This window comes from Watersipora subatra, chromosome 11 (assembly GCF_963576615.1).
Source record: "Watersipora subatra chromosome 11, tzWatSuba1.1, whole genome shotgun sequence".
Classification (NCBI taxonomy): Eukaryota; Metazoa; Bryozoa; class Gymnolaemata; order Cheilostomatida; family Watersiporidae; genus Watersipora; species Watersipora subatra.
Genome location: NC_088718.1, coordinates 23,848,377 through 23,963,723, shown reverse-complemented (window position 1 = coordinate 23,963,723; position 115,347 = coordinate 23,848,377). Strand labels below are relative to the sequence as shown.

The 115,347-nt window shown below is 36.5% G+C and overlaps 3 protein-coding genes across 3 annotated transcripts; 1 reads left to right on the top strand and 2 right to left on the bottom strand.

The window, feature by feature from the left end:
* Positions 1 to 8,160: 8,160 nt before the first annotated feature.
* On the bottom strand, positions 8,161 to 78,992 carry LOC137408884 (DNA ligase 3-like). The gene is made up of 22 exons (XM_068095491.1): positions 78,895 to 78,992; positions 76,846 to 76,998; positions 75,564 to 75,712; positions 69,013 to 69,145; positions 64,917 to 65,056; positions 64,597 to 64,808; positions 59,245 to 59,322; positions 58,406 to 58,595; positions 57,358 to 57,476; positions 53,572 to 53,606; positions 51,123 to 51,277; positions 50,300 to 50,379; positions 49,766 to 49,853; positions 48,339 to 48,416; positions 46,859 to 46,982; positions 46,304 to 46,446; positions 28,605 to 28,685; positions 27,716 to 27,862; positions 26,820 to 26,993; positions 25,350 to 25,400; positions 25,258 to 25,275; positions 8,161 to 8,504 (listed from the first exon to the last, which is right to left on the bottom strand). The coding sequence occupies exons 2-22, from the start codon at positions 76,991 to 76,993 to the stop codon at positions 8,280 to 8,282; spliced, it is 2,568 nt and encodes an 855-aa protein (XP_067951592.1). The 5' UTR covers positions 76,994 to 76,998; positions 78,895 to 78,992; the 3' UTR covers positions 8,161 to 8,279.
* An 11,621-nt stretch (positions 78,993 to 90,613) lies between these two features.
* Positions 90,614 to 102,090, bottom strand: LOC137408815 (uncharacterized). The gene is made up of 4 exons (XM_068095399.1): positions 101,974 to 102,090; positions 100,113 to 100,160; positions 98,443 to 98,562; positions 90,614 to 90,947 (listed from the first exon to the last, which is right to left on the bottom strand). Exons 1-4 carry the CDS (start codon positions 102,053 to 102,055, stop codon positions 90,700 to 90,702), a joined length of 498 nt encoding a protein of 165 aa, XP_067951500.1. The 5' UTR covers positions 102,056 to 102,090; the 3' UTR covers positions 90,614 to 90,699.
* Positions 102,091 to 113,194: 11,104 nt separating this feature from the next.
* LOC137407883 (kinesin-like protein K39) lies at positions 113,195 to 114,545 on the top strand. The gene is made up of 2 exons (XM_068094264.1): positions 113,195 to 113,203; positions 113,427 to 114,545. Exons 1-2 carry the CDS (start codon positions 113,195 to 113,197, stop codon positions 114,543 to 114,545), a joined length of 1,128 nt encoding a protein of 375 aa, XP_067950365.1.
* The last annotated feature ends 802 nt before the right edge of the window (positions 114,546 to 115,347 follow it).

Here is a 115,347-nt window from a genome sequence, read left to right as displayed (position 1 = left end):
GTTTTTCTTTTATTTAATAAGATTTTTTTGGTGTTGTTTTGATACTATAATAAAAAAATTGCAAACAAAAGCATCGTTTTCAACAATTCATTGCGAAAGCTTCGTGTTTTTAACGATAAAATTGTCTATAAAGATGGCCGACAATGATAAAATGATGTCACGAAAAATCAAAGGATTGAATGTCAATAATCAGTTTCCCACTCCCTCCATGAATATTTCTAATCACCTCAACATCTACTTTTCACATAGAAACGAAACGTCTCAATATATAAAGTGATGTACAATGACCAAAATATTTTTGGAGAAGCAAAAATTTGTTTCAAAACAAAAATGATACAAAAATAATAAAGAATATATGGACTCTGTTGATATAAGCTATAATATTGCGTGTAAGTTTTTGTGTCACGTTTTTGTTCCATGAACTTACGGATTGCCGAACCCACACCAAATCTACGGCAAAGTAACTACAAAACCTTTTTACTCATTACCACTTTATTAGTTTAGTTTGTACATTAGTATTAAAAATAGTTTCATACAACAAATTAAATTTTAAATCTGTCTAAATTGAACAAAATGATAAATATACAAGTAAACAAAATGTATTATGTTCATACAGCAGTCTTTGCTCTACTATTTGATGAATATGACATACAAAGCAATGACTGAAACTTATTTTTCGTATCATTGTTTGACTGTGTTGGCCAGCGAAGAGTTTGGTCATGTAATATAGGTAGATCCTGAACTGAGGTCTGTCTAACAACTGGTTGATTGATGTATTACCCTCTTTACTCCATTCTTACACAACAAACTCACTCTAGATTTTCAGCAGACTATGACCAATTAGGGAAGTAACTGTCATTTAGGAAAAAATATCAATGTATTTTATAATTTCAATGTTATTTATTGCAGAAAAAACTGCACATTATGCTGCTCCCTTGACACGGGAGCTGACAGACCATCAGATACTACATATGCTTCAAATGTGAATCAACCAATATAAAAAAAGACATGTAAATATTCAATGCATTGGTCGATACACCATCGCATGACCACATCTTCACCATGCCTTCGCCTAGTGAAACTTATAGAATAACAACATTCATTAGAGAGAAGCTACACAGAGCATCACTAACTTCTACTTATACAAAAAAACAATTCAAACGCAGTTTTCATAGTAGTCTTGGTCTAGTTGCCCGAAACACTCAAGACCACATCTGCCACAAAATGTCAAGTGGCTGATTAACCTGAGACTGTCATACCTAGCAAGCGTTTTGGAACGCTACAATTAATTTATACATGTCATTCTTATGTGACTGCAGTCTCACAAATATGGAATAAAATCATCTCTTTTCTTTGTATGTCAAAGGTGCAAGAGTCTCTAAAACTTGTAAGGCGGACAGTGATGCGGTGCTCAGTACCAAACTTCTCACCCTGCTGCCACATACATATTCTGCGTTTATTACTACTCTGAATAATCAATTGTACATTGAGATATCCCTCATCTCTCTATCTGTTATTCATTATCCAGGTATACAGCGTTTTCTGAGAATTAACTAACTAGGTAAGATAAGACTACAACACAGGAGGGCCATACAAGCGTGTCTAATGAGCTATGATGAGTGGGTATGTTGGTTTCTGATATAAGTCAAGAAGCTAACCTACAAAAAATATATTTCGTATAAATAGCTCTATGGTTATCGGGGGGGGGGGGGGGGGGGGGGGGGGCTTCAATAGCTCTATGGTTATCTGGGGCTTCAAGCTAGTTCAAGTCATTAAGGCGGAGAGCGCAGATCAATTTTACAAGTTTTACCTTTACGAGCAACCTTGGTTACTGACCAATCAAGCACAAATACCTAGTCGTACGTTGAAAACACTAGCAACATACTGAGCTCTTGCGTGCATCAAAAGCTACAAACAGATATTTTTGTCATTTCAATTCATGGAATCTCACCTAATCGATTTGTCTAACATTGACCAAGTTAAAATAAATGAACCAGTAAGATTATTCATCATAATACAGCGCTGCAGTTACCAACTACCAGTAACTATAGTTGGTATCTACAGCGCTGTACCGTGTCTACTTGGGGACAGAGATATATAGAACATATACAACAATCTTCCTGAATTTAACACAAAAGCCAGATAACTAGTTGTCAACCAGCCTTGCAATTAACTTAGACAAAGGGTAAATGGATGGCCTATCTGCTGTCTTGCAGACACGCTTTCTACATCTCTTACAAGACTCTTTATAGGAGAGTTCTAATATCAATATGAAAGTTGCTAAAGAGAAGCAACAACCATTATATTAGAGAGATATATCCTGTCTAACCGAATGAAAGAGGTCAAGAGCTTTTATCATATTGATCTGATGAGATGAAAGGAGCTTATTAGCAGCTCACTGAAGAAGGGTTTACAATTTCTGGAATGTTACCCTGACACTCAGTAGCAAGTGTACAAGTCCTGGAATAGCACCCTGACATTCAGTAGCAAGAGTACAACTCTTGGAATAGAACTATGACACTCAGTAGAAACTGTACAACTATTGGAATAGCACCCAGACCCTCAGTAGAAACTGTACAACTCTTGGAATAGCACTCTGACACTCAGTAGCAAGTTTACAACTCCTGTAATAGCACCCTGACACTCAGTAGAAACTGTACAATTCCTGGAATAGCACCATGACACTCAGTAGCAAATGTACAACTCCTGGAATAGCACCCTGACACTCAGTAGCAATTGTACAACTCCTGTAATAGCACCCTGACACTCAGTAGCAAGTGTACAACTCCTGGAATAGCACCCTGACACTCAGTAGAAACTTCCCAGCCAAATCAACCAAGATACTAGTCTAAAATCTGACAGGAAATCAGCTAGCATGAGTCTGAAACAAAGAATACTTACTAATAAATCTAATAATAATATCTGGCCTCAATAGCAAAAAGCTAAACTCATGAAAATAAGCTTTATTTTTAACAACTGTGTTTTCAACAAATTTAATCTGTGCAGTAACATAGGCTCACTGTATCTGTAAAAACTAGATTACCTCCCCTACCACAAGATTCACTCAATATAATTATGGATGCTTATTAAAGATGAATAAGGCATCTTTCACGGATCAAGGGTTGAAGAAACCTTGAGTTAAATTACACCGCTTGTAACCATCGTATAGCCTTAAGCTCTGCGTCCTCTGGGCAGCCTTTACAAGGGGGACAACATGTTTCCCTCTGAAATAACCTATGGCAAAATCGATGTTTGCTCACTAACCACTTGCAATGTTAGCGTCTTAACGCTTTATACTGTAGAACTTTCGCCTCTAAGTATCTATACATATAGAAATTTAGAATTGCCGGTGAAATTTCAGCAAATGTTAGTCTCGAGTACAAGGTGATTTTCAGCATAAGACATACAAAACTTTTCGAAACAACACAGTTGCTCAAGTAAAAAAATCTTGCAGGACGCCGTGAGAGCCTTAACTCGACTTCAGGAATAACAAGAAAATTGGCTAACAGATTATAAAGCTTAGAGCAGCTAAGCCTCAAATCTCCTACCATGTCAACACAAAATAGAGGCTCAAGAATACCTGGTATATCACATGTAATCTGAGTTGAATTTGTGACTGAGGCAACCATGTTTTAACTCTTTGTCTCACTACAGCATGAACTTACATGTAACTCTTTGTCTCACTACAACATGAACCTACATGTAACTCTTTGTCTCACTACAACATGAACTTACATGTAACTCTTTGTCTCACTACAACATGAACCTACATGTAACTCTTTGTCTCACTACAGCATGAACTTACATATAACTCTTTGTCTAACTACAACATGAACCTACATGTAACTCTTTGTCTCACTACAACATGAACTTACGTGTAACTCTTTGTCTCACTACAGCATGAACTTACATGTAACTCTTTGTTTCACTACAGCATAAACTTACATGTAACTCTTTGTCTCACTACAACATGAACTTACGTGTAACTCTTTGTCTCACTACAACATGAACTTACATGTAACTCTTTGTCTCACTACAGCATGAACTTACATGTAACTCTTTGTCTCACTACAACATGAACTTACATGTAACTCTTTGTCTCACTACAGCATGAACTTACATGTAACTCTTTGTCTCACTACAACATGAACTTACATGTAACTCTTTGTCTCACTACAGCATGAACTTACGTGTAACTCTTTGTCTCACTACAGCATGAACTTACATGTAACTCTTTGTCTCACTACAGCATGAACTTACGTGTAACTCTTTGTCTCACTACAGCATGAACTTACATATAACTCTTTGTCTAACTACAACATGAACTTACGTGTAACTCTTTGTCTCACTACAGCATGAACTTACATGTAACTCTTTGTCTCACTACAACATAAACTTACATGTAACTCTTTGTCTCACTACAGCATGAACTTACGTGTAACTCTTTGTTTCACTACAACATGAACTTACATGTAACTCTTTGTCTCACTACAGCATGAAGTTACATGTAACTCTTTGTTTCACTACAGCATGAACTTACATATAACTCTTTGTCTCACTACAGCATGAACTTACATGTAACTCTTTGTCTCACTACAACATGAACTTACATGTAACTCTTTGTCTCACTACAGCATGAACTTACGTGTAACTCTTTGTCTCACTACAGCATGAACTTACATGTAACTCTTTGTCTCACTACAGCATGAACTTACATGTAACTCTTTGTCTCACTACAACATGAACTTACATGTAACTCTTTGTCTCACTACAGCATGAACTTACGTGTAACTCTTTGTCTCACTACAGCATGAACTTACGTGTAACTCTTTGTCTCACTACAGCATGAACTTACATGTAACTCTTTGTCTCACTACAGCATGAACTTACATGTAACTCTTTGTCTCACTACAGCATGAACTTACATGTAACTCTTTGTCTCACTACAACATGAACTTACATGTAACTCTTTGTCTCACTACAGCATGAACTTACATGTAACTCTTTGTCTCACTACAACATGAACTTACATGTAACTCTTTGTCTCACTACAGCATGAACTTACGTGTAACTCTTTGTCTCACTACAGCATGAACTTACGTGTAACTCTTTGTCTCACTACAGCATGAACTTACATGTAACTCTTTGTCTCACTACAGCATGAACTTACATGTAACTCTTTGTCTCACTACAACATGAACTTACATGTAACTCTTTGTCTCACTACAGCATGAACTTACGTGTAACTCTTTGTCTCACTACAGCATGAACTTACGTGTAACTCTTTGTCTCACTACAGCATGAACTTACATGTAACTCTTTGTCTCACTACAGCATGAACTTACATGTAACTCTTTGTCTCACTACAACATGAACTTACATGTAACTCTTTGTCTCACTACAGCATGAACTTACATGTAACTCTTTGTCTCACTACAGCATGAACTTACATGTAACTCTTTGTCTCACTACAACATGAACTTACATGTAACTCTTTGTCTCACTACAGCATGAACTTACGTGTAACTCTTTGTCTCACTACAGCATGAACTTACGTGTAACTCTTTGTCTCACTACAGCATGAACTTACATGTAACTCTTTGTCTCACTACAACATGAACTTACATGTAACTCTTTGTCTCACTACAGCATGAACTTACGTGTAACTCTTTGTCTCACTACAGCATGAACTTACATGTAACTCTTTGTCTCACTACAGCATGAACTTACGTGTAACTCTTTGTCTCACTACAGCATGAACTTACATATAACTCTTTGTCTAACTACAACATGAACTTACGTGTAACTCTTTGTTTCACTACAGCATGAACTTACATATAACTCTTTGTCTAACTACAACATGAACTTACATGTAACTCTTTGTCTCACTACAACATGAACTTACATGTAACTCTTTGTCTCACTACAGCATGAACTTACATGTAACTCTTTGTCTCACTACAGCATGAACTTACATGTAACTCTTTGTCTCACTACAACATGAACTTACATGTAACTCTTTGTCTCACTACAGCATGAACTTACGTGTAACTCTTTGTCTCACTACAGCATGAACTTACGTGTAACTCTTTGTCTCACTACAGCATGAACTTACATGTAACTCTTTGTCTCACTACAACATGAACTTACATGTAACTCTTTGTCTCACTACAGCATGAACTTACGTGTAACTCTTTGTCTCACTACAGCATGAACTTACATGTAACTCTTTGTCTCACTACAGCATGAACTTACGTGTAACTCTTTGTCTCACTACAGCATGAACTTACATATAACTCTTTGTCTAACTACAACATGAACTTACGTGTAACTCTTTGTCTCACTACAGCATGAACTTACATGTAACTCTTTGTCTCACTACAACATAAACTTACATGTAACTCTTTGTCTCACTACAGCATGAACTTACGTGTAACTCTTTGTTTCACTACAACATGAACTTACATGTAACTCTTTGTTTCACTACAGCATGAACTTACATATAACTCTTTGTCTAACTACAACATGAACTTACATGTAACTCTTTGTCTCACTACAACATGAACTTACATGTAACTCTTTGTCTCACTACAGCATGAACTTACGTGTAACTCTTTGTCTCACTACAGCATGAACTTACGTGTAACTCTTTGTCTCACTACAGCATGAACTTACATGTAACTCTTTGTCTCACTACAGCATGAACTTACGTGTAACTCTTTGTCTCACTACAACATGAACTTACATATAACTCTTTGTCTAACTACAACATGAACTTACATGTAACTCTTTGTCTCACTACAGCATGAACTTACGTGTAACTCTTTGTCTCACTACAGCATGAACTTACGTGTAACTCTTTGTCTCACTACAGCATGAACTTACATGTAACTCTTTGTCTCACTACAACATGAACTTACATGTAACTCTTTGTCTCACTACAGCATGAACTTACGTGTAACTCTTTGTCTCACTACAGCATGAACTTACATGTAACTCTTTGTCTCACTACAGCATGAACTTACGTGTAACTCTTTGTCTCACTACAGCATGAACTTACATATAACTCTTTGTCTAACTACAACATGAACTTACGTGTAACTCTTTGTCTCACTACAGCATGAACTTACATGTAACTCTTTGTCTCACTACAACATAAACTTACATGTAACTCTTTGTCTAACTACAACATGAACCTACATATAACTCTTTGTCTCACTACAGCATGAACTTACATGTAACTCTTTGTTTCACTACAGCATGAACTTACATATAACTCTTTGTCTAACTACAACATGAACTTACGTGTAACTCTTTGTCTAACTACAGCATAAGTTAACCACACACTACCAGCAAGCGGTAGTGGGGTTTTAGGTTTCATCACAGAACAAGTAAGCCATTTTTGAAGCAGATTGCAGAATTGAAACGAGCATCAAACCAGAGAGGAAAGGCGGCAGTTCACACACAGTGATCTTAGAAAGATGCCCTCCTTGAAATGAAGACCTCCATACACCAAATGATGAAAAAGCCTCAAGAGTCAAAATAAAAAATAAGTGAAGTGAGTGTCTTTCGTCGTAGCGCCTAAGCGCAAGCATAGGCGCTACGACGAAAGACACTCCCTTCATTTTTTTAAATGTTCCAGTGAGCAGCTTGTTGAAAAAATGGCTCAAGCCTAGTAAGATAAGATTATTAAACGGAAGAAAATTTGAAGATAGAATTCTTGGGTATTGAAAAAAATTGAAGGGCGAGGTTCTCATACTTGGAAGGAATTTCCAAAGGGGATTCGTAGAAGTAAAAAAGAGACCAAAAAGGCGATTCTTAGGTTTGAGAAAAATCCAAAGGTGTGATTTCATGCTTTTGAAAAAGATTGACAAGTGGAATCCTTATATTAACAAAGGAATCCAAGGATGGAGGTTGCATGCTTACAAAATACAAAAAAGTCCAAAGCGTCGGTTCTTACATTTGGGAGGAAATGTGAAGGTCAGGTTCTCATGTTTGAAAAATCTTAAGGAAAAAGTAATTTAAAAATTTTTTAAACTTGGATGAAAATCCAAGATGTTAGGCATCCGGATAGCTTTAACATTGTAATACTTGCAGCTAAGAACTCAGCATGAAAACTAAAATGGTAGAAGTCAGACGATGAAGCATGCAGTAAACGTATACAGAATACAAATATGATGTACATGTATTTGTAAAGGTAAGCATGCCATATACAGATATACAATACTGTTACCTACAGAAATGCGAATTGGCACTTACTCTCGAATGTCACGTCAAATTCAGCCTCTTGCTACTATTTTCTTCATTTTTATACATTCAAAAACCCAATCAGCAGACACATGCTTGCGGTTGTCGGAATTAACATCTGTCTGAACAATGAAATCAGCCTCATCTTCATCTATGACAAGCTCTGCCCCGAATGCAATTGAGTAACGTTTTAGCTTGGCAAACTCGGAGTGATCAGAGGAAATGAAGAACTTCTGACCAAGGAACACATCAGAGAGCTGTAAGAAAAAATCTCAATAAGCAGTGCTGATAAGTAGATAATCTAAGATGACTTGTCATAAATGTTTTAGCCATGCAAAGTCTAAAACTTGTTGGTCAACTTTAGGATAATTATATAGAACTGTTAAAAATGTAGGGGTGTATGAAAACAACAGCGAAAAACGGATAAACAGTAAAAAAATGTGATAGATGAAAACCAATAAAAATATTAGTAAATTTAATTTTAAGAACGATGAAAAAAAGATTTATGGTTATAAAAGCCACCAAATTACAACCATCTTACTCTTGCCATACTCTATTGTAAAGAGACTGTCTTGCTCTTGCCACACTCTATTGTAAAGACACTGTCTGACTCTTGCCATACTCTATTGTAAGGACACTGTGTTACTCTTACCATACTCTATTGTAAAGAGACTGTGTTACTCTTGCCATACTCTATTGTAAAGAGACTGTGTTACTCTTACCATACTCTATTGTAAAGAGACTGTGTTACTTTTGCCATACTCTATTGTAAAGAGACTGTGTTACTCTTACCATACTCTATTGTAAAGAGACTGTGTTACTCTTACCATACTCTATTGTAAAGAGACTGTGTTACTCTTGTCATACTCTATTGTAAAGAGACTGTGTTACTCTTACCATACTCTATTGTAAAGAGACTGTGTTACTCTTGCCATACTCTATTGTAAAGAGACTGTCTTACTCTTGCCATACTCTATTGTAAAGACACTGTGTTACTCTTACCATACTCTATTGTAAAGAGACTGTGTTACTCTTACCATACTCTATTGTAAAGAGACTGTGTTACTCTTGCCATACTCTATTGTAAAGAGACTGTCTTACTCTTGCCATACTCTATTGTAAAGAGACTGAGTTACTCTTACCATACTCTATTGTAAAGAGACTGAGTTACTCTTACCATACTCTATTGTAAAGACACTGTGTTACTCTTACCATACTCTATTGTAAAGAGACTGTGTTACTCTTACCATACTCTATTGTAAAGAGACTGTGTCACTCTTGCCATACGCTATTGTAAAGAGACTGTGTTACTCTTGCCATACTCTATTGTAAAGAGACTGTGTTACTCTTGCCATACTCTATTGTAAAGAGACTGTGTTACTCTTGCCATACTCTATTGTAAAGAGACTGTGTTACTCTTGCCATACTCTATTGTAAAGAGACTGTGTTACTCTTACCAAACTCTATTGTAAAGAGACTGTGTCACTCTTGCGATACTCTATTGTAAAGAGACTGTGTCACTCTTGCCATACTCTATTGTAAAGAGACTGTGTTACTCTTGCCACACTCTATTGTAAAGAGACTGTGTTACTCTTACCATACTCTATTGTAAAGAGACTGTGTTACTCTTACCATACTCTATTGTAAAGAGACTGTGTTACTCTTGCCATACTCTATTGTAAAGAGACTGAGTTACTCTTACCATACTCTATTGTAAAGACACTGTGTTACTCTTGCCATACTCTATTGTAAAGAGACTGTGTTACTCTTACCATACTCTATTGTAAAGAGACTGTGTTACTCTTGCCATACTCTATTGTAAAGAGACTGTCTTACTCTTGCCATACTCTATTGTAAAGAGACTGAGTTACTCTTGCCATACTCTATTGTAAAGAGACTGTGTTACTCTTGCCATACTCTATTGTAAAGAGACTGTGTTACTCTTGCCATACTCTATTGTAAAGAGACTGTCTTACTCTTGCCATACTCTATTGTAAAGAGACTGAGTTACTCTTGCCATACTCTATTGTAAAGAGACTGAGTTACTCTTGCCATACTCTATTGTAAAGAGACTGTGTTACTCTTGCCATACTCTATTGTAAAGAGACTGTGTTACTCTTGCCATACTCTATTGTAAAGAGACTGTGTTACTCTTGCCATACTCTATTGTAAAGAGACTGTCTTACTCTTGCCATACTCTATTGTAAAGAGACTGAGTTACTCTTGCCATACTCTATTGTAAAGAGACTGAGTTACTCTTGCCATACTCTATTGTAAAGAGACTGTGTTACTCTTGCCATACTCTATTGTAAAGAGACTGTGTTACTCTTGCCATACTCTATTGTAAAGAGACTGTCTTACTCTTGCCATACTCTATTGTAAAGACACTGTGATACTCTTGCCATACTCTATTGTAAAGAAACTGTGTTACTCTTACCATACTCTATTGTAAAGAGACTGTGTCACTCTTGCGATACTCTATTGTAAAGAGACTGTGTCACTCTTGCCATACTCTATTGTAAAGAGACTGTCTTACTCTTGCCATACTCTATTGTAAAGAGACTGAGTTACTCTTACCATACTCTATTGTAAAGAGACTGTGTTACCCTTGCCATACTCTATTGTAAAGAGACTGTGTTACTCTTGCCATACGCTATTGTAAAGAGACTGAGTTACTCTTACCATACTCTATTGTAAAGACACTGTGTTACTCTTACCATACTCTATTGTAAAGAGACTGAGTTACTCTTACCATACTCTATTGTAAAGAGACTGTGTTACTCTTGCCATACTCTATTGTAAAGAGACTGTGTTACTCTTGCCATACGCTATTGTAAAGAGACTGAGTTACTCTTACCATACTCTATTGTAAAGACACTGTGTTACTCTTGCCATACTCTATTGTAAAGAGACTGTGTTACTCTTACCATACTCTATTGTAAAGAGACTGTGTCACTCTTGCGATACTCTATTGTAAAGAGACTGTGTCACTCTTGCCATACTCTATTGTAAAGAGACTGTGTTACTCTTGCCATACTCTATTGTAAAGAGACTGTCTTACTCTTGCCATACTCTATTGTAAAGAGACTGAGTTACTCTTACCATACTCTATTGTAAAGAGACTGTGTTACTCTTGCCATACTCTATTGTAAAGAGACTGTGTTACTCTTGCCATACTCTATTGTAAAGAGACTGAGTTACTCTTACCATACTCTATTGTAAAGAGACTGAGTTACTCTTACCATACTCTATTGTAAAGACACTGTGTTACTCTTGCCATACTCTATTGTAAAGAGACTGTGTTACTCTTACCATACTCTATTGTAAAGAGACTGTGTTACTCTTACCATACTCTATTGTAAAGACACTGTGTTACTCTTACCATACTCTATTGTAAAGAGACTGTGTTACTCTTGCCATACTCTATTGTAAAGAGACTGTGTTACTCTTGCCATACGCTATTGTAAAGAGACTGTGTCACTCTTGCGATACTCTATTGTAAAGAGACTGTGTCACTCTTGCCATACTCTATTGTAAAGAGACTGTGTTACTCTTACCATACTCTATTGTAAAGACACTGTGTTACTCTTACCATACTCTATTGTAAAGACACTGTGTTACTCTTGCCATACTCTATTGTAAAGAAACTGTGTTACTCTTGCCATACTCTATTGTAAAGAGACTGTGTTACTCTTGTCATACTCTATTGTAAAGAGACTGTGTTACTCTTGTCATACTCTATTGTAAAGAGACTGTGTTACTCTTGCCATACTCTATTGTAAAGAGACTGTCTTATTCTTGCCATACTCTATTGTAAAGAGACTGAGTTACTCTTACCATACTCTATTGTAAAGAAACTGTGTTACTCTTACCATACTCTATTGTAAAGAGACTGTCTTACTCTTGCCACACTCTATTGTAAAGAGACTGTGTTACTCTTACCATACTCTATTGTAAAGACACTGTGTTACTCTTACCATACTCTATTGTAAAGACACTGTGTTACTCTTGCCATACTCTATTGTAAAGAAACTGTGTTACTCTTGCCATACTCTATTGTAAAGAGACTGTGTCACTCTTGCGATACTCTATTGTAAAGAGACTGTGTCACTCTTGCCATACTCTATTGTAAAGAGACTGTGTTACTCTTACCATACTCTATTGTAAAGAGACTGTGTTACTCTTACCATACTCTATTGTAAAGAGACTGTGTCACTCTTGCCATACGCTATTGTAAAGAGACTGTGTTACTCTTGCCATACTCTATTGTAAAGAGACTGTGTTACTCTTGCCATACTCTATTGTAAAGAGACTGTGTTACTCTTGCCATACTCTATTGTAAAGAGACTGTGTTACTCTTGCCATACTCTATTGTAAAGAGACTGTGTTACTCTTACCAAACTCTATTGTAAAGAGACTGTGTCACTCTTGCGATACTCTATTGTAAAGAGACTGTGTCACTCTTGCCATACTCTATTGTAAAGAGACTGTGTTACTCTTGCCACACTCTATTGTAAAGAGACTGTGTTACTCTTACCATACTCTATTGTAAAGAGACTGTGTTACTCTTACCATACTCTATTGTAAAGAGACTGTGTTACTCTTGCCATACTCTATTGTAAAGAGACTGAGTTACTCTTACCATACTCTATTGTAAAGACACTGTGTTACTCTTGCCATACTCTATTGTAAAGAGACTGTGTTACTCTTACCATACTCTATTGTAAAGAGACTGTGTTACTCTTGCCATACTCTATTGTAAAGAGACTGTCTTACTCTTGCCATACTCTATTGTAAAGAGACTGAGTTACTCTTGCCATACTCTATTGTAAAGAGACTGTGTTACTCTTGCCATACTCTATTGTAAAGAGACTGTGTTACTCTTGCCATACTCTATTGTAAAGAGACTGTCTTACTCTTGCCATACTCTATTGTAAAGAGACTGAGTTACTCTTGCCATACTCTATTGTAAAGAGACTGAGTTACTCTTGCCATACTCTATTGTAAAGAGACTGTGTTACTCTTGCCATACTCTATTGTAAAGAGACTGTGTTACTCTTGCCATACTCTATTGTAAAGAGACTGTGTTACTCTTGCCATACTCTATTGTAAAGAGACTGTCTTACTCTTGCCATACTCTATTGTAAAGAGACTGAGTTACTCTTGCCATACTCTATTGTAAAGAGACTGAGTTACTCTTGCCATACTCTATTGTAAAGAGACTGTGTTACTCTTGCCATACTCTATTGTAAAGAGACTGTGTTACTCTTGCCATACTCTATTGTAAAGAGACTGTGTTACTCTTGCCATACTCTATTGTAAAGAGACTGTCTTACTCTTGCCATACTCTATTGTAAAGACACTGTGATACTCTTGCCATACTCTATTGTAAAGAAACTGTGTTACTCTTACCATACTCTATTGTAAAGAGACTGTGTCACTCTTGCGATACTCTATTGTAAAGAGACTGTGTCACTCTTGCCATACTCTATTGTAAAGAGACTGTCTTACTCTTGCCATACTCTATTGTAAAGAGACTGAGTTACTCTTACCATACTCTATTGTAAAGAGACTGTGTTACCCTTGCCATACTCTATTGTAAAGAGACTGTGTTACTCTTGCCATACGCTATTGTAAAGAGACTGAGTTACTCTTACCATACTCTATTGTAAAGACACTGTGTTACTCTTACCATACTCTATTGTAAAGAGACTGAGTTACTCTTACCATACTCTATTGTAAAGAGACTGTGTTACTCTTGCCATACTCTATTGTAAAGAGACTGTGTTACTCTTGCCATACGCTATTGTAAAGAGACTGAGTTACTCTTACCATACTCTATTGTAAAGACACTGTGTTACTCTTGCCATACTCTATTGTAAAGAGACTGTGTTACTCTTACCATACTCTATTGTAAAGAGACTGTGTCACTCTTGCGATACTCTATTGTAAAGAGACTGTGTCACTCTTGCCATACTCTATTGTAAAGAGACTGTGTTACTCTTGCCATACTCTATTGTAAAGAGACTGTCTTACTCTTGCCATACTCTATTGTAAAGAGACTGAGTTACTCTTACCATACTCTATTGTAAAGAGACTGTGTTACTCTTGCCATACTCTATTGTAAAGAGACTGTGTTACTCTTGCCATACTCTATTGTAAAGAGACTGAGTTACTCTTACCATACTCTATTGTAAAGAGACTGAGTTACTCTTACCATACTCTATTGTAAAGACACTGTGTTACTCTTGCCATACTCTATTGTAAAGAGACTGTGTTACTCTTACCATACTCTATTGTAAAGAGACTGTGTTACTCTTACCATACTCTATTGTAAAGACACTGTGTTACTCTTACCATACTCTATTGTAAAGAGACTGTGTTACTCTTGCCATACTCTATTGTAAAGAGACTGTGTTACTCTTGCCATACGCTATTGTAAAGAGACTGTGTCACTCTTGCGATACTCTATTGTAAAGAGACTGTGTCACTCTTGCCATACTCTATTGTAAAGAGACTGTGTTACTCTTACCATACTCTATTGTAAAGACACTGTGTTACTCTTACCATACTCTATTGTAAAGACACTGTGTTACTCTTGCCATACTCTATTGTAAAGAAACTGTGTTACTCTTGCCATACTCTATTGTAAAGAGACTGTGTTACTCTTGTCATACTCTATTGTAAAGAGACTGTGTTACTCTTGTCATACTCTATTGTAAAGAGACTGTGTTACTCTTGCCATACTCTATTGTAAAGAGACTGTCTTATTCTTGCCATACTCTATTGTAAAGAGACTGAGTTACTCTTACCATACTCTATTGTAAAGAAACTGTGTTACTCTTACCATACTCTATTGTAAAGAGACTGTCTTACTCTTGCCACACTCTATTGTAAAGAGACTGTGTTACTCTTACCATACTCTATTGTAAAGACACTGTGTTACTCTTACCATACTCTATTGTAAAGACACTGTGTTACTCTTGCCATACTCTATTGTAAAGAAACTGTGTTACTCTTGCCATACTCTATTGTAAAGAGACTGTGTCACTCTTGCGATACTCTATTGTAAAGAGACTGTGTCACTCTTGCCATACTCTATTGTAAAGAGACTGTGTTACTCTTGCCATACTCTATTGTATAAAGAGACTGTGTTACTCTTGCCACACTCTATTGTAAAGAGACTGTGTTACTCTTACCATACTCTATTGTAAAGAGACTGTGTTACTCTTACCATACTCTATTGTAAAGAGACTGTCTTACTCTTGCCACACTCTATTGTAAAGAGACTGTGTTACTCTTGCCATACTCTATTGTAAAGAGACTGTCTTACTCTTGCCATACTCTATTGTAAAGAGACTGTGTTACTCTTGCCATACTCTATTGTAAAGAGACTGTGTTACTCTTGCCATACTCTATTGTAAAGAGACTGAGTTACTCTTACCATACTCTATTGTAAAGAGACTGTGTTACTCTAGCCATACTCTATTGTAAAGAGACTGTGTTACTCTTGCCATACTCTATTGTAAAGAGACTGTCTTACTCTTGCCACACTCTATTGTAAAGACACTGTCTTACTCTTGCCATACTCTATTGTAAGGAGACTGTGTTACTCTTGCCTCACTCTATTGTAAAGAGACTGAGTTACTCTTGCCATACTCTATTGTAAAAAGACTGAGAATTTCAATAATTACAACAACAACTTATTTATTAATCCACAATAGCTGCTTGAAATTCTAATAGCAAATTAAACCAAAACAATTTATCTGGTAGTCATCAATAATTCCTTTCTGAAAAAGTAATTACAAAACCTTTAAAATAAAAAAGTCCACAACTTGTTTGACAACAAAAGTAAAAAGAGTGGAAGGAGCCAGTTGTAGTACAAACTAGTTACTAAGGACAAAAATAAAAACCCGACATGGAGAATGCTGCGCTTTTACGTCATGAATGAGCTGTGTATGGGAGAGTTTGTGCCATGTATGGACTGTGTATGGGGAGTTTTTGCCATGAATGTGGGAGTTTGTGCCATGAATGGGGGAGTTTGTGCCATGAATGGGGGAGTTTGTGCCATGAATGGGGGAGTTTGTGCCATGAATATGAGAGTTTGTGCCATGAATGTGGGAGTTTGTGCCATGCATGGGGGAGTTTGTGCCATGCATGGGGGAGTTTATGCCATGATTCTAGCACTGTGTGTCTGGTCTTCAATCATAACTCATTGCCATTTGTCATACAATTACAGCAGTAATAAAAACCTTTAACAATGTAGGCTGCGATGCTGTTTGAAAGCAAGCAAATAGCAACCAGGTCAGAGTGTGAAATAGAAGAAGGCGATGCAAACAAGGCAGCCATGTGGAAATATTTGTGATGGGATATTGGTAAATAAACTGGCAGCGAAGGGAAATATTTGCGTAGTGTAAATTACGGCAAGCATGCTGCCGGACATGAATGCATTTCTGAGTAAGGTGACTCGCAAACTTAGCACCATTTTACGGTAATACAGAGACATCGGCTAAATCAAAGTTGGCAAAAATATCCGTACATCTGTTTTCCTTATGGCTGGCGACGAGGAAAGCATCTTGTATAGATACAGAAATCATTATTGGAGACTGATTTCTCATTTTCTATAAATCGCAGAGAGAAATTCTAATATGTGTAACTAGATGTCTGAAACGATAAAGGACCTCCTCCTTGATTATTAACAAATGCAGCAGCTGGGGGTTTCCAGACCAAATTCACTAAAAAGATCTACACGAGCTGTTTGCAAGTATACTTCATGCGCAAAGAGTGTTTTCTCTAATATCGACGTAATTAAGGATTGTCATCCAATACTGTTTGCAACTAAAATTACAACACATTAAAACACTTGGTGTTTTCATATAATACTCAAAGGAAGAGCTGTGCAAGTTTCACTTTGTCCTTAACCCCTGCGCTACCAACAAGGTTACACCCAGTGCATTCTAATGAGTTCTGCTAACAGAGCTACAGCCAATGACAAAAACGTAATAACACATCTGTATTAAAAGTATACAGTAAGCTTATAGTTAGTGTATAGTAAGTATATAGCAACTACATTGTAAGTGTACAGTAAGTGTATAGTGAGTTTATAACAAGTGTATAATGAGTGTATAATAAGTGTATAATAGGTGTATAATAAGTGTATAGTAAGTGTATAGTGAGTTTATAATAAGTGTATGAGTGTATAATAAGTCTATAATATATGTATAATAAGTGTATAAGTGTATAGCTGTAAGTGTATAGTAAGTGTGTAATAAGTGTGTAAATATATATATAAATATATATATATTTACACACTTACACTACTTAAACAATTACCTATTAATTATTATCAATTACACAATTATATTTATATATATAAATATATACATGTATATATAAATTTATATATATTTTTATATATAAATATATATATACTTATACATATATTTATTCATATAAATATATATATATATTTATATATATAAATATATATATATATTTATATATATAAATATATATATATAAATAAATCGCAGTGTATGTCATTTGTCTGTTAGCCTGTCATGTGTCCAGCTATAGCGAAAAAGTCTGAGGAACGAAACGTAAGCTTTGCATGGGATTTGAACTCGGAACCTACAGGTATGCAGACAAGTGTATTAAACTACTAGGCTATGTGGTAGTGTTGGGCCGGTAAGGAGTTATCCGCTTTTACCGACACCGAGTGATTATCGGTATCCGGAAAACCAATCATTTTTGGCGACAGCTAGTTATCTGCGGCCGATTTGATATGATCGGTATTTATCCGTGAAAGCCTATCGGTAATTGGTTATCCGAAAAGATTTTTGTATTTGACAGGCTACAGCATCACCAGCGACGTGTGCGCGGGAGAATCTCCCACATAATGAGCTGCTTATGAAAGAGCTCATTTGACGTCTCACCCACAATCGCTATGTAACTGAATGAGAAACAAATGAGAAAAATGAAAAGGAAAAATCACGCATCAATTGATGTATTGGTTAATAGCAAAAACGCATCTTTGAGGAACACGCTAATCAAAAAGAGTCGCTCAGCGCACACTGGCAATCACAACTTTTTTTCTCAGACATTCTGAAAACACAACACAAGTGAATTATATTATAACTATTTCTTCAACGAACATTACCACGCTTACTTATAGGTATCTAGTATTATATTGTGTCTTACATTGATAAAATGTAAAACGTAATACAGACGGTTCCCTACTTACGAACATTCGAGTTACGAACAACGGTACATACGAACAGGTCTGCGCGTAGGCACTACTCAGAAGCACCACCCAGCATCCACCTTTCTCTGCCCAGTTCGTTGCAGTGCATAAGTGCGTGAATGTATTTCCAGTGCGCAAAGAACTTTTTTATTTTTACTGTACGTATTGTAAAGGAATTTGCCGGCCTTTACTTGGCACGATCTAGACTAATAAATAAAGAGAAGAGACTGCGTGTGGTTTCATTCAGCTTTTTATTAGCGAAGGAAATTTCACTAGCCGAGGAGCGTACGGCTATCTGCTCTGCTCAACTAAGTGAGCGCGCTCCTTTATATACAATAATATCAACCGTTCCGGCTAACGGCAAGAACACCGGCTAAAAAGGTGAATAAATAGGACCGCTCGCGCTTTGGTATGACAACAATATAAGTGACGATAAGTGATAGTGTTATGACGGGATATCAGATATAACAATAGCAAAATGAGTGAAACAGCGATATAATAAAAGGACAACACATACAAAAAAAATAAGACAACAACGATAAGTGATAGCATAACGATTAAAACAACAATATAATAAAAACGACAAGACATACAATAAATAAGAAATGCAGTGTCATGTCTCGGCGTCCACCAAAGTATTATCTCCATTTTATTAAATATTTTCTTCAGTACAAACCAATACAGGTTACTTATACAAGCCCTAAACATACTTATATAAACCTTCAATATACTTATATAGGCCTTAAACATAAATTATAATACAAAATATAGCACTGAAGCAACTTACGAACAAATTCACCTTACGAACAATCGTTCGGAACGTAACTCGTTCGTAGGTTGGGAACCGTCTGTATACGTTTTATATTTTATCAAATATAAAATGTATATTACGTTTTACATTTGATAAAACCTCTGTTTGATATTTGATACGTTTGATATATTTATACGTTTTATATTTGATTTATCCCCCACCAGCGTTATATAAAAATGGGCAGTAGGTAAGCTGAAGTTAAACACACGCTGAAAACAATATACCGAACTTTCTTAGTTGGCAAAGGATACCGAAGATGGTAAATACCGAGGACACCGGCACCGGAAATTCGACAAAAAAGTGCAAGGATATCCTATCCGGCACTAAATTATATACCAGCCCAACACTACTATGTGGTCACATTGCGATGCCATGGAATAATCGTTCACATAATCGTTACATCGGTTAAAATATGCATAATAACATTGTGTAAGGCGTAATGTCACTAAAGTTGGCTTCCCGGCCTTAACAGCTCTTATTATGTAGTAAGTTAATCTATTAAGCTAATTTTGCCACTGGGTAATTAGTCAACTAGGCAATGGCAACTACATTACCTGCCATTGTTTATAAGCTGTTTTATACTGCCGTGGAACTCAGGTCATTCATCAACTAGGTGTAAAAATGTGTATAGTAAGTGTGTGTGTATTATTTCATCAATTAGTAGAAATATAACATTAAGTCAAATAAAGATATAGTTATGATATCGATTAAGTTAAACAAAATAAATGAAAACTTAGTTCCTACTTGTTAAGGCATGATGAGGCCAACACGCGCAGTAGCACGGCAGCTAATCGAGGCGCTGGGCCCACAAGAATTGGCAGAATCAAACAGCAGGTCTGGATTAATCTAGGCTTAACAAACGGCTTTTAACTGTAACTCTAAAACTAGTAAATGCAGAGGTTTGGCGTAAGTCTATTGGAAGACTGTTCCATTGTGATGGTACTCTGTGTTCGATTGTTTTTGATCTGAAGCAGTATAAAATAATGATAAAGGTCGATTGGTTTCTAACAATCTGGTGAATATTTTTTGTTTTGTCATCACTTGAATAAAATTTTGAATGAGCTATCAAGAGAATTTTATACTGGTAAAGTTTATCAACACAAACAGCTGAACAAACAGAGACCGAGATGAAGCCAGTGGTGGTTTATTAAAGATTATGCACATTAGACGCTTTTGTGATATTAATTTTTTTTTAAATAACAAAATGAAGCATTTCCTCATGACTCCAGACAGTAACTAATTTTAGAGTTAATAAATATATAGTGTATAGAGTAGAGTGCATATTAGTTTCAAAATACTTTTGCGTAAAAATTAAAAACATCTATTAATCAGGCCTGATATAGATCCTATCCGCTTATTTAGCTTATTGATGCGCGTATCTCATAGCAGGTGACTGTCCAAATGAATTCCTAAAAATTTGATCGAAGATGTCTCCTCCAACTCCAAATTGAATAATTTTATCGATGTTTCTAATTTAATTTTCTTTTGATGATTTCTCATTACAGTGTACAATGTTGTGTCCATGTTTACAGTTAATTTATTTCTATTACACCAGTGTTCAATTTTTATAAGTTCATTACTAACTATATCAATTTCATTATTCAAAGTGTTGGACTCAAAAAATAAATTTGTATCGTCAGCATATAGAATAGGCTTTAAATGATTAATAGATGACACAAGATCATTAATATATAATATTAAGAACAAGGCTGGATCCAGGATAAAACATTGAGGAACGCCACACTTTATACTTGAAAAGCTAGATCTATAGTTTTCTATAAAGGTTACCTGTTTTCTATAAAGGTTACCTGTTTTCTATAAAGGTTACCTGTTTTCTATAAAGGTTACCTGTTTTCTATAAAGGTTACCTGTTTTCTATAAAGGTTACCTGTTTTCTATAAAGGTTACCTGTTTTCTATAAAGGTTACCTGTTTTCTATAAAGGATACCTGTTTTCTATAAAGGTTACCTGTTTTCTATAAAGGCTACCTGTTTTCTATATTCCATATAGTTTTTTATCCAGTGAATAGAAGACAATGAAAAGTGCATATATTTTACTTTGTGAATGAGTATATTGTGGCTCATAGTGTCACAAGCCTTACTAAAATCAAGAAGTATCCCCAGTACTGCTCCACCATGGCAGGAAGTATTAAACTTTATTTGTGAGCTCAATTAATGCTTGGCTAGTGCTTTGATTTTTTTTAAACCCAATCGTTGTGTCGTAAGAATGTTGTTATTTTCTAAATATTTGCATATTTAGGTATTAGCAACTTTCTCAAAAATTTTACGAAAAACTGGCACTATAGATATCGGTCTATAATTTGATAAAAGCTTTGGTAAACCCTTCTTAAACAAAGGCTTAACTTTTGCTATTGTAAGGCTATCAGGGAATATACCTAATTGTAAGGCTATCAGGGAATATACCTAAATGTAAGGCTATCAGGGAATATACCTAATTTTAAGGCTATAGGGGAATATACCTAATTGTAAGGCTATCAGGGAATATACCTAATTGTAAGGCTATAAGGGAATATACCTAATTGTAAGGCTATCAGGGAATATACCTAATTATAAGCCTATCAGGGAATATACCTAATTGTAAGGCTATCAGGGAATATACCTAATTGCAAGGCTATCAGGGAATATACCTAATTGTAAGGCTATCAGGGAATATACCCAATTATAAGCCTATCAGGGAATATACCTAATTGTAAGGCTATCAGGGAATATACCTAATTGTAAGGCTGTCAGGGAATATACCTAATTGTAAGGCTGTCAGGGAATATACCTAATTGTAAGGCTGTCAGGGAATATACCTAATTTTAAGCCTATCAGGGAATATACCTAATTGTAAGGCTATCAGGGAATATACCTAATTGCAAGGCTATCAGGGAATATACCTAATTGTAAGGCTATCAGGGAATATACCCAATTATAAGCCTATCAGGGAATATACCTAATTGTAAGGCTATCAGGGAATATACCTAATTGTAAGGCTATCAGGGAATATACCTAATTGTAAGGCTATCAGGGAATATACCTAATTGTAAGGCTGTCAGGGAATATACCTAATTGTAAGGCTATCAGGGAATATACCTAATTGTAAGGCTATCAGGGAATATACCTAATTGTAAGGCTGTCAGGGAATATACCTAATTGTAAGGCTATCAGGGAATATACCTAATTGTAAGGCTGTCAGGGAATATACCTAATTGTAAGGCTATCAGGGAATATACCTAATTGTAAGCCTATCAGGGAATATACCTAATTGTAAGGCTATCAGGGAATATACCTAATTGCAAGGCTATCAGGGAATATACATAATTGTAAGGCTATCAGGGAATATACCCAATTATAAGCCTATCAGGGAATATACCTAATTGTAAGGCTATCAGGGAATATACCTAATTGTAAGGCTATCAGGGAATATACCTAATTGTAAGGCTATCAGGGAATATACCTAATTGTAAGGCTGTCAGGGAATATACCTAATTGTAAGGCTATCAGGGAATATACCTAATTATAAGCCTATCAGGGAATATACCTAATTGTAAGGCTATCAGGGAATATACCTAATTGTAAGCCTATCAGGGAATATACCTAATTGTAAGGCTATCAGGGAATATACCTAATTGCAAGGCTATCAGGGAATATACCTAATTGTAAGGCTATCAGGGAATATACCCAATTATAAGCCTATCAGGGAATATACCTAATTGTAAGGCTATCAGGGAATATACCTAATTGTAAGGCTATCAGGGAATATACCTAATTGTAAGGCTGTCAGGGAATATACCTAATTGTAAGGCTGTCAGGGAATATACCTAATTGTAAGCTAGTATAATTTATAATATGAGCAAGAGGATAAGCTAAAGCAGAAGCAAGTGCTGCAATTTTAACGAGATTTGCTGGAATTGAATTAATCCTGTAGCTTTATTTGCATTCAGCTTACGCAGCAAATCCTGCAACATAATCCCCACCAACACTGCTAAACTGAAACTTTAGGTCTGTTGGTAACAGATAAACATTTTCCACATTGTCTCGAAGGCATGGAGAGTAAGTGTTGGGCTTTGTGAATAGTAAATGTTATAACTCAGGTATAACTGCTGTACAACTACTAATATATTATAACTCAGGTATAACTGCTGTACAACTACTAATAGGTTATAACTCAGGTATAACTGCTGTACAACTACTAATATGTTATAACTCAGGTATAACTGCTGTGCAACTACTAATATGTTATAACTCAGGTATAACTGCTGTACAACTACTAATATGTTATAACTCAGGTATAACTGCTGTACAACTACTAATATGTTATAACTCAGGTATAACTGCTGTACAACTACTAATATGTTATAACTCAGGTATAACTGCTGTACAACTACTAATATGTTATAACTCAGGTATAACTGCTGTACAACTACTAATATGTTATAACTCAGGTATAACTGCTGTACAACTACTAATATGTTATAACTCAGGTATAACTGCTGTACAACTACTAATATGTTATAACTCAGGTATAACTGCTGTACAACTACTAATATGTTATAACTCAGGTATAACTGCTGTACAACTACTAATATGTTATAACTCAGGTATAACTGCTGTACAACTACTAATATGTTATAACTCAGGTATAACTGCTGTACAACTACTAATATGTTATAACTCAGGTATAACTGCTGTACAACTACTAATATGTTATAACTCAGGTATAACTGCTGTACAACTACTAATATGTTATAACTCAGGTATAACTGCTGTACAACTACTAATATGTTATAACTCAGGTATAACTGCTGTACAACTACTAATATGTTATAACTGCTGTACAACTACTAATATGTTATAACTCAGGTATAACTGCTGTACAACTACTAATATGTTATAACTGCTGTACAACTACTAATATGTTATAACTCAGGTATAACTGCTGTACAACTACTAATATGTTATAACTCAGGTATAACTGCTGTACAACTACTAATATGTTATAACTCAGGTATAACTGCTGTACAACTACTAATATGTTATAACTCAGGTATAACTGCTGTACAACTACTAATATGTTATAACTGCTGTACAACTACTAATATGTTATAACTCAGGTATAACTGCTGTACAACTACTAATATGTTATAACTCAGGTATAACTGCTGTACAACTACTAATATGTTATAACTCAGGTATAACTGCTGTACAACTACTAATAGGTTATAACTCAGGTATAACTGCTGTACAACTACTAATATGTTATAACTCAGGTATAACTGCTGTACAACTACTAATATGTTATAACTCAGGTATAACTGCTGTACAACTACTAATAAAACAGCCAAAAAGAAATGAAGGTTGATAGAAATTTAACTACTGTAAGCGCAGGCATCGTAAATGTTGGAATGTAAGTTGTTGTTATGCCTACGGCGAAAGAACATGATCTTGTGAGTTTTACAAACTTTGACGAGCCTGTTTTTTAATTTGAAGGCCTTCGGACTACAACGCTAGTCATTAAAAGTAGGAAAAGTAAAGTTTGGATTACTGACCGTTGATTGTTTGACTTCCGTTATATAATTAACTTTACACAGGAAATAAACAGTTTAGCTTTGACTTTACCTTCCCTTGTTTGCTGATAAATCGTACGAGTAGAAAAATGAACTTCCTTGTGATATATATGCAGGTTGGATCTCCAAAAATGAAATGTTGAACCAGAGAGGTAGTCTTGTTTCATATAAAAAACATATGATGAAGGATAGAGAGCGGTCGACCAATCTCGGAGTTGACCTTAACACTGGAGTTGACTTAATACTGGACTTGACCTTAATCCTGGAGTTGACCTTAATACCGGAATTGAAATTATTACAGGAAGTTACTTCATTACTGGAAGTTACCTTAATACTGGAGTGTTGACCTTAATACTGGAGTGTTGACCTTAATACTGGAGTGTTGACCTTATTACTGGAAGTTACCTTAATGTTAGCGCTTACCTGAATGTTCGAATTGACCTTGTTGTGATGGTTGCATAATTATTTCTCTAACTTACCTCTGAAGCAACCGAAGAGACTCCATTTGTTTCAGTCTTTTCCTTCTTGGCCTAAAATATAACATACTGATGTCACCAAAAGTGATAGAGGTCATAATGGTGAGTCATGAACTTCAAGTTTACACCAAATAGTGATCAGCCAAAATACAAGCAAAATCCAAATTCTTTTTTCTTTGTCTTAGGCTCCTGCAACCCCTGCAGTTAGCAATTGTGAGAAAACGAGGAAATACGAAGTACAAGTGAAAAGGGAAACACACTCATCCGAGGATATGTCACATTCATAAACACCACCTTGCTTATCATCGCCTATACAGGACTAATAGCCATGATATTCAAATGAAAAGCTCACTCATTCGCTGCCTCGCTGACTTAACCTACCGATGCTAAAAACTGTGATCCATGATAGCGGCTTTATAATTTATGGTGTATAACTTTAAGCGAGTAACAAATCATTACTAAAAAAAGTAAATCATTTACTAAACAAATAAATATTTTTGACTTGATATTGACCAGCAATTGATGAATTTGCGAATAACATGTCATGTGACCCAAACTGCGCTTCATTTCTTATGTTCAGTGATTAGCTGACATCTGACCTACTTATCCTGTTCATTGCCAAGGAATTCTGACCTACTTTGTCTGTTCATTGCTAAGGAATGAGTGTGTGGTTCATGCACCGACACCCAACATCGATAGCCTTGGTAACAATCTAAAATCTTACAAAAGCTCTAATATATGTCTAAGTGAGCCGTGATCAGGTAGTTGCACTATTCTGATTGCAAATGTTAAGCAATATGGGTTGGGTAATTCTTAGCTTGTGTTCTATTGCGATGTAGTACCTATAATTAATATACCGCTTCTTTCAACTATCAAAAATATCATATGACCATTGACAATGCTGCCTTACGAACTAGCGAGGTCGATCGTTTTCCTTTTTTCCATGAAGCCTTCCACTAAGGGCGCATTGCCAGGGAGCCAGATTACGTCTCACTGCAGAAATAAACTCGTCCCATATGGCATACTATTTGGTATGCTATATGGTATGCTATATGGTATGCTATATGGTATGCTATATGGTGTGCTATATGGTATGCAATGTGGTATACTATATGTTACATTAATATATGCTATATGGTATGCTATATGGTATGCTATGTGGTATACTATATGGTACATTAATATATGCTATATGGTACGCTATATGGTATGCTATATGGTATGCTATATGGTACATTAATATGCTATATAGTATGCTATTTGGTATACTATATGGTATGCTATATGGTATACTACGTATATGGTACATTAATATATGCTATACTAATATAATTATGGTACCTATAATATATTACACTAAGGGGTTCATGCCAACTTGGATCACCAGCAAGTCGGTCCTTACACAACTGACACGTTTACACTTACAGTATGATAACAGAGAAGGAAAAATGAAAAACCAGAATGGAAAATGACCTTTAGAGGTGAAGTACTGTTAGATTTTTCATGAGCTCTTTTCATTCCAGCTTTCACTTCAGCCTTGACATTCTTTGTGGGGGAGTCTTTGACTGGAGAGGCTGATGAAGGAGATGAACTGCTGCCTCCAGGTAGACTGAAAGTTGCAGTTTCTTTAGACTTCTCAAATAGCAGCTGAGAATAAAAATAGACAGACATGAAATGCTAGCAATGTATCACCTTAGTCATGCAAGAAACTACCTATCTTCTCATTGAGCTCGTTGTTATGATTATCAAGTACAGACAATAACATTTATTCAAGGCTTTTAATGACTACTCTACATTCAATTGTAATGTAATGAGGTGATGTGTTGCTCATTCTTTCATTTTGTATCTAGCTCAAGTAGAATAAGCCATAAACACGTGTCTTCTTGTTTGTTTCCGGACAGGTGACATTCAACATACCACAATGATGTAACTTGTCACATTTCAGCGCAGTTCCGCATCTCGTTTTACAGACAATGTCAATTGCCATTTCACAGCCAGTGTCACCTGTCATTTCACAGCCAGTGCCACTTGTTATTTCACAGCAAATGTCACTTGTCAATTCACAACCAGTGTAACTCGTCATTTCAGAGCCAGTGTCACTTGTCATGTCACAGCCAATGTCACTCATCAATTCACAACCAGTATCAGTCATCAACTCACAGCCAGTGTCACTTGTCCATTCCAAAAAGGTGTCAGCAACTGATAAATAGCTAAAATATTCTGAAATGCACCTTAGTGCGGAATTTGAATACTAGGTTAGAATGTAAGCTACACTATTACATAAAATACGGGCAAAATTAGAGAAAGATATGGACTCCTTGAGAAAGTACCATCAACCAGCCAGCTAGCAAATGCTAGTTACAGAGTACCTTGAGCCTTGGAATGTCTGTGGCTGTTTTCCAGTCCTTGTCATCCCTAATCTTAGTTACCCTAGGGAACCTGATAGATATGCCATCAGCTGTGTGAATATCCGATTTGCTGAATTCTGCACCAGTTATCTCCCACACCTGAGAATCCTGTCGCAAAGGCAAGTGAGTTACATAGTGAACTATGGACTAAATATTGTCAGTTACATATTGAACTATGGACTAAATATTGTCAGTTACATAGTGAACTATGGACTAAATATTGCCAGTTACATAGTGAACTATGGACTAAATATTGCCAGTTACATAGGGAACTATAGACTAAATATTGTCAGTTACATAGTGAACTATAGACTAAATATAGTCAGTTACATAGTGAACTATAGACTAAATATAGCCAGTTACATAGTGAACTATAGACTAAATATTGCCAGTTACATAGTGAACTATAATAGACTAAATACTGTCAGTTACATAGTGAACTATGGACTAAATATAGCCAGTTACATAGTGAACTATAGACTAAACATGGCCAGTTACATAGTGAGCTATAGACTAAATATAGCCAGTTACATAGTGAACTATAGACTAAATATTGCCAGTTACATAGTGAACTATAATAGACTAAATACTGTCAGTTACATAGTGAACTATGGACTAAATATAGCCAGTTACATAGTGAACTATAGACTAAATATTGCCAGTTACATAGTGAACTATAGACTAAATATTGTCAGTTACATAGTGAACTATATACTAAATATTGTCAGTTACATAGTGAACTATAGACTAAATATTGTCAGTTACATAGTGAACTATAGACTAAGGAATCTTCACGGTATAACACCTATAACCAGAAATCCCGTTTCAAAACATCTGGAATAATAAATACCTTTGGGTCGGTGATGATGAAGTCAGGAGTTATGTTTCCTCCCTTATTGATATTGAGCCAACCCGGTATTTTGGAGGAGTCCTGAAAAGTTTAAAGCATACATGTATGTCCTAAGACACCACAGCTAAATTAAAAAAGGGACAAAACTCCAGCGATAAACTAGACAAGGACATTGCTAACTTACAGTACATCCTCTTCACTACATGTTCTCTTGCAGAAATGATTATCCAATATTTATATTTGGCCCCATTAGGGGAAAGTGGGGCACAATGGCCATGGGGGCACAGTGGACCATGCTAATTTTTGTGAGAAGACAACTTCTTACACATGTTTTATTTACATATATTACAGGAAGTGATGTAATGCATCAGCCATATTTGTTTCAACCACATGCAATCAATATTGTACACATGGTGAGTATTTTTACTATTTTTGTCTTCAATTCCTACTAATAGATATGAACTTGAAGTGGCCCTATCTTACACTCTGTACATTTTGCACCCATGTAACTTTCTAAATACAATTCTAAACTACTAGTGATGCTTAAATGATTATTAGTTAACTTCTGGAATGAATAAGTTTTGTCACATTGTAAAAATTGTTCTACACCATGCATTGGGGCACAAAAGCCCGCCTGGTGTGGGGCACAGTGGACCATGGACCATTGTGCCCCATTTGCCACTGTTTACACTGTAAATATTTAAATTTTATTTTTGTAGTATTAAGAGAGAGCTATATATTATTAATGTAGATAATAATAATATTTACAGCCTACATATATGTATATATATTTATGTAGGTGTATATATATATACAGTGTATATTTATGTTATTATATACATTAATCACTAAAATTACTAAAGAATTAAGAAACTAATAATAATAATATGTTAAATGATAATAACTTTTTTCTACTCAGGTAATCATGGTCAGAACTTACAAGAAAAAGAGTAATGCCTCTAAGACTTCTGCAGAGCTAATGAAACAAGCCGTACAGGAGGTTGTTGTAAAGGAGAAATCGGTACGCCAGATTTCCACAGACTTTTCAATTCCTCGTACAACATTACGTCGATATGTGAATGAGGCTAGAGCTAAAGGCTTTGGGGAGAACTCTTTTGCAAAGACAAAAGCTCACCGAAATGTATTCTCTTAACATGAAGAAGATCAATTAGCAGATTATCTCAAACTGGCTTCTAGACAGCATCACGGACTCACAAAGAAGATGACAAGAGAGCTAGCCCTAGAATATGCTAAGAGAAACAATAAGAATTACCAGGAGTCTTGGGACAGAAATGGGCTTGCAGGAATAGATTGGATTGATGGATTCATGAAGCGTCAATCAAGTTTGTCAGTGCGAAAACCTGAGCCCACAAGCCTCAGCCGTGGTACGAGCTTTAATAAAAGTAATGTGAATGCATTTTTTGATAATCTTGAAGCACTGATGGAGAAGTACAGGTTTGAACCTGCAGACATTTACAATGTTGAAGAAACTGCATTGACCACTGTACATCGACCACCTAAAGTTATTGCTGAAAAGTCCTTAAGGCAAGTTGGCCAAGTTACCAGTGCAGAAAGAGGCACTCTTGTCACCATGATTGGAGCAGCAAATGCTCAGGGGGGATCTGTTCCTCTAATGCTAATATTTCAACGAGTTCATTACAAGGCTTATATGGTTAGTGGTGCCCCTCCTGGAACAATTGGTGTGGTAATCCATCAATATAGACATCTCGAGATATCTTTCTCCAGTGGTTAAAACATCTTATTCATCACTCTAGAGCATCTAAAGACCGACCAATACTCGTCATAATGGACAATAATGATAGCCACTGCACTTTAGAGGTGATTGATTTAGCCAAGAACAATGGTATTATTTTACTAACTTTTCCACCAAACTGCAGTCACAGATGGCAGCCTCTGGATCTGACTGTTTTTGGACCTCTTAAAGTGTACTACAATGACGCATGTAACAGCTGGCAACTGAATCACCCTGGACAGACCATCACTATATACAACATCCCTGCCCTTCTTGATGCTTCCTTCTCCAGAACCTTCAACCCAGAAACCATAAAGTCTGGGTTTCGCCGACCAGGAATCGTTCCTTTCAATAGGAATGTTTTCAGTGACGCAGACTTCTTATGTGCTGATGTGACAAATCGAGCTGACCCTACTTCAACAGAGACACCTGCTACACCAATCAGCTTAACAGAAGGTCCTTCTGCATCAATTTTATCCGTAACTCCTACCCTGCTCCTTCCTGCTCCTACACAACCTTCAGCTACTAGCTGTAGTTCAGTGTCAGCATTGGCTATTACATCAATTGACAGTCCTGAAGAAATTAGACCCTATGCTAAAGCTGGCCCTAAAAAGAATGCAGCAATAAATAGAAAGAGGAAGAAAACTGCAATTCTTACTGACACTCCTGTAAAGATGGCTATTGAAGCAGAAGAAAAAGCTAAAGCAGAAAAGAAGAAAAAAACAAAAAAAAAGAGTGCAACTTGATGAAGACACAAGCAGTGATGATGAACCATTAGCTATGCCAATAGTTGCTGATGACAGTGACTGTGAACCTACGAGTCTGGCCAAAGAGTCACCTGATTCATCTTATATTACAGCTAAGGATGTGCCTGTCAACACATATGTGCTAGTAAAAGTTTGTGGGAAAAGAGCTGTGGCCCATTTCGCCGGGATTGTACAAGAACTAAACAACGAAGAGGACGCAATCACAATGCAATTTTGCAAAAAGGACGGCAACCATTTTGTTATTCCAGAAGGCGATCATGTTTCCACAGTAGATATTACAGATGTGGTACTTATCTTACCTTCACCAACCACTAGCGATGGGACATCACGAATGCGCAGCAAGTTGAAATTTGATTTCGACCTGTCTGCATACCTCTAAATAAATTATCGGTGGTTTCCTTTGACACTCTGACAATCTACTTGTATATATACTTTGCAAGAGTGATATCATTGCTTGCAACATAAGACATTTGCAATATTCTTGTTTGTAACTCATTTGTAATTTATCACTGACTGTGTAAAATTAGTTTTAAAATAAATTTTGATAACCAAATGTGTCATTGTATTTAGCGGTCCATTGTACCCCACACCAGGGGCACAGTGCACCGAATGTAGGCTTATACTAAATCATTGGTCAGTTGAAGTAAAGTTATACCAGAGTTTAATTTAGCAGATTATGTGATGGAGAAGTCTTCAAATTATTGGTGGAACTAGTTGTTTTACCTATATTGATAACTAACAATTTCGTATCTTGGAAAAAGTCAAAACCTGTCCACTGTGCCCCCCTTACCCCTACAACTGCCACATACTTTATATCACTCATACATGGATGTTATATCAGAACTGCCACATATTTTATATCGCTCATACATGTACCGTAAAACATCTAATTGAATGCCACCTCACCTCTAATTGAATGCCACCTCTATTTGAATGCCACCTACAAGCCTGACGCCACGACTAGCTATGCTAATGCGTATTATGGGCTTCATCACTCTTTCAGTTTGATTATTTTGTTTAATTACTATTGCTGACGAAAATGAATCAAAAATCAAAATTCCAATTGATCGCCACCCTGGGAGAAAAGTTGAGAAATAGAGTGCTACGCTCCAATTGAACGCCCCCTCCATTTGACTGCCACTTTGACATTATTTGATCATTATGAGCCCATAATATCAACTGATCAGGAGAAAAGCGTCCACAAAATCACATTAATAATAAATTGTTTATATTAATAATAATTAATTCCCTTGTTGTTCAATTCCAAAGCTTTTCATTTTTTTCTGTTCAAGCAGAAAGCACCACCCTAGAAATAATCCATAACGATCTCAGGCTAGTCGTAGTTCTCTGTTTAACGCAGTTTTTCTACTTCGAAGAAGCCTACATATATAAAAAACAGCTTAAATTTACGATGGTAGATGACCTTTCAAAGCAACGCTATAGAAATAATTACTGTCTCAGGCTAATAGTGGTTCCACGTTTAACGCGGTCCGATACTTTGAAGTACATGTACATATATAAAAAATGGTTTAACTTTACGATGGTAGAAAGAACTTTGAAAGCAACCCCATAGAAAAAACTACTAACTGTCTCAGGATGATAGTAGTTCCTTGTTTACGTGGTCCTAATACTTCCAAGGGCATGCATATAAAACCGGTTTGCAAGTTTCAATTCAAAGGTTACGTTTAGCGAGCAAACTTTTACGCGTTGCGAAAAAAGTACAGCAGTGCAGAAGAGTTGAGGCCAGAAGATATTGTGGATTGTATTGGACAACTAGAAGATGTTTGTTCCAATGAAAGCAACAATCAGAACGCAGCTATCCGAGCAAATGTTGGAAATATTGCTGTTTTAAAAACGTTAATTTTTATTTCTGTATGTAATATATGTATGGTTCATTTATGTCACTTGTTCATGAATATATATTTGTATCATTTGATCGATTATTATTGCATAACTTCTAAATATGCAGATTTATAGTATGTTATTTAATAGCATCCTTGGACTATCTTAACACAGCTTATAATGGATCCCGATCGAGTTATGATCGATGCTCATAACTCCACTTATATTGCACATAAAAAACTCGTTTTGGCTGTAAACTGTAGCAAACATATCAGTGCGTGCAACAAGCTTTTATTCAACAATGTTAAATATAGATATAAAATTATAAGGTCTTCAAATTTAGAATGAAATAAAAATTGAAAATGCCAACAAATTGCAAAGAAGGACACCAGCTATAATATCATCGAAGGTCAATTACGGGCAATAGATATCAACTCGTAGAGATATTTCTCAGTTTCTCAATGCATATTTATTTTTAAGAGATCTTTGACAAGTTGGAGGTAAATTAACAGATTTATTGCATCCAAAAGGTTTAATATCCCTTCACCGAAAAAAGAAAGCAAAATTTAGGTGACATTCGCTTCACCCGTAATAGGGCTAAATTTATTTTCCGAAAATTCTGACGAGCCATTTAAAAAATACAACGCCAGCCTCTATTTGAACGCCGCCTCCAATTGACCACCACTATAGAGGAAGGGTTGAAATAGAGCGCCATGGCGTTCAATTAGAGGAATTACGGTATATGCTCTTTAAATATGAGAGTCCTTAATAATCAGTATAGTCAAACCTGGAAACACTATAGACTTAATTAATCTTTTCACATTCGCTAAATTTTTTTAGCACTCAATGCTTACCCTTGTCTAATAATCCATCGTTTTACTATCTAATATTCTTACATGCTGGAGGTACAAACAAATACCACTTTGGGCAAGGAGCGTATTTAGTCGAATTATCATATTTACCTTTACAAGAAATGCTAGGAAACACGCCTAACATATCATTGGGCATGTTACATGGTAGGAGCCACTACTAATATTTAAGTGAACCGGCGGACTAGTAGGTGCATAGAGCTACTCTTCTGTTAATGGTTAGGAAAAATGATAAGTCTATGTTGTAGTAGCGAGCTGCAAAAGTCCTCTATCAATATCCATGATTGAAGCGTGAGATTGCACACTTTCTGGTCAAATACATTCAGCATTAATACACTTCTACTCCTTCTTCAAGAGTCATCATTTTCAGCATCCACGTCTCACATCCATTTACCTTCCTCTACAGACTCATATATGTCAGCAGCTATAACCAAGGTTGGTAACTGTCTCACTGCCTTTACCAGACTGACATGCAAGGCGATTTATTAAAAACATTGCTACTTTCCATAAAATAACGCTGTAAGTACATTAATCCTGGTTAACAACTTGTCTAAAGATCTTACAAAAACATCTAACTATTCCAATACTTGAACAATGTTTGTCTAACATTCAGTTATAATTATGCAATAGTCTATACATATATTTCTCAAAGTTTGTGTGTGCGTGTATATATATGTGCGTCATTCCGGCTATAGCTATTAAAATTTTGATATTAAAATTCTGCATTATGATGGTTCAGAACTCACGAAGATCGGAATCGCAGCTGTGCTACCCAATGCTCTAACCGCGCAACCACGAAAGCTCTCGCGGTACATGGCATATACTACATAAGGTATACAACCTTTTTCCGTTTTCACACAAACAATGACGTTATAATTTAAACTCTATGAACTCTTTTAGCTCGAGAAAACGCGATGATTTTTCATCCTCGCCGTTATCCGTATTAAGGCTAAATTGTTTTCCACGAAACGATATCAGCAATAAATTCTCTCGAAATTAAAATTTGGCAATTGTACTGATTACCACGAAATAACGATTTTTATTGGGTATTTTCAGTTTGTATCAATTGTATCATTACAAAGTCATCTGTTTCGTAGTTTACATACTTGCTATTTATTTCAAATCAACATTTATTTGCTCTCCTAATTTAGTTCCGCCGCTCCAAAAACTTGCTGCTCCACACTACGTTTTCTTAATTTTGTTAATAGCACAATAATTTATGAATGAATGACGTGTTAATTGAAGTTCTATGAAATCTTTTAACTCTATGAAACATGATGCTTTTTCCATCTTCGCTGCACTAGAGCTATTTTGTTTTCCGCAAAACGGTATTAAGATTAATTTTTCTCTAAATCAAAATTTGTCAATTATATCTCAGTTCAGCGTCAACCGTTGTAGTAAAACCGTTCGCAAACAAATTATAAACACTGATAAAATCTTAGAGGTTTACTAAATGCATGAGAAAATTTCTTTTAGGTATGTTTTAGTAAGCTAAATTCACATATAATATGTAAGTTAGATTCAGCGTTTATGTTACACGTCTGTCTTGAAGGTAAGAACTTTGCACGTAGAACATTGTAATGTTGCATTTTTGCAGATAATTTCCACGAAATGCACCAAAGATATTGTAGGTAACTATAGTTATTAAGGTTAACATATTGTTTCATTACTATTTTTAATGCTGATGATTTTTTACAGGCAGTGATTGCATTAGATAATTACTACGGGTTTCTATACCACTCTATAAATCTATATGATATTTGCACCTTATGATGGCAACACTGAAACGAACTAAAATCGTACTATAATCATATACCAAGTAATTTTTCATTGTAATCGTAGCAACACAGACTATATTTAACCATTGCTTGCTAATGATTTCACATTTACATTTAAACACATTTACAGTTTTACTTTTCTTCATAATTTATTTCAACAAAACACTTTCACGACATGAAATTTAAAAGTTGCAGTTGTTTAAAAAAGCTTGAAAACCTTTACAGTTGTTTTCTTTTTCCTCTTAATTCATTTGAATTGCTTAAAAATATTTTCTTGTGATATGAAGTTTAAAAGTTAGAATGGTAAATGTTGTATACGGTATGTTAGATTAAAATAAATTTTCTGTCCAACGACTTTTTTATTACTTTATTAAATAATTGTTCATTGTAATCATAGCTAAACATTATATTTAGCCATTACTTGCTAATGATTTCACATTTACATTTAAACACATTTACGGTTTTATTTTTCTTCATAATTTCTTTCAAAAAAACACTTCTTTCATGATATGAAATTTAAAAGTTGCAGTTGTTTAAAAAAGCTTGAGAACCTTTGCAATTGTTTTCTTTTTCCATTAATTCATTTGAAGTGCTTGAAATTTTTTTTCATGATATGAAGTTTAAAAGTTAGAATATTACATGTTGTATACGGTATGTTAAATAGAACTAGATTTCCTGTCCAAAGACCTTTTTATTACCCGGGCAACGCCGGGTAGTACAGCTAGTTCAGTAATGATTATGCAATAGTCTATACATATATTTCTCATTAACCGGGTCATTCCGGTTAGAGCTATTAAAATCTTAGAATAAAGAACCTTACCGACAAACATTTGATCTCGGGCCCTCTCGATCACCAGTCCAACACCATACCAATTAGGCCACAGAGATCAATTTATTCACAAGCCGATATATGTCCCTATATGGGAGCAAATCTACGCAGGGTTATTGCGTAACATGAGAGGAATACCTCTCATTAGTAAGCTTACTCAAATTTTCCATTGGTAATGTGCCAGGCTAATCCCAAGTGGCAGGCAACTCTCAATACTTCTCATCATTTATAAGCTGATTTTTAATGGGCAACGCCCGGAAGCACAGCTAGTCATAGATAAATCTGCTGGAATTAGGATGAGACATATTTTACTAGCTGATGTTTAAGCAAATAACCTTAAAGATGGCTAATGGCAGTTGAATAAGACTATATGTTGACTAAAAGAGAGCTATTATAACTGTTAATGGTGAAAGTAGTAACTGTTTCAACAACTCTGCCACATATAGAGTACGCCACACATAGATCACACCGCATATAGAGTACACCACACAGAGTACATCACATATAGAGTACATCACATATAGAGTACACCACATATAGAGTACATCACATATAGAGTACATCATATATAGCGTACACCACATATATAGTACACCACATATAGAGTACACCGCATATAGAGTACACCACATATAGAGTACACCACACAAAGAGTACATCACATATAGAGTACATCACATATAGAGTACATCACATATAGAGTACACCACATATAAAGTACATCACATATAGAGTACACCACATATAGAGTACATCACATATAGAGTACACCACATATAAAGTACACCACATATAGAGTACACCACACAAAGAGTACATCACATATAGAGTACATCACATATAGAGTACATCACATATAGACTACACCACATATAGAGTACATCACATATAGAGTACATTACATATAGAGTACACCGCATATAGAGTACACCACATATAGAGTACACCACATAAAGTGTTGCAACTAACAATCAGGATTTAGTAAAAAGCAGAACTTTTTTCAGCATCTGTTTTATAGTTAAACTAAAATTAGATTTGCTTCCCTTTTTTGCACCATAGTATATAATAGTATATACATAGTATATAATAGTGTATACATAGTCTATCGGAGTCATACTGACTAAACATTCGCATAGCTCGTGTATAAGTTAACTTGGCAATAACTGTGTTTTCACGAGGGTGTTTCTACGTCGGTGTTCATACGCCCATGTTTCTACGTCAGTGTTCGTGTGCCGGTGTTCTTACACCTGTGTTTCTACGTCGGTGTTCTTACATTGGTGTTCCGACATCGGTCCGCCTACATTGGTGTTCTGCCTGTTGGTCCATGGCACTTCATGAGATTGAGACGCTATTATAAGGATTGAAGAAAGGTTGAAGTAATAATAATTGCAGCAGCTTAGTAACGCAGACTGTAAATGCCCACTCCTACTTCGCTTTTCATATTTTTGGTCTCATCATTTGTAGAAAAATTTTGTAATGGGAAACCTCTAATTGAAATACCTGCTGCTTTGCGATCTCACGACTATAGCTTTACAGCGGAATTGCATTGATACTTCAAGACATCTTTTTCATGCAAAATAATTTTTTGACAAGCTCATTCTGGGAAATTGTTTCACAAAGATAGCATGAATCCAATGGTTACCTTTTTTGCCGGCTCAATGCTAGTTGATGGCTAATTATCCGACAGTCGATCAATGGATAGCGGTTCGATGACAAGATTGGAGGAAGACATTGGATATGAAAATTAGCAAACCTCTATGTCTATTAACAAAACTATTACTCAACAAAAACCAGTTATCCCCCATATTTGCTTTAACAATAGCAGCACTACCGCTGTCGCATGTCATTTAAAAGTTCTGATGTGATCTGTTGAGGAAATCAAAAGTTTGTAACTGATTAGTCTTCCTGATATATGAATAAGCAAAGAAATCAAGAGAGAATCACACAGCGATACAATATCTTTACAGACTCTATGACGTTATATGGCATTGTATAAATCAGACAATTTAACGATGTTGGCTAGCGAGGAGACGGCTGGGAACTGAGGCATGAAATCATATCTCATCCAATAAAATGCAGAAAATGAGAAGCTTGGCAATTGTCATTTTGTAAAATCAATAATTGCTAGTTGGTAAACAAGAAGGATAGCTGAGACATCAATTAAATATACAAACATAAAGACCTTTATATCTCTTTATAAAGGTCTTTATAAAGATATAAAGGTAGGGGAAGGTGGGGCTAGTTGAGACAAAAATCAGTTTTTTTGCAATAACCTTTAAGCCACTGCGAATGAAGATTATTAGATGTGTGCAAAATAACATGCCACATGTTGCTCAAATTGTTCATTGGTCAATTTGGTATATGACCAAAAAATTTAATTTCTGTGGGCATTTTAGTGGAGGACTACTAGCTGTCTCAACTTGCCCCGGAGTGGGGTAAGTGGAGACAGACACTGGGGCTAGATGAGACAATATAAAGTATCATGAAGAAAACAATTAAATTTGACCATATATTTGGAACTAAAATATTACCACCTACATATTATTTATATTAGACTCAAATAATATGCAAATACAATTTTGTATACTGTCACATCTATGTGTGTGATACATATAAACACTTTATTCTTTAACCATGTCCATATCTACTTCAAAGAGAAGTTTGTCTCGGGGACGACAAGTACCCGGGCAAGGTCGAGGTGGTGGCAATATGAGCTTAATGGCACTAATGTCAATGACGTTGATGTCCTGCTCCTCTGGCCATATGAATCCTATACCTAATCTTTTGAGAAAAGTGACATTCGTCACATCTTCGGGGGTAGAAGTGCTTAGTATCCTTCCAACATAGTATTTTTTCACTTTTCTGCTCAGATATTCTGCAACCACATAAGCCCCCTCTATTAACAACTCTTTCTCCAACTGCATTTCCTCAGCTTCAGAAGCACATGATGAAGAGTCATCGAGAGGAACTGGCTCGTCATCTGATGATTCGGAACTGCTTACAGCCACTCTTTGTCGCTTTTTTGACTATTTGACGATTTTTTTCCTTAGCCAAACTCTTGTTGGATTCTCTCTTTTATCGGTGTGTTGGGCAGCACCGACGTCTCACCGCTTTTCCTTTCTCTTTGCCCTTTTCTTGATGCTGTCTTGGGGTAAGGCCTTATCACTTCCGGTGTTACTTTAGATATTGGCAGTGGCTGATCCGAAGTAAGCAGTAAAGTGGAAACTACACTTCCACTGGCAGATGTAGGGGTGCAAGCATCACACATAACTGGAGCTGGACGATCGGTGACAGTGGTTGGCATAAAATCAGCATCTGTGAATTTCTTGGGGTCACAAGGAAAGATTCCTGTCGCTCTAAATCCAGAGATAATATTTTCAGGTGTCTGGAATTGGTGCGGAGCTTTGGCAGCAAGGCCAGCTATCTGGTATAGGCTGGTTGTCTTTCGGGCATTGTCCAACATCCAACCATTGCGGGCGGAAGAGTAATACCTAAAATTAAGACAACATTGTGTCTAAAATGCATCATAACTGAATCTGATACCGTCAATAAATGTTGGCTCTATGATATAGTTATATACTTTAGTTTAGTTTCAATAGGCCTACTTTTTCATAAGTTCATAGATTCATCTAATGGTTGAAGATGGTTGATTACATGTGGCAGAAATATGAGAAGCACCACGTTTTTTTTCTTTTGCCATTTCAAATGCGTCGCAGGACAAATGGCTTTGGTGGTTATCTAAAATCAACAACGCTGGTGATTCCTTAAATCGTTTGCTGAAGCTGATGAAATGTGCCATTCACTTATTGAAGTTTGAAGCTGTCATTCAGCCACTCTCATGAACTAGCCCTAGACTGCCTGGTGGAGAATTGGTCATATATGACTTCAGATTACGCTCAGTTTTGCGTGGCCAGATAAATGTAGGTGCAATTGAATTGCCATCAGCGCTTATGCAACAAACAAGGGTGACTAAGATGCCTCTTTCTCCAGAAGTAACCTGACCAACTTGCTTCATAGCTCTAAGGGCAATAACTTTAGGCGGTACATGAACTGTAGTTAAGCCAGTTTCGTTCATTTTGTAGATTCTGTTAGCAGTGAAATTGTTCTTGCCATGGATTTCTTTGAGATTTTCAAAGAACTTGCCAACTGCATGTTTGTTAAATGCTGTAGATCAAGCAAGGCTAGTTGCCTCCGGTTTCCTGAGAGATAATGCCGAATTCCGTTCCATGAACTTCAAAAACCAACCTTTTTCTACAATTTTCTTTCTTTCCAGGACTGTGGGACACTGATATTTTTAGCAGATGCAAATGAATATGCAAGGCGCCTTGCTTTTTCCATTGCCAATCCATGATTCATGTGAGCAGACGTTATCCAATAATCGGCGAGCTTTGCCTCTGACACAGCGTCAAAAACCTGGTGTGAAGCAACGTAGCCTATATGCTTTCCTTTACAAAATCCAGACAAAGCGGATTTCTTAACACCTGCATTCCTTTCTGCCTCTCAAGCTAAAATTGTCCGCAGTCATCAAGTGAGCAGCGTACTGAAGCTTTTCATTCGAATTTTTGTTATCTCTGTCAGTCTTCCTCTAGTAGCTTCGCACCATGTTTTCTGCTGATCTGCAATCAACTCGTTTGACATCTACACTTAGGCCCGCCTACATAACATTTACATTACAGTTAAGAGATAATACTACATAGAATATGATTGCAGTCAAATGGTACATTACACTAGCAAGTCAATTATACATGGTTTTGAACTAGGGGCAAGTTGAGACAGTGTCTCAACTTGCCCCACAGACACTGTCTCAACTAGCCCCCTCACTTCTTTTGAAGATTAAATAGCTCCAATTTAAAAATGCTTTTTCATTTAAATCTATAAATTTGGTGACTTATAGTGACCATCCAAAACTAAAATGTGGCCAAGTTTCAGCTTTGTGATTTAAACTACTTTCTCAGGATTAAAAAATATCTGTCAATGGAAATATTTAGAAAAATTGCTCAAAATTTGAAAATTTATTCTTACCTGAAGTAAAGTTATCCAATGTCTCTGTATCCAACATGGATGACACCAACAAGAAGTGCCTTTTATTGAGTAAAAAGGGCAACTCTCTAATATGAAGCAAACTAGAAATTATGGGACTGTCTCAACTTACCCCACCTTCCACTATTTATAGAGATATAAAGGTCTTTATAGCGATATAAAGGTATTTATAGAGATATAGAGGTCTTTATAGCGATATAAAGGTCTTTATAGAGATAAAAAAAAAGGTCTTTATAGCAATATAACGGTCTTTATAGCGATATAAAGGTCTTGTTGACAAATAGTGAGATTCCTGAGAATTAGCCTTTTGGAGACTATATACACCTTGGGTGGTTTATATACACCTTGGGTGCTTTATACCCATTTGGGCACCTCATATACACCTTTGATAGTTTTTATACACCTTGGAGGTTTTATATACACCATGGGTGCTTTATATACACCTTAAGGCTTTTATATAAACATTGGGTTCTTTATATAAACGTTGGGTTCTTTATATAAACGTTGGGGAATTTATTTACACTTTGGGTACTTTATATACTCCTTGGGCACTTTATATACTCCTTGGGCACTTTTTATACATTTTAGGTGATTTTTAATAAGTAGTCTTGAGACAGATTCAGTTGTCGCCAATATATTAATTTGAACATGGGCAACGACGTTACAGTGCTGTAAGTGATTTAAAACTTATCCAAAACTTTCTGTTAAGGTGAAAATACACTAAGCGATATTAAGAGCTAATCTGCGGTAGAACTCGCTCAGCGAGCTCGTGCAGAGCGATAACACTAAACATTCTCATCACAACTTTATCGCTAGCGAGATGCATTTTGATTGGTTGGTTTGTCCAGAATGTAATTTTATGGCAGGTAGTTATTCTTATTGATGTTCACCAACGTACAGCAGCAACATTTTGCTATTTTGTTACGATTGAAACGGTACAGAATCATCAGAACAAACACTGAATTGTTTATAAATTTAATGAAAGCACTTCCAGTCCTGTACGACATAACACACAGAAATTACAAAAAATCTTAGTTAAAAACCAACATTTGAAGTCAATCATTGCGCAGGTTGACCATCTTGAGAATGATGTAAATATTTAATATATTAACTATAAAAAACTACTATAAAATAAACTACATATAAAAATCCTAAAATATTACAGTTAAAAATACAAGAATCGTTTTTTCTTATGTCTTATAGTGAGTGTACAATCCCTGAAAGTGAGATAGGCATAACAAAAGTGGAAGATGTTTACGTCGTTGCCTAGACGCGCCATATTGACTTACACAAATTTATTAACAACTCCGAAGAGACTAATGATACGGAACTTTATTGGCCATTTGTGAGCGGGCCACTATATCATTTGCTGGCGAATCGCTCAAGTGTGTTTAGGCACACTTATCGATAGGCGATATCTCAACCCTCCTCATGACGCACGCGATAAAATCGTAGTGTTTGGACCTTTAGAGTTGATAAAAAGCTGGCAATAAGAAATGTCAACGAATGACACAACAACAATTAAAAATCTCAGTTACTATATATGGATATATATATATATGTGTGTATTTACCGTAAAACATCTAATTGAATGGCATGACGCTTTATTTTTCAATCTTTAGAACAGAAGCTGGGGGTGTATTTTTCAAATGGCTCGTCAGAATTTCAGGAAGATAAATTCAGCCCTTTTACGGGCGTAGCGAATGTGGCCTATATTTTGCCCTCTGCTTCCGATGGAGCGATATAAAACCTTTTGGATGTAATAAACCTGCTAACTTACCTCCAACTTGTCAAAGCTTTCTAAATAAATATGCATTGAGAAACCAAGAAATCTACCAATTGATTATCTATTGCCTGCAATTAACTTAGGATGATATTATAGCCTGTGTTATGCTTGCAATTTGTTCGAGCTTTCAACTTTTACTTCATTCAAAATTTGAAGACATTTTTAATATAGATATCCTTATTTAACAATGTTGGGTGAAAGCTCATTGCACTCATCGATATGTTTGCTATAGTTTGTAGCCAAAATGAGCTTTTTATGTGCAATAGAAAAGGAGTTACGTGTGTCGATGAATTGTAACATCGGATTACCGCAATGATGCTATTAAATAATATACTATAAATATGCAAATTTATAAATTATATAAGGGTAATCTATAAGGCACTAAGTTAAAAAGCGTCGAATAATACGAAACTGTGCCGTTCTGCACTGTTCCATTTTAAACAGCAAACTTACTGCCGCGTTAAAACGCACAATCCTTAGTTCTGCGGCCTATACAAAGGTGCAGCTCATGTATTGTTTTATTATCGTTTTTTGGAAAATAAAGCAGATATGGCTTATATAGAGGTGCGGTTTATAGTCCAAAAAGTACGGTAGTCCCAAACTGAAAAATATTTTGTACCAGTGAACTGGACCTGAGGAATCTAATGATGTTTGTTCCACTGCATTTATTTTCACATCACTATATTTTCGCACTCATCAGAGCTGCGAAATTAAGTTGCAGCGAAATTTTACTTTGTATGTTACTCACGAAACTAAATACTAGCGAAATATAAGTGTCCTAGGGTAGCACAAAAGCAATGCGTAGAAGTTTTACTCACTAAACGTAACCTTTGTACCACTGCAAATGTAAACTGACTTTTACATGCATGTACTTCAAAGTGTCAAGATCAGGTTAAACAAGGAACTACTATTAGCCTGAGACAGTTATTAATTATTTCTATGGTGTTGCTTTCAAAGTTTTAACGAAAAACAAGTTAAAAACTTTGGAGTTGGACAATGAGAGAATTGGTTGTTATTGATGTAAACGATTTATTATTAATACGACTTTGTGGACACTTTTCTACTGATCCCTTGCTATTATGGGTTGATAAAATCAAAGATTGTCAAAGTGGTGTTCAAATGGAGGTGGTGTTCAAATAGAGGTTTTACAGTATATGTATATATATATATATACAAATATATATGTTATACATATATATAATATATATACAAATATATAATATAACAAAATGTCTGCTCTAGTTTAGTGTTTACTAGATTTTACATAGATTGTATTATTCCTACGAGATCAGCCTCCGAGAACAGGTTCTTCTAATGGTGAAGTCTAACACTTTCAGTTCCAAACAACTTCAACGAAATCTATTGCGGCATTCAACAGATCATTTTATGCATGCCATATTACTTTTCGACAAGCACAAACATGTACCTGATGTTTTAATACGCACAAAAATGTGAATGTACCCGTTATTTTGTTAAACACAAACATGCGCCAGCTGTTGTGGCAAACACAAACATATATCCTACTCATTTTGTCAAGCAAACAGATTAAAAAAATTCTCTTAAATGGTTGACGTCAAAAGTGAGAAAAGAGCACTCGATCAAAAGTTTCCAAAGTATATCATTTTTACTCCGGGCTTCTTTTCACACTATTCAGAGATAGTACGATTAAAATAAAGATGCTGAACTAGGAACTAAAGCAAGGAGTCTATTTAAATGCATGTCAGGTCTTAGTTGAGATTTTAAGTGCCATTTTTGAGAATGATTATGTGATGCTTGTGGGGCAATGGCAATATAAGTTGATATGGAGTAATGGTAAAACATGACAACGTGACAGTTCACTGCAACTCATACACCTATAGCTTAGAACTGCGATAGCTGGTGTAACCATTATTTCTTGTTTATTTGCTTGGATATAAATAGGACACCTTTGTGTAAACATTGAGCACTTGAGATCTCAAGTAGTATGGCATCCGCAGGAGTAACTCCCTAATCAGACTATGAAATCCTAGATGTTAAGATCTAAACTAAAACATTAGACTAACTATTTTACGGGGATCTCAACGATCGTGCCTTTCCACAAACACACCAAACATTACCGTAGTTGTTACCGTAACAACATAAACAAATAAGTCATAATCCTCCAGCTCAAGCGTTTACCATGCTGTGAGAAAAACAGCTGATACTCTTAACTATAATGAGGCAAATACATTAGGTTTATGTTCGAAACTATACGAACTCCGTACCACGGTAATGATGTGACACGGACTGACAGTTAGAGTGCAGTGCCCCACCACTAGTTAACAAGTTTTAATTTGGACAAAGGACAAAATAAACAATGACAAATATTGGAACTCGGATAAGCATTAGCCGCATATTGCTCTCAAAATTAAATTATTCTTATTTTTAAAAGAACAAGTCCTGCAAATAATTGCAAAATTCAAAGGTTCAACAATCAGCATTAATGAAAAAGATATCTTGGTTAGAAAAGTAAATGTCACAATGTAACAATTATACTTTAGGTAAAATGCGATGTTTGACATATTTCTGTTTTTTACACAGAAAACAATATTAACGGAGCAAGCAAAGGCCAGAAACAAGCTGACACAAATACAAATCCTAAAGTAGCCCGAAATTACTTCTGAAAGGTTCATGCAAATTTGGTAAGGCTTTGTGTCTGTCATCAGGTTGAAGTTTGTACATATTTCAATGATACTGGCTCAGTGTATGTTTTCCCACATTTCATGCTACTGCACACATTATGGAACTAACAAGTAGGCTAACTGCCTTATTGTATGCTGTATCAAAGCAAACTCTAGGAAACTGGGTGCACTGACGGTAGTGGGCCTATCCGCTGCACCCCACCAACACACAACAGGTTCAAGTATGAAGGTAAGTACAAGAATGGTAGACAGCAAGGACGTAAGTACATAGGAGGTAAGTACAGGAATGGTAGACACCAAGGAGGTAAGTACATAGGAGGTAAGTACAGAAAAGAAAGACACAAAGGATGTAAAAGAGAATCTGGAGTTGCCTACCTTGCTGATTTTAGTCATCTTCAGCTCAGACTGAAGTCTTTTTAGTGTCTCATCGTCATGTCCTCCGCTGACCTTGGTCACAGTGCACCAACGCTTTGTCGACGGATTGTAGCAGCCCATCAGAAAAACAGACATCATACCTCCTGCAGTAAAGAAAATGTACACTAGCAGTTTATAACCCCAATATGGTTTACACATGTACACCAACAGTATAAAACGATGATATGGTCTACACATGTACACCAACAGTACATAACAATGATATGGTTTACACATGTACACCAACAGTATATAACCATGTCTCAAGTAGTCACAAGACTCCTCGTCACATGGAAACATTAAAAGTGATTGTTAACACATCCAGAGCCAAGAACGTGAGGTACGATGGCATATGTAAAACAGCAGATGTTAATAAGTTGATAAACAACCTGCTGCCCTCTGTCATGCACAGACAGCCGGAGGCATAAGCCGAAATGACAGTTTTATTCCAAAGCGGCTAATAGGAGTAGATTACACTGCTCTCCAATGTGTATCGACAAGAGAGCAACCGCTTACCTTTAGTGCCAGTGCCATAGTAAGCACCAAGAACCACCAAGTCCGCTGTGTCAGCCATGGCTCCATCAGCTAGATAGTCTTTTTTAACCTTGAGCCAGTGCCTTTTGCCTGGCTCATAGATGGTCTACATGAAATAATATTACAAAAAAATTCTAAACCTATAGATTGCTTATGAAAGCAATGATACAAAATTTTAGTTACTAATTGGATTCATAGAGCTACCATTGCATAACAAACACTTCGCTAGTCATCGCTGACCAGCATTTCTAGCAGCCAACAGGGTTAACAGAGTAACGCAGTCACCCAGAACTTTCCATCAAAGTGAATACGCTTCCGCATAACCCTTTAACACTTTGAGTCCAAAACAATGTGAGGAGTTGTTTTCCCCTGATTCTACGCTCAAGTAAACTAGGCTGCGTAGTTTTGCTTTGTTTTTCCATACCTCCAGCTACACGATTACGAAACATTAGTCGCTTTCTCCAAAATACACTGTCAAGTCAATTCCGAAGTTTCAAGTCGATCGGACTGTTAGTCCTTGAAGGATTGCCAAAAGACTGACGGCACTTCTAAGTTCTAACCGACCAAAATATGAAAAATGGCTGCTGGCAGAAAGAACGGATTCGACAGATCCAACCTATGAAAAGCTAAAAAGCTTCTCAGCAACAAGAACTATAAAAAACTATTAAGGCCAGTAAAACTGAAAAGCCCAGTAGAACTATTTGCTTTTAAATCAATAACAACTGTACACACTCTATCAGACTCGGTGTACAGCAGTCATCATGTGTACACACTCTATCAGACTCGGTGTACAGCAGTCATCATGTTCCATGTTGAAAAGACTTACAAAAACTGACTCTATTTGATTTTTGCTCTTCATTGAGTGCTGCAAGCTTGGAACTTCAATATGATATATAGCTGAAAAGAACTGTGCTATTTTCTACGTTCTAATTTCTTTGACAGTGGATGGGAAGTTGTTAGAACTGTCTAGGATGAGGGGACCTGCCTGTACATACAAGACTAGGTGAATGCCCGGCGTTGCACAGGAAATAAAATCATTATCTAATGAATTTGAGTGACCTCCCTGAAAAGTTAGATCTTTACTAAAATCTTTACCAAAACAATACCCGCGTTTTGGGCCAGTTTAACAATCATTACACGTAACTGTCAGTAGTGCTAGTTATTAACCCCAAGCAAGCACTCAAGGCATGAGTATCTTAACCGATGCAATGACTATTTGCCCAATGAATCCATTGTATGCCATGTAGAGTAATGGTGAACTTTGCCGCCTCTAGATCTGGAGGTCCCGAAATCAAATCCGGCGCTGTGCTGATTTTCATAGCTAGAATTTAATTGCTATAACTGGACATATGGTTTAACAAAAAGACAAACACTGAGATTTATACATACATGTAGATTTGGGTTCAAAAATTATATAAAGGACAAGCTAGCGGTTATCTATTACAGACACAGAGAAACTTACAGTAACTCCTTTGAGTACAAGGCCTTCCAGTCCTTCCCGAAAGACTTTCTCTAGCAGATCATTCAAATCTTTGGGAGACTGCAATACAGATAGTTCCATATGTATGTAGTTATATATCATTGAGTGACTCATTTAAGATTATTTAAGGGTTTGCCCTAGCTAAGAACACAAAGTAATAGTATAGTGAGACTAATTTAGTCCAGCCAACGTGGAATAGGAATTGAGGAGAAATATTCAAGTACCTTGCTACAAAATGACTATCTTTTTAAAAAAATAGCACTGCTTTACAATGGACAGCATTGCTGACTTGATGCTTGTAAAGTTACCATAATGCTAGCAACTAAATCCCATCCTTGCGAATAGTTCTACCTACTTGCATTTTCTATTTAATGAATTTAAATAAGTCTTCTATACCCTCATATCAGGTTAGTAGTTAGTTCTCTTCACTGCGCGGCCAGAATGTATACATAACACCACGATGCTACTGGCGGAATGCCTTCATAACGCATGCTAATCATCGCCTGAACTAAAGACCTATCCTGTGTAAGATTGGACTACAACCCAACCTATTATCAAGTATGTACTGCAATTTCGTCTGAATTTCATTTCATTTGCAATTCCATTTTATCTCTAATTATAACGTACACGTATGTTTACTTACCATTTGTGAATGTAACCTGCAACTGCGTAAATTAAGGAGTACGAAGTATGTAATGTAGATAAATGTAGGTGAGAATTTGTGACAGCATAGCAGACTGAGTAGTTTAAATAGGTAGTAGTCTGAGTAGGTAAGTCTAAATAGGTAGTAGTCTAAATAGATAGTAGTCTAAATAGGTAGTAATCTAAATAGGTAGGATTTTAAATAGGTCGTAGTCTAAATAGGTAGTAGTCTAAATAGGTAGTAGTCTAAGTAGGTAGTAGTCTAAATAGGTAGTAGTCTAAATAGGTAGTAGTCTAAATAGGTAGTAGTCTAAGTAGGTAGTAGTCTAAGTAGGTAGTAGTCTAAAAAGGTAGGCATAGAGCAAGTTGAAGTAATGAAAGTATTCATTATTTCTACTGAAACCTGCGCTTGTTGGACAGTCTTATGATAGTTGTAACCCTAGTCCTAGTTTTCACTGACGACATAAAACTTTTGAGATGGCAACACTTTTTATTGAATCCATTATTGGTGAACTCAATTTTAATCTTATATTCGAAGCTCCCAGAAATTTACAGTAACTCCTTTGAGTACAAGGCCTTCCAAACCTTCCATAAAAAACAATGATTTTTTCAAACAATGTTCATTCAGTTCTAACTCGTGTGACTGCTCTTTACTGAGATAATTCGGTTTAATGAAACCATGCCAATCTATGGCAATATTAAATCATTAACTATATCTAGCTTCATATGGCTGTTGACCTTTATTTGCTCTTTGATAACCTGTATACCTTAATGTCATGCTGTTCCGAAAACATCACTCGGTTCGGAATCTCAGTCATGACTTTGCGAAGGAACCTGCGCCTTTCCTTAATCGGCCTGTAAATAAATGTGACATTGACTACTAAGGAGACGGCCTGCTCATCTCGTTAGTTAACCATTTAACCCAATGCAATGCTTCAACATGCAAAAGTTTTCCCTCAGTTGAAAATAAGGAGCCCTTGAAATTTGACTAAGGCATAGAGAGCTTACATCTGGTCATAAATAACATCTTCGCTTTAGTTTAGGAACTAGAAGGTGATACTGAGAAGATATGGAGCACTATTTAATGAATTCTACCGTACATCCATTATTGACGCAGTTCAACAACTATGTAAAAGGTTGGCTGTATAACTTTGAGTAAAGTGTTTAGCTTAAGGTTTGTGCCAACATATCGCAATGCAAACTAAAAAAACAAAACTGGCTAAATAGACGAAGATAGGGGCACAGTCTAAGAACCTTTAAACGTTAAAACTTCAAACAGTAAGATAGAGAGGACAACTCACTCATTCATCAAATTTCTGTCATTGTAGTAAAGGCAGTCAAATATGTAAAGACAGACCTGGGCATCCGTGAAAGCAGCTTTCTACAACATAACCCACCTCGATAAACAGGCTTATTTGACCTTCACCAAAGGCTTTTGCAGATAAATATAAACGGAGCCATCATTGTAGGTATCAGCAGGTACTTCCAAAGCTTGGCACAGGTATATTTGCAAACGTAACCAATATTCATAGAAATACAAAGATCTGGAGGCAATAATAGTTACTACAAATGTGTCCTGTACATGTACTACAAATACATTTTGTACATGTACTACAAATATGTTCTGTACATGTACTACAAATATGTCCTGTACATGTATTACAAATATGTTCTGTACATGTACTACAAATATGTTCTGTACATGTACTACAAATATGTCCTGTACATGTACTACAAATATGTTCTGTACATGTACTACAAATATGTTCTGTACATGTACTATAAACATGTTCTGTACATGTACTACAAATATGTTCTGTACATGTACTACAAATATGTTCTGTACATGTACTATAAAAATGTTCTGTACATGTACTACAAGTATGTTCTGTACATGCACTACAAAATATCTCCATGTTTTAATATTTCTCTGATTTTATTCAGCTTTTAAATAGAGACACTACCGAAAGTCTAACAGTTCCTAGTAAAAGAAAACCAATTTATAATATATTTTTAATTAGTAACAAATTTTAAAGAAATAATTACTCCTGACTGTATGCGGCATAGCAGCCACAAAAAGCCTGTGCACTTACAGACATGCCTTCAAATTGGCCTAAGGCTTACTTTATGCACCCCGAGAGTGCCAAATGGCAATGGTTTGCTTGTCTTTGTGTCAACCAATAGAACTTCTGAATCCAATATGAGGCTATCACCCCCTGGGAATGCCAATGGAATGTAGTCTTTAAAATGGGAAACCTGTAAATACATGGACATATAATCTACTATATAAATGACAATCATTGTCTGTGTGTGTGTGTAATTGTGTGTCCGCCTTATAGAGTACCGTACTTTTCGGACTATTAGCCGCTACTAGGTATCTAGGGCGCATTAACGGGAATCTCCGGTTAGTGCGCCTCTATACATAACCTATTCATCGTTTTTACACAAAAATTACGTGATCGCTGGTTAGCGCGCCTCTTTACAGTGCCCGACAGCACTGTTCTGTTTTAAACAGCAAAGTTGCTGCCGTGTTAAAAAGCACCGTCCTGAGTTCTGCGGCACATACAAAGGTGTCTATACAGCTATACAAATGTACTACTCATTAAATAAAATAAATTAATGAGTAGTAATTTACATGCAATGAATATTTACTGCCAACGTGTACCGAGAAGATCACGTAAACGTTTGTTTTTTGCGGTCATTGGAAAAAACGCAGTTCTCACCTACTAAATTTCCACATCAAAAAGGTAAGCACTTCTTATTCAATGTTGTATTGTCTATGAATTGCCACACTTCCAATACATCACCCTTTCACTTGCTTCCACGCACAAATTTAGCTATCGGCTTACTGCCAGCCATTTTGCCGATATTGTTTCATGATATTTTTTCAATTTGAAACTCCATCTAGAACATTTGTTTTGGTTATATATTTCATTTTACCAACATGTTAACAAACACTGCTATGCAAAAAAATTAATTGTATCTACACTTTGTGCATTTTAATTATCTGTGTAATCACAAAAATCTGAATCGGCTATAATGTCATCAACATAAGTAATTGTTATCTAACTCGGTGGGGTCTCCAAAACTTACACAAAAAATGGTTGTTTTTAAGTTGGAAATTCTCAAACAAAGATTTAAAATTAAATTTTAGGCTAATTTTATAGAGAAATCTTTGGACAACACTGTCACTACTATAAATGTCTTAAAGATTGCTGGCTATGTTATCAACGAATAATAAAATTCAGTTACTAGCAATTGCTGGGAAAGTCGCAAAAATGTGTCTACAGCGGTCGACCATAGAAAACACATAAATGAGTCTACTTCAGTGAAAGGGTTGAAAACGTTGGATTTGCCACTGTCTGTGATAGTAAACATGTTCATTTCCTTTCGCCGCTGAGTTACTTTTACTTTTTTCCAGCTACGAGTACTACAGAACTACAGCTACTACAGAACTTGCACGAGTACTGCTAATGCGTTTTACCTACTAAATTTCTACATCGAAAATGTTAGTACTTCTTATTCAATGTTGTATTGCCTATGAATTGCCACACCTCCACTACATAACCCTTTCACTTCCGTCCATGTACAAATTTAGCTATCGGCCTACTGCCAGCCATTTTGCCGATATTGCTTCATGATATCTTTTCAATTTGAAACTCCATCTAGAATGTTTGTTTTGGTTATATAATATATTTTGCCAACATGCTAACAAACACTGCTATAAAAAAACATCATTGTATCTATACTTTGTGCATAGCCTCACATACTAAAGCGATGTGAGGCTACGAAGCTAAAACGATCCTCTACAATGTTCCTTATTCTTACAAAACCAATACTTTCACCACCATCAGAGTCAGTGCTGCTATTGCTATTTTAATTATCTGTGTAATCACAAAAATCTAAATCTGAATCAGCTATAATGTCATCAACATAAGTAATTGTTTTCTAACTCGGTGGCGTTTTCAAAACTTACACAAAAAATGGCTGTTTTCAAGTTAGAAATTCTCAAACAAAGATTTAAAATTAAATTTTATGCTAATTTTATAGAGAAATCTTTGGAAAACACTGTCACTACCATAAAAGTCTTAAAGATCGTTGGTTATGTTATCAACGAATAATAAAATTCAGTTACTAGCAATTGCTGGGAAAGTCTCAAAAACGTGTCTACGGCGGTCGACCATAGAAAACACATGAGTCTACTTCAGTGAAATGGTTGAAAACATTGGATTTTCCATTGTTTGTGATAGTAAACATGTTCATTTCCTTCCGCAGCTGAGTTACTTTTACTTTTTTTTTCAGCTACGAGTACTACAGAACTACAGCTACTACAGAACTTGCACAGGTACTGATACTGCGTTTTACCTACTAAATTTCCACATCAAAAAGGTAAGTGTTTCTTATTCAATGTTCTATTGTGTATGAATTGCCACACCTCCACTACTTAAAACGTTGGATTTGCAACCGTTCGTGATAGTAAGCATGTTCGTTTCCTTCCGCAGCTGAATTACTTTTACTTTTTTTCCAGCTACGAGTACCACAGAACTACAGAACTTGCACGGGCACTGCGAGCGTTGCGATAGGCGACAGTGAGAAGAAAGCGAGCAGCGTATATTACAAAAAAGCACACCATCTCCTTCGCTTTTAAAAACGCTTGAAGCAATACAACGCCTCCCAAAAAGCCTACTGCCCAAATGCAAGAACAGATTGATTCCTGTAGAGAAAGAGACGAATTCGCAAAGCAGCGGCTAGACGAGCAGAAATTGCAGAGCAAACACAGCTACGCCCACAACGAAACAGAACTGCTACTGCAGCTGCTAGAAGTGCAGAAACTGCAGAGCAAACACAGCTACGCCTACAACGAAACAGAATAGCGGCTGCTGGAAGAGCAGAAACCGCTGAACAAACACAGGTACGATGAGAGCAGGCCAGAATAGATGCTGCAGCTGCTAGAAGTGCAAAGACTGCTGAGCTGACCCAGCAGCGACTCAAATGGCTCAGAGCAGCCGCTACAGTGGCCAGATGTGCAGAAACCTCCGAGCAGATGCAGCGGCGACAAGAACATGATGCACTAGCTACAACAGCTGCTCGACGAGCTGAATTTTCAGAGCAGATGAAACGGTGACAACAGCAAGATGCACTAACTACAGCAGCCGCTACCAGGCGCCGTGTATGGGCAGGAAACTTCGCACTTGACTACAGTCCTGCAACACAAAATAGGGCCAAATTTTTCTATGGGACGAATGTCCAAAAATGCTCCAGATGTAATGCCTTACGTTGGAAAGGCGAGAGGCCATATATGTAGTTTATATAGTAGATTTTACTGATAATAAAATTTATCAACACAACCACATTACTGCTGCACAGTTTGTATATACCATGTCAAAACACAGGTTATAGACGAAGAACTGGTGAGTCATGATTAGTGTTTTAAGCATGTAGAAGTCTCAATTCAATAAATGCTGGCGATAGCTTAGCAGTGCAAAAGCAAAATATTTTCTAGAATTTCTTAAAATATGTAAAACTTTTCAATACTGCCAGTTTGAAGAACTTCAGTTTGCCTAGCAATGTCAATTTCATTATCAGTTCTGTGTACAAAATTAGGACACCTCCGATTTGAGTGGTTCGAGACTGATGCATTGTAGACTAGCTGTAGAACACATTGCATATTTCCATTGGTCTCTCCAACATTATTGACATGTGTGACTGCATATGTGTATGCAGTCTGATCAGCACAAAAACTTCAGTAGATTGCATATTTGGAGTTGTTTTACAGTATGAAAGACAACTCTCAATAAAACTATTGCTTTACGTAAATCTGTTCCCGAACACGGGAACATTATGTAAACAGCAATCGTTGTCTCTCTGTGTGTGTGTGTGTGTGTGTGTGTGTGTGCGCGCGCGCGCGCGCGCGCGCGCCTTATAGAGTACCGCACTTTTCGGACTATTAGCCGCTACTTTTTTCTGATGGTTTGTGAGCCATGCGGCTTATATAAGGGTGCGGCTATTCTAGGGTTGGCAAAAATATCGATATTTTTAAAAATATCATATCACTGATATATATATATCAGGATATTTATTGATATTTTTAATATTTATGATATTTTTGAAACAAATGACATTTTTGAAAAAAAAAAAGTTGAAGCTAGGTTGAACTTGTATGGTGTTTACATTGTGATTGATGTATTTTATAGGTTGTATGGGACCTGTCAGCAATGTTTAATACCAAAAACTTGAATTATTGTAAGCCTAGTATAATAATGATATTTATAAATATGAAAATGTTCGTCAAACATTGTATTGGAAATCATGACATGAATGCAAAGTGCAAACAATATAGTGCAAATAGTAAATACACACTATGATTGTTTATGCATGTTTTAATGTCCTACTCTTGTCTAGCTTAGGTATTTGTAAACAAACAGCAGCTTGCCAGCCTTCACTACACCGAGACAATTTCTCAACTTACTGTGAACCAGTCCACATGATGAAAACACACACACAACACTAGCATTCAGAGTTATATCATCACATTTATCTATAGGTTTTATATTGAGTCAGAATCCTTTGAAGCTAATCATTGAAACTTTTTTACAGAATCCTTACAGAATTTTTGTAATCTCAGTGAGTCAGTGTAATGTGCTTACAATTCTGTTTCTGGGTGTCAGATTGTTTCATTCAAAATCATGGATTATGAAGTTCAAAAGGTTTTCAGCAGACTGTTCTTCCAATAAGGCAATAGAATATAACAGTTTAACATGAGATAATCAGGTTAGGGAGATAGCACTGGGATGAAGGAATACAATTTAGATCTGAAAAACTCTTCTCAACTCAAACACTAAATAATTGGTCTAGCCAATGTCACCGCCTTGGTCTGGCTGTCTTTGTTTGTCTGTGTTGGATAAGCCTAATAGGCCCCTATGCAAGTATTTGATGCTTTTAGGTGTTATTTAGCATTTTTAGACTGTTAGCAATAGTTGTAAGGTGAAAACGGAATGATAAAATGGTTATTTTTCAAAAATATCAAAAGTATCGATATTTTCGACCCAAAAATATCATGTCTATCGGCGATATATATCGATGATATATATCAAGCGATATATATCAAACCAACCCTGGGCGATTCTGTGGTTTTTTCTCTCACCACTAGGGCCATTAACAGGAACCTCCGGTTAGTGGGCCTTTATACATAACCTATTCATCGTTTTTACACAAAAATCACGTGATCTCTGGTTAGTGCCTCTTTACAGTGCCCAATGGTACTGTTCCGTTTTAAACAGCCAAGTTGCTGCTGCGTTAAAAAGCACCGTCCTGAATTCTATATATACTATTGCTTTACGTAAATCTGTTCCAGAACACGGGTAATGCAGCTAGTATATATATATATATATACATGGCAGCTGCCGAGGGATATTTGTAAGATTTGAAGGCATGAGGAAAGACACACAAGACTGCATGCCAAGTGCCTCCTGGGAATAACTGTGAAAAGACAGGTCATAGCTTCAGTAATCAACATATATGCAAGTTCAAACCAATGACCTGGTCTAATTCTTGTTTACTGCCTTGCAGCAATCAGGTTGAGTGAAAGGCAAATGATTGCCTTGTTCAGCGTCAGGTAAGGTGAGGACTAGCCTGTCTTGACAAACTGTTGTTTTTGCGGAGTTGTCCCCCCATCGAGCAGGCGAGCAACACAACAGCTTGTCACAAGACGTACTGCACCTGATGCATCAGCTGCACTTATAGGGAGTTGTTCTCTTCCGTCTTGGCGGCTTGGTTGCGATGTTATGTCGGTCGCTCCACTGGTAATCATAACAAATTTCACGCAAAAATTTATGTAAAAAAAAAGATTACAACGTTTAACCAGCGACCAGTCTCTACGGTAAACTTTAGTAGAACTTGAGAACTTAGGCAACAACAGCGACTAAACATGTCGTTATTTGTGCTCTCAGTCAGTTTTATTTCCATTTTTGTATCAGTCAGTTTTATTTGTTCTTATGGACTTTATTTTCAATTTATTTTATTCTCAAGTTCTACTAAAGTTTACCGCAGAGACTGGTCGCTGGTTAAACGCTGTAATTTTATTTTTTTCTACATAAATTTTTGCGCAAAATTCGTTATGATTACCAATGGAGCGACCGACATAACATCGCAACCAAGCCGCCAAGACGGAAGAGAACAACTCCCTATAAGTGCAGCTGATGCATCAGGTGCAGTACGTTTTGTGACAAGCTGTTGTGTTGCTCGCCCGCTCGACGGGGGGACAACTCCGCATATACAACAGTTTGTCAAGACAGGCTAGGTGAGGACACGCCTTTGGCAGACCTCAGCAGGTGCTTATACCAATTCATGGGCAACGGTTACCTTGTGAGGAATGACTGGTTTGAGACTTCTGCTGAAATACTGGAACTCAGAACCATTCTTGTGTAACTGAACTCTCTCCCCGTCGTACTTAATCTCGGCGTACATGCCTTGGGGGCACTACAATATGTAACATAAAGAAAACAGCATTCCTTACATGCACACATGTAAGACAGAACGAACCTGTCCAAATTATATCTCCTACATAGTCACACAAAATCTAATTGTATCGTGGAATATCCCAATCTATCTCGTTTAGCTAAGGATAAAGTTGTACCATTGTTGCCAATTTCTTTAGATAAGCCAAGACACAGAATCGTATGAATGTACGAGTAACCAGTGTACTAGTGTTACCTCTCAGAACCTTTATATTGGGTGCTATAACAACTTCTCTATTGTACACTCTATGGTACACTCTATTGTACACTCCATTGTACACTCTATTGTACACTCTATTGTATACTCTATTGTACACCCCATTGTACACTCCATTGTACACTCTATGGTACACTCTATTGTATACTTTATTGTACACTCCATTGTACACTCTATGGTACACTCTACTGTACACTCTATTGTACACTCCATTGTACACTCTATGGTACACTCTACTGTACACTCTATTGTACACTCTATTGTATACTCTATTGTACACTCCATTGTACACTTTATTGTACACTCTATTGTATACTCTATTGTATACTCTATTGTACACTCCATTGTACACTCAAGCAAGCAAATTTTTAAAAAACCAATTTGATATATAATAAGCAGTGTTAGTCTAAAATTCAGCACAACAACTCAAATATCTCTACACTATGACCCACCTCTATACGTATTAGAATAGTACAGGTTAGTAACAAGTTACAGTAAAATAACATGCGATAACAGCATAACTCCTGACATGCCTACAAAGACACGTGCAAGTTTCCCCTTATTGCCAGCAACTAAAACCCTGACATGAAATGATGAGAGGAAAGAGATTAAGAGCAAGAACAAAAGAAAATTAAGAGAAAGAGGTAAGTCATAAGGAGATCAATAAAACTTACCTTTCTCATTGCCATAGCAACAGACTTGCATGCCTCCGCTAACATCGGTAGAACAGGTGTCATTAGCTGCGCTCTAACTTGCAGTTTGCCCGCATCTCCACTCTTATGGGCGAGCACTCGGTCTACCACATCTCGTAGGTTCCTGCTCGCTTGAAACGCCTCGTACGCGTTGGAGTCGAGTCCCTCAAGTCTGCCCAAAAAATAAACAACGAAGGTCAGTGTATACTTTCCAACTCTACTTTTAGGAACCATGTGATCTACATGTAAATAATACGTAATATTTTAGCAACAAATACAACAATATAGATTTGCACAAACACGTAATTTGCATAGACTAGCAATGCAATCCCACAATGGCAAATTTCTCACAACTGCTTATAACATTAGCTAACAATTTGCCCACATCGTTTAACCAAGGTGTGGATAGCTCCGAACAACTTGCTAAGCGTGTCTAAGGGTTCGCTTTTTGTATTTGTTCATCATTGACAGTTTTTTATATCATGCCAATTATGAATGGGCATGAGAAAATATTTTAAACAGAATACCAGATGTAGTAGTGTTTACTTAACTTTTGCATCACACATTTAACTTGCCTTTTACATCAACTCAAGATATTGATATGTATCGCGACATGACAGCGCACAATCCACTAAACACATCCATCTCATGGAAAACTTTTAAAACCTCGCTAAACGGGTGTTGGTCTTTTGCCAAAGAAGCTCTAGTTATTGTAATTCATCACCATTTTGTCATGAGCGACTTGTTGATGAAAATATTTTGGTCTCAGGTCAAGCCTACTCATTGAGAGTTGATATACTAGGTGATTTGTAAATACTTACATGTGTTTGGCGCCAGCATTAATTCTCAGGTCATGCTTTATCAGCCTCACAACCATCTTGAGGTCATTTGAACTAGACCTGAAAAAGAGGTGAACACTCCTCAGTCGACTCACAGCCTGACTGCTCCCGCGTGTTGTTTGTGATTAACCACTTTCCAGCCCAATCTTATAATCACAAGCAAGCTCCCTTTTTCGAGACCGTACTAAACAACTTTCAATCGAGTGTGAAAGCACATGGGATAGTACAATTCCTTGTCAACAGAATAGCATATCGTAGCACCATGTTTGTAGAATTTAATAAAAACAGAAATCAGATATATACATATATATGTAATGTTTGAGGTAACTAAAGAAACCAAATGGTTTCTTTACACAATGTACAAATGGTTTCAATGTACACAGAGTCTGATAGGGTGTGGATATTTCTTTATGAATAAAAAAATTAATAGATTTGTTAGTGTAAAGCTTTTGGTGGTTGGGAGAAGCTTTCTAGAATTGTCTAGTTATTGTACTCACAGTACTAAGAATTTAAACCCGTATTTCTTTAAAAACTAATGTTCTGATGGCAGCCATTCCATTTTTTTCTTGGTCGGTTAGAAGTGCCATAGTATTAGGTCAGGGTGAATGATAGGATACTGAGTAGTATTTTTTCAGAGTGAGTCCTAATTATATATATATATATATACATGTTATATATACATATTTATATATATGTTATATATACATATTTATATACATACATATATATGTTATATATACATATTTATATATATATATATGTTATATATACATATTTACACATATATACAGTGAAACTCGGATAACTCAAACTTCAAGGGACCGAGCAAAAGTGTTCGAATTATCAGAGTGTTCAAGTTATCAGAGCACTGTCACAAGTCCATGTATTTACTTATTTATTAGTAGATACATGTACAAACTATAATATAAATCAAAAGCACAAATGGCTTGTTTCAAATTAAATGCTTCTAATGTAAAGTTTAAAACGTTTTTATCAAAAAGTATAGAGATTTTTCTATCACTTGAGATTGGTTTGTTGTTTGAGGTGATGTTATTGCCAGGACGTTTTTTAGATTGACATTGGCAAAACTTGATCGTTGCTGAAATGCTCAAAAGAAAAGACATCTTTTTCTTTTGAGCGTTTTACCCACGGTCAATTTTGCCGATATTTCTTGAAGTTTATGCAAAGATTACATTACTTTACCTGGGATTCGTTAAGAGCAGCACTCCGAGGCAGTTCAATTAAAAGTTTTACGAGGTTTTACGGTACATTGTATATCACTCACGCTTTTTGAATGGATACTTATTGAATGTACACACGTATTTTGTGTTTAGGTCAAACGATGAATAGTTTTTTTTAGCTAAGACAACGTATACGTTTAATTACATCAATTTTTAAGACGTTTTAAACATTCAACATTCCGACGTTAATTCAACACGGAATCAACGTCGGAAAACTATTCATCACGGGCTAGCCGGGTCACGCACTCAAGGATTTTCGCCACGCAAATACAAAACAAAAACAACATGCTGTTTTTGTTTTGTATGTGCGTGGCGAAAATCCTTGTGCCCGTGACCCAGCTAGCCCGTGCTATTCATCGTATAGCAGTATAAATCAAATTTCACCAAACCTTTAGAACAGTCGCTGACAAAAATATTTTGCCGATGGAGGTAATAACGACGCTTATGAATTACAAAAAGTTGAGGTTTACCTCTATGGCTTGGAATAAAGTGATTTTCTAAAGCGATAGCAACCGTTTCGGTAGCCGTTGGGCAAAAAACAGTTCGTTATAACAGTGTTGAGTTCGAGTTATATAGAGCCATTTATCATTGCGTGAGAACGGACCAAGCAAATCCAGTCGAGTTAACCATGTGTTCGCTATATCCGAGGGCGAGTTATCCATGTTTCACTGTATATGTTATATATACATATTTATACATATATATATATATATATATATATATATATATATATATATATATACAGTATGTGATTTCAAGCGAAAATAAAAGAGGTCTCGACTCCGCTATAAAGATCTAGGTCAGAGGAATTTAAAATGGAGACAGATCAATACAAACTTATGGCAGATGAATATTCTATATAAACCTTTATTTTATTTAAACCTGAGCTTGTTTAAACTCATGAAACGAGTTTGTGTCAAATGCAGACATTCTTGATTTGCAATACTGTCATATGAACAAATTAAAGTATTATGTATTCTTGGCTTTAATCTTTAGGCTACTTGATGTGTTTTTGCATCCAGCCACATGAGCTCCAGATCATTTCAGTTTTACCTTGTGAATAGTAACAACCATGAAACTTCAAGTAGTAAACATGTAAAAATGTACAAGCCTTACTTTATGTTTACCTTCATGCTGACCTACCGTATGTTTACCTTCATGTTGACCTACCATATGTTTACCTTCATGTTGACCTACAGTATGTTTACCTTCATGTTGACCTACTGTATGTTTACCTTCATGTTGACCTACAGTATGTTTACCTTCATGTTGACCTACAGTATGTTTACCTTCATGTTGACCTACAGTATGTTTACCTTCATGTTGACCTACTGTATGTTTACCTTCATGTTGACCTACAGTATGTTTACCTTCATGTTGACCTACAGTATGTTTACCTTCATGTTGACCTACCGTATGTTTACCTTCATGTTGACCTACCGTATGTTTACCTTCATGTTGACCTACCGTATGTTTACCTTCATGTTGACCTACCGTAAAACCTTTATTTGAATGCCACTTCTATTTGATCGCCACTATCAGACATTCTTAATCTGCACGAACCCATAATAGCAAGTGATCGGAAGAAATGCGTCCACAAAATCGTATTAATAATGACTCAATTACAACTATAACAATTAATTCGTTCATTGTTTCCGTTCGGTTGAAATCCGTTTTTCAACTCCACTTCTTTACAAGTTTTTCATTAAAACTGAATGCAACACCATAGAAATAATTAGTAACTGTGCCAGGCTAATATTAGCTCCTTTTTTGTAATGCGGTCTTGATACTTCGATGTATGTGAAAAATGTTTTCGCATTTATGATGAAATCTGTGCTACTACTACTACATATTTGAAGCTGAAATTTTGAGGTTATTTTGATTACAAATGGTTTCTCTTCATTTGTGCAAGAAGTATATACATGTACAGTGCACCCTTGGAATACGGTTACCCTGTTATACGATTTTTTCACCTTATAAAGTAGAACATGATGATTTTCCCCCTTGTCATACGAATCTTATTTCACCACGCGAATTTACCAACATTTTCGCCTGAGTTCAAATTTGGCAGTCGGTGTGCTTATTACGTACATGTAAATCGAAATAATAGCGACGCCGAAATGCTGTTCGCTGATAGCATTTTCACAGCGACTGAAAAACACACGATGACCGATTTCTCTCAGTTCAGCAATTCTAATGTGAAAAATGGTAATATTTTCCCTGGAATTGCGATCCCTTCAAACAGAAGTTCAGTGATCAGAGAATTTTTCTTAACCTGCTGACAAAAACCCATTTTATTACGTATTAAACAGCACATTTTATAGAATAGCATCGATCAGCCTTTCTTGGCGCATTGGGTTGAAGGTTTTATTAATGAGGTCAGCTAAAAGTTATAGTGAAAATGAAGCTGGAAACTGATGGGTGATAAAGCCTTAGTAGTAAAATTTTAGTGATAAAATGTTGAAATGCAGTAAAATACTTAAAAATACATGCTAAAACTTAGCTTCAAGTGTGTAGGCCAAATTCATTTAAGTTAAATTCAACGTTTATGTTATACATATGTCTGTCTTGAAGGAAATAACTCCCTACGGTACGTACTGCACATAACACATTGTAATGTTACATTTTAGTGCAGATCACAACCAATAAATACACTAAAGTTATTGTAGGTAACTATAGTTACTAAGATTAACATACTATTTTGTTACTAACTTTTAATATGTACAGTAAGTATATAAAATTTTGATGATTTTTATCAAGGGATGTTTGCATTATATAATTATTATGGTTTCTATACCCATTCATATGATTTTTTTCGCTATACGATGCCAACCCTGAAACAGATTAAAGTCGTATCCCGAGGGTGCACTGTATTCTAAAGTGGATCGGGTAAAAGTTTTGCCCTACTAAAAAATAGTTTGAAGACAAATCTCGACTACCTGATCTGTGCAAAAAATAAGTTGAAATCAGAAGACACTGTGGAAGGTATTGAGCGGCCAGAAAAATGTGAAACGGTTTCAAACAAGCAGCAATTAGAACGCAACTGGCCCAGCAAACGATGCTAATGTTTTTGATTTGAAATTTTATTTTTGTTTCTGAATGTAATATAAATATGGTTCGTTAATGTCACTTGTTCTTGAATAAAAGTATTAGTAGCATTTGATAGATCATTACTACATGTATAAAACTTATAAATTTGTATATTTATAGCATATTATTTGATAGCGCCATTGCGGTAATCTGAACTCGGCTTACATTAGATCGACGCTCGTAACTTCTTTTCTATTGCACATAAAAATTCTGGCTGCCAGCTGTAGCAAACATGAATGAGAGCGATGAGATGTTATGCAACCTTGTTAAATATAGTTATAAAATTAAAACATGCCTTCAAATTTACCATGGAATAAAAAATTTTGAAATTTTCAACAAAATGTAACAAATTATAAGATCATCGTAGGCTAAATGCAAGCAACAGATATTAAAAGGTTAATGTCGCACTGCCCAAAGGAGAGTGCAAAATATAGGCAATATTTGATTCTCCCGTAAAAGGGTTGAATTTATCTTCTCAAAAGTTATGAGGATTTGAAAAATACAACGCCACCCTTAATTTTAACGTCACCCCTAATAAAGCGCCAGTTTAGGAAATGGATTGAAAAATAGAGCGACATGGCGTTCAAATGAAGGTTTTACGGCATTTTAATTAAATAGAACTCAGCACCATCTTATACATCCACAGAATTGGTGCGAATAGACTTAGAGACATTCATGTAAAGTTAATTCGTTTTGAGATCTGGTTCAGAGGGTAAAACCATCATATGTTACAGCAGATATTACCATAAGCGTAGACACAGAGTTGTTCTTATAGCTTACTCTCACTTCAACAGGGTCAAGTTCAAACTAACTTAGCTTGTGTATTTTACCTGATTTTTATAATTTTGTTTTCTGTTAAGTTTTTACCAGACTTAGTACTTTCCCTTACAAGTTGCTATGTTTCGAGAAGCCTTCAACCGAGCAACCTTCAACTGTATGACAAAACAAGTTAACACTATCATGGCTTGTCAGAAAGGCTTATACACATGTTGGAGTGCAATACCTGGCTGCAATAGCGGTGAGTACTGCCTCCTGGTCATCCTCCTTCGTAACTTTACTCATCTGTTCCAGGTACTCATCCACCTCCTGCAAGCTAAGGATGCTGTGCTTCTGGGGAGACAACTTCCTGCTCTTTTCAAAGAACACTTTTACCGTTTCCGCCACATCACCGTTGTCTAGATGGTCACTCATCTCGCTCAGCGAAGTACCAAATATCTACGGAAAGTAGTTTTAGAAAGAAGAGACAAGAGCCAAACCTGCTCAAGAAAGATCGGCATGAATGGAAACATTGCAAAAAGTGTGAGGTTTATAGCCAGTCCCAACCTGACTGAATATCTTGACAAGCTGCTTGCTGTTGATGTTATAGACACGCTTAACGAAGCCCGGAAGGAGTAGCTTGACTGTCAAGAAGGTATCTCCATTGAACTCTGTGTTCCTCGATCCTTTTGTAAGCCATTGCGCAACTGATAATACAATGAATGAGAATATAATGATAGTCTTTGACTGGCTGCACAGGAAGCCATATTAATAACATTGCAGACTACTACCATCCTAATACATCAATACAACAGAGGAGTGTAAAATGAGGTGATGGAAAGGTTATAAAGTACAACATAGGAGTATAAGATGAGGTGATGGAAAGGGTATAAAGTACAACATAGGAGTATAAGATGAGGTGATGGAAAGGTTATAAAGTACAACAGAGTGTAAAATGAGGTGATGGAAAGGTTATAAAGTACAACATAAGAGTATAAGATGAGGTGATGGAAAGGTTATAAAGTACAACATAAGAGTATAAGATGAGGTGATGGAAAGGGTATAAAGTACAACATAGGAGTATAGGATGAGGTGATGGAAAGGTTATTAAGTACAACATAGGAGTACAAGATGAGGTGATGGAAAGGTTATAAAGTACAACATATGAGGGTAACATGAGAAGGTGAAAGTGCATGAGAATAAGACAGGCTTAGAGCCTAATCAGCTGCAGACTGTAAGCCAGGTAGATCTTAAAGAATAGAGAAAGCATAATATTATTATGCTTTATTAGTTATCTTGAGGTGTTGACTGATGTTCTAAAAAAAGAATCAAGAAGATTGACCCACCAGAAGCTGAGATATAGCCAGCCAAACACAGGTCTACCTAATAACGAATCAGAGGAAAACCCTTCGAAAATCCCGAGAACTGTGACGTATGAAATCGACTTATTGTTAATGTGCCGGAGTTGCGCACCCTTACCGCCGTTACGTATGATTGTTTTAGGCTACGAGATGTGAAACGCTTCTCGCGATAGTAAAGAATTTACAGGCTAGCTCTGGTTTCTCAGGAAAATCAAGCAAACATTGTGTGGTAAAGGCATTTGCCCACAACCCCTCGCCATGATTTTCCAAAATAGAAGAGCAGATTTTGACTATTGTGCTTCAAATTTTAACTCGATCTCCACGGATATGCTCCGAAGATCGTCTGTTCAACGAACGGCGCGTGTACATGTATAGTCTATATGCGACATCTGCGATTTGCAGTTTGTTTAGAATAAGAAATGGGAATGTGAATTTTGTTCATTCATCATTTTTCTACTGTGTACCTACTGCAGCATTCAGTTGATTTTCATGATCATCGTCACTATTAACGGACTGTAAGTTCACTACAGCCATAATTTTAAAAAGAATAACTTGACCGTGCTGCTCTTGCTGTAAGAAAAGAAAACGATATCTTTGGATTTGATTTTTCTATTTATCTATTATCTTATCTATGATTATTTTTTATGATTAATATAATAATCATAATGCATATTATACAAAACAATAATATAACTGCCTCTAGAATAAATGATGTAACTAATATAATTTGTAGAAAATTCCAAATGATAACCGAGATTGATGATTGATTTAATTGATTCCATTTATTAGCTATAGTTAAAAAAATCTGAACAGCGCTAAAGATGAGTCGGGAGAAGAGAATAGGGAACCTAAGTGGGAGAACAACAAAACTGAGCTGAACTAGCAAGATAGCGACCTAACTAACTAAAGATAGCGAAATGTTGCGAAATAATAGATGCGTGTAATTATTTTATGCTAAAACTAATCTACACGTCAGAGGGACTGGTTCGGAATTCTCAGAGCAATAATTGTTAGGCCCAATTTGATTGTTCTATACTTCCAGGGATTAAACCAATTAAAACGCCGTGATTGTTATAGGAGAGCGCATTAGTTGGCTTAATTGACCAATGGCACACAAGTCGATGTCATACGACATATACCCTACAGGATGAAAATATTCGTCGGTCATAAAAATTCGCGATTTCGCGAACAGTCAGTCCCGCGAATGATTAAATTCCGTGAATAATTAGCTCTATTTTTAATCACAAGAGAGATCAACTACTGCATCAAATTGAAAACTAGTCGCTAGCCTAGTTTTTAATATAAATACTAAACGTAATTGAGTTCCAAAACATTTTTAAAATCATTGCCTGAGCTTTGAGCTAACATCATTGCCAATGCATCACATTTATTTACAAAATTATTCGAGGTTGTCACAAGATATACAGAATGGCGTCATCGCGAAAATAGCCGCTAGGCAGAAGTACTAAACGTAGCCGAGTTCCAAAACTTCCTTAAAATCATCGCCAGGCTTCGAGCTGTATTGCCATTGCAGCAAACTTTACAAAATTATTCAAGGTTTTCACAAGTTATTCGTCATGGCTTCAGCATCGCAAAAAAGCTCTCCTAGTCTTTTTACATTAAAATCAACTCCATCAATCTCTAATACCGAACTCGAGGACGATCATGATTCTGATCTGGACATTATGGTATGTATTTGATTTGCAGTGCAGATACGTTTTTTCATAATCAACTGCATTAGTTAATTATTTTGTTTCAAAACTGATCGCTTTCATTAAATACTTCAGCTATTGTTTTTGTACTTCCTTAACACTCGTTAATATTTTTTTCTTTTTTGTGTTTACTGCAGATTGAGAATGAAACAACCTACTCTGATTACGAAAACTAGAGACAAGTAGTAATATTCATCAAGGCAGGAATATTGGCAGAGAAGCGACCAGTCAACCTAGACCCCTTCATCGACTACAACTTCTTGATATTGCTGCAGCAAACATGATTAAATTATATATTTTATTTCATGTATATATTATCATATTTTCAATTATATTATAATTTATTACAAACTTGTGTGTACAAATAAAATATTTCAAAAACAAATAAAATTTTACAAACGATGAATGGAGTAAATATAAACAGTTTAGTCCATATGGCGGTTGTCTAGCAATAAAATTTAACTGGTACTCTTGATATGTGAATACTAGCGTGTAATGGTGCTTTCTGACTAGTTATTTTGGTAATAGCAGAGCTGTCGCTGTCACTGTCTTGGGTAGATGTTGAAGGCGATTCTCTCGCTACTACATGACTGGTAAGGAAGTTATCACCAGAACTCTCCTTGTGGCTTACTATTGCAAAGTTCTGCCGCTTGGCCACAGATTTGTACTCGTAAAAGCATTTTTGTTCCTTTTTTAAAAACAGATATATTCTTCTCGTAAATAGCTGCGGTCACTTCAACCTCAATTTCCAGACCTCTCTGAATGATTGGTGATCTTCTAAAAATGACATCTACCACCCTTGCAATCATTGTTCTTCGGTGTATGATGAAAAATCTCTCTCTCACACACTAAAACAAATAATGATGCGGTAGGGATGGAAAAAATGAGTATTGCGTTTTACCGAAGAACCAAAGTAAAATTCAACTGATTTAGTAAATGTGAAAAATTCATTACTCACCAAAGTTGTTGGCTTATCAAAGGCCTCCAAAGCGATGAATATTTGTGAAAACCTCTGGACACAGCAAAAATTGTTTACCGTAGCTTAGCATGATCGCCTCGCAGTTGTAAGCTAAATATAAACTGGAACACGCGGCGTGCGCATGCGTAGGAATAACTCTATTACTAGCCGCAATAAAGTTAACTTTTCCTAGAGAGTGGCAGTTTTCAGCCACGAATAAATTCATTGGCGAATATGCATGAAAAGACAATTTTCGCGAAATATAACTCCGTGAATAAATTCATCCTGTAGGGTATTGATGATTACCAAAACACTTATGTTTTTTGGTAGACCTGTGTTTGGCTGGCTTTATCTCAGCTTCTGGTTGGTCAATCTCCTTGATTCTTTTTTTAGAACATCAGTCAACACCTCAAGATAAATAATAAAGCATAATAATATTAGGCTTTCTCTATTCTTTAACAACAACACCGTAAGAAAACTGCTAAAATAAATTTATGCATAACGAGCTCATGCATTACTATGGCAACCGGACCACTCACTAAATGATGATATTGAGTGGCTAAAACAGACACACAGCAGTTGAACTCCTCAAATGTGAAATGAACCTTTATAAGAGTAAGAACTATTCTCACCAATATTGCTCTTGTCATTGTATCCAGGATGGTCAGCGATTTTTGAGCAAAGCTTCCGGAAATTTCGAAAGCAGTTGTCTTCAGTAACATCGTCTTCAACTTTCACCTTGGCCAGTTTGAATGGAGAGGATGTCTAGGAAAATATGAACACCTAAGAATTGCAAATATTTTACAAATGTAAACAGTTTAAACAAAAAAAGCTATAGAATAAGCTTGCGCGTACCAAAAAGGCATCGAAACTAATCAATACTACAATATAATGTACTACAATATAATGTACTACAATATAATGTACTACAACTCAGTGTGATACTAGTGTACTACAACTCAGTGTGATACTAGTGTACTACAACTCAGTGTGATACTAGTGTACTACAACTCAGTGTGATACTAGTGTACTACAACTCTGTGTGATACTAGTGTACTACAACTCAGTGTGATACTAGTGTACTACAACTCAGTGTGATACCAGTGTACTACAACTCAGTGGGATACTAGTGTACTACAACTCAGTGTGATACTAGTGTACTACAACTCAGTGTGATACTAGTGTACTACAACTCAGTGTGATACTAGTGTACTACAACTCAGTGTGATACTAGTGTACTACAACTCAGTGTGATACTAGTGTACTACAACTCTGTGTGATACTAGTGTACTACAACTCAGTGTGATACCAGTGTACTACAACTCAGTGGGATACCAGTGTACTACAACTCAGTTTGATAATAGTGTACTACAACTCAGTGTGATACTAGTGTACTACAACTCAGTGTGATACTAGTGTACTACAACTCAGTGTGATACTAGTGTACTACAACTCAGTGTGATACTAGTGTACTACAACTCAGTGTGATACTAGTGTACTACAACTCAGTTTGATACTAGTGTACTACAACTCAGTTTGATACTAGTGTACTACAACTCAGTGTGATACTAGTGTACTACAACTCAGTGTGATACTAGTGTACTACAACTCAGTGTGATACTAGTGTACTACAACTCTGTGTGATACTAGTGTACTACAACTCAGTGTGATACTAGTGTACTACAACTCAGTGTGATACCAGTGTACTACAACTCAGTGGGATACTAGTGTACTACAACTCAGTGTGATACTAGTGTACTACAACTCAGTGTGATACTAGTGTACTACAACTCAGTGTGATACTAGTGTACTACAACTCAGTGTGATACTAGTGTACTACAACTCAGTGTGATACTAGTGTACTACAACTCTGTGTGATACTAGTGTACTACAACGCAGTGTGATACTAGTGTACTACAACTCAGTGTGATACCAGTGTACTACAACTCAGTGGGATACTAGTGTACTACAACTCAGTTTGATACTAGTGTACTACAACTCAGTGTGATACTAGTGTACTACAACTCAGTGTGATACTAGTGTACTACAACTCAGTGTGATACTAGTGTACTACAACTCAGTGTGATACTAGTGTACTACAACTCAGTTTGATACTAGTGTACTACAACTCAGTGTGATACTAGTGTACTACAACTCTGTGTGATACTAGTGTACTACAACTCAGTGTGATACCAGTGTACTGCAACTCAGTGGGATACTAGTGTACTACAACTCAGTGTGATACTAGTGAACTACAACTCTGTGGGATACTAGTGTACTACAACTCAGTGTGATACCAGTGTACTACAACTCAGTGTGATACTAGTGTACTACAACTCAGTGTGATACTAGTGTACTACAACTCTGTGTGATACTAGTGTACTACAACTCAGTGTGATACTAGTGTACTACAACTCAGTGTGATACTAGTGCACTACAACTCAGTGTGATACTAGTGTACTACAACTCAGTGTGATACTAGTGTACTACAACTCAGTGTGATACTAGTGTACTACAACTCAGTGGGATACTAGTGAACTACAACTCAGTGTGATACTAGTGCACTACAACTCAGTGTGATACTAGTGCACTACAACTCAGTGTGATACTAGTGTACTACAACTCAGTGTGATACTAGTGTACTACAACTCAGTGTGATACTAGTGTACTACAACTCAGTGGGATACTAGTGAACTACAACTCAGTGTGATACTAGTGCACTACAACTCAGTGCGATACTAGTGTACTACAACTCAGTGTGATACTAGTGTTCTACAACTCAGTTTGATACTAGTGTACTACAACTCTGTGGGATACTAGTGTACTACAACTCAGTTTGATACTAGTGTACTACAACTCAGTGTGATACTAGTGTACTACAACTCAGTGTGATACTAGTGTACTACAACTCAGTGTGATACTAGTGTACTACAACTCAGTTTGATACTAGTGTACTACAACTCAGTGTGATACTAGTGTACTACAACTCAGTGTGATACTAGTGTACTACAACTCAGTGTGATACTAGTGTACTACAACTCAGTGTGATACTAGTGTACTACAACTCTGTGTGATACTAGTGTACTACAACTCAGTGTGATACCAGTGTACTGCAACTCAGTGGGATACTAGTGTACTACAACTCAGTGTGATACTAGTGAACTACAACTCTGTGGGATACTAGTGTACTACAACTCAGTGTGATACCAGTGTACTACAACTCAGTGTGATACTAGTGTACTACAACTCAGTGTGATACTAGTGTACTACAACTCTGTGTGATACTAGTGTACTACAACTCAGTGTGATACTAGTGTACTACAACTCAGTGTGATACTAGTGCACTACAACTCAGTGTGATACTAGTGTACTACAACTCAGTGTGATACTAGTGTACTACAACTCAGTGGGATACTAGTGAACTACAACTCAGTGTGATACTAGTGCACTACAACTCAGTGCGATACTAGTGTACTACAACTCAGTGTGATACTAGTGTTCTACAACTCAGTTTGATACTAGTGTACTACAACTCTGTGGGATACTAGTGTACTACAACTCAGTTTGATACTAGTGCACTACAACTCAGGGTGATACTAGTGTACTACAACTCAGTGTGATACTAGTGTACTACAACTCAGTTTGATACTAGTGCACTACAACTCAGGGTGATACTAGTGCACTACAACTCAGGGTGATACTAGTGTACTACAACTCAGTGTGACACTAGTAAACTACAACTCAGTGTGATACTAGTGTACTACAACTCAGTTTGATAATAGTGTACTACAACTCAGTGTGATACTAGTGTACTACAACTCTGTGTGATACGAGTAGATGTAGTCAGTTGTAGTATTGCTAGTACTTAGGGAGTTGCAAGACAGTACTGAACCTCACTACTACTACAGAATCCTGCGCCAAATACAATGCACCTTCAATATACGATTACCCTGATAGACAATTATTTCACCTTACGAAGTGGAATATGATGATTCTTTCACCTCACCATACGAATCTTCTTTCACCATGCGAATTCAACACAATTTTCACCCGAGTTCAAATTTGGCAGTCGGTGTGCTTATTACGTACGCTAAAATAGCGAAGACGCCAAAATGCTGTTCGCCGAAAATATTTATACAGCGCCTGAAAGAAACACGATGATTTTTCTCAGTTCAGCAACTATAGTGTGTTAAATGGTATTACTTTCGCTTTAAAACTAGTAGCAAAGTTGGCGTCGCGATCTCTTCAAACAAAAGGTCAGACAACCTTTCTTAACCTGCTAACAAGAATCCACTTATTACGAAAACAAGGCATAAAGCATCGTTCGGGCTTTCTTGCTAAAATAAGTTTAAATGCTTAAAAAAGTTTTAAACAGGCCCATTAAAAGTTATAGAAAAAGCGAAGACCGAAACTGATTTATAAGTAATAAGTTTTTAGTGATAAAAAACTGAAATTCAGTAAAATTCAGCTTTATGTTCGTGTGTTTAGTAATCTTAACATATTTGACGTAAATTTAAAGTTTATGTTATATGTAAGTCTGGCTTGAAGATAAGAATTCTCTACAGTACATTCTAATATTACATTTTAATGCAGATCATAACCACTAAATACACTATAAGTTTCTTTAGGTAACTATAGTTAATAAGGTTAACATACTAATTTTTAGCTAACTTTTAATATGTACAGTAAGTATATAAAATTTTGATGATTTTCACCAGGGGATGTTTGCATTGTATAATTACTATAGTTTCCATACCCCTACATAGGCCTACGATTATTTCACCGTTCGATGATGCTAACCCTTGAACGGATCAAAATTGTATCCTGAGAGTGTACTGTAGTAATAATAATAGTTACTACTTATTACTGGCAGAATGCCAAAGTGAAATATTTTACAAAGGTTGTTTTATGGTGAGCTGAACAAGACATTCGACTGGTGATTTTGATTGGGAATAACAAGCTTCAAAATAACTCTCAGAATGACCAACATTATAATATTAGTAAGTTAGCTTGAAATGAAGTAGAAGATCCTATAATGTAAGTGTTCCAGGAACATTTACATTATAGGGATTTCACGTTATACAAACAGTAACATACATGAAAATTGCCTCCGTTGTTAGATCTTTCCAACCTCACCGCTTTGGCACTTGAAAAAAGAAAAACTAGATTTAACTTTGTAATTTAATGACTGTACGGTAATCGCAGTAATATTGGTTTGTATCTACACCTTCTCTTTTTTCCTATAACCTTTCTCTCGGTTTGGAAGAGAAAAAACAATATGTTTAAGGCTAACCTTATTTGGGATTATCCTTATTCAACTAGAATTTGAGAATTTGCATCAACTTGACACTTTGCGTTATATAGAATTTTTTACGTAATACGAAGCAAAATTTTTACATAAAGTTTTCACATTTAATGGAATTTATGTGAAATTTATTTGGGGTTATAGGAGATTGCAAATATGTTAGGAGAGTCTACTGTATCTGTAAGAAGTAATCTTATATTTAACAAAATGATTTATCTATTGCTCTGTTAATTTAATTTTTTCTAATGTAATGTCAATTTCATAAAATTGGATACCTTGGAAACTTTATTTATACATTAAAAGTGGTAATATTTTTAATTTATGTAACTATGTAATTGCAGAAGTCATTGTCTCACAAATAAATATTCTGAGATTGAGAAGATAACTCGTACATTATTTGGTCTCAGCAATTGGATATGAATTTGCTATTAATTTTGCTCCTCTAGAAATTGTGGTCTAGAGGAGGAAAGTTCTAGCCTGTGGCAGGAAATTGGAGTTGTCTTTTTGTGCCCTCCCAATGAATCCAAAAATTCGGGATTGTTATAGACCTTATTAAAACCCTTAAACAGTTCAGAAGTTTTTATTTTATCAACTAATTATTAGCTTTAGTTAACACGATATAGCCTGTGCTACTATAACAAACCAATTATTTTTCTGTGAGGGCGGGTATTACACTTCACATTTCGTTTTCATAAAACTATCTAAGGTCAAAATAATTACTAGGTGAGTTAAAAATTTAATTTTGATGCTGATATCAACTGGTTCAGTAGTGGTAAAGATTTTAGGTATGGAAACCGTGAGCATGAACTTGGAAACCCAAAATAAGGTTAAATAAATGAAAGTGAGGGGAAACTGATACTTGCAGCAGCAGTGCAGAAGCAAACAATAACAAATAAACTTATTTATATGGTTTTATTTTAGTTCCTGCAATTATTAGAAATATTGATTGCATATCTCACACGCTTTGCAATACTTATTTTTAATTTTTATCTCTCAGCGCCTGTCTTTTTGTTGGTCTTTTTGTTACACATCCATGCGTTCAGTTATAGCAGGTAAAATCTAGCAAACAAAAATTCATTCCTCAGAAGATTTAATCTCGGTGCCTCCAGGTCTGAATACCAGCGATCTAAACCGCTACACAACAATTATTCAACTGACCATAGTGATGAATGATTGTGATAACCTTAATTACACTAGTTAAAATACTAACACTTAGAGTGCATGGGGTTATTAACTAGTTAACTTTTAAGCATAACATAACTATTAATAAGCTGGTTTCAAAGCTATGGAGTTAGTAAAGATTTCGACTACTAGCTTCTGAGGAAAGTTACTCTAATTATTTACGGCTAATTTTTTTATTCCGCGTGCATTGTCGGGCATTTGGCTGGTATATCAAGAAAGATCAAAAATGCATTCAAAATTAACAACTTGAAGAGAACTTCTTCTTGCTCCAAATAATTGAAATTCGGATTATAAGACCTGCATATGTGACTGTTAGCAAAATATATCAGCTTTTACAAAAAGTTATCAGTCTCTAAATGCATACTCATTAAATGTCAATGGAACAAAGTGTGCTATAGAAACGACCCATATTAACAGTTAATTTGCTAGCATTGGCTCTCAGTTGTGAAAGGGTTAGCAAAAGGGGGGAAAACAAGGTTGGCAAGGTCAGCACCTCCGCCACAGCTGGGAGAACTGTGATACCTATCACCATTTACAGACACTTTCTTAGTGTCTTTCGAATATATCAAGCGTATTTGTTGTTCTAGGCAGTACCTAAGAAACCAGTGAATGATACTATGAAATCGTCAAGTCTAGTATATATGGTCTATAGTAAAAGATTCAAACGAATGCAATGCTCTATGACATTTATCACACCTTTGTGTCTGTAGAAGTGGTAGGTTCAGTTTTAATTTTACTGGCCTCCTTTTGGATAACCTTGGCCGGAGTGGCCTTCGCAGTGGTTTTGGCTGTGGCTTTTTTAGCGGCAGGTTTGGATCCTTTGTTAGCCCTTTTCTCAGCCACATCTGGCGATGAAAATACATTTCAGGGACAGTGAGATTCAAGTAGCCCCAGGAAAATATATTTCTTGTTTATACAACTTTCTGTTCACATTGAAGTCAAAGGTTTAGATGAAACTAAAATGTAGGAAGCTAGTGGTAAGGAATCGGCTAGTAGTAAGGAATCGGCTAGTAGTAAAGAATCGGCTAGTAGTAAAGAATCGGCTAGTAGTAAGGAATCGGCTAGTATAAAAAGAATCGGCTAATAGTAAAGACTTGGCTAGTAGTAAGGAATCGGCTAGTAGTAAGGAACCGGCTAGTAGTAAAGAATCGGCTAGTAGTAAAGAATCGGCTAGTAGTAAAGACTCGGCTAGTAGTAAAGACTCGGCTAGTAGTAAGGAATCGGCGAGTAGTAAAGAATCGGCTAGTAGTAAAGAATCGGCTAGTATAAAAAGAATCGGCTAATAGTAAAGACTTGGCTAGTAGTAAGGAATCGGCTAGTAGTAAGGAACCGGCTAGTAGTAAAGAATCGGCTAGTAGTAAAGAATCGACTAGTAGTAAGGAATCGGCGAGTAGTAAAGAATCGGCTAGTAGTAAAGAATCGGCTAGTAGTAAAGAATCGGCTAGTAGTAAAGAATCGACTAGTAGTAAGGAATCGGCGAGTAGTAAAGAATCGGCTAGTAGTAAAGAATCAGCTAGTAGTAAGGAATCGGCTAGTATAAAAAGAATCGGCTAGTATAAAAAGAATCGGCTAGTAGTAAAGAATCGGCTAGTAGTAAAGACTCGGCTAGTAGTAAAGACTCGGCTAGTAGTAAGGAATCGGCTAGTAGTAAGGAACCGGCTAGTAGTAAGGAATCGGCTAGTAGTAAGGAATCGGCTAATAGTAAAGAATCGGCTAGTAGTAAAGAATCGGCTAGTAGTAAGGAATCGGCGAGTAGTAAAGAATTGGCTAGTAGTAAGGAATCGGCTAGTAGTAAGGAATCGGCTAGTAGTAAGGAATCGGTCAGTAGTAAAGGATCGGCTAGTAGTACAGAATCGGCTAGTAGTAAGGAATCGGCTAGTAGTAAGGAATCGGCTAGTAGTAGGGAATCGGCTAGATTACTTACTATTAAGTAATCTAGCTGATTTACTAGATTAGATTAAAAGATAAGAATTCTGACCAGTGATTAGTGCTTTTAGCATCTCCTTGTCTTCTGTCAGCAGATCTGAGAAACCCTCTATTTCATCAGGTGTGTCTATAATCTTTGTTGTAGCACGGGCTTTCTCGAAGACCTCAAATAAACATTTGGGGTGGTGCCACTGCTTCATCTCACCTTAAAAATGGTCAATGAATAAGGGAGAGACGCGCGATCTGACAATACCACAATGCAACAAGTCTAAATTGAGTGTGTGAACACAATGTCCATCCAGGTATTTCTTGTACATTATCTCTCATCAACGTACACCGTATGACTGTCTAATAATTTTAGTTATAATCTCTGACGAAGCACAAACTTCCATGTGTCCCTTAAAACTTTAAAACAGGTGCCCGAGATAATCCGTGAAATTGCTTTTTCCTTGATCCTACACCTTAGTAAACTTGGCTGCGTAGTTTCTTCGCCTGTCCGGTTTCTGCAGGATTACAAAATTCTTACCTCTTCTGACATAATGCCTTTACCCTATTATTCCGAAGTTTCAATTACATAACTAGTTCTTGAGATATTGTTGGAATGTCAGGGGCACTTCTAACAGATCCAGAAATGAAAGATGGCTGCTGCCAGAACATTAGTTGCTAATGACTACTGATTGAAATTTTTAGTTATGAAAGATAAAAAATAGACAAAGATAAAAAGCTTCTCCTCCTCAGCAACAGTAGCTTTACCTTAAAACTCTTTACTCTCTAATCATGATATACACACTATCAAATTCTTGACCCTCTGATAACTTATATACAAGTTATTAACTCTCTGGTATCTTAAATACAAATTATTAACATTCTGATATCTTATACACAAGTTATTAACACTCTGATAACTTATACACAAGTTATTAACACTCTGATATCTTATATACAAGTTGCTAACACTCTGATATCTTATATACAAGTTGCTAACACTGCGATATCTTATATACAAGTTATTAGCACTCTGATATCTTACATCCAAGTTAATAGCACTCTGATATCTTACATACAAGTTATTAACGCTCTGATATCTTATATACAAATTATTAACAGTCTAATATCTGCTGTACAAGTTACTAACATTCTAATATCTGCTGTACAAGTTACTAACAGTCTAATATCTGCTTTACAAGTTATTACCACTCTGATATCTGCTGTACAAGTTACTAACACTCTGATATCTGCTGTACAAGTTACTAACACTCTAATATCTGCTGTACAAGTTATTAACACTCTGATAACTGCTGTACAAGTTACTAACACTCTAATATCTGCTGTACACGTTACTAACACTCTAATATCTGCTTTACAAGTTATTAACACTTTGATATCTGCTCTAAAAGTGAACTTACACAAAAATTGTAGTAGTTTCTCATCAGAAGGTATCAATATTTTCTATGAACTGCAATTGTTATTGATGCTTGAGCTGATCTGACTGCCAGAGTGAAAACGCTCAGAAGAAAAATACACGCGACACAAGGCCACTAGTTGTTATCATTGTGATGGTTGATATTAGCTCTTGTGATGTCGGTCTCTTTGTATCTATTGATGCCATCTATTGATGCCATAATTGCGCTTTCCCTTGATCTGTGTGTTATAAACGCGGATCAAGCTTTCTCGATTTTAATCTTGAAACATCCTGGCAATCAGATCTCCTCAAACATCAAAAACGATCGCAAATGATAGATAAATACCGACACTTTTTGATAAAACGTACTACATTAGGGGTAAGTTCGTTTTTAACCTTCTGATGTCGTAAATCTTAAATCTTCAACAGACTAAAGTAAGGACACATGAAATATTTTTACAATTTTACAAAATCCATCAACAAAACCCTTCTAAAAAAACATTTTTTATTTTACTAAACACATTTTTTGTGATACGCAAAGAAGCTTGTCGAGCGATTAGCCGCCTAACCATGCTATACAAAGCATCTGATGCTGTGGTAAAATGAAGTGTTATAAAAAGTATTGCTCACTTGTGTGGTAATGAAGCCTTAGCATTTCGTGAACAGAGACCAAGCCAAAGATAGCAAGTTATCACTCACCGTCTCCATCATGAAAAAAGTTAGGAACTACTTTAGCTATCCTCAAAGCTCCCTTCTCACACTTGGATTTGCACTTCTTGCAGCCAGCTGTGCCACGCTTGGCGTAATCGCAAGCGAACTTGGTAGTTGATTCTCCTGACATGACTGAAACAAAATTCCGATGTTCAGTCACCCGCTATGCCATCAGACTAGTTCACCAAGTTTCACCCATTTAACCAAATTCAACTTAACTTAATTTTACCACTCACACCGCTAATGTCAGTTCTAGCCAACCCAACACTCGGAGTAAAAATTATCTGACCAGTTTTTGGGATGCTAGTGGACAATTAGAGCCAATTTGGCAATAGCATAGCAACAAATAGCATAGCAACAAATAGCATAGCAACAACAGCATAGCAACAACAGCATAGCAACAACAGCATAGCAACAAATAGCATCAATCGCTGTTGATAAATACAAGTTTTAACTACAAATTGTAGAATTATTTTTAATAGTTCAGACATACGACATGCTTTATTGTGTACAAAAACTAAGCTATGTAGTTTTTGTGCGAGACATGAGATGACATTTGCCAACTTTAGATAGAAATTCCTAAGTTGAAAAAAATCAATAAAAAATGCTAAGCTATAACGTAAGGTACTTTTCAATGCTGTGTAAAAAAAGCATATGAAGGCAAAATCACTATTTCAATTAATCCAGTATTATCCTTCTATTTGGAGTAAAAAGACCATAATCAAGCCATTTTTTTAATGTCGTTCATGGCAGCTCAAGAATATATTAATTTGGTACATCCGTCCATTTGGATCGGTGGCAAACACAAAACTGAAGTTAAATGTTGCAAAGTTTCCAGGTTTATTACTATGCGGATCAATATTATTTTAAGTAGAAAAGGTGCTTTTTATTAAAACTTTTATAAACTTTATTAGATCACTGACAGCAAACAGAAAATGTGAATTGATGAACTAACTTGTTTTAAACATAAAATAATATTTTGTGAAAATTTTTAAATAATTTACAGCTACAGTGCGCAAAGAACAGTTGAAGGAAGCTATAATACTTGAAAAGTTTAAATCAGATTATGCTATGAAGAGACGCACATTCAAATATGAAAGCTGCAGATTAAAATCAACATGGGTCACTTTCAAGATACAGTAGAAGCTCTTACAATGTAAATAATCTTATATATATTTTATATTATAGGAACAGTAAAATACATGTAAATGGCCAAATCCATTCCAAGATCTTCTAAAACTCACCCCTTTGGTACTTGAAAAAGGAAAAAAACTAAACTTAATGTTTTAACTTACTCACTCGCAACCGACTAACTTTCATGTGATTTACTTTGAATACCGATTGTTTCTCAGAAAATAGCTACAATTTGCATTACTACTAAAAACAACTAAACTGATATAAGTTACCAATTCAATTTTTAAAATAGCCAGCCAAATTGTATACCATATTCAGATGGTATAAAATTCAGATACAGAACTCATATTACTCACAGGTAGACATGTGTCTCAAAAATGATAGTTTTAAAAAATTTCCGATTTTCAAAAACCCTTACATGCTGAAACAAAGTTAGACTTTCACAATAAAAATTGTAAGATATAACCAATTCAGCTAAAATTATTACTTAATTACGTACAATACAAAATTGTGAATAATGTTTATATACAACATTTAGTCATGAACATGAAAATCTTAGAACTCTAATCTCGAACTCTTCCTCGCAAGTATTGTCTTTCAAACCAAAACTGCTAATCTACATGCCAATATATCTCAAAAACATAAACATGCTTCAAATTAGTAAAAATATGTTCAATAACTCTGCGCTTAACTTTGCGGACTATATGGACAGTTCTAAGAATCAATATGATCCCATCGAAGGTTAATGATATTTTTAGTCTTATTATGGCTGGCTACCTAAAATATGCATTTTTATGCGAGCACAACAATGCAAATTGGCAGAATTAAAAGTTAGTAACTTTGAAACATTGAAAATAACTTTCTTATTTGATTTATAGTCTTTCACTGCCTTACCACTTCTAAACCTGCATATTCACTTCTAGAGTTTAAAGAAAATTGATCGAAATCGAAAAGAATTTTATGTCGCTATGATGCTTTTCGGTTTAGGTAGACATCAATATGGGTATTCTGGTTATAACTATTGCCAAACATATCATTGAGACATAAATGTAAGTTTTTTTAACAGGCCAAAAACTTTTTACATAATCAAAAAATTTCTATAACTTAGACATAACTGTACATGGAATGGGTAAAATTCCAAGGCGAATCTGCAAGTTCACTCGCGATGGTTGCGAATGAGTTAATGACTGTACAGTAACTTTAGTATTATTGGTTGGTATCAGCAACTTTGGTTTAAAAAGTTTGTATCTAATTTGTTTTATCACTTTTATTCGATTTTATGTCTATGATTACAGTAAAATTACAATCAGTTAGGGGAGCGCACACTTTCCGTAAAATCAGTAAAATTACAATCAGTAATTTTACTGATTGTAATTTTACTGTAATCAGAGCGCATACTTTCCATCCATTCTTTCCCCATTTGTCTCTTAGACAATTTCTACTCTTCAAAGAAAAATAATAACAACATTTCATGTCTGAAATAAAGCAAAACAACAATATATTTAGCTATTATAAGTGTGGCATCAGTCCATCAATGTATCCGTCGCCAGGGTTTAAGGTTAGGATAAAATATGCCTTTTGACGAAACTACAGTTAGCAAAATTCATCTCAGTGTATAGACACTTAGCCCTGCACAAATTGATTGCCTTTGTCAAGTATTTATGAATAGTTGCACGGCTACTTTTTCTCTGTGCTTTATCGGCACGCCTGATGATCTCTCATGGCGAACTGCCAGGGTACTAGTATATATAATAGAGATAACCCTACAAAGTGCTTTATCTCCCACGTGCGTCAAAAGAGAAAGCGATATTTTCAAGGCTAACTACGATATTAACGTTATTGTATTTGAATTTGAAAATATTCACTGACTTAACACATTACGCTATACGGAATTTTTTACATAGTATGAAGTAAAAATTCACATAAAATATGTACGTTATTTGGAATCTACATTATAGGTAGTATATTTTATTGGATTGTCCACTGTATAAACGACTATGGCTATACAGTATGTTGTGTGTCACCACAACCATCGGTTTGAATTTTATAGATCTAAGGTTATCTTATTTCCTTATTAAATAACGATTACGTAAACAAAATGTTCAAGCAAACAAATTTTGGAGAGTCTAAAGAGATTTCTTCAGCCTGTGCTTTCTAAATTAAAGCTACTTGAAGCACATCTAGCAACATTCTTGAGAACAACTCAGCAAACAAGCTATGTATCGGCTGGATAAAGAGAGAGAGATAGATAACTTTATGCATCGGCTGCTTAAATTACTTTCGTTATGCTAGTAAAGAGAAATATTACACTGCATTCATGTATCCTTTTTTTGTTATCTTGTTCGTGATTGGTTGCAATTAATCCCATATCTGCAATTGGGAAATACCACACTTTGTGATCACGTTCTGAGTAAAGCAAAAAGTTTCCTCAGCTGTGTGGCTGTTGATCAGGCTAAAGACATGAAATAAATACAGTAGTAGGCCCGAAATTCCTTAGGTGAGAGTAAGGAACTTGCAGCTGATCATCTTTATCGGTGTAACAGGCTAAAATACTAATTTCTGCTCAATAGTTGATCTGTAAAAAGTATCTGAAGTTTCAGATTTTTTAAGAAAAGATCGGCCAATACTGATTTAGATACTTAACACCCATATCGGCAACGATACCAAAATCGGGGCAACTCTAGTTGTAACACTCACGTATTTAAAAGAGAGTTGTTAATAGGTGGGTGCCCTACATATGGTAGTTATGTTGTTTCAGGCTTGTTTGATTTAACAATTGAGATAGTTTTACATTGACTAATGTTGAAACGCATTTGACAATCATCAGTCCATTTTACTAGATTGTCCAGGTCTTGTTGCATAGCAACACTGTCCTCAGGGCTGGCGACAGAACCAAACAATGAGACATCAGCAAAAAGCTTCAGCCTTGAGTTTTGCATTACAACTGGCATGTCATTTATGTATATAGGGAACAAAAGCAGCCCAACCCTGAGGCACTCCTGATGTTGCCTTATGTAGAGCTGAATTGCCACCATTAACATTTACAAAATGTGATCGCCTCGGCACCAATTAGAAATCCCCTCTACCAGATGTGGTCTCTACTCTTAGACAACTCATAGACCAGTTTTTTATGAGGGACTTCATCAAAAGCGTTAGCCGAGTCTAATACAGCCATATCAGTTTGAATCCTATCATCAAAATTATTAATATATTTGAGACCGTGGACAACAGCTGCTGACTCGAACCACTCTGAGCCCTAAATCTATGCTGACAGTTATTAACCAGTTGCTCTGTCAATGTGCTCATAAGTAAATTGTGCAAGAATCTGCTCAGTGACTTGTAAAAGTAGAGCTGTCAAAGATATTGGTCGATAATTTAGCGGCAAAGATCTATCACCTTCACCCTGGTAAATCAGCACACTAGCTATTTTCTTATCACCAGGTGCTTGACCTGTTGTTATAGAATAGTTAATAATAGTATTAGCCTCACAAATTTAGGGGAACGCATATCGCAACAAAACTGGTGAGATGCCATCAGACCAAGTGTTCTTCCTAAGATCAAATGCCTGCAAAGGTTTCCTGACTCCATGTTCAGATACTACAAGTGATCCAATTTGAGTTCCTATCTGGCGCGATTTATTAGGAGTTATAATGTTATTGCCATCAGCAAACACAGATGTAAAAGCCTTTGCAAAACACTGGAATAAGTCATCTGGTGTATCACTAGCACTACCCTTCAATATATTCACAACACCATTATCACCAGTTTTCCTGGATACAAATGCAAATAACATCTTAAAGCTACCAATCGTGAACTCTTCACAAACATGACTGTTGATGAATTGATAGCAGTCATTGTTAACTTGTGTATTGCACAATTTAGTCTATGCCTTGAGATTTCTGTATCCAAACCCTTTCCAACCCGAACCTTTACTCCTAACCCTATCAGTTCTATATAATGTATAGCAAGAACATAGCACATCATTTTACAGACTGGTTTAATTGCTTCAATCATTGCCAAAAGAACAGGTTTGTATTCTGAGAGGACATATTTCATATACAGTGCGCCCTTAGGTCACGATGACCCTGTTATACAACTTTTTTGCCCTGTGATGTAGAACACGTTGACTTTACATCTTCATACAAAATATTTTTCGCCACACGAAAACAAAAAATTTTCTGGAAATTCAAATTTGGCAGTCGATATGCTGATTTCGTCGAAATAATAAATATGTCGATATACTATTCATCGAAATCCCTCTAACAGCGAATGGAAAAGATACGATACTCAATCTCGCGCAGTTTGGCATTATTTGTTACTAGTTATTGTGAAAATGAAACTGGAGAAAATAGGTGATAAAATTTTAGCGATGGAAAAGTTGAAGTTCAGTAAAATAGTTAAAAATATATACTAAACTTAGCTTTAAGTATGTGTTTAGTAAGCTAAATTCAACAATTATGTTATACGTCTGCAACGAAATTAAAAACCTTCTACGGTAGGTACTGCACATATCACTTTGTAAAGTTACATTTTATTGCAGATCATCACCAATAAATACACTAGTTACTGTAGGTAATTATAATCATTAAGGTTAACATATTATTTTGTCACTAATTTTTAAGTTGTACAGTATGTATATAAAATTTTGATGATTTACACCAGGGCCTGTTTGCATTAGATATTTGCTATGGATTTCTATACCCTTTTATATGAATTTTCGCCTTATGATGCCAACACTAGAATGAATTGATATTGTATGGCCAGGGCCCACTGTATGGGTCTTATTCCGAATACCATTCGCATTCCAAACTAGCATTTTGAGTTGATAGTTGATTCCAATTGGTTTAATCCTCAAGCGAGGACAGACCATTACGTACTATCAACCTCATAGATCTTTTGATTTCCGATTCAAAATATTTTCTTAGGTGCTTCAGCAGCCCATGCTCGCCTCTTAACCATAACCTGGTATTTCTCTTCATGTTGCACTTTAGTTCAGTCATTTTAGCACACGATCTTCTAGACTATCGTAAAATTTTAGGATATTTGTAACGATATTTTTGTGATTTAGTTTTAAAACTAACTCTTGCCTTGTTTTCTTTTCATTTGCCTTATCTATACGGTGTACTCCTGCTATGTTAGACTCATGCAACTTCAGGTTTTGTCCTATTGTCTTCAAGCTGACTTCCAACGCGACCATGTATGACGGAGTTACATGTTAGTGCATCTCTTTTGAGTTTTCTCCTGATTTTTGAACTTGAAATATTAGTCTTGAGGTAATATCAATAATCAATATCAATAATGGTATATTGAGAAGTAAAAGTAGAGGAAATTATGTCAGGAAAAGACTTTCGTTATATTTATACTTTCTCCTAGTATCTTTGATATTGAATCAACTTTAGCATTCATTTAATTGATTTTTGTGTTATTTAGCATAACCATGAGGTCATCGATGATAATACACAGTGCATCAATGTTTATACCTATCTCGTTCATGTTTTCATCGATTTAGGAAAGTGCACAAGCTCTTTGAGTTTTGCCTCACATGTTTTATAATAGTAATACAAATCCTGTTTGTCAAAGACTATGTATTCTTGACTGGCTACACTTTCCAGCCCTCAGAGCAAGTATAATGTCAAATGCTCTGACACAGCAAGAGGTTTACTACCTTTAATTTCATTAGATCATTCAGCGCATGTGTCAAACCTTGATATTGATGAAAAACTTCCCGTATGATTAGTCGTATCACTACCTGACATACTCAGACAGCAGGGGAAAGAAAATAGCAATATATAATGAAAAATATGTCAAATGGATAAAATCAACACAAATTTAGAAAGCACAGTACAGCAATATGGAATTGAATGAAAAAGAAGAGAATATATAAATCAATCCAAAGACAAGCCAAACTCCAGTACAACAAGCAACCACTCTCGAACAAACAAACGACACAAGAACATGCAGCCAAATTATGAAAAACGTGAACATTCAACCCAATCACCGAAGAAATGTCAAAATCTAGCACAAGCAACAATCACAAACAAACAAGAAGTATACCTGCCCAAACCACCAGACCAACGCATCAAGAATGTGGACACTCAAAGTGGGATGCAGAGTTTAAACACCAATGGCATGCCGAAAATGGCCAAACTGCCGTGTGTATACACACAACCTCCCAAAATCTAGCAAAGTTGTACCTAAGTAATACAACAATCTAATAATTCTTATAATGAATAAGTAAGATAAATATGTTATAACATAAAAAGAATTACGTTTAAACACTTAATAGAATAAAAATTCACAGAGCAGCACATAAAACAAGTCGGACCAGCACGAATTCCGATTCGAAATCAGTTGCTACATCACATGCCACCACTTTTTACGTCTAATCAAGGTAGACTTCATCAAAAGAAGACTTCTTGTCGGAATTTATTTATGCATTTTAAATATTTCCATATGCCAATTAAAAAACTTGAAAGCAGATTGGAGATTGCAAATTGGAGACTCCTATTTAAATGGTAAGCGTTTCGGTCTTCGCAAGCTTCAGATGCCGCGTTAGTGAACAAATTTAATAATTGTATATCATCAAATACCACACTAAAATAGCAGTGATCAGGGTGACAACATATGTAGTCAGAAACTTATAATGGCTAACCACTCAAAAATAAGTTTGGTAACTAGAAAGCTTCAACAGATCAAGATTCGGCGGCTAGTAAACAATGGCAAATGAGCGTTTTCCCTTGTTTGATTTTAGTGACAAAGCGCAAAACACGTGCAGCATCTTAGAGTAGCCTTAGAGGTTACACATAGCCGCATGGTAGTTTTCTATAAACAATAAAGCCGTGTTATGTTTATTAAGATGTAAATTGTATAACTCCGCGATCAATAGGTATCATACGGTAACTCTATACGGTTATTCTCAAAAAGCGAGACAAAGAAAGGTGGAGCCAAGCTAGATGTGCATGGTTAGCATAACTCCAAAGCATTTATTGACCCTTCATACATTGGGGAATCGGAATTAAGGCCGTGTCCTTCTATCATTCAATGCATATCCATACAATAATCATCTCCCCAGTTTAATGTGCTGAGCCAAAATCATGAACGTTGCATACATGATCCAGATATGCAAACTTGCAAAAAAACACCTTATTGTGTATCATAAAAAATATATAAAACTTGTGTAAGATTGAAAAGTTTAGGTATAATTGTGGTAGTCCCTATTACATGAGAGCACAGGTACTGCATGCTTAGTGCATTGTGCCTAGTACTCTATGTTTAGTTTGTCTTCAGACAAATTTTCAGTCAATTTCATTAGTATAGTTGAGCTTATCCATTAACAGCTAGCACAATTTCCACCTACCACAGCAGATGATTTTGCGTTCGGTAACAGCCAGAAAATGTGACTATTCAATTAGCAGTAATCTTCAATGTACCACTTGAACTTAGCCTTCTTGCACTTAAAGCAAGATTGAGTCTACTACTTGTTTGAGGGGTACAAGGCTGCATAGGTTATCTGGCCACAGAAGCAATTCATGCCAGTCTCTGTCGATCCAGTTTCTACCCAGTTAATGAGTCATGCAAGACATGCATGATGCTACATGTAATTTATTTTTCAAGTAACTAGTAATTTAGTAATCTTTCTGATTGCTCTTTCACAGGCCTTTTATACTAAAGAATAACAGAGAACACATTATTTAAAACACAAGTAGGTATATCAACTTTTCAATGTCGAAGCACTCTGAACACCCACACATTCCACTTCCTTTATAAAACCATGAGCAAATGTGGGGATGGATAGATAGATGGACAGACAGATGGACAGACCTAAAACTTGCTCTGAAGTCCCTAGCTTGGTCAAGTATGTTTCAACCCCTAACAGGCTTGAATACAACAAGAGAGTTGTTTACAGAGAGTTATTTATTATGTAATGCAGATAGACCATTATATCACATGAATGTACACTTAGGTACACCTACATTACAAGATCATGATGTTATGGTATGTGCTATGATGCCTTTGTAATTGACCAATGAGAAATTGTTTGTGAATATTTGATAAGTTAAACTGGGTGTTCCATCTGAAATAAGCTTCGTTTGAGATTCGTAACAACTTTTTTTGATGAAAATAGACATAGAGAGCTGAAACTCTGCTGTTTGGAAGCTAGGTGCTTATTAATCACTCAAAAAATCATTATGTTTGATGCAACAGTTTTAAGGTTCATCAATAAATATAAATAAATATTTTTACAGAGCTTTACATTTGACGATTTGGTGAATCAGCTGCTACACCAAAAATGCTTGTTCTTTGTGTCAAATTGAAGCTCAGAATGTGCTTCCAGCAGCCATAAAAACAGAATTTTGATAACAATTTCAAAAAAAAATTTGAGCAAAAAGATTTATGCAGAACGATATGACAAGACTGTGACTTAAGATTTACAGAATAACAAAAAAGCGCTAATTTTAGCCAAAATCTGTTACTATCACTTGATTTTGCACAAAATTCTGAATATACAAGTAAAATCTCATGACAATATATCGTATCTTCTTTTTTCTATAGTCTCCGGTAGCATATGGAGTCACAGAAAAAGCACATTTGAGAAAAACGACTTTGAAAATCGGTCATCCAGCCTAAAGATAACTCACAGTTTTGTCTTCAATAAAAGGAGGCTTTTGAGTCAGCGTTAAATTGTCAGAAATGAAGTGCAGGATAGATGTCTTTCAATTTCTATTACAATAGCAGTGATTTTAAATAGACCAACTTGCAAACGACCACAAAATTCTACACATGCAATTAATGAGACAACTAAAATGTTAGACTGGAACTCTCACCAACTGAGCCAATTGGCTAAGTTTTACCATCTCAAAATAAATGTGCCAATTTTGTTTTTGTGCTTTGTGACAAAAGATGCATACAAACAGATAAAACAAACAAGTTATCCCTCAAATTCTGTGTATCTGTGTGTAGTTCGGTATGTCCAGCTATATTTATTAAAATATTGGAATGGATAATCTGTATCGCAGAAGATTTGATTTCAGATTCTCCCATTCACCAGGCAAATGCCCTACCAATTTAGCTACAGCAATATGGATGGATGCATTGGGCGATATATGTCGCTATGTGAGAGAAAATATTCTACCACTCTCCGTTACATCCGTAACGTAATGCTTGCTCAACAGTGAGAGCAAGTAGTTAGTTCTAATTAGTAAGGTTACTCAAGTTAGCCATTGGCAATGTGCCAGGTTTATAAGCTGATTTTTAATATCTGCACAACGCCTGGCATTCCGCTAGTCACTAATCAAAATATAGAGTAGCATGAGATCCTCAGTTTTATAACTATTTATATATTTTGTTACTATAATGCTGCATCGAATTATAATTGCGTTTGCTACAACCACAAATAGTTTTAAGACGTTAGCGTAGTGAGAAATGTTAAATGATAACTTCAATAAACTGGTTGATTTATTTATTAGTGAGCTCATCTTCGTTGCAGGACACCAGACACCGTGTACAATAGTTTTGTAGATGTTTGAGTCAGTTAAAACTGCATCATATACGTAGTAGGGGATTTCTGAAACTCTCAAAGAACTCACTGGCCTTCACTCAAATAAATGAATATCCCAATTCAATTGTCAGCCAATGCCTTGTCTAATTACTGTGATGTAATGCGTTAGAGCTGATTAGTTGGTAGGAATATGCTATGAATAAGCATACAAAGGAAATGCCCTCACAGAGTAATTAAATCTTGGTAAACAGTAGTTAACGCCTCAGTCCGATTTGGGTTCTTAAAAGAGCATCCACTCGTTCTACTTGCGCTATGATATAACAATGCTACGATTTAACAATGCTATGATGTAACAATGCTATGATATAACAATGCTATGATATAACATTGCCTGGTTACATAAAATCATCTAAACAGTGCTGGCATCTTTTTGTGAAGCAGTTGCAAAAATCTGTTTTAAATTAGAAATGGAACATCGGCAGGTTTTTGACTTTTGCAAAACTAGTGCAACTTTCCCTAAAACTGTTTCATAAATTTGTGTCACATATAATGACATTAACTTTATTTATTAGTTTTCAAGGTCAAAATTGCATCGAAAGAAGATTCTTCATTCAATCAGAAACCTCAATTTCTACATCAAGTAAGGCAATATGAACGATGAGAAGACACCTTTAATAAGCAGAGAAAATATTTTAGAGTATAAGCATTGATCAAAATGTACTAGCTCAATAATAAAACCAAAGGTTGTCATTAGACTATTATTGCATAGCAGCGTAAAAGAAACTTAAGACTCAACTCCATAGCCATATAACTTCTAGCTTTCATTATCCATCATCAGTTCGTTTTGGATGCTACCTCTATTTTTGTGATTTGTCTTTCCTCAACCTTTTCTCCAAACCTTTATTTTTGAAAAATAGTATTTTGTAGCTACTAGGGAAATGCTAAAGGTCAAGCTCAAATAAGATAGTTTACTGACCTTGAATCCTTCTAGTAGTTCTTCAAACAGCGAACTCTTGGGGAAGGTAGTTGAAATCGAAGCTAAGAAAATGCCATGTAAAAGCCAAGTTGTTCATGCAGGTATTGTCATGATTTTATTAGTCAAAAATATCAAAACATCACATAATAACGGAAAGAATAGACAATATACTAAAGAAATAGCTTTAGCGGTCTGTATGAGGCAGCTGTTTGAGTTTATACAGTCCTAAAAGCTCAGAGAGTGATCTTCTGCTCTCTTCTGAAGCTTCTGAAGGATAAGCTCGCTCTTTGAGCTGTTGGCTGGCTCGCGGTCGAACCTTTGCTACAAGTTCATAGCCTTCTATGTCAGCAAGGGCTGCTAAGAGAGTGTCATCATCTGCTAGGTTGGCTCTTTTTTCCAAGGTTTTTAGGCTATTAGAAAGCAGCCAGTCTTCTAAAACCAAATACATGTATATTATTGGTCAATATCTAGTGGTCTAGCTCGTACTAAATATTTTCTGTTTGCAACTCACTGGACTTCTTTCTTCCTTTACTTGTCAGCGTTTCGTTAGTTGTCTTCTCCTTATTACAGTTGACTAGTAAATAATAAGACAACTGTTGCCTGTTCAGGAAATTGAACAGGGTTTAAATTCAACCCTTCACGCAAATGTTAACAACAAATATAGTGTTACAAAAACTTGTTTGCTGTAGTATGGATATATTAATATATAAAGCTATATTTATAAATTTAAGTGTTTGTCTGTTTAATCTATGTCCAGTCTAGAGCGATTTTAATATAAACTATGCATGATTGCAGCCCTTAAAATACTAACAGCACACTTGAACTATTAGAAGAAAAAAGAAAAATACGTGTCCAGATTTGCCCAAAACAATGCTTGCAGCTTGATGCTCAGTGAGAGATTATAAGTGTAACGATAAATACGGTATGTGGCGATATTATCTGTGTAACAATTATAAGCAGATCAATTCTAAGCTGTAGCAAAATGGCTGCATGGGTTAGTGGTAATATGCTTCGCTTAGGATCTGTGTATCCGAGTGTTTGGGTTCGAATCCTGTGAAGTGCAATCTATTTTTTTAGCCCTCGGACAGAAAGACTGAAACGGCTCTTATTATAGTAACGATTTAGACTGGCTTAAGTCACTCAAATTCATTGGGTAAAAAATCTTAGCTAATGTCAACTATATTTCCTACCACTATTCGTAAGCTATTTCAAATCTTGAGTGAATGTGTGGCATTATGAGTTAGAAATGTTTTTTAACGGTCTGGTGTAGTTGTGCCTCAAGCTTTCAAATATTTAAATTATGCATTGGCTGGACACATACAGAAATAAACAAACACTTTCATTTAAATGTTAAAATGATAAATGTTGTATTTGTTAAATGAAAATAAATTTTTTGTGCAAAAAACTTTTCATTACCCTTGCGATGCCGGGCATTCAATAGTATATATAATATTTGTATAATATAATAGTACAAATATATAATATTTGTACTATTATACTGTATTATAAGGTGAAATGATGAACAACCTTTAATTTCTTGTCTATCAGCTCTCAATGAACTAGTATTTGTTATACATCCACAAGCCATTCACCGAATGGTTGAGTAGAAAGTGTTCGCTGCACATTGTTGAACGCATTGAAAACTGGCTTATTGTTTACTTTATCTCGCCCATCTGTGGCATGTACAGCAGGTGCTTTCAGGCAAACTGGCATTCTTCAAAAAGTAATTGCATTCAAGTTTTAATGATCAGAACCATATATTTTTGTCTGTAGCTCAAAAATAAAAGGATCTATAGAATTACCAAAGATATGAAATCTTAACTAACAAGCCCCAAACATAAGTAGTGCTAACTAGGTGTCTGTGTCCCTTCTACACAGCGTATTGTTTTTACATGCACATCTTTTGTGGTGATGTTTTAAGAACATGCTGGTAACGTACCGGTAAGTTGGTGAGACCGTGAGACCCGCCCTTTACTAATCGTAGAAATCCTAAAGCTATAGGTAATATCTCAACCATACAAGACTATTTCCTTGTATACCTCTTCTTCTATGCTGTCATCATTAAACAGCTAAGGACTCGGTCAGACTTCAATACCTTTTATACCAGTCCCATCATGTTTTAAACAAATTAATTCTTGAAAGGATTTCTCTAAGATTCTAGTCAGCTTCCCAAAACTAAGTGTCCACTTATTAATTGTCAACGATGTTATAAATATTATTATAAAGATTATTTAAATAACATTTATAATATTAGTACTATGATTGTAGAATGTAATGTTGTAGATACTCCGCGCAGAAATCAGAAGATGAAAGGTCAAACCGGTATACAGACTAAGTTTATAACATTGTAAACTGTGTAAGATTATATATTGTTTATCGGTAGTGAGGTCAGAATATTATAAGAGTAGCTGTAATATCTTATTACTGTTCACTGTATAACTTAATCTAGTGAAACAATGTACAGCTAATGGTCAGGGTAAAACAAAGATTATGTTCACTTTTGGCAGCGAGTAGTTAGTTAGGTGCAGTTTAATATGTAGTGCAGTTTAATATGTAGTGCAGTTTAATATGTAGTGCAGTTTAATATGTAGTGCAGTTTAATATGTAGTGCAGTTTAATATGTAGTGCAGTTTAATATGTAGTGCAGTTTAATATGTAGTGCAGTTTAATATGTAGTGCAGTTTAATATATAGTGCAGTTTAATATGTAGTGCAGTTTAATATGTAGTGCAGTTTAATATGTAGTGCAGTCTAATATGTAGTGCAGTTTAATATGTAGTGCAGTTTAATATGTAGTGCAGTTTAATATGTAGTGCAGTTTAATATGTAGTGCAGTTTAATATGTAGTGCAGTTTAATATGTAGTGCAGTCTAATATGTAGTGCAGTTTAATATGTAGTGCAGTTTAATATGTAGCGCAGCGTGGGAGGTGCAAATGCTAACTTTGAATACTATTGGACAACATTCAAAACTGAGCCTTGAAGCGTGCTAAGCTGGGATTGTACCATTTTATAGGTAGATTTTGGCTAAGTGGAAAAGTGACATTGACAAGGCAACTGGAAAGTTTGTAATTTTATCATCATCTAATTTGTGGTTGTGATGGCTTCAAAGGAATAAAAAATTGGACAAAGATATTAGATAGACATATTTCTCTCTCCTCTACTATTGCCATAACAATAAATGGCTTATCAAATGTTTGAAGGAAAGCTATTTGAGTGTACCAAAGTTACTACAATACCACTGGTACTACAATACCACAGCTACTACATCACCACTGCTACAACAATACCACAGCTGCTAAAATACCACTGTTACTACATTACCATTGCTACTACAATACCACTGCTACTACAATATCACTGCTACTACAATTCCATTGCTACTACAATATCACTGCTACTACAATACCACAGCTGCTAAAATACCACTGCTACTGCAATACCATAGCTACTACAATACCACTGCTACTACAATGCCACAGGTAAAATACCACTGTTACTACAATACCATTGCTACTACAATACCACTGTTACTACAATACCACAGCTACTACATCACCACTGCTACAACAATACCACAGCTGCTAAAATACCACTGTTACTACATTACCATTGCTACTACAATACCACTGCTACTACAATATCACTGCTACTACAATACCATTGCTACTACAATATCACTGCTACTACAATACCACAGCTGCTAAAATACCACTGCTACTGCAATACCATAGCTACTACAATACCACTGCTACTACAATGCCACAGGTAAAATACCACTGTTACTACAATACCATTGCTACTACAATACCACTGTTACTACAATACCATTGCTACTACAATACCACTGCTACTACAATATCACTGCTACTGCAATACCATAGCTACTACAATACCACTGCTACTACAATGCCACAGGTAAAATACCACTGTTACTACAATACCATTGCTACTACAATACCACAGCTACTACAATACCACTGCTACTGCAATACCATAGCTACTACAATACCACTGCTACTACAATGCCACAGGTAAAATACCACTGTTACTACAATACCATTGCTACTACAATACCACAGCTACTACAATACCACTGCTACTGCAATACCATAGCTACTACAATACCACTGCTACTACAATGCCACAGGTAAAATACCACTGTTACTACAATACCATTCCTACTACAATACCACTGCTACTACAATATCACTGTTACTACAATACCACAGCTGCTAAAAGACCACTGTTTTTACAATACTGTTGCTACTACAATACCACGGCCATTGTAATATAACAATAAAACTGTGAATAATTCAAATGTTTGTAACATTTAAATTATTCACAGCATTCAATTTTAATGTTGTGAATAATTCTAGTTGGGTGTAAAATGCGCAAGTGACGAATCTACACTACAACGGGCTAGTCTGGTATCACAGAATATGGATGAGACAGCCAACATTTATATCCAATATTATCCCCTGACACATTTCACCAGAATATTTTAATAGCGGAAAATAATTGTGTAGTAGGGAGTTCCCACTCTTCTAGAATGAAACTTTCCTAATGTTTTTCTTTTTCAGTTTTATTATATTCTTGGTAGAAAGTGAGTACTTCAGCTCACCTATGCCTAATTGTCAAACTGTTTATCACTTAAATATACTCCAAAGGAAATTGGCATAAATATTATGGTTACATTTGCATTAAGTACTTTAAACAAAAACTACCAATTTATCAACAACTAGAAAGTAAGCCCAGGTTGTCTTTCATTGTCCGCTACATAGCCCGTAGTTGAGCAGATCGCCTGTTGTTGGGTAGATATCCCGTAGTTGGGTAGATAGCCCGTAGTTGGGTAGATAGCCCTAGTTGGGTAGATAGCCCTAGTTGGGTAGATATCCCGTAGTTGGATAGATAGCCCTAGTTGGGTAGATATCCCGTAGTTGGATAGATAGCCCTAGTTGGGTAGATAGCCCATAGTTGGGTAGATAGCCCGTAGTTGGGTAGATAGCCTGTAGTTGGGTAGATAGCCTGTAGTTGGGTTGATAGCCCATAGTTGGGTAGATATCCCGTAGTTTGGGAGATAGCCAGTAGTTGGGTAGATAGCCCGTAGTTAGGTAGATAGCCTGTAGTTGGGTAGATAGCCCGTAGTTGGGTAGATAGCCCTAGTTGGGTAGATATCCCGTAGTTGGGGAGATAGCCAGTAGTTGGGTAGATAGCCCGTAGTTAGGTAGATAGCCTGTAGTTGGGTAGATAGCCCGTAGTTATGTAGATATCCCGTAGTTGGGGAGATAGCCAGTAGTTGGGTTGATAGGCGTAGTTGGGTTTTTAAAAGGCTGCTTCTCAAGAAGCGGATGGAATTGTGAATCTTAGTATTTTTAACAGAGATGGTGGATGACACGAAGAGATGACACGAAGAGATGACACGAAGCACATGTGAGAGAAGTTTGCATAGAATCAACTAAAAATTATTGAAACCTTTTGAAACCCTTTAAAACTCTTTGTCACCCTTTAAAATCTTTTGAAACTCTTTTGAGACCCTTTGCAACTTTTTAAAACTCTTTGAAACTTTTTGAAACCCTTTAAAATCTTTTGAAACCATTTGAAACCCTTTAAAATCCTTTTAAAACCCTTGAAACACCTTTGAAACCCTTTGAAACCCTTTGAAACCGTTTAAAACCCTTTGAAACTCTTTGAAAGCCTTTGAAACCTTTTGAAACCCTTTAAAATCTTTTGAAACTCTTTGAAACTTTTTGAAACCCTTTAAAATTTTTTGAAACTCTTTGAAACTTTTTGAAACCTTTTAAAATCTTTTGAAACCATTTGAAACCCTTTGAAACCTTTTAAAATCCTTTTAAAACCCTTGGAACCCCTTTGAAACCCTTTGAAACTCTTTGTCACCCTTTAAAATTTTTTGAAACTCTTTGAAACTTTTTGAAACCCTTTGAAAACCTTTGAAACCCTTTAAAATCCTTTTAAAACCCTTGGAACCCCTTTGAAAACCTTTGAAACCTTTTAAAACTCATGGGGTTTAAGTAGACTAATAACCATGCGCAATGAAAAAGAAGAATTTATTAATATAGGTATTACTAGTTGAATGCCTGGCATTGCACGGGTAATAAAAATATCTTATGCGCAGAAACTTTCTTGTTCGTTAACACGCGCAACATTTACCATTCTAGCTTTCATTAAAGCTGTTTGTTTATTTCTGTGTGTGCCCAGCCAATGCATAATGTTTAAAAGCTAATCTATATATATATATTTCTCAAAGTATGCCCGTATGTATGCATTCCGGCTATAGCTATTAAAGTACGTATTGGAATAAAGAATCTGTACTTTGGGAGAATCCGTACCGTGGGATATCTTACATGTCACAAGGCTTCTATGTCACATAAAAGCCTTGTGACATATGAACCCATGATGACAGCTCATCGGCTATCTAGGCCTGAGATAACTCAGGCCTTCCTACCAAAGGCCTGAGTTATCTCAGGCCCTACTGTTCCCCAGTCCAATGCCCTACCCAATAGACCACAGAAAATGAGTTGATAGCTTGCCGATATAAGTCACTATGTGAGAGCACATACCCAACGGCTTTGCATACCATGCAGGGTGATTGTAAGTGATTGTCATCAGTTAGCTTACTAAAACTTTTCATTGGCGTTGTGCCAGGCTAATAGCAAGTGGCAGGCAACTCTCATTATTTGTAATTGTTTATAAGCTGATTTTTATTACCCAGGCAATGCCGGATAGCACAGCTAGTTCATAAATATTTGAGAGCTCAAAGCATAGCTAAAAGAGATTGTTGAAAAAACATTTCTTACTTCTTATGCTACACATTTGTTCAAGATTTAAAACAGCTTATAAACAGTGGCAGATAATGTAGTTGCCATTAGCTAAGTTTCGTTAGCCAATGACATTATTACCGAAATGAAATTGAAATGATGAAATATAAAACCTAGCAGAGTGTGTGACAGAACGCAAATGACGTACTGAAAGTCAAGGCTGACCTAAACAATTCCAGTGAAGTCAAGAAGAGCATTGGCTAGTTTAGTCCGAGACTGCTAGGGTACAATCTGTACTCAGGATAGTGATGGGTTAAGCTCAAGAGGTCAAGAGGTCATAGTTAGTGTTGCATCTTCTCCTATTACGGAAGACCAACTTTCAGGCCTATTTACTATCAGCATATAAATAAATGAACATAACTTCTTTTTAATTGTCTATTTAATCAGTTTTAAACAAAATCTGCTTCAAGTTGTTCACCAATTCATACAGGTAACTGTGTTAACAACTAACACGGAATAACTTTTATAATTGCACTTAATAGGCTGGGAGAGCACTGTAATAGATACTTGCATGTAAGTATCACACTCCTTGCCTACTCATTTACTGACAGATCAAGTTTTTCTTTTCAAATATTTATCTTAGCCTCGACGAGTTACACTTGAAAATTTTATTTAAACCAACGTAAAACCCAAGCTACAAAAACACAAATCACTCGGCACCTTTGATATGGTCTTTTAAATAAGTGATGCTTCAACTTCCATTCGATGGCAACTGTTTTCAGCAGCAGCATTCCTTGCGTGATGGGATTTTAATTAAAGGACATGACACTTGCTCTTAAGAAATAAAAGTTAAGAGATAAGAGATATACTTGCACTGACATGGCGCAATGAGTGATGGAATAGCTGTTCATGACAACTACTGCGTGCAAAACTGGCTAATCCTCTCCGCTGATGAACACTCCCGTTTAGAGCATATTAATAATGCGATTATGCATCATGTGAGAAACACATGATAAATTGATTTTGGGAGCCTGTCACTTTCAACTCATGCAAATCCTACTTCATTTCCAAGGGTGATAACCCTTGCATGCAAGCAGATGCAATTGGCTGAGTGGTCTTACCTAGAGATGTAATTGGCTAAGCGGTCTTACCTAGAGATGTTGATTTCTCTTTTTTAAAGAAGTCCGTTCGATGAGACAGACCTGAATCCTCTTTTGCTAGGCTATCTTCATCTGATTGTGCAATAAAAGCTCGTTTGCCAAAACCACTAGCTAAAACATTAAACTCGTACAATAGAAGCTATTTAGTGGCGTATGGTACAACAGAAGTTGGCATTTTATAGTAGACAGCATTTAAATCTTTATGGAAAGAGAAAGTGGTTCGAGTCAAAGGGTCCATGGCAAAGTAAAGCAGAAACATAGGCTGAATAAAAATAAAAATTGAAAGAGGAAGCGATAGAGCAAGATAATATTATGAGAAAATAAACAGAACGCCCCATCACTAGAACTAGTACACACAAGTGTTAAGCAACAAGTATGATTCAATAGAGACTTGAATGCAATCTGTTTACTATACAATCTCTCTTTTCACTATACAATCTCTCTAGTCACTATACAATCTCTCTAGTCACTATACAACCTCTCTATTCACTATACAATCTCTCTAGTCACTATACAACCTCTCTATTCACTATACAATCTCTCTAGTTACTATACAATCTCTCTAGTTACTATAAAACCTCTCTAGTCATGATACAACCTCTCTATTCACTATACAATCTCTCTAGTCACTATACAATCTCTCTAGTCACTATACAACCTCTCTAGTCATGATACAACCTCTCTATTCACTATACAATCTCTCTAGTCACTATACAATCTCTCTAGTCACTATACAACCTCTCTATTCACTATACAATCTCTCTAGTCACTATACAACCTCTCTATTCACTATACAATCTCTCTAGTTACTATACAATCTCTCTAGTTACTATACAACCTCTTTAGTCACAGTCTAACCTCGCTAGTTACCATATAACTAACTATATAATCAACCGATTTGGCTGATTTGGCTATTTCCTTTAGCTACTTTAAGTCAGCTAAAAAGTTATCTTTTCATTTTATGCTGCCAGCCCACTAGCATGACGTGGTGATAGTTATTAGATTGACTCTTTAGGCTCTATCCTCTTTTTTCATTTCCGAGAATTTCGCTGTTCCTCCCTCATTCACTTCCTATTTACTCATCTCGGATATCCTATAGCCCTTACAAGCATTGTGAACGTACAAAACTAAGTGAGTAATCACGTCACCAGGGAACCTTTTCACAGTATGCAATGTAAAGCGTACGACAATTCCGTCAGCAATGATATTTATAGAGAATAAAAGAGTTTTTTGATGTGTAGGAGTGAGACCAGTCGGAGTGAAAAAATTCCAATAAACAAACAATGAAGTTCTGCGGCTGTCATGATCGACTCGTATCAGGTAACGGCTTGCTTTCAGGGTCTTTGTTTATGCACTGCTAAATGGCTAGAGAAGGAAAATATAGTATACATGAAAATAGTTTCCCAGAATTCACCCCTTTATCAACTGACAACATTAGTGTTTACTAAGGTAGACTTTTGTTAGGTTTTCCTTACATTGGTTACTAATTACCCTTAAAGCAGAACAAAGATGTAAGTTTGACCAAGTCAAATACTTTCTTCTGTATTACATCTTTTTCGCATAAATTATGGCTGGAGAGAGTCAGGCTATAAATACCCTGCACATCTTACTGCGGGTGTTTTAATAGCGCTTAAAACAGATGAACATCAGTTGGAACTCACCTAAACAAGACTGTCGTAATCCTTTAGGCCAACTGCTGCAATCCCAAGCTGAAACCAGCAAACGAGACCCATATAAATGGTTTAAAACAATGAATAACGATTTAGGACAACAGGATTTGTTCTAATGTTTTTGTTAACTACTACTATTAACTACCACTATTAACTATTACTATTAACTATTACTATTAACTACCATTATTAAATATTACTGTTAACTACAACTATTAATTACTACTATTAGTTATTGTTATTTACTCCTATCTTTTAACAACAAAGTCTGTTCACAGTAACCTGATTATTATAGTCTACGTGTAGTTGCTATCACTTGTCTATAAATTCTATGTTCGCAGCTATCATTTTACGCTGCTCTGCTAGAATACACTTTATAAACAGTGTGCCTAAGACACACTATATATTAGACTCTGAACATACACCTACAGTCTTTATATGATCTATAGCGGTGTGTGTATGGTATGTTTACAGTTTGTCTAAAATACTTTATCTACCATATTACGTGTTTATTGGTCTGTCTATAATCTGTGTTTTTGGATTAATTTACTATAATAGTCCATATCACTTGTTATGTCTTTATGCTTAAGATGTAAGAACTTCAGGCATATAAAAAGGTAGCTATAACTTTTTATAGCTACCTTTATACCTGTATACACCTCTATATACCTAACCTTTTTAGAGCTCTTGAGTTTTGTAAAAATTATTAATAAAGATATATTTGGCCTTACATAGTGTTTTTATCATAAACTTCAATAACAAAGTCCCCACTATAGTGTATATACCACTATACACTATACACTACTGTACATAATGTATAATAGTGCATTCGTTCACATGTTCAAAGCCAAGGTTGAAGGTTGAGATAAAATATTGCTTTACATCGGATTCAATTTATTGACATTTAACAGTGCAATACTCTACAATATTATAATCTAATACTCAACAATACAATACTCTAATACTCTACAATACAATACTCCAATACTCTACAATACAATAATCTAATATTCTACAATACAATACAATAATCTAATACTCTACAATACAATAATCTAATACTCTACAATACAATAATCTAATACTCTACAATACAATACTCTAATACTCTACAATACAATAATACTCGACAATACAATAATCTAATATTCTACAATACAATACTCTAATACTCTACAATACAATAATACTCGACAATACAATAATCTAATATTCTACAATACAATACTCTAATACTCTACAATACAATAATACTCGACAATACAATAATCTAATATTCTACAATACAATACTTTAATACTCTACAATACAATACTCTAATACTCTACAATACAATACTCTAATACTTTACAATACTCCAATACTCTACAATACAGTACTCTAATACTCTACAGTGCAATACTCTAATACTCTACAATACAATACTCTAATACTCTACAATACAATATTCTAATACTCTACAATACTGTATTTTAATACTATAATACACTAACAACTGCGAGATTCAACTACCCAACAGCAATTCTGAATAATTGTGGATATACTTATTTTTGTAGTTCACTGGCTAGCCTAGCAATCCCACAGCACACTACACTGTCAGGGTATTAGTGTATTGAAATTGATGCCAACTGGAAAAAACAGTCACTTGCACAAAATTTTCATATCGATGGTTAAGAATTTCAAACGTTTTAAAGAACTGCAAACTCATACACCCAACTTTTTACAATATCTACAAGTAGAAATATCTAATATTACAAGCTTAATACCTGTTTTCTTTTTACTACAATATCTCTGAATAACTTGAGAAATCTTAAAACAGCACCAGAAACAAGAGAATGCTTCTCATACTCACCATTGCTGGCGGATGAAGACTCTATCAGTGCTATTGTAGATATTGTAGATATAGTGATTAGAGGGAAATACCAAATCTCCATGTCGACAGCTTCTCTCTCAAGAGACACTACGGGAATCTTCTTCACGAATGACAGAACGCTTTAAACGACCTTCTTATATAGTCTTATATAGTGTTTTTATTTCATTCTTGAGTGAGAAGAGCGGGTGGATCTTATCGACTTCTCATACATTATGAGCCAGTTATCATAGACTTTTGTTTGCGTATGAATTCAAGCGTAGCCTGAGGCATTTACAAAAGATGCATTCATGTTGTGAAGTTTACACTCGGAAGCTTTTAAGCCACGAGTTCAATACATGCTTCTACTATATAAATATATATATATACATATATATATACATATACATATATACATATATATCTATATATACATATATATATATATACATATATATATATATATATATATATATATATATATATATATATATATATATATATATATATGTATACATATATATATGTATATATATATATACATATATATGTATGTATATATATATATACATATATATATGTATACATATAGTAGAAGCATATACTATATATATACATATATGTATATATATGTATGTATATATGTATATGTATATATATGTATATATATACATATATATATGTATACATATAGTAGAAGCATATACTATATATATATATATATACTTATGCTTGTTTATCATGTGTATCATTATTTTAAAACTAGTAAAGCTTACACATAAATAAATAAAAAAATTTCTTTAGCAATGAAAACACTTATCACAAGACGCCATCTTTAGCAAGTAATGTTAGTGAAATATGGCTTTACAGCTGTAATAAAAGTTATACACTTTGAGCTACCGTGAGTTTATGAAATACAATAAATATACCTTGAAAAGAACAATGTGTAAAAGGTTATACCAGAGTTTCTTGTATAGAGATGGAATTATATATTTATGAACATTTATGAACGCTTTTATTGCTCTTAACACCAGTGCTATAATTGCTGTCTTACTCTATCATCTCATATAGACAGGAAGAGTGCAATCCTTGGTATTGGGCCGTGATAAGCCAATGTTGCTACTTTTGTAAGACCTTGAGAAGTTTACATAGTCGAAGTTCCTACTATACAGGTATTTCTCAAAAACCTAGGAAAACTCCGGAGTCTTTACCTGGAATATGAGGTGGACTTGTGCTTTTTTTAACTTACATGAACATGTCACATTTGCCTCATGCACTAGTTACCCAAAAGAACGCCGAGTCGCGCCGAGTCATGGATGATGAAAGGCAACTAGAGGATTCCCAAAGGGTTATTAATAGTAGTCAGTTACTGTAGCCTTTTGATCTATCCTTTAGGCTGAGTTCTCACAAAGGGCCCAAATTGTCAAGTAGTTGAAATGATCGCTATTTGATAGTTATATTAATATTCTTATAATAATAATTAATAATAATATGATTATTAATAATAATTATTATTATTATATTGACAATATTTTTAGTTTTAAGTGCAAATGTCTAAAGGTAGATGGCCCTGAAATAAAGCTTATTTGAAGTGCTCATCCGTAGAGTTTTGTCCCTGAGCAGCTGTGTGATGAACAAGGCAGGGCATTTTTAGAACACAAGAAGACAACTCTGTCTACCTAAGGAAAGATGGGTGATATGTCGTCCTACTTAAAGTCATGTTTGCGATCTAAAAGTCAATCATGGAGATTTATTTTGTCGCCTCAAAATGTAAAACTGCAGTTTGGTTACAACAACTTGAAGACATTGAGATAGTTGTATTACATAATACTCGTTATGACAGAATATTGATTGCTAGGATCTAAGGTTGGGAAAAGGTCGCTGACACACTTAAACCAATTTATGCTCACAACTCTACTATTTTTTTGATTTGCTTTGTTTCGTAGGTGAGAGTACTAAACATGTTTGATATTCTAGATGCTTTTGGTGCTTTCATATGCGTATGTGGTAAATGTACAGCATTTGCATTCTGGTCTCCACACTTCAATCAATTGTGGAAGTAATTACTGTGCCAATCTCATATCATAGGAAGTTGTGGGTAGAGGATAACCCTAAGTTTAAGGATATGTATAACTCTCAACTGCTGTTCGAGTATCTTTTGTTAACAATAAATGTTACTTGCACAACACCATTACAATAACATGAAAGAATAGAACAAGTTTCTGCATTACATATCATATCCGCGAAAAGAAGAAAATAGATATGGCTAAAGTGAAAGCTTTGATATTTTTATCAATGGTACATAGAACGACTCAAGAGAAGGTACGAGAAGGAATTTTTTGCTAGTGCAAGTCATTCGCTACGCATAAGAATGAATGGTTCACGAGTGGGTTGCTTGATGTCTACATGTAGAAGGTCCGAAAGCTCTTTCAGTTTGGCTAGCATCTGGAGTAGAGATATACTCAATTTTGACAACTAGACTCCGGATATAGCTGTGAAGTTTGCTAAAGTGCACTCAGACTGGTGAGCAGTGAGCAGGGCATATGTTATAAAATCAATATTGATATTCTGTACTCAAATGAAACGGATGCAATACGAAATCGCTATTGTAAGAAGTAAAGTGGTCTCATTTAGTTTGGAGGCGTGGGAGAGACAACATCATACGGGAAGAGGGTGGAGGTATTTTAGAGGTGGCTGTCTAAGTGATGCTGTTGAAGTGCAAAAAAACCAGAGAACAAAAGATGAAAAAGTAAGGAAATTATTGAATGAGAAGAGAGTTAGTGTGAAATACAGTTCAACAGCTTCTGACTATCAGTGCTCATGCTTAATGATCTTTGTCTGGAATTCCTAGTAGAGATGGTAATTCTCATTTTCATTCTTGTAAAAAACTATTAAAATGCTGAGTTTGATCGTGTAGGTGTATATACATATACATATATATATGTATATATATATATATATATATATATATATATATATATATATTTAGGATAGGACAGATAGCGCAGTTGGGACCGTGGTCCCAATACCGCAGCGGTATTGGGACCGTGATCATTAGGTCCTCGGTTCAAACCCCAACAACTGCACTTCTCTGGTGGTCCTTGGACAAGACCCTTGCTTGTATAACGTCTACAACCTCTATGATGAGTGCACTAACCAAAGCCATGCCAGCTCAGACGTCGCCCGGTCAAACAAGGTCCGCGCTGCCTGTAGCTGAACCAGGACAAGGTAGTGAAAAATGGGCTACTGGTTCAAAACGGATGAAATGGACTCGGACTGATAACACGGACCTCATGCAGTGCTACTTTATGAGTGAACCTCAAAAGTGGGGCTACATGGGAAGGATGCGTCAACTGTGGATAAACATGCGCCCTGAATTGCCACTAACCGCTAAGCAACTTGTAGCTCAGAGGAGTAACATAGTCAAGCGGCACCTCATATCGGAACTTGAGGTAGATGAAATTAGGGAACAGTTCACCCAAGTAACCTCAACCAACAAAGAGTGCATATCATCACACACTGTCACACATACACGATCATGTGTTGACTCACGGGTTGAAGAAAACATGCACTTGGACCTTGACCCAAGGGTGAGAGAGCTTGCGGAAAATATCATCAACAAGATGTCAGCTGCTAATGATTATGGAAGCAAGGTACCACTACGAAGAGTTAGCAAGGCCATACCTAAGAAGCTGTTAGAAGACATTAACTTGGCACTGGAGTCGATTTCAACTGAATCAATCAGTGAGACTAATGCCTTAATCTACAGTACAGCAACCGTCATCTTGGAGGAGATGGATATTAAGCCAATGCCAACAAGACTTCAAGCCATTCCATCCTGGCAGCTGAGGCTACAAAATAAGATCAAGGACTTGCGCAAGAAAGTTAGTAGGCTCAGTGAGAGATCTAACCACAGTTTGGAGCGTCCAAAAAGGGAAGCCACAATAGAAGCTCTAGAATCTGCCAAACAGCAGCTAGTAGCACTCTCGGCACGACTGAAGCGGTACACCAAAGAACGGGATAACAAGATAATGAACAAACTGTTCATCAATAATCCATCTAGAGTGTATTCCCAGTTCAAAGGTGAACTGCAGAGGCCAATGTTTTAGCCTTCCCAATCTAGCACTTCAAAGTTCTGGAAGGACATCTGGGAGAAAGAGACTACTCATAACACCACTGCAAATTGACTGAAGAGGCTTAAAGAGAGCCATCAACACACTGTGGCCCAGCAAGGACTCACCATCAGCAAAGAGGACATCAAGTGCAGAGTGCAGCGTATGAAGAACTGGGCAGCATCTGGCTATGACATGATTCAAGCCTTCTGGTTAAAGAAATTGACATCACTTCACACTAGAATGGCTAAGCAGATGGAATGCCTAATAGAACAAGGTGACCATCCAGAATGGCTGACCAAAGGACGAACTGTACTTCTGATAAAAGATCCAAAGCAAGGGCCGATTCCCAAAAACTATCGACCAATAACGTGCTTGCCCACCACCTGGAAACTGCTCTCAGGAATAGTTGCAGACAAACTGGAAGAGCACATGAATCACTATATGACCAGTGCTCAGAAAGGAATTGTGCGCAACACCCGAGGAGCCAAACATCAGTTACTGGTGGATCGGACGGTCTGTCAAGACAGCAGGAAAAGGCAAACCAATCTTGCCATGGCTTGGATTGACTACAAAAAGGCCTATGACTCAATTCCCCATAGTTGAATACTTGAGTGCCTCAGTATGTACAATGTTCACCCTGCTCTTGTGGCATTCATCAAGATGTCAATGACCAAATGGGAGACAGAACTGGAGGCTAATGGCAAAAAGCTGGCGAGTGTACAAATTAAGCGAGGCATCTATCAAGGTGACTCCTTATCACCGCTGCTTTTCTGCATATGCCTAAACCCTCTAAGCAATATGCTGGAGGAGACTCAATATGGGTACCAGTTTAAGAGTGGCACCAAGATAAACCACCTCTTCTACATGGATGACATCAAGCTGTACTCTAACAAAGAAAGGGACATTGATTCGCTAATACACCTCACTCAGGTATACAGCAAGGACATCGGAATGACCTTCGGTATTGAGAAATGTGGAAGGCTAGTTTTTAAGAAAGGCCATTCTATGCTCACAGATGGCCTAAAAATGCCAAATGGTACCATCAAAGATATAGAAGAAGGGTACAAGTGCTTTGGGATTATGCAAAGCAACATCAACCACGAAGCCGAGGTACGTCACAAAGCCATTACCGAATACAAGAAATGCCTTCAGCAGGTCTTACGGAGCCAGCTCAATGCCAAGAACCAAGTCGTGGCGATAAATACCTACGCACTGCCAGTAATAAGATATCCAGCAGGCATAATAAAGTGGACTGAGGAAGCCATCAAAGAAACGGATATAGCAACTCGTAAACTGCTGACCATGCATGGAGCACTCCACCCAAAATCTGATACTACTAGATTGTATCTTGATAGGAAAGATGGCGGTAGGGGACTCAAAAATGTACAGCAGACAGTGAAAGAGGAGGAGCAAAGCATCAAAGCATATGCAGCCTCCATGGCCATCTCAGATAAGTTGCTAGCTGAATTTCAATCGGCTGCTCTTACAACGGACCTACGCCCTGATGATGAGGAAATTGACTGGCACACGAAACCTCTTCATGGTGCTTACCATCAACAAATATCTAAGATTGGCGATCTTCACCAGACATATATGTGGCTGAACAAAGAAAACCTAACGGCCAATACAGAGTCGCTAATCATGGCAGCCCAGGAGCAAGTGCTCCCAACAAGGCAACTCCAAACGAAAATCTATCACACTAGAGACGATCCTAGATGCAGACTGTGCAAAGATGCACCTGAGACCATCCAACACATCATCAGTGGATGCAAGCAGCTAGCAGGAAACGCATACACTGAGCGGCATAATCATGTCGCAGGTGTTGTGTATAGAAGTCTATGTGATGAGTATGGCCTTAATAAACCACAACACTGGTGGGAAGCTCCTGGTAAGGTCAATGAAAATGACCGGGCTAAGATCCTCTGGGACTTCTACATCCAAACTGACAAGCATGTCCTGGCAAACCAACCAGATATAGTGGTGGTAGACAAGGAGAACAAGAGGGCTACTATAATAGATATAGCAGTACCCAATGACTACAATATAGCCAGCAAAGAAAAAGAAAAGGTAGAGAAATATCTCCCTCTTGGAGAAGAAATTGAAAAATGCTGGAATGTAAGAACAACTGTAATCCCAGTAGTCATTGGGGCACTGGGCGCAATAACACCGGCGCATAAAATGTGGCTTGCCCAAATACCAACAACAATCAACTCAGGTGAGTTGCAGAAAAGTGTGCTATTGGGAACAGCTAAAATCTTGAGGCGAGTGCTCAAACTCCCAGGTCTCTGGTAGGAGACCCGAGTTAGAGCAGAATTTACCACCCATACGGGGTATCCGGGGTGAGGAAACAATTTATATATATATATGTATATATGTATATATATATGTATATATATATACATATATGTCTATATATGTATATATGTATATGTATATATATGTATATATATATATATATATATATATATACGTCGAAGAACTGGTCTTATTGCGCAACCTACTATACGATATATATATATCGTATATCGTAGCATGAGTATATATATGTATATATATGTATATATATATACATTTGTATGTATGCATGTATATATATACACTTTTGTATGTATGCATGTATATATATATACATATGTATATATATGTATATATATGTATACATATATATATACATATACACATATATGTGTATATATATATATGTGTATACATGTATACATATATATACATATATGTGTATATATATATATATACATATATATATACATGTATCCACATATATATATACACATATATATATATATATATATATATACACATATATGTATATATATATATGTATACATGTATACATATATATATATACACATATATGTATATATATATATGTATACATATATATATATATATATATACATGCATACATACAAAAGTGTATATATATACATGCATACATACAAATGTATATATATACATATATATATATACATATATATATACTCATGCTACGATATACGATATATATATCGTATAGTAGGTTGCGCAATAAGACCAGTTCTTCGACAACTATGCATCCAACCAGCGAATATTAGAGTTGGTCATACGATTTAATTGTCTCAACTAGGAAACTCTACCATACTAACACAGCCACTACTAGCCACTACTCTACACGCTCATTTTACAACTCGACAATCTTTTACGCGTGATCAAAGAATTTTCCATCTAGCCTGGAAATAAAGGTTTTATGTTGCACGCACAAGTGACAAATATTGCAGATACAAAAAAACCTGAAATGCAACAGTTAGTGGATCTTAGCCGTGCAAATTACTAGGAACATTTTAGCTGGTGGCAGCTACTGTTAAATTCTAAGCTATCCTCGGGACTAACATAGATCTACATGTAGTTTCACTGCGTGGCTGGCGCACCTTAACTTATAATCCCTGGAAATAGAATGATGTAATTATTAGTATCATTATTTTAACCATTTTTGATGAGTAGGAATTTGGTCCTTCAATTTTGATTACGATAAAAAATTAGTAGTCAGGCATCAAAGAGGCTGACTCATAACCTAAAGAGCAGGATTCAGCTACCTGAGTTTCACTAGCTTTGATGAACAGGCAGCCGACAGGTGCCATGACTCTTCTTTTTATGTCCCTTCATTGGTAATAACAGTGGTAAGTCTTTAAGCAATCACCTTCCAAGAAATGAAATAGTTTGAATTTTAGCCAATTTCTATAACAACAGAAGTTTTTATCTAGAAGAATACTTGATCCAAAATCTTTTCATGCCCTTATATTGCTATTGTCTAAATTGCATTCAGCACTGTCTCATTGGACAGTGCATGAAATTCCAACCAGTTTTCAACATAGAGATTCTTCAACAATTGTCATCAGCTCTGAAATCTTATGACTGGCTGATACTAACAATTGATAGCCAATACGGATGACTTCATCACATAAACAACAAACCACATGCGCACTATAGACAGCATTATTGATGCGACACTGTAAATAACATGTAATTTATTTTGAGTTTTCAAGTGATTTTTCAAAACCTTGCAAAGCCTTGACCTAGTCAGTTATTTTTTATTGTTACGTTTGTGACCCTTGACTCACATGCTTATCACTTATGTTCATTTGGGTCACCTTCATCATTCTGATATGAAGTATTTTCCATAAACCTCATTTAAATGTCAAGTCGATTAATTCAGCTGATCTTAAAATATGGTTCTAACTGAATATCACCAAATGTATTGTAAGGGCAGACTTTGTTTTAAAAAAACTTTATTCAAGCAAGAGAAGAGAAAAGTTGAAGCAGCAAATACAAGGCAGTAATTTCTTATGTTTTTTTGACATACCACCAAACCAAAAGTGAAAACATCGCAAGCTTATTCATGTATTCTGACGTCCTCAAAAATAGATGCGATGCCATGTGCTCTAGAGCAAAGATATGCGATGCCATGTGGTCTAGGGCAAAGAGATGCAATACCATGTGGTCTAGGGCAAAGAGATGCAATGCCATGTGGTCTAGAGCAAAGAGATGCAATGACATGTGGTCTAGGGTAAAAAGATGCAATGCTATGTGCTCTAGAGCAAAGAGATGCAATGCCATGTGGTCTAGGGCAAAGAGATGCAATGCCATGTGGTCTAGGGCAAAGAGATGCAATGCCATGTGGTCTAGGGTAAAGAGATGCAATGCCATGTGGTGTAGGGCATAGAGATGCAATGCCATGTGGTGTAGGGTAAAGAGATGCAATGCCATGTGGTCTAGGGCAAAAAGATGCGATGCCATGTGGTCTAGGGTAAAGAGATGCAATGCTATGTGGTCTAGGGTAAAGAGATGCAATGCCATGTGGTCTAGGGCAAAGAGATGCAATGCTATGTGGTCTAGAGCAAAGAGATGCGATGCCATGTGGTATAGGGCAAAGAGATGCAATGCCATGTGGTCTAGGGCAAAGAGATGCAATGCCATGTGGTCTAAGGTAGAGAGATGCAATGCCATGTGGTCTAGGGCAAAGAGATGCATTGCTATGTGGTCTAGGGCAAAGAGATGCAATGCCATGTGGTCTGGGGTAAAGAGATGCAATGCCATGTGGTCTAGGGCAAAGAGATGCAATGCCATGTGGTCTAGGGTAAAGAGATGCAATGCTATGTGGTCTAGGGCAAAGAGATGCAATGCCATGTGGTCTAAGGTAGAGAGATGCGATGCCATGTGGTCTAGGGCAAAGAGATGCAATGCCATGTGGTCTAGGGCAAAGAGATGCAATGCCATGTGGTCTAGGGTAAAGAGATGCAATGCTATGTGGTCTAGGGCAAAGAGATGCAATGCTATGTGGTCTAGGGTAAAGAGATGCAATGCTATGTGGTCTAGGGTAAAGAGATGCAATGCCATGTGGTCTAGGGCAAAGAGATGCGATGCCATGTGGTCTAGGGCAAAGAGATGCAATGCCATGTGGTCTAGGGTAGAGAGATGCAATGCCATGTGGTCTAGGGCAAAGAGATGCGATGCTATGTGGTCTAGGGTAAAGAGATGCAATGCTATGTGGTCTAGGGCAAAGAGATGCGATGCCATGTGGTCTAGGGCAAAGAGATGCAATGCCATGTGGTCTAGGGTAGAGAGATGCAATGCCATGTGGTCTAGGGCAAAGAGATGCGATGCCATGTGGTCTAGGGTAAAGAGATGCGATGCCATGTGGTCTAGGGCAAAGAGATGCAATGCTATGTGGTCTAGGGTAAAGAGATGCAATGCCATGTGGTCTAGGGCAAAGAGATGCGATGCCATGTGCTCTAGAGCAAAGAGATGCAATGCCATGTGGTCTAGAGCAAAGAGATGCGATGCCATGTGGTCTAGGGCAAAGAGACGCGATGCTATGTGGTCTAGAGCAAAGGGATGCGATGCCATGTGGTCTAGAGCAAAGAGATGCGATGCCATGTGGTCTAGGGCAAAGAGATGCAATGCCATGTGGTCTAGGGTAAAGAGATGCAATGCTATGTGGTCTAGGGCAAAGAGATGCAATGCTATGTGGTCTAGGGTAAAGAGATGCAATGCTATGTGGTCTAGGGTAAAGAGATGCAATGCCATGTGGTCTAGGGCAAAGAGATGCGATGCCATGTGGTCTAGGGCAAAGAGATGCAATGCCATGTGGTCTAGGGTAGAGAGATGCAATGCCATGTGGTCTAGGGCAAAGAGATGCGATGCTATGTGGTCTAGGGTAAAGAGATGCAATGCTATGTGGTCTAGGGCAAAGAGATGCGATGCCATGTGGTCTAGGGCAAAGAGATGCAATGCCATGTGGTCTAGGGTAGAGAGATGCAATGCCATGTGGTCTAGGGCAAAGAGATGCGATGCCATGTGGTCTAGGGTAAAGAGATGCGATGCCATGTGGTCTAGGGCAAAGAGATGCAATGCTATGTGGTCTAGGGTAAAGAGATGCAATGCCATGTGGTCTAGGGCAAAGAGATGCGATGCCATGTGCTCTAGAGCAAAGAGATGCAATGCCATGTGGTCTAGAGCAAAGAGATGCGATGCCATGTGGTCTAGGGCAAAGAGACGCGATGCTATGTGGTCTAGAGCAAAGGGATGCGATGCCATGTGGTCTAGAGCAAAGAGATGCGATGCCATGTGGTCTAGGGCAAAGAGATGCGATGCCATGTGGTCTAGGGCAAAGAGATGCAATGCCATGTGGTCTAGGGCAAAGAGATGCAATGCCATGTGGTATAGGGCAAAGAGACGCAATGCCATGTGGTCTAAGGTAGAGAGATGCGATGCCATGTGGTCTAGGGCAAAGAGATGCAATGCCATGTGGTCTAGGGCAGAGAATGTAAATATGATCACATGACGCTTAACATCAGCTTGACATTTGAAACCAAAATTTCATGCCTGTTTTTAGCTTTGTGAATCATTCGAACATTCCTATATAATCCACTCGGTTCTACTATGAACAAACTTAGAAGATATTTACTCTGAATGAAATACAAGCGTACGTATGATTAGCCCATATGAATAGCACCGCCAGTACGGGATTTCAAAGCCTTGCGAAATGAGTGTAGCCAGGAGACATAGAGACAAATAGATTGCACAATTAATCTACAATTACTGATCAAGAAGAAATGGTTACCGTAGGTCAGCAAGCTGGACATAACACAGAGTGAGATTGAATGACTTTTGTTTATGCTGCAAAGTCATGCTTTATGTTGAAACAACCAAAGTTGTACGATATTAAGGTTACCACATTATTGTTTGTAAACAATATGCAATATTTAGAATCTATGTTGGAGCAAAAGAAAGTGTTGGGAATAATAGTGATTAAACTTGGGCTCTACTCAAGCGACTCTACTTCAGCGACTCTACTCAAGCGACTCTACTCGAGCGGCTGTACTCGAGTGGCTGTACTCGAGCGGCTGTACTCGAGCGACTCTACTCGAGCGGCTGTACTCGAGCGGCTGCACTCGAGCGGCTGTACTCGAGCGGCTGTACTCGAGCGACTCTACTCGAGCGGCTGTACTCGAGCGGCTGTACTCGAGCGAATCTACTCGAGCGGCTGTACTCGAGCGGCTCTACTCAAGTGCCTCTACTCAAGCGGCTGTACTTGAGCGGCTGTACTCGAGTGGCTCTACTCAAGCGACTCTACTCAAGCGACTCTACTCGAGCGGCTGTACTCGAGCGGCTGTACTCGAGCGACTCTACTCGAGCGGCTGTACTCGAGCGGCGGTACTCGAGCGGCTATACTTGAGCGCTTCTACTCGAGCGGCTGTACTCGAGCGGCTGTACTCAAGTGACTCTACTCGAGTGGCTATACTTGAGCGGTTGTACTCGAGCGGCTCTACTCGAGCGACTCTACTCGAGCGGCTGTACTCGAGCGGCTGTACTCGAGTGGCTATACTTGAGCGCCTCTACTCGAGCGGCTGTACTCGAGCGGCTGTACTCGAGCGACTCTACTCGAGCGGCTGTACTCGAGTGGCTGTCCTCGAGCGGCTATACTTGAGCGACTCTACTCGAGCGGCTCTACTCGAGCGGCTGTACTTGAGCGGCTGTACTCGAGCGGCTCTACTCAAGCGACTCTACTCAAGCGACTCTACTCGAGCGGCTGTACTCGAGCGGCTGTACTCGAGCGACTCTACTCGAGCGGCTGTACTCGAGCGGCTGTACTCGAGCGGCTGTACTCGAGTGGCTATACTTGAGCGGTTGTACTCGAGCGGATCTACTCGAGCGACTCTACTCCAGCGGCTGTACTCGAGCGGCTGTACTCGAGTGGCTATACTTGAGCGCCTCTACTCGAGCGGCTGTACTCAAGCGGCTGTACTCGAGCGGCTGTACTCGAGCGGCTCTACTCGAGCGACTCTACTCGAGCGGCTGTATTTGAGCAGCTGTACTCGAGCGGCCATACTTGAGCGGTTGTACTTGAATGGCTGTACTCGAGCGGCTATACTTGAGCGGTTGTACTTGAGTGGCTGGACTTGAGCGGCTGTACTTGAGTGGCTGGACTTGAGCGGCTGTACTTGAGTGGCTGTTCTTGAGTGGCTGCACTTGAGCGACTGTACTTGAGTGGCTGTAGGTGATCTCATTTGCTAAGTGAGTTGATCAAGAGAAATATGGTCATTGATGAACAGCTGAATGCTTGAACGTGCTTGAAACAGTTCCTTCTAGAATATTCTCATAGAGATATTAGAGACAAGACAATAATAGTTTCTGAATGATGTGATCAATACGAGCAGATGTAGGCCTGCATGGTGGGCCCATTCAAGCGCATTTGCTTCTATTTAAATCCACAGCTTGAATCTATTTAGTGATTTATATACACATTTAATATTCCACATTTCTCTATCTTGTTAGCTGACTAAAACTGTAACCTAGCAAATAGTATGTGTGCATATTACAGCCAATTTGCCATTCACAATCACCTTGACAATTCACAATCACCTTGACAATTCACAATCACCTTGACAATTCACAATCACCTTGACAATTCACAATCACCTTGACAATTCACAATCACCTTGACAATTCACAATCACCTTGACAATTCACAATCACCTTGACAATTCACAATCACCTTGACAATTCACAATCACCTTGACAATTCACAATCACCTTGACAATTCACAATCACCTTGACAATTCACAATCCCCTTGACAATTCACAATCACCTTGACAATTCACAATCACCTTGACAATTCACAATCACCTTGACATGCAAATTTCCAGCAAGTGATGTAAAATTGTCCCAGGACCAAAAGAACGGAGCGAAGTTTGAGAGTTTTT

Coding starts and splice junctions, on each gene's coding strand:
- LOC137408884 (XM_068095491.1), bottom strand. CDS start 76,993: ATGAAGCAGTGGCACCACCCCAAATGTTTATTTGAGGTCTTCGAGAAA. Junction 75,713..76,845: donor GCTAAAAGCACTAATCACTG/GTCAGAATTCTT, acceptor TTTCATCGCCAG/ATGTGGCTGAGAAAAGGGCT. Junction 69,146..75,563: donor CCACTTCTACAGACACAAAG/GTGTGATAAATG, acceptor ATATTTTCCTAG/ACATCCTCTCCATTCAAACT.
- LOC137408815 (XM_068095399.1), bottom strand. CDS start 102,055: ATGGAGATTTGGTATTTCCCTCTAATCACTATATCTACAATATCTACA. Junction 98,563..100,112: donor ATTACGACAGTCTTGTTTAG/GTGAGTTCCAAC, acceptor TTAATGTTTTAG/CTAGTGGTTTTGGCAAACGA. Junction 90,948..98,442: donor AGAGAAATCAACATCTCTAG/GTAAGACCGCTT, acceptor ATTTGGTTTTAG/AAGACTGGCTGCTTTCTAAT.